This window comes from Salvelinus sp. IW2-2015, linkage group LG15 (genome assembly GCF_002910315.2).
Source record: "Salvelinus sp. IW2-2015 linkage group LG15, ASM291031v2, whole genome shotgun sequence".
Taxonomy (NCBI): Eukaryota; Metazoa; Chordata; class Actinopteri; order Salmoniformes; family Salmonidae; genus Salvelinus; species Salvelinus sp. IW2-2015.
In genome coordinates, this window is record NC_036855.1 from 49520822 (window position 1) to 49644485 (window position 123664).

At 45.1% G+C, this 123664-nt stretch overlaps 2 protein-coding genes across 2 annotated transcripts; one reads left to right on the plus strand and one right to left on the minus strand.

Moving 5' to 3' along the window:
- Positions 1-25071: 25071 nt before the first annotated feature.
- On the plus strand, positions 25072-29501 carry LOC111974306 (homeobox protein DBX1-A-like). The gene is made up of 4 exons (XM_024002020.2): positions 25072-25605; positions 25763-25870; positions 27524-27726; positions 27906-29501. Exons 1-4 carry the CDS (start codon positions 25236-25238, stop codon positions 28233-28235), a joined length of 1011 nt encoding a protein of 336 aa, XP_023857788.1. The 5' UTR covers positions 25072-25235; the 3' UTR covers positions 28236-29501.
- Positions 29502-29601: 100 nt separating this feature from the next.
- LOC111974302 (neuron navigator 2-like) lies at positions 29602-120182 on the minus strand. The gene is given in 37 exon segments (XM_070447229.1): positions 29602-31846; positions 31998-32198; positions 32401-32519; positions 32854-33050; positions 33311-33382; positions 33475-33629; positions 33889-34124; positions 34248-34425; positions 36255-36445; positions 36634-36811; positions 36920-37073; positions 37180-37352; positions 39958-40148; positions 41797-41920; positions 42090-42173; positions 49397-49471; positions 49979-50002; positions 52158-52180; positions 52183-52209; positions 54318-54500; positions 54581-54744; positions 55223-55267; positions 60499-60564; positions 61209-61507; positions 61824-62025; positions 63790-64513; positions 64788-65091; positions 65880-66009; positions 78904-79026; positions 86618-87025; positions 87852-87957; positions 88744-88853; positions 89025-90336; positions 102541-102674; positions 106238-106490; positions 106707-106779; positions 120113-120182. Coding segments are annotated over 37 exon segments (7167 nt in total). The 5' UTR covers positions 120116-120182; the 3' UTR covers positions 29602-31720.
- Positions 120183-123664: the final 3482 nt, after the last annotated feature.

The window sequence follows — 123664 nt, forward strand, 5'->3', positions numbered from 1 at the left end:
TATTTATTTACAATGATGGCCTACCYGGGAACAGTGGGTTAACTGCCTTGTTCAGGGGCAGAAAGACAGATTTTTACCTTGTCAGCTCGGGGATTCGGTCCAGCAACCTTTCAGTTACTGGCCCAACGCTGTAACCACTAGGCTAACTGCCAAATTGTGTTTGGTTGTCAACACAACCAAATATCAACATTTGAAGGAGATGTATCTTCTGCCTGGATAGTCCCATCTGTGCCACTGATTTAGTCTGTATGGCTTTAATTCCAGTTTGTCTACAAATGAATAATTGATATGTTGGATTCATGTCTCCATCTCAAACAAAAATAAAAGTTAAAGTGCTTTTTATTTTTTTTATTTTTAAATGCACTTTAAATTAAGTTTGATTTYATTTAGTCCCATTCTTTAACTTAGATTTTTTGGTTGAGATGGAGACGTGAATCCAACATATCAATTATTAATTTATAGACAAACTGGAATTAAAGCCAGACTAAGTCAGTGGTARATATGGAGCTATCCAAGCAGAATATACACCTCCTTCAAATGTTGATATCTGGTTGCGTTGACAACCAAACACAATTCAATATCACTGAATATTACATTTGAAATCAACCAGAGCTTAAAACCATAGGCCTATTGTATTGTCTATTTTTAGTTGAATTCTGGGTTTGAATTCAAACAATTGCTGTTGATTACTTTGCAAATGCTATATAGGCCTAAATAGCATCAAAAATGGTCGATAAATATTGTCACATTTCATTTGTTCTATTAAACCTGCCATTTGGAATGACTTTGACAGCAACAGTGAATCTATTTCGTTTTTTGAAGTGGAGATTGCCCAACAGTCATTCTCACGATAGCACGTTGGTAATAATCTGTAACAAAATGGCATAGCTTAACAGGACTGGGCTTGGTTATAACCTTGGATGGTAGACAATTGGGTAGCTGTAGATAAATCAATTCTTCAGTAGGAAGTGCTGCCTGGACTTCTGCTTTTTTTTTCTGATAATGGATATAACGTTGAGAATTGGACGTTGTTTTAAGGGTACAGTTCAACATATTTTATTCAAGGTTTGTCTATGTTCAAAGTTAGTTACCATGATGACGTAATCCTGTGGTTGAAATTTTACCTCAGTGGGTAGTCACTAGTACAGAGGAGAGTAGTGAAGTCGAACAGTCAGTCAATGGATCTACCTCCTCTGTTTCCTGCTCTCTCTGCTCCCTGTAAAGACCTGGGCGGTGGATGATCGTCCCACAGAAGGATTTGATTGACACTGTCTGGTCATAGGCAATGAACTCCGCTCTATTTCCACATACACACACACACACACACACACACACACACACACCGTTCTATTTCAACACCACAGCCAACGTGTGGATAAAGAAGATGATGAAAATGAGGTGGAATTCCCCCCCCCCCCAGTTTTTGAATGTTATTCTTTCCTGTTTTGTGTTTTGCGACATTTGAAAACCTTTACTCCCCTTGCGCTGTAAACAACTTTTACCTTAAAATCGGAATATTTTATTTCTCTGACTTCTAAAAATGACTCTCCTCTCTCCTGTTCTTAATCTATTGCCAATCTGATTCAGTTCTACCATGGAGGCTCCAAGTGTAGGCCAGTCTATTCCACCGAGACCAGGAGCCATATCCAAAAGCATCTCCGAGTAGGAATGCTGATCCTAGATGAGAGCCTCTGAGACTTTGTGGATARGGCCCTGAACTTGGAACAGTTCAACACCTCTCTTTGTCTTTTCTGTCCCAGACCTGCTGTTTTCAACTCTCTAGAGACAGCAGGAGCGGTAGAGACACTCTTAATGATCGGCTATGAAAAGCCAACTGACATTTACTCCTGAGGTGCTGCACCCTCGACAACTACTGTGATTATTATTATTTGACCATGCTGGTCATTTATGAACATTTMAACATCTTGGCCATGTTCTGTTATAATCTCCACCCGGCACAGCCAGAAGAGGACTGGCCACCCCTCATAGCCTGGTTCCTCTCTAGGTTTCTTCCTAGGTTTTGGCCTTTCTAGGGAGTTTTTCCTAGCCACCGTGCTTCTACACCTGCATTGCTTGRTGTTTGGGGTTTTAGGCTGGGTTTCTGTACAGCACTTTGAGATATCAGCTGATGTACGAAGGGCTATATAAATAAATTTGATTTGATCTGATTTTTCTCTGCATCCCTGAGAGTCCCTGGACCTTAGAGAGCTCTTAGCTAGCCTAGATCTAGGACCAGTTGAAACAAAAAAGTGTTTAAAGCCACCAGGTTGTCTGTATGAGGGCTTGAGCCACAAGCTGTTGCCCTTCTGCTCCAAGTGTAATGGTCCATGCTAATGGTTAGAGCTTTTGTATGCATATTTAGATTCATTAGACATTGACATTTCTCTGTCATATTTGAATAAAATGATCAAATAAATGATCAGATCAGTGATCAAATGTTTTAAAACATTTCCAACAGWCGGAGCATAGTTTTCATGCAAAGGTAGAGTCAGTGGCCTGTGTGGTCTAGTAGTTAGAACCGTGGACCCGGGCACACYGCCTAGAGTACCAGCGTTATCATGGCTTCCAATCCGATCTATGCCCCTTCTGACTCCAAACTTCTCCTACATTTCACTTCTCCTTTCAACTGTCCTATCTCAATAAAATACATAAAACCCTTTAAAAAAAACATAATATTTCACCCCAATCTCTATTGTTTCTAGTTTTGCTTAATACCCATTGCTTTATTGCTTTCAGGAACTTCACATCTGCTTTCAACAACAGACCCTTAAAAATACTTCAGTACCCTCTACACCCCTCACTCTCACCTCTGTTTCAATCATCTCACACACTTGTCTTGAACTAAGGCTAAATTCATTTTCATTGAGAAGAAGAAGTGCCTTCATTCAAATGGAGTTTCCATCATTCTCCCTTTAAATCCCCCTCTTCACTCCTCTTTTCACCCAATCCCTTCTCATCTCCTCTCCTCTTCTCTCCTCCTCTGGCTCCTCCAGCAGACAGACGGGGCATCGTTGACTTACACTCCAAGACCTTTGCTTGTTTGCCAGCCTATAGAGAGACTCCATTAGATACAATGGCTTTGCAAAAATAAAGGAGAGACAGTCCTGATTAAATCAATCTATGCAGGCTCTCGCTCTCTTTCTCTCTTTCTCTTTCTTTCTCTGTCTGTCTGGGCTAAGCCGGGCCTTCTCTCATCCTCCCTTGGTATTTGAAAAAAATTGACAACTGACCAGGGAAGAATGAGGGTTTCCACCAGAGTGCTCGAGAAGCTACTTCTTGCTAATTAACTGGTTGTCTTTGTCACTGCGTGCTGTGTGTGTATGAAGGGTCGGTCTGACAGGGATTGAATGAAGCCCTCTTATTTGGCAACTCATTCTCAATCTTGAGCATTCCTCTTCGCCCCTCTTTTGTTGGACATGTGGGTTTATAACTTTTTTTTAAATATTTGACATTTTTCAATGATGTGGTCCGAGCAGTGAGCGGACCATAAAACACATAAAGAATGTTCTGATATACAATATATCTCAGGGATTAGAGATAACAGATACCCCCATGTCTCTGGATTAAGMGTGTATTCACGTGGAAAAGAAACACACACACACCTTTACAACAGGGACACATTTTTGAGACAGGCAAGACGTCGTAAGTGCTTAATTCCTATCACAGAACATTATGGAGGGGGAAAAAACGTATCTGAGATATCCGAAAAGAAAGTTCAATGACGTGGAGGGGTTGTGCGCGGGCTTTTCTCTTGACAAATCACAGCGTCAGTAACAAATGGTAGCAAACATTTCCAATGTGTCCTGCTGGAAGAGAATGGCGCTATTTTATGTTTCTGCGATGATCTTAACTTTTTMAAATACGTAATATTTCCACCATCATTTCCRACGACCAAAATAATACCCTGATGAAAATACGACGACAAGTAAATAATCCACCTCTACTGTCTGTTCTATTGGCGAATGTACAATCACTGGAGAACAAACTGGACCAGCTCCGTTCGAGACTATCCTACCAATGGGATCTGAAGAACTGTAATATGTTTCTCAGAAACTTGGCTGAACAAGGACATGGATAATATTCTAGCTGAACCGAACGGCAGTGCTGGGGTGGCAGATGTCAGGTGTCTCTTTGTTAACAACAGCTGGTAAACTGTCTCTAACATTAAGGAAGCCTTGAGGTTCTGCTCATCTGAGTTAGAATACCTCATGATAAGCTGTAGACCATTCTACTTACCACCACAAAACGATGTTGGCCCAAAGACCGCACGCAACAAGCTGTATAAGGCAATAAGCACACAAAAAAGAATCATCCAGAGGCGGTGCTTCTAGTGGCCGGTAATTTCAATGCGGGACAACTCAAATCCGCCTTATATAATTTCTCCCAGCATGTCACCTGTGCGACTAGTGGCAAAAAAAACTCAAAATCAACTTTACTACACACAGAGAGGCATACAAAGCTTTTCCTCGACCTCCATTTGGCAAATCTGACCATAACTCTATCCTCCTGATTCCTGTTTACAAGCAAAAACTCAAACAGGAGGTACCAGTGATGCGCTCAATATGTAAGTGGTSTGATGAAGCGAATGCTAAGCTACAGGACTGTTTCGTTAGCACAGACTGGAATATGTTCCGGGACTGATCCGATGGCATTGAGGAGTTTACAACACCGGCCTCATTAATAAGTGCAACGACGACGTCGTCCCCACAGTGACCGTGTGTACATACCCCAACCAGAATCCATGGATTACAGTTAACATCCGCACTGATCTAAAGGCTAGAGCTGCCACTTTCAAGGAGCGGGGCACTAATCCGGATGCTTATAAGACATCCCACTATGCCTTCCGAAGAACCATCAAACAGGCAAAGTGTCAATACAGCACTAAGATCGAATCCTACTACACCGGCTGTGACGCTTGTATGATGTGGCAGGGCTTGCAAACTATCACGGAATACAAAAGGGAAACCCAGCCGCGAGCTGCCCAATGACGCGAGCCTACCAGATAAGCTAAATTCCTTGTTTAACGCAATCTTCAAGCTGAAACTAGAAAGAGAGATGGTAAGAGACAATTTGAGACAATTTAGTTGTGTTTCTATGCTTGCTTCGAAGCATGCAACAGTTCACCATGTGTGAGAGCACCAGCTAGTCCAGATGACTGTGTGACCACGCTCTCCATAGTCGATGTGAGTAAGACCTTAAAGCAGGTTAACATTCACAATCCCACAGGGCCAGAAGGATTACAAGGACATGTACTCAGCGTATGCACTGACCAGCTGGCAATTTTCAACCTCTCCCTGACCCAATCTGTAATACCTACATGTTTCAAGCAGACCACCATAGTCCCTTTGTACAAGAACTCCAAGGTAACCTGTCTAAATGACTATCGCCCCGTAGCACTCACATCTGTAGCCATGAAATTACTTGATAAGGCTGGTCATGGCTCACATCAACACTATTATCCAAGACAACCTTGACCCATTCCAATTCGCATACCGCCCCAACAGATCCACAGCACATGACTCCAACTCCATCGTTTAGTTTGCAGACGACACACCGGTGGTAGGCCTGATCACCGACTACGATGAGACAGCCTATAGGTAAAAGGTCAGAGACATGGCAGTGTGGTGTGGGGACAACAACCTATCCCTCAACAAGACAAAGGAGCTGATTGTGGACTACAGGAAATGGATGGCCGAGCACCCCCCCCATTCACATCGACAGGGCTGTAGTGAAGCGGGTCGAGAGCTTCAAGTTCCTCGGTGTCCACATCACGAAGGATCTATCATGGTCCAAACAAACCAACAGTCGTGAAGAAGGCATGACAACGCCTCTTCCCCCTCAGTAGGCTGAAAATAATTGTTATGGGCCCTCAGATCCTTAAAAAGTTCTACAGCTGCCGCATTGAGAGCCTCTTAACTGGCTGCATGGTAATTGCCTGGCATCCAACCGTAAGGTGCTACAGAGGGTAGTGCGGATGGCCCAGTACATCATTGGAGCCATTCAGGACCTCTATACCAGGCGATGTCAGAGGAAGGCCCTAAAAATTCACTCCAGCCACCCAAGTCATAGACTGTTCTCTCTGGAACCAACAGAACCCTGAACAACTTCTACTCCCAAGTCATAAGACTGCTAAAACGTTAGTCTGGGTAGCTATCTGGTGAACTATTTAACAATCTACGTTGACCCTTTTTGTGCTAGCTTTTTGACTCATCACACACGCTGCTGCTACTGTTTACTATCTGTTACTTTATTCCTAGTTATATGTACGTATCCACCTCAATTACCTCGTACCCCTGCACATCGACTCGGTACTGGTACCCCTTGTATATAGCCAAGTTATCGCTATCATTGTGCAACTATTATTCATTTTATTATTGTGTGTTTTACTTTTCWYTTTTTTCTCTATTGTATTTCTCTCTGCATTGTTGGGAAGGGCCTGTAAGTAAGCATTTCAATGTTAGTCCACACCTGTTGTTTACGAAGCATGTGACAAATACAATTTGATTCATTTGATTTGGTCAGARGGACTGTCAGAGAGACAGAGACTGGCCCTAACACACACACACCATTACAAATTAGGGACAAATTTGTGGGACAGACAAGACATCGTAGGTGCTTAATTCCTATCACTGAACATTATGGAGAGAAAAAAAAAATCTGAGACAGCAGAGGTAGAAGTTCAATGAAGTGGAAGGTTTGTGTGTGGGCTTTTCTCTTGCCACATCACAGCGTAAATAACAAATGGTAACAAACCTTTCCCATGTGTCCTGCTGTATCAGAGGAACTATCAGAGAGACAGAGACTGGCCATAAAACACACAAACACACAGACTGGCTCTGTTGGTTGGACACAGGTCATAAACATAACCTTGTTGAACTGTCACACGAAGCGTTGCTTTCCCTCTGGATCAATTATTCTCGACTGTATCAGCCATCTGTAATACTGTGGCCATTTAGACATGGCGGCGGGAAAGCTTTCTAAATGAACCAGAGCCATGAAATGTCTGGAATAACAGTTTGTCCCAAGGAGAGAAAACAAAATAGGCTTTGGGGGAATGGTGGGAAGCGATGTGGTGATCAACAGGATTTGGTGTGCATGTGTGCGTGCGTACGTGCATGGAGGAAGCTATACAATTAGCAGTACACTGACGTCAGTTTTACCGGTGTCTAAATGAATTCTAGGATTCTAAAATCCTCTATGGGAAGAATGAATGGTGGAAAAACGATTGGAACCAGTTTCTTCTTTGAACGCTACAGTTGAAGTCGGAAGTTTACATACACCTGAGCCAAAAACATTTAAACTCAGTTTTCACAATTCCTGACATTTAATCCTAGTAAAAATTCCCTGTTTTAGTTCAGTTAGGATCACCACTTTATTTTAAGAATGTGAAATGTCAGAATAATAGTTGAGAGAATGATTTATTTCAGCTTTTATTTATTTCGTCACATTCAGAAGTTTACATACACTCAATTAGTATTTGGTAGCATTGCCTTTAAATTGTTTAACTTGGGTCAAACGTTTCGGGTAGCGTTTCAGGTAGCCTTCCACAAGCTTCCCACAATAAGTTGGGTGAATTTGGCCCATTCCTCCTGACAGAGCTGGTGTAACTGAGTCAGGTTTGCAGGCCTCCTTGCTCGCACACGCTTTTTCAGTTCTGCCCACAGATTTTCTATAGGATTGAGGTCAGGGCTTTGTGATGGCCACTCCAATATCTTGACTTTGTTGTCCTTCAGTCATTTTGCCACAACTTTGGAAGTATGCTTGGGGTCATTGTCCATTTGGAAGACCCATTTGCGACCAAGCTTCAACTTCCTGACTGATGTCTTGAGATGTTGCTTCAATATATCCACATAATTTTCCTGCCTCATGATGCCATCTATTTTGTGAAGAGCACCAGTCCCTCCTGCAGCAAATCACCCCCACAACATGATGCTGCCACCCCCGTGCTTCATGGTTGGGATGGCTTTGGGGGTGACCAGTGAGATATACCTGCTGGAGCGCGTGCTACGGGTGGGTGCTGCTATGGTGACCAGTGAGCTGAGATAAGGCGGGGCTTTACATAGCAAAGACTTATAGATGACCTGGAGCCAGTGGGTTTGGCGACGACTATGAAGCGAGGGCCAGCCAACAAGAGCATACAGGTCGCAGTGGTGGGTAGTATATGGGGCTTTGGTGACAAAACGGATGGCACTGTGATAGACTGCATCCAATTTGCTGAGTAGAGTGTTGGAGGCTATTTTGTAAATGACATCGCCGAAGTCGAGGATAGGTAGGATAGTCAGTTTTACGAGGGTATGTTTGGCAGCATGAGTGAAGGATGCTTTGTTGCGAAATAGGAAGCTGATTCTAGATTTAATTTTGGATTGGAGATGCTTAATGTGAGTCTGGAAGGAGAGTTTACAGTCTAACCAGACACCTAGGTATTTGTAGATGTCCACATATTCGAAGTCAGAGCCGTCCAGAGTAGTGATGCTGTACGGGTGCTGGTAGCTGGTAGCGATCAGTTGAAGAGCATGCATTTAGTTTTACTTGCATTTAAGAGCAATTGGAGGCCACGGAAGGAGAGTTGTATGGCATTGAAGCTTGTCTGGAGGTTAGTTATTACAGTGTCCGAAGAAGGGCCAGAAGTATACAGAATGGTATCGTCTGCGTAGAGGTGGATCAGAGAATCACCAGCAGCGAGAGCGACATCATTGATATACACAGAGATAAGAGTCGGCCCGAGAATTGAACCCTGTGGCACCCACATAAAGACTGCCAGAGGTCCGGACAACAGGCACAACAGGCCCTCTGATTTGACACACTGAACTCTGTCTGAGAAGTAGTTGGTGAACCAGGCGAGGCAATCATTTGAMAAACCAAGGCTGTTGAGTCTGCCAATAAGAATGTGGTGATTGACAGAGTCGAAAGCCTTGACCAGGGCGATGAATACAGCTGCACAGTATTGTCTCTTATCGATGGAGGTTATGATATTGTATAGGACCTTGAGCGTGGCTGAAGTGCACCCATGACCAGCTCGGCAACCAGATATCATAGCGGAGAAGATACGGTGGGATTCGAAATGGTCGGTGATCTGTTTGTTAACTTGGCTTTCGAAGACTTTAGAAAGGCAGGGTAGGATAGATATAGGTCTGTAGCAGTTTGGGTCTAGAGTGTCTCCCCCTTTGAAACGGGGGATGACCGCAGCAGCTTTCCAATCTTTGGGGATCTCAGATGATACGAAATAGATGTTGAACAGGCTAGTAATAGGGTTTGCAACAATTTTGGCTGATAATTTTAGAAAACGAGTGTCCAGATTGTCTAGTCCTGCTGATTTTTAGGGGTCCAGATTTTGCAGCTCTTCAGAACATCAGCGATCTGGATTTGGGTGAAGGACAAAATGTGGGAGGCTTGGGCATGTTGCTGTGGTGGGCGCAGGGCTGTTGACCAGGGTAGGGGTGGCCAGGTGGAAAGCATGGCCAGTCGTAAAAAAATGCTTATTGAAATTCTCAATTATCGTGGATTTATCGGTGGTGACAGTGTTTCCTAGCCTCAGTGCAGTTGGCAGCTGGGTGGAGGTGCTCTTATTCTCCATGGACTTTACAGTGTCCCAGAACTTTTGGGAGTTTGWGCTGCAGGATGCAAATTTCTGTTTTAAAAAGGAAGCCTTTGCTTTCCTTGCTTTCCTAAGCATGCTTTCCATGCTTATTTAAGATGAGGAAAGCACTTTTAAAGAATAACCTGGCACCTTCTACTGACGGAATGAGGTCAATATCKTTCCATGATACCCGGGCCAGGTCGATTAGAAAGGCCTGCTCGCTAAAGTGTTTTAGGGAGCATTTGACAGTGATGAGGGGTGGTCYTTTGACCGCAGACCCATTACGGACGCAAGCAATGAGGCAGTGATCGCTGAGATCTTGGTTGAAGACAGCAGAGGTGTATTTGAAGGGCAGGTTGGTTAGGATGATATCTAGCCTGTGTTTACGGATTTGGGGTTGTACCTGGTAGGTTRATTGATAATTTGTGTGAGATTGAGGGCATCAAACTGTGGTACTCTGTTCATCTCTTCTAAACTCGCTACACAGCGAGCATTCCCAGCCGTTGAGCTGAYGCTAACTGCGGATCCAGGTCACGGCGTGACGTTTTGATAACCATGTAAATCTCTCTAGGACAAGGTGAGTTTTATCAATATGTTCGCCTGTATTTACCCCCCAAAATGAAACGCTAATTAGCTGCMAATGTGGCTATCATAAAYAACTACAAATGCCATGATGATCMGYACAAGACTGCCGAATCGAGGCAAAGGTAAGAATCTCTGGATTAACTATCTAATGTTAGCTAKATMTAGTCATGAATAAATTGGCTACATGTCTGTAAATTCTGTGAACTGTCTTATGCAAGTTTTAWATTGACACKATACCTGTTAGCAAAGGTGTCAGGTAGAGATGCCGTGCYGGAGCTTGCAGGGATTTGTAGACTTGCATGATGTCTACTTTGATGKTAATTAGCATTTTCGAATCTGAGKGTAAATAGAACCGAATATATTGTTYAAAGTCACCTCGTCTGAGWGAGTTTTACATGGTTATCAAAATGCCATGCCAGGGTAAGCCTACACGAAACACAGCCCTTATTTTAAGTGTTTCTAAAAGTCCCTATGGGGAAAATGAATCTGGAAAAATGATTGGAACCATTTCCCTGTTTGACCGCTAGGTTTTATGGTTATTATGACAACTCCACTGTGGGGCTCTATGTAACAGAGTTAYGAACATGCTGTAAGCTCACTCCACAGCTAGCTTGAAATGTCACCAAACAAATTGGATCTTTTTCTATAGCTCAATRGGGCGGTACGTTGTCAAGGAGGACGGTCACCTGTGTTTGCGAGCAGATGYTCAATAGTTCAAACCTGGTATGAACAGGGACAGATTTAGGAAGCTATACTGTTAGTGTAAAGGATGTCACTGCTTGCTTAGCGAGTACTACTTCCTCCCGTTTCTGCCCATACCTGTCACGAACTCGGGACCTCTGCCTTGCTAGTGACCGACCTCGTCAAGAGTCTTAGCCAATCGCGTTACTTCAAAAGCTAGCTAATGAGGCGATGCAAGCGGGACATTTCAGGCTGAGGAGTAAGTTTCACATATCACCATGTGCTACATTCACCTCTCAAACTTACTGAACAGCGACCCCGGCGTTGAGCTGAGCTCAACTGTCACAGCACCACTGTTAAGGACATCACGTTGCTTGCTTAGCGAGAACCACTTCCTCCCAATTCGGCCCATACATGGCACAAACTCGGAYCCTCTGCCTTGCTAGCACACGTGAGCACCCTCCWCAAGCGTCTTAGCCTTCACAGAAATGGAAAGCAAACACAAACGCAAGCACTTCTACATGTCACCTTTTTCATTTTGCGATGGGACCCAAACTTTCCCCAAGGAAATCCTTGCGGGCGAATCTTCTTTGAAAACACATATTTTGAGTTCCACTTATTTATTTGTATTTTTTAAACCCTTATTTTACCAGGTAAGTTGAATGAGAACACATTCTCATTTACAGCGACGACCTGGGGAATAGTTACAAGGGGGAGGAGAGGGGATGAATGAGCCAATTGGAAGCTGGGGATGATTAGGGGGCCACGTTAACACCCCTACTCTTGCGATAAGAGCCATGGGATCTTTAGTGACCACAGAGTCAGGACACACGTTTAACATCCCGTCCGAAAGACGGCACCCTACACAGGGTAATGTCCCCAATGTCCCCAATCACATTGGGATCTCTCCTTAGATGAGAGGAAAGAGTGCCTTCTACTGGCKCTCCAACACCACTTTCAGCAYRATCTGGTCTCCCATCCAGGGACCGATCAAGACCAACCTAGCTTAGCTTCCGTGGGATTCAGCTGCAGTGGGATGCAGGGTGGTATGCTGCTGTCTAAAGCCATCAAAGGCAGCCAGCGAATGCTATGACAAATCGAAACGTTAACGTTGAACTCCCAGCTGAGAGAAGGATTCAACATTCCCCTTCTGCAGTTTAGAGCCTCTCCATTCTGCATTGTGGAGTGTCTGAGTAGCCTCTCTCCTCTCCTTTATGTCCCCCTTGACCTGAAGTTTCTTATCAGGCCTTTCAGACCAGAGGTCACATACCGATGGAAGCCCCTTCTCCCTCTCTCCTCCTCCCTCCACCCTTTTGCCTATTGTCCAAGTACAAGGGGGCTCCAAGGGGATTCCTTTTGGTTAAATGTAAGTAGTTTTACACATCACCCTTTTTAGATAACACCTCACGCACCTAAATGTGTACGTGAGAATAAGAGGAAAATACAATATGGTGCGTTTAGAAGTTTCTTCAAAATCCCAGCACTGTCAAGTGTAGCGRAAGTCCATGGTATCCCATTGAATAGCACACGCTTGTGAGTTTTGTGGGGCATGCGTGCCCATTGAAACAGTTGACTGAACTCTCTTCCACCTTTCCTCTCTCATCAGGCATTGATTGACTTAGCTCTCCTGACATTACCGTTCCTGGGCCGTCGGAGCTCTGGCTTAACCCCACATCCTGGTATCTGATCGGCCGATGGACCAGGCACAATACATGAAAGTCCCTTGGTACTGGGCTGGCCTTCTGGTCTCCTAAACGGCATCAATTCTACCTCATTGAACAAAAGCTACCGACGAGAGCAGAGAACTCCGATGACTTAACAGAATAAGGGGAGATTGGGGAGATGGGGAAATGGAGGAATGATTTTAGAGGGGTGACAGGAGGATAAGGTCACATAGGTCCTGTGAGAGCAGAGGTCAGAGGTCAGGTCAACTCACCTTGTGCCTATTAGAAAGCTCTAAGTGTTCTAATGGGATCAATTACACTCCACATTAGTATAAACCAGTAGTACAGGCCAATGGCTTTGACCAACTGGGGACTAGAATCGAGGACTAGACATGGAGGGGTCTTACGATTGACCGTGTAAAGTCAGTCAGACCACATTACGACCATCCGTCTGACCAAAGGCCCTGACCGCATTCCAGGCTGTGAGGGATTTGTGGTAGTGGTTATAGAGATCCTCTTAAATTAATAGAGGGATTATGTCATCTACCCTCAAAGTTCCAGAATTGGGTGAAAATGCCAGCCATATTGGTCAGGGAGAAATCCAAACCAGTCTATGGATTGAATGGCAGTAGAGGTATAATCCTGGTTTTACTTACGCAGCAAAATAAAAGTGAGGCATGTGATATACCAGATGTTTAATCGAATGATTGGCAACCTCAAATATTGTCATATAATTAGAAATACAGTTTATATGGGTTTTATATAAATTGTCTGTATAAATAGCCTCTAAAATATATGTAAACAGACCATAAATGTCAAAATTGTGTTTTCTTGGAAAGCTGTATGTGCTATTATATGGTACAATATCAGTAGGCTACTTGTTGCATTTACAACTTGTCTAAGTCTTATCGTCAACTGATTTCAGCCAGTGTATGGAATTTGAAGTTAGGATAGCCCGAACATTTTAAAGTTGGTCTTGTAGCTTAATTAACCAAGGAGCAGGACCATTTTGAATAACACTGTATTCCTGTGGTTCTCATTCAAACCCATGTTAATTTATACAAATGTAAAATGGTTATAGTTCCAAAAGTATGCATAGTAGCAAATATCCTTTGACAAGCCAGATAAGTTGGACCAGTCTGAACACCTCAATGTTGGTTTGGTATTGATAGCTTAGACGGTGTAAGATACAGTATACAGATACAGATACAGTAGGTACAGTAGGAGATACAGTAGGTCTAGATTATTAGTCTACGGGGCTTTTTCTGCCATTGAATTTATATATGTTTTTTTCATTTCACCTTTATTTAACCAGGTAGGCTAGTTGAGAACAAGTTCTCATTTGCAACTGCGACCTGGCCAAGATAAAGCATAGCAGTTCGACACATACAACAATAAAGAGTTACACATGGAATAACCAAAACAAACAGTCAATAATACAATAGAAAAAAAAGAAGGAAAAAAAGTATATATACAGTGAGTGCAAATGAGGTAAGATAATGTAGTTAAGGCAACAAAAAGGCCATGGTGGCGAAGTAATTACAATATAGCAATTAAACACTGGAATGGTAGATGTGCAGAAGATGAATGTGCAAGTAGAGATACTGGGGTGCAAAGGAGCAAGATAAATAAATAAATGCAGTATGGGGATGAGGTAGTTGGATGGGCTGTTAATAGATGGGCTATGTACAGGTGCAGTGATCTGTGAGCTGCTCAGACAGCTGGTGCTTAAAGCTAGTGAGGTAGATATGAGTCTCCAGCTTCAGTGATTTTTGCAGTTCATTCCAGTCATTGGCAGCAGAGAACTGGAAGGAAAGGCGGCCAAATAAGGAATTGGCTTTGGGGGTGACCAGTGAGATATACCTGCTGGAGCACGTGCTACGAGTGGGTGCTGCTATGGTGACCAGTGAGCTGAGATAAGGCGGGGCTTTACCTAGCAGAGACTTGTAGATGACCTGGAGCCAGTGGGTTTGGCGACGAGTATGAAGCGAGGGCCAGCCAACGAGAGCGTACAGGTCGCAGTGGTGGGTAGTATATGAGGCTTGGTGACAAAACGGATGGCACTGTGATAGACTGCATCCAATTTGTTGAGTAGAGTGTTGGAGGCTATTTTCTAAATGACATCGCCGAAGTCGAGGATCGCTAGGATAGTCCGTTTTACGAGGGTATGGTTGGCAGCATAATGAAGGATGCTTTGTTGCGAAATAGGAAGCTAATTTAGATTTCATTTTGGATTGGAGATGCTTAATGTGAGTCTGGAAGGAGAGTTTACAGTCTAACCAGACACCTAGGTATTTATAGTTATCCACATATTCTAAGTCGGAGCCGTCCAGAGTAGTGATGCTGGACGGGCAGGCAGGTGCGGGCAGTGATCGGTTGAAGAGCATGCATTTAGTTTTACTTGCATTTAAGAGCAGTTGGAGGCCACGGAAGGAGAGTTGTATGGCATTGAAGCGTCTGGAGGTTAGTTAACACAGTGTCCAAAGAAGGGCAGAAGTATACAGAATGGTGTCGTCTGCGTAGAGGTGGATCAGAGAATCACAGCAAGGAGAGGACTTCATTGATGTATACAGAGAAGAGAGTCGGCCCAAGAATTGAACCCTGTGGCACCCCCATAGAGACTGCCAGAGGTCCGGAAAACAGGCCCTCCGATTTGACACACTGAACTCTATCAGAGAAGTAGTTGGTGAACCAGGCGAGGCAATCATTTGAGAAACCAAGGCTGTTGAGTCTGCCAATAAGAATGTGGTGATTGACAGAGTTGAAATCCTTGGCCAGGTCGATGAATACGGCTACACAGTACTGTCTTTATCAATGGCGGTTATGATATTGTTTAGGACCTTGAGCGTGGCTGAAGTGCACCCATGACCAGCTCTGAAACCAGATTGCATAGCGGAGAAGGTACGGTGGGATTCGAAATGGTCGGTGATCTGTTTGTTAACTTGGCTTTCGAAGACCTTAGAAAGGCAGGGTAGGATAGATATAGGTCTGTAACAGTATGGGTCTAGAGTGTCTCCCCCTTTGAAGAGGGGGATGACCGCGGCAGCTTTCCAATCTTTGGGAATCTCAGACGATATGAAAGAGAGGTTGAACAGGCTAGAATAAGGGTTGCAACAATTTCAGAAGATAATTTTAGAAAGAGAGGGTCCAGATTGTCTAGCCCGGCTGATTTGTAGGGGTCCAGATTTTGCAGCTCTTTCAGAACATCAGCTATCTGGATTTGGGTGAAGGAGAAATGGGGGAGGCTTGGGCGAGTTGCTGTGGGGGGTGCAGGGCTGTTGACCGGGGTAGGGATAGCCAGGTGGAAAGCATGGCCAGCCGTAGAAAAATGCTTATTGAAATTCTCAATTATAGTGGATTTATCGGTGGTGACAGTGTTTCCTAGCCTCAGTGCAGTGGGCAGCTGGGAGGAGGTGCTCTTATTCTCCATGGACTTTACAATGTCCCAAAACTTTTTTGAGTTTGTGCTACAGGATGCAAATTTCTGCTTGAAAAAGCTAGCCTTAGATTTCCTAACTGCCTGTGTACATTGGTTCCTAACTTCCCTGAAAAGTTGCATATCACGGGGGCTGTTCGATGCTAATGCAGAACGCAACAGGACGTTTTTGTACTGGTCAAGGGCAGAACCAAGAGAGAACCAAGGGCTATATCTGTTCCTGGTTCATCGTTTTGTGAAAGTACATTGGGAGAAAGTATTGGGAGCTCATTTAAATATTGTTTTAGTTCCAAAAGTATAAATGCTATCAAAAATATTTTCTCAAGCAATCCGAGTTCGGGCAGTCTTTTGGAAGTTGGTTTCGTGTTAACAGCTCAAATCCTTTAAGCTATAGAGCGGGTGAAATAAATGGAATAATAATATTAATAATAATAAGACAGTAAGAAATCGAGAGTTGTGCTTTGCTTTGCAAGCACACCTAATTATCTATATTAATCATCCATTGAACTGAATCCATCTACTCTGCCAACAATGCCTTACTCATGGAACTCTGACTCATATATAACCTATTTTTAAAACCTCTTATAAAGTTGGTTTTGTAGCATGAACTGGGAATTTGATACTTTGACTGATATTGTGATTTTCTGTTTGTTTCATATCTGTAAAGCTGTTAAAACGCTGTCAGGTTCCCTTCAATAGTCCACATCCTGGTCTGAGTGACCCGCACCGTGTACTGGTCATGAACATGCTGTATCAATAGCTAGTCACATGAGTGAAGTCTATACTTTCAGAATAAATGTTGATTATATAATGGGTCCATGTGCTGTATATCTGTCACATTTGCGCCTGTTTCCCACATTCACATCTGCTAGTATTAAAGAAAGCTAAAAACATTCAATTGTCTTTACCTACACCTTTCATAGACATATTTACCTATAAAAAAAAAWTTAAAAAAWWAAATAAAATTCTGTATTCCCTTCMTCAAAATAACAGGTAGGCCTAAAGCGGTTGCACTGGTACATAAAATTACCAAAGGGGAAAAAAGTCCTATAATCTTTCGAGCGGAAGTATCTTGTTCACAAAGGGCCTGATTCAGACTTGAGATAAGTAAACTTAACGTGGACTTACGTCAATTAAACATGGACTTAAGGGCTATTCAATATGTATCACAGAAGTTCAGCTTTACAGCGCGATTGAAATTGAAAGGCAATGCTACCACATTAGTGGAGACTGCATTCACGGTAAACGTTGCATATGTTGGTTCAACCGGAAATTACCGTCACATTTCTATTGCGCAATCTGTATTGCTTCAGCGATACAGATTGAATAGAGCCCTAAGTCAACATTTTGTGACTTAAGTCCATTGTTAAGTCAACTTATCTCAAGTCTGAATTGGGCACAAACTGATATCTCATACTAGTCCGTGTCAAATAATTTAACTACATGGGAGTAAAGTAATTGACTTCTGCTTTAAAGAGCCACTGAACACGCCGATTGGCACATCTGTTTTTCTGTTGCTCATTCGAGAAATGAGATTTCAGTCTTGGTGTGTTCCCTGACCGATTCCGCGTTTGGTTATGATGTTTGTCCCCTATGAGACACTGTAGATGCGGAAGGCTATTTCACTTCCTCAAAATCCCCAGAATGAATCTAAGAAAAAAATACAGTTTTGCCGAGGGTATTTGAGTTGCGCAATTTTACATCTAAGTTATTTCGCAAGTAAAAAAATGTCAGACATGATCAAATCAAATCAATATGTGATGTCTTATATAATATAATATATGATGTCTTATATAAACAGTCTGTCTATGCTATTGGATAGAGAGCAATCACTGCAGCTGTTCACCCCATGTTATTGGGCAAATGGACATCGTCAAATCAAAACCCAACTTTAATTTACCCGTTGTGACGCATGGATGTTCCAAACTCTGTTATAGATGAGACTGACCTTATGATCAAAATTATCCTATTTACACTTTGTAGTTAATTTTGACACTAGATGAACTGTTTCTGACTTATAGCGATGCCACATAGGTCGTTTTCAAATGGATTTGTTGCTTTTTAAAGGCAGTCCCTCTTCAACTCTTTGTTTTTGCCGAACATAGCCCCAGATAAGAGGAAAAAGTTAAATGTCAAGTTGTTTTGTTGTTGCTCCTTAATTAACCATGAGGGCCTGAGCACAAGAACCGTGTCCCTCTACACAGAGCTTTTTTTACAGGGGTTAGGCTTGCAGACCTCCACACACACACACACACATACACAAATACACCCGCACACACACATACATACACACACAGCTGAAAAGCGACCACCGGTTTACCGCTCTTATGCAAATGCATCAAAACGCTTGAGTAAGAATTATATATGAATCCAATGAGGGCTTTTTTTCTCTTTTAGAATTGCTTAGCCACGAGCGGTTTAGAGGCCTCAATGGTGAGTGGCCGCTGCGCTCCTCAGCCATGCGTATTATTCAACTTGACGAGATGCAAACTGACATAAGCACCAGGGCTCACTTTCACCACCTCGCAATCCGATTATATGGCCAACGCCGCATCAATGCCATGGGGCCAACAGGCACCAGAGTCCCTCAACCATACCCAATCCCCCCATTCCCCGTCCTCACAACCCCAAGCCACCCATTCATATGTTCTGTTTTAAGAACCCCCTCCCTTACTGACCCCCCCCCCCAACACACACAGGAAAAGGAAAGTGATTGATTGATTGGTTAGATTATTTGTTGCAGTCTTACAACAGAAAGTGCCTTCAGAAAGTATTCATACCCCTTGACTTAATTCCATTTTTTTGTGTTACAGCCTGAATTCAAAACTGATTTAAAAAATATATATATTCTCACCCATCTACACACAATACCCCATAATGACAAAGTGAAAACATGTTTTTTTTAAATGTTGGAAATGTATTGAAAATGAAATACAGAAATATCTAATTTACGTAAATATTCACACCCCTCACTCAATACATGTTAGAATCACCTTGGCAGCAATTACAGCTGTGAGTCTTTCTGGTTATTCTTCAAGCTCTGTCAAGTTGGTTGTAATCATTGCTAGACAGCCATTTTCAAGTCTTGCCATAGATTTTCAAGCCTATTCAAGTCAAAACTGTAACCAGGACACTCAGGGAAATTCAATGTCGTGTTAAGCAACTCCAGTGTATATTTGGCCTTGTGTTTTAGGTTATTGTCCTGCTGAAAGGTGATTTCATCTCCCAGTGTCTGTTGAAAAGCAGACTGAACCAGGTTTTCTTCTAGGATTTTGCCTCTGCTTAGCTCTATTCCAATTATTTTTGTCCTAAAAATCTCCTAGTCCTTGCCAATGACAAGCATACCCATGACATAATGCAGCCATCACCATGCTTGAAAATATGAAGAGTGGTACTCAGTGAGGTTTTCTGTTGGATTTGTCCCAAACGTAATGCTTTGTATTCAGGACATAAAGTTCATTTGTATGCCACATTTTTTGTAGTTTTACTTTAGTGCTTTATTGCAAAAAGGATGCATATTTTGGAATATTATATATTCTGTACAGGCTTCCTTCTTTTCACTCTGTCTTTTAGGTTAGTATTGTGGAGTACCTATAATGTTGTTGATCCATCCTCAGTTTTCTCCTATCACAGCCATTAAACTCTGTAACTGTTTTAAAGTCACCATTGGTCTCGTGGAGAAATCCCTGAGCGGTTTCCTTATTCTCTGGCAACTGAGTTAGGAAGGATGCCTGTATCTTTGTAGTGACTGGGTGTATTGACACCATCCAAAGTGTAATTAATAATTTCACCATGCTCAAAGGGATATTCAATGTCTGCTTTTTATTTTACCCATCTACCAATAGGTGCCCTTCTTTGCGAGGCATTGGAAAACCTCACTGGTCTTTGTGGTTGAATCTGTGTTTGAAAATCAGTGCTCGACTGAAGGACCTTACAGTTAATTATATGTGTGGGGTACAGAGATGAGGTAGTTATTCAAAAATCATGTTAAACACTATTATTGCACACAGAGTGAGTTCATGCAACATAGTATGTGACTTGTTAAGGACAGTTTTACTGCTGAACGTATTTAGGGGTTGAATAGCCTTACATTTTTTCTTAATTTGTAAAAAATTCAAAAAACATAATTCCACTTTGACGTTATGAGGTATGGTGTGTAGGCCAGTGACACTAAATCTCAATTTACTCCGTTTTAAATTCAGGCTGTAACACAACAACATGTGGAAAAAGTCAAGGGGTGTGAATACTTTCTGAAGGCACTGTGTGTGCCCAGTCTACATGGGATTTTCACATATTATTAGATGGAAAAAACATGTAACGTCACACAAAACCATTTCATTCCCCGCCCACACTCTAATCACCTCTATTTCTATTGGCTCTATATCTAAATTAAACAATCCTACTACCCCAGTGTTGGTTTGACTATGGGAGTCATGGCTAATGTCACTACAGGTCCTCTAATCTAAACCGGTGTTGACAACCACAGAGCTCACCCCTCTTTCCGTGCTGCGCAGGGACGCTTGGGTGCTTAGAGGGGGCACCCGTTTAAGCAGTGGGCGTTTACAAGATGCTACCCCAAAAGCCTGCCAGGTGTTGAAGGGGTACGGTGGGCCCCTCTTGCAAATCATCCTGCACCCGTGAAACTGTTGGCCAGATGAGATTAAACTCAGAGTGAGATACATTTGCAATTGATTACCGTTGAGCCACTGTGACGAATTTAAGGCTTTTGGGGGAGGGTGTGTGTGTGTGTGTGTGTGTGTGTGTGTGTGTGTGTGTGTGTGTGTGTGTGTGTGTGTGTGTGTGTGTGTCTGTCTGTCTGTCTGTCTGTCTGTCTGTCTGTCTGTCTGTCTGTCTGTCTGTCTGTCTGTCTGTCTGTCTGTGCTTACTGCTTAAGGCCTACACGCTAGACCTGAAGAGGAGCAAAACAAGTCCCCGAAAAAACTATATATTTGAAATGCAAAAGACCCTGAAGAGTTTGAATAACTTCACTGCTACCCATGTCCATTCTCTGGGACATAGGCTACCTCACTGATTTGTTTCTGTTTCCACACAGAGACAAGATGGAAATCTAATAACATGAAAAGCATCTGGTAATATCTATTTTGCAACTCAACCTCCAAAGAAAATGCCATAACTGCAGGCAACAGAGATATGGCATGTCTTCCCCTTTTAATTATGGGGTGTGGGGCTGTCTGATTATGAAATACATTTACATTGCCTGATGTTTTCAGTTAAAATACACGTATTTTCAAATAACTCCTACCTGCCTGTTTCTACTCTGCTTCCTCTACACCCCTCTGGGTTGTCTGGTATCAATGAGCAATTAACTTTGCATACAAGGTCATAAACAATAGTACTGGTTGTCAGATGATGCTAATGCTGGTGGCTGTGGCCCTGGTGAAAGGAGGCTGAGGATCCTGGTGAATGGAGAGTGTTATGGTCTTTCTCTTAGATGGGAGAATGATATGCAAACTGTACCAGCATGTCCTTAAGAGGATTAGAACACCACTTGAGATGCAGGCAGAACGTTGCTGATATAAGAGTGCCAAAAGATGGGGGAAAGGTTTAAGTTACACACATTGTTCCATTACTGGGCAATATGGTGACAGCAGAACAGTAAAATACACATATTACATTTACATAGGTTTGAGGGCACAAATATAGCCTACCTATTCAGAGGTATGCTTATAAACTGATAATACAGGTGATATCATAGCGTAACTATATATTAATGAATTAGGCAGTGCAATGCATAGGCTAGACCACTGACATGCAATATATTTTGCAAACAAATACTGAATGAAACATGACGTAATCAATGTACACTTCAAGACTACAACGTTGAAAGATCATGTCTGACAAGCACGAGTTAAATAACCGCCCTAGGATGAAAATAATATTTTTTCTCCCATCGCCCTCTGAGCGCACGGACTGGCTGCTTAGCAGTCAAAGAACAGGTGCAAGGAATCTCTGAACAGAGCGTATTGTCCGAGGAGATATGGCTTTACTTAGTTTGGGGAGGAGGGTCCTATGTTTAATACAAAGTTAATATCGATTTAATGCTTGTCACTGCTCCTCTGAATCTTGTGGCATTTCGAATTCCCTGGATGTTCGGAGTTTTTTTTTGCACTGCATAAAGGTTAGCTTAGCCCTCACCGGAGAGCCTGTCTACAGTCCATACACAGCCGCATTGTAGACTCTCTGAGGTAGTTAGGCTACATTAAAGGGCATCGATGAGTCAATTGAAATGTACAGTCGTTGGATACGCAATGAAAGTCAACAAACCGCTGTGCGTAAGCTAGTCTTTTGGGTGTTTGGGATGTTTTCAGAACTGGTTTAAGAAAGGGTAGCATATTATGTCTATTGGGGCTGTTGTGTTTATACTCACTTCTTATCTGCCGTTATGTATAGAGTAGACCGGGTACTTTTTTGTAGGAGACGGATATCATTTTGGATCATTGTCACACCATCTTCATTCTTCTTGGAAGAGTGAAATAAATGTTCCCCTGGGACGAATTTATAGGCCTATAATGCAGTAATGAAACGAGAATTCCCCCACTTTGAAAATGAAACGGGACACCTCCTCGTGAGAGGCGTAAAGAGGGGTAGATAGATGACTGGTGTCATTCGGGAGAACGCGCACCAGTCAGAGCAATCTGTCCATCCGCGCGCTGGAAAGTTCATTTCCCTTGACGTCACCAACTAATAATGGTCGATTAATAAACAGCTAACCACCTGTCGGACCCTGGACACAATGTAACGGGCCATACAGAAGCGTTCATGCATGGGTAACATATTTACTCAACCCATTCACTTAACGAAGCAGAAAGTGACGCAAGACAATGGTTAAGTTAATCTATTTAGTAAATTGTTTTGAGATGTGGAGGCAGCGTTAAGGACCTGAGGTCCGGGTCTTTCAGTAGACCCCTTTTCCGTTTCAATGCAGAAGCAGTCTGTCTTGTGTCAATTCGAGGGTGGGACGCAGCGGGGGGAGGGGTGGTGTGTCCTGTAATATTTTAGAGATGTGCTTTTAATGGCATTAATTCAGCCGGTGCCAGCTGTTTTTGCTCTGTTTGGTAAAAGAGGCCAAGACGTGGKAAGCTTGCAAAGCTAGTAGAAATTAGTTTCGGTGATCGAGGCTTCCTGCGAACCATCTGCTTGCAGTCACAAAGGGAGGATTTTTGTAGCAAATTAAAGAAATATAGGCTCATAAAAAAGCTTTGAAGGTCTAGTTACTTTCGCTGTGAATGGTGACGGTGTTACCGCAGGTTTTCAAAAAAAAAAAATTGGGGGGGGGGGGGGGTGTTCCCGGCGCAGACCATTCTTTTGAGCCACGCAGAAAGGCCAACGCACGTCTGGTAAGCGTTCACTTTCTTTCACAAGGGAATCATTTCACGGAGGCGTTCCGTTTTAATTAACCGATTGTGATCACTTTACATTCGATTAATGTTTAACCACTTTGGCTATCATTACTCGAATAACATTTATATCAAACACAGGCTACATATAATGGCTGTAATGTCGATTAAACCTAGGCTACATTAAAAATCACGTGCTTAAAAATAATGCATTGAATTATGAAGCAAGAAAGTATAAACTAACATACCATTCCTTTTTCGTTCGTTTTTTATGCTTTAAAAAATCTCATTAACCTTGTTTGTCCTGAAAGCAAATTATAGCCTAAATTATAGCCTAACTTGATAAGAATATATTTAGGCTAATATGAATTAAACATTTCTGCAACTGACTAGGTATTCTATTTCCATTCCCTGATATGTTATTTTATTTCGTTAGCCTATATTTTTGTTTTGTTTTTAATAAACAAATGCGTCTTATAAGCTTTTTGACAACTGGCTATGTTTTAGTTTTCCCCTAAACTATTCGTTTGACATTGTTAGAATATGCTTACTATTTTAGCCTATACCCTATTTCGGTACACAAAAAAACAGTAGCATGAATGAATTTCGGTTTGGAAATGGATTTTGTTTAACGCTAATGCCTGGTTAAAGACAGAGCAGACTAAACGCGACGGTAACTGGCTCAAATCCCGCTTTAATATGAGTTTTATACCGGCTTTCAATGTGCCCTCATATGAATGCGTTTTAAATCAAATCACAGATGCACTTTTATTCAGCTGGTTAAAACAGCAGAACAAACCACGTCTATGGAAATAAAGCTTTAATTCCAGTAGGTCTTTTTGAAGGCGAGGGAGAGAAAGGGAGAGAGGGGCGCCATGGCAGCTGAGGGTGACAGTTAGTTCATGGTTAACAGGATCAGAAGTGCACGGTTAGGGCCGCACACTTCTCATCTGCGCTCAAATGTGCAGCGGGTCTGGGTCTGGCGCACCGAATGAAGACTTTGCAAAGCCCGTGATATTTAACACATCTGTTAAAGCGTTCCMAGAGCAGAAATCCGTTTAAGACATTATTCCATGACGAGGTCCAGATTGAGTGTTGAGAATCCGACGAAACACGAAGCCAATTTACATTTGACCCAATCCACATATTCCTAAATAAATTCACACTTTAAAGTAGGCTAGTTATAAAGGATGCTAAATTAAACCATGGCGATTAGACTTAGCCTGTCTGTGTTATCATGATTGTGAGAATGATTGTCAATATTCATAGCCTATGATATTGATGCATTATTGCAATATTCATGCGATATTTATTTATGATCATTGTTGTTGTAATACGAATGTTTTGCTGCTGTCGTCGTCGTTATGATCGAGTTATTATAGTATCATTTTTAGTGGGCTGTAGCGTTCATTCGAACTTTTGATCTATTAAAACACCACAGGGGAGCTGAATAAATATAGCTGCTTCTTCTGGTTAAGCCCTCATTCAGAAGCCCCAAATTATGTTTGAATCTTTTAGGATCGCTTTTTAATTAGCCTGCGTGCGTCTCCACTAAACAACACCCAATTGCAGAGCCTCAATGGAACGTGGTCAATATGCAAAATTGATGACTATGCCTCTTTTGTGGAAGGGACATTGTGTGTRCCTTGCTTATGAAGTCTAATCCAATCATAAATTGCACTCTCTGGCCAATCAGCGCTCCCGGCACGGCGCTTGAAAGCGACCCATGTAGAGAACTTTGTTGAACCTCATTGTTGAGGCTGACAGTTCTGAAAGGAGCTTTGGGGCAGCCTGCTATAAAACGCCTTCCCCAGAGTAGAGGGGCCAGAGGAGTGAAGCTAGTCATTCAGATTGGAACCTATCAGATCCTCACTTGTTCTTGACGGAGTATTTCAACAGATCGTTTCGTGTTGCGTTATACTACAGACGGGACCATGATGATCCCAAGCATCCTTGCGCCTAATGCGATGTACCCAGGCCTTTACCGCCCCTCCGCCTCCTTGCCMSTKCAKCYGTCRCTGCAGAACGCYTTTCCAACCCARTCCAGCTTRCTAGTGGAGGACCTGCTGCGGATAAGCAGGCCGGCGGYGTACCACRTCAGKCGGACGCTCCCCTCYGCAAGCGTCTCCCCGGCGACKACCACCACKACCATGTCCTTCAGTGCCATGCCACWGGAGCGCATCGTCTCTCCAACTGCCTRGASGCGTGACTCATGCTCMCCGAAAACGTCYCAACCGAGRAGTAAAGARCCAACWTATCTTAAYTTTGGAGTCAGCGCAATCCTTGCACCATCACCAAAGACCGGTYAGTGTGYKYWWYYYAYWMTMYRWRRRTRTRTKWWWMMMSWRWTTWMKYSWMTRTRWRACWRWMKYRATWMTYWAAKASAMAWWAAACATGTTTGTCTRTTCATGAGTGTTGCCTTGATWGTTGGCGTTRCTTGACACGTTATTTTCCTCTACAGCATCGTTGCCCCCCGCCATCCACCACAGTATGCACCCCAAGGCCTTCTCTCTCCCRTACTTCGACGGATCCTTCCACCCCGCCTTCTTCAGGTCTACATATTTCCCAGGTAAAGAACTAATCATGCACGTTCAGACACCGTTGAATTGCACGTTGCGCACGGTTGATACTCATCTCTCGACTGGGACAACGTTCAGAACTTTTCATATCAAAATGTTTTATAGAACMACTTTTCCAAATAATGCTTTGAATGCTTTKTGCAAAGCTCTAAAAGTTGCACATTTCTTTGCACAAGCCCTGTATAGGCACGCATATCATTGCAAAACTTAGCTTGTGAACTTTTCAGTGCTTTCAGAGTGGGTGTGGTGGGGTGGATGGAATTGGTTCCATTTGCACCGACTTCTCTGCTGCTGAGCTCACTGGTCGCTAACATAGCTCTCTTTTCCCCAACTGCTAGTTAACCAATTATCCGGAATCATCACGGTTTCATTTCGAGACGGGCTGCGGTTCGGTCTCGTCCCCCCCACGGCCTCATGCATTAAGGCCATTTTGGTGTCTCCTCCGCAAGGTCCCGCGTTTTTCCACAGGGCAGGGGCACTGGGCCACTGGTTGCCAACAATGCTTTCAGCACCATAACAAATTTGGTCAGCTCCCCCCTGCGCAAGCCACCCACGCACCCCAGAGTGACTTCTACCAGGCGGGCAAGAGGCGTAGACCAGTCATACACTAATTTCCCTATTAGGCGCCATTCACAGCTTTCAATATTCTCACAAGACCACATAGCTCGTTGTTGTGCTTGATTATGGGAAGTGCAACCATGACTTGTGAATATGGAGGTAGTCTTAGCCCAAGTTATTTGGCAATATATGGTAGGCTTGTAGATAGGCATACATTTGCAAGTGTGCAATAATTCAGTGTCTTGTAAAGAATTCTTCTTTGTATGAACAATAATCTAATCAGTGCACACTACAAATGTTCAGTGTTTTACCATATCCCTGACCTGAAAAACACACCATGCCTTAAACGACATCCTTCGTCTCTCAGTTTTTAAACTCTGGGGCCAATCAACAGGACGAGATAAATAATAATCTATTAGAAAAGTCTATAAAGTCGCGAGTCCGTGCTTTCATTCAGACAAATCATAATGGGAGTTGGGAGTCTTTTCATGGGATGCGCTGAATACCGCCACAAAACAGCTCGAGCGGCCTGAATAGCTTTTCGTGTTCATTTAATGAAAATGATTTGAGGGCAGAACAAATGCACCCGGGGCCCCTCGGCATCAGTATTCAGGTATGCAGTGGTGTTTAGTTTGAAAGTGTAAATCTCCTTTTGTTGCGATAATATATGGCATTCGCAGCCTGTCCAAAGTCTTTTCTGCGTTAGTTCATTACTACACAATTACCGTTCACGGTTTATTAACTCCTCTATCCGTCCTCGCGGGGTTCCTTAAAGGATACGCTGCCTCTTTACCATACCAATGCGGCTGTGGACCGACCAATGTGCTAATTAGTCACCTCGTGCCATTTCACTCAAAAAGGAGACGTATTCCGCGGCCAAAGGGGGGAAGCATATTCAATCATAACAGATTGCAAAGTTTGTAGACAAGTGTAAAAAAAAAAATAGGCTAGTTGGCTAAAGACATAGCCTTCCAGGGGACCGATGTCAACGTCTATTTTAAGCCTATTGCTACGTTTTGGCGTGGTTTTATGAATGAACCGTGTTTATTTGTTGAATTAACGTCCCCCCCCCTCTTCTTCCACAGCGTCTTCATCGGTCGTGCCCATCCCCGGAACCTTCTCTTGGCCGCTGGCCAGCAGAGGGAAGCCGAGGAGAGGGATGCTCAGACGGGCAGTGTTCTCTGACGTGCAGCGCAAAGCTCTGGAGAAGATGTTCCAGAAGCAGAAATACATCAGRAAACCAGACAGGAAGAAGCTGGCCTCAAAGCTCGGTCTCAAAGACTCACAGGTAAATCATTTACTTTTATTTGCACAGGGCGAAGCTGTGCGTAATACGTGCGCAATTACTCTTAACGCATATGCATGCTAAAGTTGATACTGTTTGTATTAGTGAAACTCTCTAATAAAGTCAACCTCTACAAACTTAAACCGAACTAACTGGTTATACTATTCCTTCTCCTTCGCCAGGTTAAAATCTGGTTCCAGAACCGCAGAATGAAGTGGAGGAACTCTAAAGAGAGGGAGCTCCTGTCTTCGGGAGGTTGTCGCGAGCAGACCCTGCCCACRAAAACGAACCCACACCCAGACCTCAGCGACGTCGGCAAGAAGTCCTCCGCGGATGAGGACGAGATGGAAGAGGACCCATTCGGCGCTAGAGGCGCGCCTGGCCTTTGCCATTCCCCCGCAGCGGGGCACGAGCTGTCCAACAGCGGCGGATCGAACCTCTCGTCGCCATCTCTCTCCAGCAAGCACTCGGAATTCTCAGAATCGGATGAAGAAGAGATCACCGTTTCTTAATTGATTTATAACAACTCAAAGATATGTTTATAAAACGGTTATCCTATGTGACCATGTTTGCAAGAGGCTGTATCCCTTAATTTAGGCCCAACTACTAGAAATGTATTTATTTCATATTCCACAATATTTTCAAACAATCAACTTCTGTCAAATCAAATTAGGCTACATCCATGATTCTTTCTTATAAAAATAACTGCAGGGTTTATTTTATAGAAAGGGCCGGCTCTAGCCTTTTTGGGGGCCCTAAGGGAGATTTTGTTGGGGGGCCCCCACCAGGAGGGCATTTTTTTTTTTTTTGTGGCCCCCCTCTTGACAGCTGCGTTTTAAAGTACATTTCCTTCAATTCTATACATTTTGACAAGTGGCGAATGGAAAATGTTGCAGTTATAAAGAAAGTTTTCAGCAGGTCTACACACTTTGCCATGGGGTGGAAAGAAAATGTGGCAATTTTATAACACATTTCATGCAATTCTACTCATTTCCCCATGGAGTTGTAAGACATTTTTACAGTTTTAAAGCAATTTTTCTGCAGTTCTACAAATTTTGCCATGGTGTGGAGGGAAAATATTGACATTTTATAATAATGTCATTAAATTCTACTCATTTTGCCATTACTTGTCATGTTAATGATAGCTGAGTGAGAGTGATTAATGGGGCTCTGGGCCCGGTCGGGATTCGGCCATGATTTTCTACAAGTTTAGATGACTGGCTAGACTAACTTACCAATCTAAAAATTGTTTGCAGGAATGGCTAATTGAGTGACTGTCAGTGACTGACAAAACAAGAGAAAAGCTGCCGGTGCACAACCAAATTTCAAACTTGCACCTTGTGTATTCTACTATTCTAACTCTCAACAGTAAGTTGAGAACCTGACTGAGTTCAAAAAATTATATAGTGGGCCCTAGTGGCCCTAAGCGACCGCTTATATCGCTTATGCCTGGAGCCGTCCCTGTTTATAGGATATACTTAGAAATTATTTGCTGTTTTGCACAGCTCTTTCAATTGTACAGTATTTTGTACAACTATTTGTATGGATATTTTATGCCAAGAAAATGGAGTTACCTGGACTTACAGTTTTTATTGAAAAGTGTAGACATTTCGTGCATAATTTATACGGATTTGTTAATTCAATGTACTGTGTGTGTGTGTATATATGTGTTAATATTTCACTAAGTTTGTTATTTCAATGTACTGTGTGTGTGTGTATATATATGTGTTAATATTTCACTATGTTTTGTACAAATACCAAATAAAATGTAACAGTTACATGGTATAACTTCTGTTACAAAATGGAAATGAACAACAACAAAAACATCAAATAGATCGATAGGTTTATGTCAGTAGAGAGCCATAATTGATAGTCACATTGCATTAATTAATAAATAACCATGTTTTTTTTATTGAATCACAAATAACTTAAGACTAGTACAGTGGTCTTCAGAATCAGTTCTCCAAGCTCTGGAGAGAACATTGATGATAAACTCAACACACCTGCTCTGATGCAAAAGAGACTGTACACAAAATACTCATTTTCAAGTAGTTACAAATTGGCTAGAAAAGTCATCAAAATGTTGCAAGGTAATCAAGTATCTACACTGTTATGTTACATATATATATTTTACATAGCATAGAATGATACACATTCATTGAGTTAAGAACACGTGAATTTCTACAGCGACATCCATTTCACCATCCAAACCTCTCAAAGCGAGCAGGGTTTTCACAAGTGGATATACAGACTGACAAACGCATACATATCRGTTTTTTTTTGTGCTTGCATTTACTATGACAAGAGACCCCCCTCCAAGCGTACAGACACACATTTGATTTGATTTGTAAATGAACAAAGACTGTACCAGCTCCCCAAAGATTATTCACTAAATCTTTCACTTGCTGTACATCTCTTGGCAGTGCTGAAAAACTTTAAAGAACTGACCTTAAGGCTTGGCTTCAATTTTGAGTTCAAAATGAATGTTGCATAGGATTGATGACTAGGAACACCCAAACATTGAAAGATAATGGAAGCGATGCTGGGAACAAATAACTATCGGACCAAAAAAACACACTTCCCCRCCTGGGATGAAGGTTCGGAGGAAATGGGACAATATACACATTTCTGAAGCCAAGAAAACAATCTATTACGTTTTGACCTGAAGCCATAACCATTCTAAATCTTTAACTTCTCTCATTTGTACCTTTAAAACATGAGCTCAAGAAAAATGACTTTAAACAAAGCAGGATATACACACCGTTACATATTCACTCAACATTTTGTCATGACAATAATAATCATTACACATCACATAATCAAAACAGACGACAAGCATGGCAAAGGCGCAAAGGGGTGTATAGAAGGTAGATGAGGTATAGAGATGAAAACAATTCCTTAATAATCGTTCCCCCCATATTRATTACATATCCATTACAAAATGATTATTTACTTTGAGCACCAACCAAATGCACTTTTCTATCTCACAGGTCGTCCTTAATAAGTTATATCCAAACTTTTACCAACTTCTKAGCATTGGGAGTAATACAATTAATTACATGTTATTGAAGCCRAAGTCCGTTTCCCTATTCAAGCCCTAATAACCTCTTAATAACATGGCATTGGTGTTTGATATGACGATAGTTCTACAAGCCCAKCTGCCTAGGCACAACGCAAAGAGAGTGGCGACTTAAAGCCCTGTAAGTTTACAGCCAAAAAGACAAAATAAAAAAGTAGCCTATGCACATAGTCTGTTACAGAAAAAGTAAGGCATCTTTTTACGTTCAGTCCAGCACCAAAGTAGAGACTTTCGTCTGGAGAAGAAGCTTATGCTACGGCGACCCGTTTGGGACAAAAGGAGTCACATGTAGGGGCAGGTGAATGGTGATGGGTGTGTGTGTCACTGGGGGCATTGAGGAACCAGTGAATTTGGTCTCTGTGGCGATGACGAAGATGACACCTCCAGCACCATGCTCCAGGGGAGAGGGCCTGTAGCTCAATCTGTAGCCCAGTTCGGAGCACTGCAGCTGGGGAAGAGCCGCGAGGAGCCTGGCTTGTTGATGTGGTGGTTTGGGCTCAAAGACACAGTCTCTTTTCTTAAATAAAGGAGACCACGGTACCGATGCTGATAAGGAAAATAACGACGATGAAGATGATGCTCCATGCACAGTGTAAAACTCTGGTGTATGTCAGTTGTTTGTCTAAACGGTACATGAGAATTAGCTGGAGAGCGGTTGGCCACGACGGTGCAAAAAAATAGAACATCGCAGCYGCCGCTTTCTGTTTCACTCCTTTATTTGTTGTTCAGTTCTTCTCTCGTTCTGGGTTGCCTGCACCCAAAGTGTTCCTGATATGACAATCAAAGTGGCCTGATTTCTGTGGTTGTGAGCTTGAAAAACACGCATTCGAAAGAAATGTTGCATTGGGCTGAACATAAAAACATAAAAACTTGAACTGAATGCATTTTCTGTCTTCTTGGGAAGGAGGAGTCGTCGGATCACAATGTTGACTCCAGCGATGAGTCCAGGATGTCATGTTGGTGACTGTTGGTATTGGAGTCGCTGTCGTATCTCCGAGGGCTGGAGGAAGTGGCTGCTTCCTTCAGCCTCATTAGCATACTCATCTGAGGACAGAGAKGCCCGGGGTCAAAGGTTAGCGTGAGTGTGACCGCGTGTGTGTGTGTCTGTGTTGTCTCGTGGATCTGCAGTGCCTGCTCGTGTGTGCGCACTTGACCTGTTTTGAGCGTTTGTGTGTGCACGCGCGCTTCGTCTCACCAGTGGGTCTGCGTCACTGTCACTCTGCGACGGCTCCTTCCTGATGCCCTCCCTGGGGGCGGAGTGACCGTCGAAGCCCACYTCTTCTGGGCGGAGCTGCAGCAGCGGGGGCCAATCAGCAGGTGTGGGCGTGGCTGACCAGGGGTAGCTGTCAATCACCCAGCGTGCTGGGTCCTCCCACGCTGACCTACGGCCGTACAGCTACAGAGACGGAGACAGATGGAGGGGAGAAAGCATTGTAAGTATCAATGTAGAGGTATGATAATAATATGTTAACACAGTGAGTGTGTGTGTGCGTATTATTTTTTGTTGTTTTTGTGACCGATATGTTTTCGTGTGCCTGTGTGAATGCATATGCATGTGTTGCACGTCTGTTGCATGGCTTTATGTACTTATAGCCTACCTGCAGTCCCTCTCTGATTGCCTCCAGCATGTAGGGGATGATGGAGTAGTTCCAGAGGTCCGTGAACCACACCCTGGAGCCAGCCACGTCCATGGGACACGACAGGAAGAGGCGTGGCCCTGGGGAGGCAAAGGTCAAAGGTCAGATGGATGTGAAATAGTGRCACTGTGCCTTTCCTTCCAATCCTCATTTGGAAAATGAGCTGAAGGCCAGATGAGGTCATGAATATTGAGAATACTGTGACCAAAGCACAATAACATGCATAAAGATGTTTTCAGACCACACAATTTSCCTAATGTCAAGGTTAGTCCACATCCCACCCCATCGTTTTGGTAAATCCAGCTATATGCCTTAAACCCGCCACAAATCTCAAAATTACTGTGATMACCTTTTCCATTTCTTTTGGATTTGGGCATATAGCGGGTTTAAGACGTCGTTGTGCTTTCTACCTACCGATGGTAACGTCAGAGGAGCTGTGTGCCTCTAGGAAGCGGTTGAGGTGGTGCCAGACGCGAGGGATCCAGTCGATGACCTTGACCAGCTCCAGGACGCGCTTGCGGCTGCCGATCTCCGTCTCGATCAGCTTCCTCCTCAGGTAGCGACCCAGGAAGCCCTTCACCGGCTCCAAGTGATTGGCACACAGCACCCATCTGATCWCATACGCAAACGAGAGAGAGGAGGAGTTCATTGTTAGTTACTCATTCGTGAATACAGCCAATGAAGACGCRCCATCTTTCCATTCTGAAGGAATGGAGAGGGCAATGGATCGCTGCCCAGTCTGTTGCTGCCCCCTAGTGATGAATCATGCAAAGTGCGTTTCAAATTCAAACATTTTACTGGGTTTCCTTTCAGTTACCATTGATCTTCAACTGGTATATCTAGTGTTATTACGGCTGTTGAGTTAGCCCACCTGAAGTTGTGGTGGAGTTGTAGGTTGGGCGCTGAGGATGTGGCCTGGCTCATAGTACCGATGATGTAGGGGCTGGACACACACACACACACAGAAAATCAACACATTTACAATAAACACAATTGTGTGTGTGTGTGTGTGTGTGCGCATGTGTGTGTACTCACCAACATTGGTATTTGCAGTTGAACACCCCGTTGAAGATCTCTCCCAGAGAGGAGACGTGGTGCAGGTTATCCAGTATGACCACTAGAGGGCTCTCTGCCTCTAGTCTGTCACCGCTGCACTGCTCAGCCAGGCCTGACAGGTACTGACGTAATTCCTAGAGAAAGAGAAAGAGAGAGAGAGAGAGAGAGAGAGAGAGAGAGAGAGAGAGGTTTACACATCAAGTCTTTTTTCAATGCACAAAAACCCTACCGAGTTGCTTTAACATAGACCCACTGTTGAGTTCTGCCTCAAAAGACACATGTCTAATATAACAGAAAAAAAAGGCAAATGAATCGTCACATCACACAATGTATCGTCTCGCCAGTCGGTGCCCCTTGCTGCGGCGAAGGTGCTTCGGGGGCATAGCTACGTACCTTGCTAGACTTGTGGTCCACGTTGAAGGTGACGACGGAGTGAGGGGTCAGGGGTCGGCCCTCCTGCAGGAGCAGGTGTCTTGCCAGATGGTTAGCCAGGTGTGTTTTACCGGTGCCGCTGGGGCCAGAGAGAATGACACGGCGGTGCTCCCTCAGCAGAGACACGTAGCGCTGCAGCATGGGCTTGGGGATCAGCGTGTCAAACACCAGGCAGTCCACACTCTCACTGCTCACACCTAGAGAGGGAGAGAGAGCGAGGGAGAGAGAGGAACATGCTTACACAGGGAACCCATGTACACAATACACACCAGATTGTAGGGAGAGATACACACATTTAGAGAAACACCACGCACTCCTACCTTTGAGCCTGATGTTGATGGTGTCGCTGTCCCCGACCAGGTAGCCGCAGGGCAGCAGCTCGGGGGTGTGAGCGGCGCCGGTGTTGCTATGACGATGCACATCCCCGATGTTGTACCCCTCCACACTGTCACAGGTCAGCCCCAGCTGGCTCACTGGGTCCACATGGGTGATGTACTCCTACAGAAGCACGAGGGCAAAGGTCAAGGGTTAGGTGATATGCAACCCTACTATGAATGCCAAGGCAGCAGCTACTCTTCCTGGGGTCTAGCAAAATGAAGGCAGTTTATCTTAGAAAACATTACAATACATTCACAGATTTCACAACACACTGTGTGCCCTCAGGCCCCTACTTCTCCACTACCACATATCTACAGTACAAAATCCATGTGTACATGTGTGTATAGTGCGTATGTTATAGTGTGTGTGTATGCATGTGTCTGTGCCTATGTTTGTGTTGCTTCACAGTCCCCGCTGTTCCATAAAGTGTTTTTTTAAATCAAATTTTACTGCTTGCATCAGTTACTTGATGTGGAATAGAGTTCCATGTAGTCATGGCTCTATGTAGTACTGTGCGCCTCCCATAGTCTGTTCTGGACTTGGGGACTCTGAAGAGACCTCTTGTGGTATGTCTTGTGGGATATGCATGGGTGTCCGAGTTGTGCGCCAGTATTTCAAACAGACAACTCGGTGCATTCAACATGTCAATACCTCTCATAAATACAATATTAGCTCTCTGTGTACATCCAAGGGCCAGCAGTGCTGCCCTATTCTGAGCCAATTAAAGAACACCCTCTGTGTTCTGTTACAGGTAACACCTTTATCCACAATATAGCAGGTGGTGTAAAGCCATAACACATACGTTCTTCCAGCAGCAGACTATGATCGATAATGTCAAAAGCCGCACTGACAAAATAGCCCCCACAATCTTTTTATCAACAATTTCTCTCAACCAATCATTTGTGTAAGTGCTGTGCTTGTTGAATGTCCTTCCCTATACGTGTGCTGAAAGTTTGTTGTCAATTTGTTAACTGTAAAATAGCATTTTATCTGGTCAAACACAATTTTTTCAAAAAATGTACTAAGGGTTGGTAACAGGCTGATTGGTCGGCTATTTGAGCCAGCATTTAAAAAAAAAATATTTAACCTTTATTTAACTAGGCAAGTCAGTTAAGAACAAATTCTTATTTACAATGACCGCCTACCACGGACAAACCCTAACCCGGACAACGCTGGGCCAATTGTGGGACTCCAAATCACGGCCGGTTGTGATACAGCCTGGAAGGGGGTTTTACTATTCTTAGGTAGCGGAATTACTTTTGCTTCCCTCCAAGCCTGGGGGCACAAACATTCTAGTAGGCTTAAATTGAAAACATGGCAAATAGGAGTGGCAATATCGCTATTATCATCAGTCATTTTCCATCCAAGTTGTCAGGCCCTGGTGGCTTGTCATTGTTGATAGACAACAATCATTTTTTTCAACTCTTCCACACTCACTTTGCAGAATTCAAAACTACAATGCTTGTCTTTCAAAATTTGGTCCAGATATACTTTGATGTGTAGTGTCAGCGCTTGTTGCTGGCATGTCATGCCTAAGTTTGCTAATCTAGCCAATGAAAAAATCATTAAAGTAGTTGGCAATATCAGTTGGTTTTGTGATGAATGAGCCATCTGATTCAATGAATGATGGAGCAGAGTTTGCTTTTTTCCCCAAAATGTCATTTAAGGTGCTCCAAAGCTTTTTACTATCATTCCTTATTTAATTTATCTTTGTTTCATAGTGTAGTTTCTTCTTCTTTTTATTCAGTTTAGTCACGTGATTTTTAAATTTGCAAGACGTTTGCCAATCGGTTGTGTAGCCAGACTTATTTGCCATTCCTTTTGCCTCATCCCTCTCAACCATACCATTTTTCAATTCCTCATCAATCCACAGAGATTTAACAGTTTTCACAGTCATTTTCCTAACGAAGCCTTTATTCACGAATTAAGTCATTCATTCACGTGTTTACCTTGAAGAGGCGGCGGACCACCCCATCCAAGATGTCCCACTTGGTTTTACCACTCACACCGATACAGCCAATCAGGAAGTGGCGAGCCCTGGCCTCCTGGGCGAGGTCCTCATCCAGACTGACCACTATCTTCACGTGTCGTCCCTCTTTCCTCATCACTCCATCTCCCACTGTATCATCCAACAACATGTCTGAGAGGAGAGAGGGAGAGAAGAGTCAGACTCATACATACGCCCATTCAAAAAAAGACACAATCAGGCTAACTCACTCTCAAAGGCAATCATACCCAAACACAAATACAGACGTACACACACTTAAAACACATGCTCACACATTTACTCAATTGTACAGATACCACATCAAAGCATGTTGTTCTCACCCAGGCTGGTGGACTCGGTGAGGTTGATGCTGTGCTGGCACAGGCCAGGCCCTGGTGTAGGGGTGTGTGTATGGTGAGGCGGCGAGGAGGAAATGGAGGCCTGGGAGGGGGCTCTGCTGCTCCCCGTACTCTCCAGCTTCAGACGGTCATTCTCTGCCTTCAGTTTCTCTATCTCCCCCTGAGAGAAAACACAGGAAGCAATAGCAACAGCAGGTCAAGAAAACAGTGTGTGAGCGTGTGTGTGTGTGTGCATGCACGTACGATTCAGCGTGTGTGTGAGTGTTACCTGCATGTGGTTCATGGCCTCTCTGAGCTGGTCCAGTTGGTGGGCTGAGCTGAGAGCCTCAAGGCGGATGTCCGTCAGCTTCATCTCCTTCTCCCTGAGCTCGCTGCGGAGCTGCATCACGGTCTCTGCCTCACCGTCCAGACAGTCCGACAGCCTACACACAGATGCTCATTGATATAACTTGTACATTTTCTCTCTCTCTCTCACACTAGACACGAGCACACATACGCACGCACACACACACCGCACCGTATACGTACAGTGAGTTGGATTGTGAGTTCCTGAGCATGTGGCTGGAGGTTGTGGATCCATTGTGGGGGAGTTTGGGGGATGAGGGGAGGGAGGAGTCTGTCATCTCCTCTATGTCAGAGTGGGACGAGGCGGACTTGGGAGACTTCTTCTTACTGAACGCCTGCTTGAAGGAGCTCCGCAACTGCAGGCGGGAGAGAGACAGAGAGGAGTGGAGGGTGAGTGTATGTGTGTGTGTGTGTGTGTGAGAGAGAAGTGTGAGGATACGCTCCCAAAACAGACGGGGAGCAAGGGAAAGCAGGAGGAAAGCGGAGGAAGGCAGCTGTGAGGGGAGTGCCTGAGTAAGTGAGAAATAGATCAAGAAAAGAGAGAAGGGAAGGAGAAGCAAAGGGAAAGTACTAGTGCTATAGGGAGGCCGTGACTTGAGCTTATGCTCTAAACACAAATGAATCACTGTCAGGTGGTTACTGTGTGTGTGTGTGTGTGTGTGTGTGTGTGTGTGTGTGTGTGTGTGTGTGTGTGGTTACAGACATCCAGTCCACTAACCCCACCTACTGTGTGTGTATAACTGTATAATGCACTGTAGACTGTAGAGAGATCTAACTACACTGCAGTGAATAGGACTAGAAAAAGAGCACCTAAGGCTGTTGTGGAGACTACCAGTTTCATGTAACTTGAGCGTACAGCTAAAACGGTACAGTATGTTTGCTACACGATTACCGTGAAATGGTCGCATTAGAATTGAGCCTTATATTACGTTTCTGTTTCAGAGCAGACTCAAAGTCACACCGGGAAAGGAAGCAGGATAAAGAACACGACCGGAGAAGAAAAGCAGAGGGATGATTGAGGACAGGAGAGGAAGGAGAGGGATTGTGTTAGTAACCTACAGAGTGCAGGGGGCTAGGTTAAGGTTAGCTCGAGGTTAAGCTGCCTTTTGTTTTTTGGTATTTTTATCCACTCTTACCTCATAGACCTGCCATATGAAGCGATAGCACAGAGGAAGACAGAGAGAGAGAGAGAGAGAGAGAGAGACACACAAAACAGCAGAGGTTCAGTGGGGAGTGTGTGAGCGTGTTAGTGGTAGGGACACAGCCAGCGTTCAGTGGAGGCTACAGAAAGTGCACTGTGGAAAATGCTCTCAGGGATGTCAAAAGTAAAATCTTAGGAATCGGGAGCGCAATCTACACACCTCAGAACTTGTATCATTAGAATCTCTGAACAGGGTACAGAATAGAAGGCAATTCAAATAGAATGTACGCACTCGAATAGGAATGCAACTGTTCGGCACCATAAGATACTGAATCCATTTGCTTCAACCCACACTGGTTCAGACTGATGTCCTTCTAATAGGAGGCTCATTTTACGGTCCACTACCCTTCTTACCATGATACCTCACAGACAGCCCACATACATACACCCTACATACATACACCCTACCACATATGGCTTATCCAATCCGCAAATGATCAAAGGACCACCTATTGTCTGTGCAAAACGCACGCGAGAACCACAGGCTCTCTGAGAATAGCTCATTATCACTAGAACTTAAAGATGTCACGTGACTTTCGCTTGTTGACACTGCCTATAGACAGTACACCCGGCGACACAAAGCGGATTAGGATTGGGACAGTAGTATTCGATGATACATCTATAGAGCTACAAATATAGAAATTCAAAGCTAAAGCCAATGCTGTGATTGGGGGGGGTCACTGAAGGGTCACTTCAATGTTATTGCATCTACGGGAAAAAGAGGATAGGAACACAAATCCCTAGGGTCTAGACAGGTTCAATAGCAGCCAATACCATGAAGCAATTAGAGTGGGGCTCAATTCCATTTCAAATCCCATTGGAAACCAAATTCCTCTATAGGTATATAATACAATTTCTGAAATGTTATTGGAATTGAGCCCAAGTCCGGAGGATCGACTAGGAGATAGATTTGCTACAGACACTACAGCAGTGACACACTGGGTATGAAAGCAGCGCTTACAGCAAACAATCAGCTTATCAAGATACTGTAGATGTAGGCAACAAAACAGAGTCTAGTAGTATCGTTAGAGTCGCAAGCGTAGCTGTTTCCATCCAGCATCTTTGAAGCGGTACACATACAATTACTTGGCACGAAAGCTTTCAGGTTGATCACTATTTTGTTGCCTACAGATATCAACATAAAGGCACACAGCCTAAAAGCATCTATAGTAACCTAAACACAAATAGGATGCATACATCATCATCTTCAAACTGTCCTCCTGTGCAAGACACGATCTGTCAGCAACAAGGAGCAAGAGGGAACACAACAAGAAATGGAACAACGTTAACTTCCTGTATCAACAGGAAATTGAAAATATTCGAATATGTTCTGTTTCTCTATTTCATAAAACCCCTACAATTGTAGATCTAGGTAACATACCAAATTACACACTATTCCCTATATAGTACACTATTCTTTTAACAGGAACTGAGTCTACAAGGGTAGCTAATTGCACTGCATTCCCCTTGGCCCCTGTGCAAGATGCCTGAGAAAGAGACCCCAGAGTGTGAGTTACAAACACATAAATACATATATAGAGAGACGAAACAAGTGAGACAGAGACAAACCTAAATACAAGCTGTTAGATTTCATTTGGCGTAAGATATGTTTGTGTGTGTTGTTTGTTGTGTGTTAGTGAGTGATCATGATCATACTCAGTTCCAGTGTGTGTGCCTGTGTGTGTGTGCGTGCGTGTGTAATGTGCATGTGTGAGTGGGAGTGTGCGCGTGTGAGTGTGCGCTTGTGCATGTCTACATACCCAGTTCTTCTTGTTCTTGTTCTTGTTCTTAGCGTCGGAGTCCATGTTGGATCCCACACTGGAGTGGCTGGTTGCACTGGCAATGCTGCTGACGCTGTCTGACGAGTGCTGTCTCCTCATCCGTAGGTCTGGCTGCTGCTGCTGCTGCTGCAGGGGGCTGCCATTACTACCACCACCACCTGAGAAAGAACCTGAGAAAGAGGGGAGGAGGTTGAGAGACAGAGAGACTTGTTTTAAAGACTCGGAAATAATACAGTATCACAGCATTGGGAGAGGTCTATAAGTTCACCTTTTTTGTGTGCAAATGTATGAAAAATAAAAACGAATACTTTATTTACAAAAGTATTCAGACCCTTTGCTATGAGACTCGAAGTTGAGCTCAGGTGCATCCTGTTTACATTGATCATCCTTGAGATGTTTCAACAACTTGATTGGAGTCCACCAGTTGTCAATTGAATTGATTGAACATGATTTGGAAAGGTTGGCCACCCGGCCAAACATAGCAAATGGTGGAGAAGGGCCTTGATCAGGGAGTTGACCAAGAACCCGATGGTCACTGAAGGAGCTCCAGAGTTCCTCCGTGGAGATGGAAGAACCTTCCAGAAGAGCAACCATCTCTGCAGCACTCCACCAATCAGGCCTTTATGGTAGAGTGGCCAGACGGAAGCCACTCCTCAGTAAAAGGCACATGACAGCACGCTTGGAGTTTGCCAAAAGGCACCTAAAGTACTCTGACCATGAAAAACAAAATTCTCTGATCTGATGAAACCAAGATTGAACTCTTTGGCCTGAATGCCAAGCGTCACATCTGGAGGAAACCTGGCACCATCCCTACGGTGAAGCATGGTGGTTGCAGCATCAAGCTGTGGGGATGTTTTTCAGCAGCAGGGACTGGGAGACTAGTCAGGATCAAGGGAAAGATGAATAAAGCATAGTACAGAGAGATCCTTGATGAAAACATGCTCCAGAGTGCTCAGGACCTCAGACTGGGGCGCGGGTTCACCTTGCAACAGGACAACGACCATAAGCACACAGCCAAGACAACGTAGGAGTGGCTTCGGGACAAGTGTCTGAATGTCCTTGAGTGGCCCAGCCAGACCCTGGTCTTGAACCCGATCGAACATCTCTGGAAAGACCTGAAAATAGCTGTGCAGCGACACTCCCCGTCCAACCTGACAGAGCTTGAGAGAATCTGCAGAGAAGAATGGGAGAAACTCCCCAAATACAGGTGTGCGAAGCTTTTAGTGTCATACCCAAGAAGACTCGAGGCTGTAATCGCTGCAAAAGGTGCTTCAACAAAGTACTGAGTAAAGGGTCTGAATACTTATGTAAATGTGATATTTCAGCTTTTTATAAAAATTTCTAAAAAACAGTTTTTGCTTTGTCATTATGGGGTATTGTGTGTAGATTGATGAGGAAAAAGTAAAGGGGTCTGAATACTTTCCGAATGCACTGTATCTGTGATCGTATACAAATGTAAGCTAGGTGTGAAAATATTATGTTTTAGTCAAATATTATATGTTTTGGCTTCTTGCGGTCAATTTGCAATCTACAAAATATTTGAAAGAAGCTCTTCAGTACAGGCCATTCTACTGACAATGTTTGTCTATGGAGATTGCATGGCTGTGTGCTCAATTTTATACAACTGTCAGAAACGGGAGTGGCTGAAATAGCCGAATCCACTAATTTGAAGAGGTGTCCACATACCTTTGTATATATAGTGGATCTGTGGTGCTGCTTGTGGAAACATCCTTTATCTGAGTCTACTGTACCTTTAAGGGTACAGTAGACAAGAGGTTGTTGGTGTTATTGCTCTGGTTGTGGTTCGGTTCTCCTTACCTGTCCTGTTCTGTTTCCAGGTGAGTTCAGGGGTGTTGATGACTCCGTTGATGGCGGCCTGGGCCACGTTGTTCTGCTTCTTCAGCAGCTCGATGTTCTTCCTCAGCTCGTTCAGCTCACAGTCCTGCAGGGAAAGCGCATTTAGAACATTACAACAACATGCAACTAACAGTCATGTATCTAAAAGTTCATATACGCGATTACATTTTTTATATTTTGGTTTTCCTTGGCCGAGATGAACATAATTAAATTCTGCCTTCAATTATGTCATGCTATGCTATGACATGCCTCACCTTGTGCTCAGCGGTCATAGTGAGACTCTTCAGTCTGATGGTCATGTTACCCAGGCTCTGTTCAAACGCTGCCACCAGGTGAGCCTGCACAGGGAAATAACACATGTTAGAATATGTCAAACTATACTTAAGAAATAAGGCCAGAGGAGGTGTGGTAAATGGCCAATATACCACGGCTAAGGGCTGTTCTTAGGCTGAACACAGCCCTTAGCCGTGGTATATAGGCCATATATCACAAACCCCCGAGGTGCCTTATTGCTATTATAAACTGGCTACCAACGTAATTAGAGCAGAAAAAATAAATGTTTTTTCATACCCGTGGTATACGATCTGATATATCACGGCTGTCAGCCAATCAGCATTCAGGGCTCGACCCACCCAGTTTATAATTCTACTTAGAGGTTCAAAGAGGCTATGTTATAGTTCAACTTAGATTGGACGGCCAAAGATCCTTCAGAAGCGGTTACTGTCGAAGCATGAGAGTGATGAGCGCAACAGTAGCTGCACTCTCAGATGACCTGCTTCAAGGACAGAACTAGCGGCAGATAAGACAAAAGCAACTGCCAGGAATCCAAGCCAAGTTACCGAATAACAACAGTTACAACATCTCAAAACCAACAGCTTTTTCGGTGCGTTGATTAGCCTACATTCCAGTTAAAAACTAGGAAGTCAAAGCAAAAAAAAAAAAATGAAAAACAGCAAATGCGACATATCATAATAACCAACTCTGTCAGTCGCACAACTTCAAAATGTCTCAAAAAGGCGACACCAGAAATCCTCTAAATCCGGCTTAAATCCTCTCACACCTCTCTAATAGATGTGTCCACACTAGAGCTTGGGTCGACAGGGTCTCCCAGGTCCCCTCTGAGTGGCGGTGCCGGATGGCTTCTCCTCCTGGAAGGGTAGTGGTTCAGGGGGAGCCAGATGCCCTCTGTGCCCGCTCTGGGGTATGGTCTGCTGGACGCCATGGCTAGGGAGGCTGGATGCTAACAATGCTAAAGCTACAGCATTGACTCCGTGGCTCTTGAGTACCTCTTTTCCCCGACACATGAACCGTGTCTATTCTCTCCGGTGTCTAAGAACTAAGACAGAGTGTCTTCTTAGTGCGTGGAGGGTCGAAGGAGAATGCGTGGGACGGAGAGACAGTGGGGAGACAGAGAGAAGTGGTATCTGGGTGACGATAGACTCCGCCCAATTGTGATATAAAAAAGAGAGACAAGGTAGAACCAGCGACCTTGAACAACCATGAGTTGAGATACTGCAGCTAAACATAGACTACGAGACTGGCTTTGAGCAGTGTGAGAAAAGCTCTCATCGAACGTGTACCGACGGTTAACACAGCCACAATGGCCTCGCCTGAAACCCAAACATGACATCACTCTTTTTACCCCCCCCCCCCGAAAAGAAAATAATTGTAGACCACTGTGTGAAGTCCTTCATCACCTAAGAACGTTTAATCTCCTCTGTCTAGGATGCTCTGTGTAGTTAACCCCTGCACTACACGCTGGTCAATAAAAACGAATGTACACCTCTGAACATGCAGGTAGGTGGTTGGTGTACTAGCGTGTAGCAGATGTGCCGACTGACACACAGTATCGGAGCTGCCCTCATCACGTGAGGGGCTTTGCAGCTAGATATGCGTCGTCAAATCAAACTGTATGACACAAGCGCCGAATACAACAGGTGTAGACCTTACCGTGAAATGCTTACTTACAAGCCCCTAACCAACAATGCAGTTCAAGCGATAGAGTTAAGAAAATATTTACTAAATAAAATAAAATACAAAGTAACAAAATAAAATAACAATAACGAGGCTATATACAGGGGGTGCCGGTAGGTAGAGGTAAAGTGACTACGCATAGATAATAAACAGCGAGTAGCAGCAGTGTAAAAACAAAGCGGGAGTCAATGTAAATAGTCCAGGTGGCCATTTGATTAATTGTTCAGCAATCTTGGGGGGTAGAAGCTGGTGAGGAGCCTTTTAGACTAAGACTTGGTGCTCCAGTGTTGAGGATCAGCGTGGCAGATGTGTTGTTGCCTACCCTTACCACCTGGGGGGCGGCCCATCAGGAAGTCCAGGATCCAGTTGAAGAGGGAGGCGTTTAGTCCCAGGGTCCTTAGCTTAGTGATGAGCTTTTGTGGGCACTATTGGTTGTTGAACGCTGAGCTGTAGTCAATGAACAGCATTCTAACATAAGTGTTCCTTTTGTCCAGGTGGGAAAGGGCAGTGTGGAGTGCGATTGAGATTGCGTCATCTGTGGATCTGTTGGGGCGGTATGCGAATTGAGGTGGGTCTAGGGTTTCCGGGATGATGGTGTTGATGTGAGCCATGACCAGCCTTTCAAAGCACTTCATGGCTACCGATGTGCTACGGGGCGGTAGTCATTTAGGCAGGTTACCTTCGCTTTCATGGGCACATGGAGTATGGTGGTCTACTTGAAACATCTAGGTATTAGAGACTCGGTCAGGGAGAGTTTGAAAATTTCAGTGAAGACGGCTTTGCGTTGAGGGTGTGTTCTCATAACTCATACAAGCACCCATCTGTCTGCACTACAGGGGAACATGTAATCAAATATTTGAACAAAGACTACCTACTACCCTACCCCTCCACTTACCCCTGTATCCCCACCCCTATTATTTACCCCCCCTTCTCTCTGTCTGATCCATCTCCTTCTCCCCACCCCAGCCCTTTCTCTGCCTCTACCTCTATCCCCCTTTTCACCCTTCCTTAGTCATAAATCCTAGATAATCCACATATCTCCTCTTTACTTTCTGTAGAATCTGTTGAGTAGAATGTATTTGGAGTATCTGATTTAAACCTGTGCGGTTGCGTAAGTGTGGGCAGTGGGCATGCATACACACTCAGTGTTTCCGTGTGTGTTATTATGTATGTGTGTGTGCAAGAAAATGTTTCTGTGTGTTTGGGACTATGTGTGTCTGAGAGACAGAGTGTGTGTGTGTGTGTGTGTGTGTCTGTCAGCACATGAGTTTCTGTATGTGTTTCTGCTTGAGTGTGTATACTAGGGCTGTGGTGGTCATGGAATTTTGTCAGACGGTAACGGTCATGTAAATGTCTGCCGGTCTCACGGTAATTGACCGTTAATTAACATACACGTTTAGCATCTCTAGGCCTTTACGCATACAAGCCGATGACGGAAGATCTACATTAAAAAAAAATTAATACACACCGTCACAATAAATCCATTATTTATTTTAGGCAGATCTAAAGAAACACTATGATATGAAGAAAATGTATTTCAGAAAAACAGAATAGCATATTCTGAGTCGGCCTACTGTGTGTTATCTGGCTATGCGCCATGCCGATGGAAGTCTAGGCTGTAGATGAGTTCATTTAGCAGACAAGATATTTTTATAAATACCGTGCCATTATTTTAGATTATTTTATAGTAAGAAGAATATAATTGAACTTAGCTGAATAAAATAGAAAGGATATTTTCCCCTTTCCCGAGTGAGCATATGAGCTCTGTTGAGAGTAAAAGTGATCCTTTGAAACAGGTCCTATAAGTTTTATTTGGCAACTTTAGTTGTGAATGATACAAACCTTAGAACGTCTTAGAAATCAAAACATACTGTATACGGGCTACATTATGCTGCTATAGCGATGATTTAAAAAATAAATAAAATAAGCTTGCCTGCCAAACGCTGTTCTCTTATCAAAGTGATAATATTCTCACTATTCTCAATTTAACCTTGTCTTTGCTAATATGTGAAATGAGTTCTGATTTAGAATAGGCCATTATCAAATGGGCAGGAACAAGGGCATGTACTCGAATAGCGAATGGAGGCTGCGCTTTCCCACAGTTTCAACCATGCCGGGTAGGATACTCCGGTTTTACAGCAGAGAAATGTGATTAATATTAGCAGCTGAGAAATAAATATAGTAGCAGTAGAAAGCTGTGATCATCCTCTTTTAGTGGCAACCATCATATTCTGTAGCTAAAGGTAAAGTGGCAGCCTATTAATAATGAAATTATAAAAAATGCCCTTTTACTAGGCTATTCAAAATCAAATACAAATTCCCTATAATTGTAGGCTAACTATACTCTTTAAGCCTCCCTGCACAATCAATCAATGAACCAACAGCATCGCCTAGGCCTATATGTTCTCTTCCAGACTCATGGATATAAAGTTTGGAGCATAGCATAAGGTAACCAGTCCACCCAGTAAGCATAATAATACATTCCACACTCAAACGAAATTACTAGAGTTTATTTAATTTTTGGAGTAGACCAATTATGTTCCAAAGACATCTTAAATATATTTTTTCTTAAAATGTTTTTCTGCTGTGCGTAATATGTGGTAGGCTAGTAGGCTGTGTGTTCTACATGCCATGTCTTAAATGCGTTGAAATAATCATCACCAGCATTGTCGATTTCGTTCGGTTTGGCTTCGAAACAAGATCCACAACAACCATGTTTTTCACTCAGTTTCAACCTGAGTGAAACTGCATATCTAAAGGACTGTCTGAAGTACACTGCTCAAAAAAATAAAGGGAACACTTATGTTCCCTTTATGGCCTGCTGGAGGTCATTTTGCAGGGCTCTGGCAGTGCTCCTCCTTGCACAAAGGCGGAGGTAGTGGTCCTGCTGCTGGGTTGTTGCCCTCCTACGGCCTCCTCCACGTCTCCTGATGTACTGGCCTGTCTCCTGGTAGCGCCTCCATGCTCTGGACACTACGCTGACAGACACAGCAAACCTTCTTGCCACAGCTCGCATTGATGTGCCATCCTGGATGAGCTGCACTACCTGAGCCACTTGTGTGGGTTGTAGACTCCGTCTCATGCTACCACTAAAGTGACCAAAACATCAGCCAGGAAGCATAGGAACTGAGAAGTGGTCTGTGGTCACCACCTGCAGAACCACTCCTTTATTGGGGGTGTCTTGCTAATTGCCTATAATTTCCACCTGTTGTCTATTCCATTTGCACAACAGCAAGTGAAATGTATTGTCAATCAGTGTTGCTTCCTAAGTGGACAGTTTGATTTCACAGAAGTGTGATTGACTTGGAGTTACATTGTGTTGTTTAAGTGTCCCCTTTATTTTTTTGAGCAGTGTATAAAGTTCCTGATAGAAGTCTCGAAATATATTGCTTATTTCTTTATGATTGGTAAATCAGCTTGCCCGCCTTATTTCTGATTCCACCTACTTGCCAATGTTTTTCTCTAGATTTCAGTTGACTGGCCAACAGTTTTCCTGCCTTTTCACCTGATTCGTACCATCTCTGCTTTAGCCTGTACAGGGAATATTCAGTTCTAATTTCTTAATAGTAGCTAATCGTTGTATAATTACTCCGCGTATGTAAGCTTTAAAAACTTCCCGGACATATACCTGTTTCGCACTATTGTTTGTTTCAAAGAATATCGTAATGTGTGTTTTAAGGAATTCACAAAACGCCTTGTCCTGTAAGAGGCTGGTGTTCATTCGCCAACATTTGCATTTTCTCTTTCTTCTCCTATTCCAACAGTCAGAACAATGGGCGCATGATCTGTCACAGCTATCGTGCCCACACTGCAAGCACCCACTTTATCTATGAGAGAGTGTGAGATCAGACAGTAGTCGATGCGTGAATAAACAGTGTGCCTACTCGAAAAGAATGTGCAATCTCGAGCGGATTGATCAATCTCCATATATCGTGAAGACTAGCGTCTTTACACATTGTTTTAATTGCTTCTTGAGTTTGAGATCCTGGTTAGATCTGTTTTGGATTTTTCTAAAATGGTATCAGGGACCTGAAATCCCGAAATCCAGTATTATTTTGTTAAATTGAAGGAAGAAGTCTGGGTCCTCCTCATTCGGAGCAGAAATAGTTCCCAATATTATATTAAGGTCCTTAAATCACAAACATCCAACCAAAAACATTGAACATAAAGACAGCCTGATCATTATTCTCGCAAGAATAAGAATAAGAAGAGATGACCTTTCTCACGTAGACTGATACATGAACTGTCTAATCCAAAAAAGGCAGGAATGTAAGCAAAGAACAAACACAAAAGAGAGACTGGTATAGGTCCTAATAATGATCACATTAAATAAGCTAACTAACACTTTGGGTTGTGCCCATCACGCATGGCACGAACACACCTGTTGTGGCCTATATTGACCCATTATTGTTGTTATAAGAGTGAAAACTTTAAATAATTGATATGATTATCCCCCACTATAACCATAAAACAGAATGCTATGCTTGGACTGCTTAATCTAGTTATATAATGATAACTGTAAACCAGAAAGATCAATTATATGCAGCATTCGCAGCATAAACACTCAACGAGACTGTTACTCACAACATAGGAAATTCTCATATCACCTTATAGAGAAATGGTAGTCCGTCCGTGATGAACCACCGCCTACATGCGGATCTTACATAGCCTGCCACGCTACTCAATTTGTTTGGCCTCCTTGACGTCGGCGACACACTTCTTTGTCTCCTTTGGTTCCGTGAAACGACGTAGTGATCCTCACATAGTAACCCAGAACACGGCAGGATATTGCAACGAGTATTTCAGTCCCCGTTTCATGCACATATACCTCACCTTCGTGAACGCATTTCTCTTGTCATGAATCTTGGAAAAGTCAGGGAATAACTCCACCTTTGTCCCTTTCGAGTGAAAAGTCCTGAGCTCTTTTGCTCTGAACCAGACCTTTCCCCCTGTCGGTGTATCGTAAGAATTTCACCAGGGTAGGCCGGGGATTGCGTGGGGCTGGTCCTGGGCGCAGTGTCATTGGTGTCCGATTTCTCTCGATGGTCATGTTGTTAACATCCTCCGGTGTGTAATCAAATAAGTCGCGCAAAACGTCTTTCACACAATCCTCCGTATTTATGTGGATTTCGGGAACCCCTCCGATCCGAAGTGTGTTTCTCCGACTGTCATTTTCCTGGTATTGAAGTATTTTCGATCACAGTCGCCATTATTTCAACAGTGTCGTATAGACAGGTGTTCTTGTCCTCCAAGGTTGATACCCTCTCTTCTGCGTTTGTAACTCGGTTGTCGAGAGTGTACACTTTTTGTTTTTCGCCCACTTTTTCTCTTCGATATTTATGTTCATTTTGCGAATCTCATTTAGAACTACGTCCTAAGGCTGTTCTTCACCGCCATTTTCCTTGCTAGCAGCAGCTGCAGGTAGAGACGACACTTTCGTATTTTTCGTCAAAAGTGTGCTTTTGTGCGTTTCTAAGTCGTTTTTCCATGTAAGGAAGTCACCGCAACAGCCTTGGTGTTTACACCATAGTTTCTGTATGTTTCCACATCTGTGTGTAGAGCTAGGTTTCCCTCCTGTTGTACTTACATTAGCACTCAGCTGTGTCGTCAGGGCCGAGACTTTTTCCTGGGAGGCATCCAGCTCTCTACGCAGCTTACGGATCTAAAAATAAAACACACACATCAAACATCAAAACACACCACCAAAACACACAACAGGCTGAGAAGGTTTGACAGGCTGAGAAAGTTTTGTGGGTGTGACAATACAAGGGAAAATCTACCCTCTGATAGAAAGAGGTTAGGGAAAGGAAGCATCGTGTCATGGCTTCATAAAGGAGCACACAGGTGTCCAGAACAAGAGCTTGTTGTCACATGGTCCCCCACAACACATACATGTGTAACTAGATACAATACTGAATACACCCCCATGTTCCAGCATGTCATATGAATACAGAGACGAGAGAGAGAGAGACACAGAGAGATACACAGAGAGAGACACAGAGAGAGACACAGAGAGAGACACAGAGACCAAGAGAGAGAGACAGAGAGACCAAGAGAGAGAGAGACCAAGATAAAGAGAGAGAGAGAAAGCAACAAGAAAGAGAGAACAAAGAAAGGGGGAAAGAGTGCATTTCTTTACAAAGAAGGTGAAAGGAAGTTCAAGTCTTACCTCTGACTGGGATTTCTCTTCGGTCTGTGAAAACAAAGCGAGAGAATGATTAGATGATCTACCGACTGAAAGAAAGAAAGCAGCATTATTCCAGCCAGGCCTGAAGGGGAGGGAAGAGGGAGGTGTAATAGTTGCTATAATTCTACAGCACCTGGGGCCAGCAGACTACACCAGACTACACCAGACTACACCAGCCCAGCATGGCTCCAGAACACTGTCTTCAGGCTCTGTATATTTTATCTAGTTCAAACTCCCTGATGATTTATAAGTTACAGAGACATGGTGATTAGAGATGTCTGGTGTAATGGGTCTGGAAAGCAGAGATCTACGCTCCTGGGAGGTGTTTAGAGTGTGTTGGTGGGAGGAGGCCGAGTGTGTGTGTGTGTGTGTGTGTCTCTGCTGAGAGGTATTGTCTCCCTGCACTCCACTCTGAACAATGGTAACACAGGAGAGCTTGGGAAACCACATACACACAAGTAGACATTATTGGCCTCATGCTCACACACACTTACACGCATACAGTATAAACTGTATACACACACAATGGCACAAGCATACATGCACGTAAACCCCGTACACACAGACCAACACATCACAAACAGTATAACACACAATACCCCCCTTACATGTACAGGTAAAAGTCTCCACACAGAGAGCCAGTCAGTACATTTTCAAACCAAAATACCATTCTACCCTATTCTGCTCCTACATATCTCTGTATTGTCTACCTGTGGTTTGCTGTGCAGCGTGTGGGCGGTTGCTAGGCAAGCCCTGATGTCAACCCAAATAAAAAACTAGTAGTGGCCGTGTTATTGTGACATAACAAACTTCAATTAATAATGTTTTTCCCCCTGGTCCCGCCTGTCTGTCTGACGCTGTAATGTGTTTGCTTGTTAGAGCTAATAATGGTCTCTCTGTGTCTCTGTGTCTCTGTGTGTGTGTGTGTGTGTGTGTGTGTGTGTGTGTGTGTGTGGGTGTGTTGTGAATGTTCTGACAAGGCAGGAAAACAAGAACACATATTTTTCATGTCCTTAATTTGTTAAAAAGTTATGAGGCTTAAGGGTTAGGTTTAGTGGTTAAGGTTAGGAGTTAGGTTAGGGTTAAGGTTAGGGTTGAAGAATAAATTGAGGGCATAGCCAAACTATCTGAGACACAAACAGACCTGTCTCTCGTATTCATCCAGACAAAACAAAACTGTCAGGAGAATATGTTTGTCGCACTGTGCCACAAGTCAATAGCAGCTGATCAAAACACACACGATACAATCGCTATAGAATCATCATCCTTTCCACTGAATCGTCATTATCTTCATGACAAAAAAATTATCTCAAAATGGTGGTGGAAAATTAACAAATGCCCAATCTGTCTGAATCTGGAATATCCTCCTCTCCTCTTCCTCCATCCCATCCCTACCGTGCGTATGTCCAAGGTGACCGCTCCTGTCATGGATAAAGTGGCCATCATCTTGACAGCTTCTGTAACTCCTCTCTCTCTCCTGAGTTATCTGCCACAGACCTGCTCTGTAGTCCACCTTGTCTGAGAGCTCAGTCGCTCTCTTTTCCTTATTTCTTTTCTCCACACTCTACACCTGCTTCGGGGAGTGTACCTGTCGATGGGTAGGGGAGGGGCACCCTAATAGAAAAACCCTTATTGATGGCTGGGCTGTGTGTGGGCGTGACTGGCCGGATCTGAGTAAGAGCAGCCACCCCTGTCACAGGTGAAGGATAAAAGTCTCCCCCAAGCACAGATCTAGGATCAGCTAAACCCTAACGTTAACCATAGGAAGAGAAACACAAAACTGACATTAGATCAGTGTCAAGCAGAAACTCTATCCTACTCCTCTGTCTCATATAAAGGACTCTGGTGACTTTATACCTTCAACAACTGATTTAAGATGAGCTTTCCTAACATCAACATAAATGCATTAGACCACCTGGCCTGGTTATTTCTGAGTGGGGTCTTTAAATGTGGTATTAATGTGGTATTAACATTGACTACTACAACTCATGAATAAACATATACAGTACATATAATAAACATGAATAAACATATAGCTACATATACAGTAACGCAGTAATAGTCGAGCAGCGGCGCCTCTACCATTAGAGCATTAGGAGCTATATTAAATCATGAAAACATTTTTAGATAAAAAAAAAAAATCGAAACCATTTGTACCCACCGTAGAGTAGATAGAGGAGGTCTGGAGACCAGAGACAGGGAGGAGCCGTGAACTGCAGAGACAAAGCCACAGGACATAGAGGGATGAGGCCTCAGAACTGTACAGTACATAACACACACTACATCAGGTGATGTAGTAAACACACACACACACACGTCAGACTCACTCACACTTACCCACATGTCTGTGACCAAAAGAAGGGGAAATACGAAAGATATCTCATGTAGAAAAACTACTGCGCACCGTAACACATTTGAGCCCCGACAATCTCCCTAAGATGCAAATCCCATCTTCCACCACCCACCTCGCTCCATCCACCAGTCACCCTACCATTATCCACCTCCTCTCACTTGTCCTGACTCGACCAGCCGCCATGGTGGTGAAAGTCCTAATAACAGCCCTATAAAGATAACGCTACCACACACAGTGGTATACTGTATGTGTGTGTGTGTGTGTGTGTGTGTGTGTGTGTGTGTGTGTGTGTGTGTGTGTCTAGCCTCCACACAGTACAGTACAGGGTTATGATGGCAGTGGGTATTATCCTATTGGCTAACAACTCAGTCTCTGATCTTAACATCAAAGTCCAGACACAATGCCGTAAGAGCGTTTCCTGCATATAATAGGGTTCTATTTAATTAGGTGGTTTCCTGTCTACACGCTAGAAGGATAGGATCAGATAGAGAAGGATTAGGCTATGATGTCATAGAAGAGACCAGGAAGTAGGTCTACGCATGAGAAGGGTTTTCCCTAGATTATTATCCGGGTGGGGCGCAAAAGGCCTAAAGAAAGGAGGTGGTGCCCCGCCCATGTAATGGTAGGCAAACTGTCCTGAAAGTTTCATTCAGTTCCATTCAAGGAAGAGTTCCATTTTAATCTGGCGATCTATGAAATCACTGACTTATCCTGTGTGTGTGTGTGTGTGTGTGTGTGTGTGTGTGTGGGGGGGGGGGGGTTACACAATAACTACATTTCTAGGTCAAGTGACACAAGTGTAGTAAGTGTAAGTAAATAAGTAAGTGTAGTCATCTCAACATAGGGCAACTTAAACAAAGTGTGCAGGTATACTGTTATTGTCCCAGTCCACATTTAATAACACTAAAGTAACTATGCCAGGAAAACATATGAACACACATAACAAACTAATATGAACACAGACACACACAGTAATCCAATCCCATGGGTAGACACACACACACACACATACGGTTTCCTGCATGTCCTCATGTTTCTTGATTATAAAGACCCTGTAATTATTCCGTTTTCTGAAACCCTGGAGGGAAGAAGGGAATTGAGAAGAGAGGAGCAAAAAGAGAGAGCAAGAGAAAGGGCACAACAGAGGATGAAACGGTGGCACTGGAGGGCCGGTATAATAATATTTGGTGGGAGCGTGTGAGGGTCGACTGGATTCTGAATGAGGTCACGTACACTTTATCCAGAGGGCATTTTATAACTCTGGTTTTGGTGTCACTAGGTTCACTGTTTCTTATTCTCTCTCTACCCCCTGTTCCAGTATAGTGGAGATTTTAGACTATAAAAGTGCACAATAGAGACCCATGCACCAAAGTATTTGTGTCTACACACACACACGCATGTACAGACACGCATGTACAGACACGCATGTACAGACACGCATGTACAGACACGCATGTACAGACACACACACACACACACACACACACACACACACACACACACACNACACACACACACACACACACACACACACACACACACACACACACACACACACACACACACACTTGCTGCTCTCATTGCTTGATTCAACGCAGCTCTATTCAGTCAGGAGCCAAAAGCACTGACGCATGTGTGTTGGACTGCTTTCTTGTCTCCTCTCTCTCTCCAGGTTCTTCCTCAAGTTCTTCCTGAGGCGCAACCAGAACTGTCGAAAGAATGCTGGGAACCCACGATACATGAGATGCTTTCAGGTGGGAGAGAGAGAACCGTAAAACCTCATTTGACATCATTTCTTTCGACCAGGGCTCTCCAACACTGTAGCTACCGTCCACACTCACCGTGGTTGACACCACCGCCTGGGAAGGACAAGGAGAGCCATGTCCATCTAAGGATTTGAGATTTTATTATGAGTAATCATCTCTCTATCTTGTCGCTTCCCTCCCTCCCTCTTCTCTCTTTACTCACCCTCCTCAAAGCCCTCTCTGAAGGAACCAGAGCGGCTCATGGTGCGAGTCTTCTCGTCCAATGACACGCAGGAGTTCCTCAGGCGGGTGTCACCACAGGGGTCAAAGGTGATGTCCTGATTGGTCAGACTGTTGTTCCGGAGGCTGGCCAGGTTTATCTGAGCAGCTGTGGTGGGGCTACCCGCTGCAAGGGACACAACAGGTTAGTTTACACACACACATTCATACAAGAACAGTGGCTTGTAAGGTGTTTCTAGGTCATACCGAGCTGTCCAAAGTTGAAGCGTGTCCCGGAGGGTGAGGTGAGGCTGGATCCAGGTGAGAAGGGAGAGTTACTGGTCGAGTCCTGCAGCCCGCCCTGCGAATGGAAGCGCAGCCAATCACGCGCAGCCTCCTCGTGACCTCGCAGCTGGGCTGATGGGGCATACCTGCAGTGCCAAACACAGAGGTTATAGGTTGACGGGTAAAGGTTACGTGAGTAGGGTGCAAACTGGTGCGGTTTTAACAGTCTGATTTAACCTTTACCAGGCAGAACTTGATTCGTCATATGGCGCTTGTATTTTTACCAAGAGCAACTGATGAATATGTCCTGAGTCAATTTCACATAATGCACAAGCACTTTTCCTCAACCGAGAGCAACACACAAATCAAGAGGACAGTCAACAGAAATCCAAAACGGTGTGCGTATGACGTGGAACCATGGCAACTTTACACACACACAGTAGTGACAGGTGACGTGCCTTGGCGCTGAAGCGCAACACAAAATTGTGCCAAGTGCAAAAATAAAGAATAACAACAACACCAACATTGCATGAGCTGAAGCTGCGGGAAAGGGAAAGAGACAGGAAGCGAGAGGGACGGCGCTAAGCTTGGCAGGCGGTGCCCGAGTGGTCTTACAGTAGGTACCTGAGTCCCTTCTTGGGCAGAGTGTTTCTATCACTGTGTGGACCCCTGTGGGATCGGCAGAGAAAAACACTTCAGGGAGAGGAGAAGAAAGGAGGAGAGGAAAGGAGGAATGTGGATAGTGCGCTATCTAGCTATTGCAATTGTAAAAAAATATATATATATACAGTACCGGTCAAAAGTTTGGACACACCTACTCATTCAAGGGGTTTTCTTTATTTTTTTACTATTTTCTACATTGTAGAATAATAGTGAAGACATCAAAACTATGAAATAACACATATGGAATTATGCAGTAACCAAAAAAAAAAGTGTTAAACAAATCAAAATATATTTTTGATTATAGATTCTTCAGTAGCCACCCTTTGCCTTGATGACAGCTTTGCACACTCTTGGCATTCTCTCATCCAGCTTCACCTGGAATGCTTTTCCAACAGTCTTGAAGGAGTTCCCACATATGCTGAGCACTTGTTGGCTGATTTTCCTTCACTCGGCGGTCCAACTCAGCCCAAACCATCTCAAATTGGGTTGAGGTCAGGTCATTGTGGAGGCCAGGTCATCTGATGCAGCACTCCATCACTCTCCTTCTTGATCAAATAGCCCTTACACAGTCTGGAGGTGTGTTGGGTCAGTGTTCTGTTGAAAAAAAATAGTCCCACTAAGCGCAAACCAGCTGGGATGGCGTATCGCTGCAGAATATTGTGGTAGCCATGCTGGTTAAATGTGCCTTGAATTCTAAATAAATCACTGACAGTGTCACCAGCAGAGCACCCCCACACCATCACGCCTCCTCCTCCATGCTTCACGGTGGGAACCACACATGCGGAGATCATCCGTTCACCTACTCTGCGTCTCACAAAGACATGGCGGTTGGAACTAAAAATGTCAAATTTGGACTCATCAGACCAATTGCTTGTGTTTCTTGGCCCAAGCAAATCTCTTCTTCTTATCAAATCAAATTTTATTGGTCACATACACATGGTTAGCAGATGTTATTGAGAGTGTAGCGAAATGCTAGTGCTTCTAGTTCCGACAGTTCAGCAATATCTAACATGCAATCGAACAATTCCACAACAACTAATACACACAAATCTAAGTAAAAGAATGGTATAAGAATATACACATAGAAATATATGGATGAGCAATGACAGTGGCATAGGCAAGATGCAATAGATGGTATAAAATACAGTATATACAGTTGAAGTCGGAAGTTTACATACACCTTAGACAAATGCATTTAAACTCAGTTTATCACAATTCCTGACATTTAATCCTAGTAAAAATTCCCTGTCTTAGGTCAGTTAGGATCACTACTTTATTTTAAGAATGTGAAATGTCAGAATAATATTAGAGAGAAGGATTTATTTAATATTTTATTTCTTTCATCACATTCCCAGTGGGTCAGAAGTTTCACTCAATTAGTATTTGGTAGAATTACCTTTAAATTGTTTAACTTGGGTCAAATGTTTTGGGTAGGCTTCCACAAGCTTCTCACAATAAGTTGGGTGAATTTTGGCCCATTCCTCCTGACAGAGCTGGTGTAACTGAGTCAGGTTTGTAGGCCTCCTTGCTCGCACACGCTTTTTAAGTTCTGCCCACAAATTTTCTATGAGATTGAGGTCAGGGCTTTGTGATGGAGACTCCAATACCTTGACTTTGTTGTCCTTAAGCCATTTTGTCACAACTTTGGAAGTATGCTTGGGGTCATTGTCCATTTGGAAGACCCATTTGCHACCAAGCTTTAACTTCCTGACTGATGTCTTGAGATGTTGCTTCAATATATCCACATAATTTTCCTTCCTCATGAAGCCATACATTTTATGAAGTGCACCAGTCTCTCCTGCAGCAAAGCACCCACACACCATGATGCTGTCACCCCCGTGCTTCACGGTTGGGATGGTGTTCTTCGGCTTGCAAGCCCCCCCCTTTTTCCTCCAAACATAACGATGGTCATTATGGTCAAACAGCTCTACTTTTGTTTCATCAGACCAGAGGACATTTCTCCAAAAAGTACGATCTTTGTCCCCATGTGCAGTTGCAAACTGTATTCTGGCTTTTTTCATGGCGGTTTTGGAGCAGTGGCTTCTTCCTTGCTGAGCGGCCTTTCAGGTTATATCAATATGGGACTTGTTTACTGTGGATATAGATACTTTTGTACCTGTTTCCTCCAGCATCTTCACAAGGTCCTTTGCTGTTGTTCTGGGATTGATTTGCACTTTTCGCTCAAAGTACATTCATCTCTAGGAGACAGAACGCGTCTCCTTCCTGAGCGGTATGACGGCTGCGTTGTCCTATGGTGTTTATACTTGCGTACTATTGTTTGTACAGATGAACGTGGTACCTTCAGGTATTTGGAAATTGCTCCCAAAGATGAACCAGACTTGTGGAGGTCTACAATGTTTTTTTGAGGTCTTGGCTGATTTCTTTAGATTTTCCCATGATGTCAAGCAAAGAGGCACTGAGTTTGAAGGTATGCCTTGAAATACATCCACAGGGACACCTCCAATTGACTAAAATGATGTCAATTAGCCTATCAGAAGCTTCGAAAGACATGACAATTTTCTGGAATTTTCCAAGCTGTTTAAAGGCACAGTCAACTTAGTGTATGTAAACTTCTGACCCACTGGAATTGTGATACAGTGAATTATAAGTGAAATAATCTGTCTTTAAACAATTGTTGGAAAAATTACTTGTGTCATGCACAAAATAGATGTCCTAACCGACTTGCCAAAACTTATTTTAATGACTCCAACCTAAGTGTATGTAAACTTCCGACTTCAACTGTACGTGTGAGAAGAGTAATGCAAGATTCTGTTGAAGTCGGAAGTTTCAAGGTCCTACAGCTACACCATCGAGAGCATCCTGACAGGTTGCGTCACTGCCCGGTATGGCAACTGCTCGGCCTCCGACTGCAAGGCATTACAGAGGGTAGTACGTACGGCCCAGTACATCACTGCGGCCAAGCTTCCTGCCATCCAGAACCTCTATACCAGGCGGTGTCAGAGGAAGGCCCTAAAAATGATCAAAGACTCCAGCCACCCTAGTCATAGACTGTTCTCTCTGCTACTGCACGGCAAGCGGTACCGGAGTGCCAAGTCTAGGTCCAAGAGGCTTCTAAACAGCTTCTACCCCCAATCCATAAGACTCCTGAACATTGTCGTGACTTTGGTATTATTAATGTGATGACTGCTATTCATCGAATAATTAACTATGTTTATAATTATGTGATTAAATCAATCAGGTAACCATTAACTCAGTAACCTGGGGCACCATGGGAAAAGTTGAATGAGTTACCGTTTCCCAAATGAACTCAAAGAATATCAGAATATCAATTTCCTAGCAGTCACTAATGAATTAATTTCCTAATCAGCCTCATTCTGAACGTCGCATAATTCGTAAATCTGCACAAACCCGGGTCTCACTAAATCATTCCGTACCACACCAATTGAGTTGATTATTTATTTACTAACAAGCTAAATGATAATATAAGATACACACACAAAAACAGTCTAGGTTATTGGTTAGAACTTCATACAATGGCAGCAGGTCCCAAGCGGACCAACACAATATGACACGTGTTACACAAAATGGAGATTTAAAGAAAGAGAGAGAGAGAGAGAAAGTGCACGAGATAAAAGCACACATGATACATTCGTAAACTATGCTTAGTTTAGCCCTAACACCTTGCCCCGAACAGCCGCTCTTATGGGTCAGAATTATAATGAATGTATTTACTTGTTGAAGGTCTCCGTTGGGTATCTCATGGACCGAGTTCCGCTTAGTGGGAAAGGTTTGGTTGACAAATATTTATTTCATTCGTTACCGGGTGTAAGTCTCTGATTGTCCACAAGATGTCAGTGTCCTTTCACTTAGTGGTCTGTTTCCTCGCACTCGTTCCGTGAGAGTGGACTTCTGAGGAGGCTAATCAGCCGTGTCGACGCTCCCAGCTTGGGTAGGAGGGCCGTGTAGACAACCGATGACTGGAAGAGAATAACCGGTTGGTTCTTCTCGAATTCACCTTCTTAGATTCAGTAATTAACCATAGCCGGGATTGTTAAGAGGTTCCTTTGTCCGCTTCCTCGTGTTGCGTTTTGGGATCACGACTAGTCGTAAACTAGTCGGCTGCAGCGCGTGGTACACTTAGGCTGATATGTAAATTCTTAACTCACAAGTTTTATACCCTCACAAAGGGGTGTCTCCGTCTTTATGACACGCTCTCTGGGTTCCCCTGGGTCGTAGCTCGTTACAAGGCACGGTACCGGAACTTACCAGGATTTGGTTTAGACAACTAAATTCATAGTTCATCTTTACAAAAAACATTCTCTTTGATCTGAATTTTTTTGTATGTAAACATCATGTACATATTATGAAAACTCTTCAAGTTACAATGTTTTCGTTAATGTCCCAAAGTCCATGTATTGCATGTTACAGCTCTGAGGTAGATTCTCCATAATGTAACACAAAGACATTCCAGTCTCTCACATTAGAGACCAAAAAGGAGTTGGTTTGCTTGTGCCTTGTAATTTACGATGGGCGTGAGGTCATAAACCCCCCCCCATCAATCCCTCTATCCTTCTCCCCCTCTGCGGGATGGAGAGATGTCTCTGTATAACTGTGATCCACGGTAACCTGACCCGAACAGGCCAGTCATGACAACATCTAATCAAATGGCTACCCAGACTATTTCCTTTGCTGCACCCCCACGCTGCTGCTACTCTCTGTTATTATCTATGCATAGTCACTTTAATAACTCTACCTACATGTACATATTACCTCAATTATCTCGACCAACCGGTGCCTCCGCACATTGACTCTGTACCGGTACCTTGTTATTTTACTGCTGCTCTTTAATTATTTGTTACTTTAATTTATTTCATACAATGGAGAAAATTGTGAAAATAAAGAAAAAGCCTGGAATGAGTAAGTGTCCAAACCTTTGACTGGTACTGTATATGCCATCGCTTTTCAGAAAAATGTATTTTGTGGCAACACATCTTAGTATAGTATCATGTCATAGCAGTGATGGGTGTTTTAAAATATCAAGCTCCAAGTCTAAGTTGCCACAAGATGGCAGCACATAAACAGCGATGGGGGACTGAGAGCAAGCGCTCTAGGGGGAACAAAAGCCTGCAACAACACACGCGCACACACACATGCGCACACACACACACACACGCACGCACAGACACGCGCACACACGCGCAGACACACACACATGCGCACACACACACGCGCAGACACACACGCGCAGACACACACACACACACAAGCACTTTTACCTTTCCTGTTTCCGAGGTAAGGTGTTTCGGTTGAATTTAGGGCTAGCGGAGGGGGAGGACAGGGGGCTGATGGGAAGGGGGGGGTGCACAACAGACAAAGAGAGAAAGCACTTTAGAAAGAAAAGAGAGAGGGAGAAGAATCCTCTGAAGGAGAGAGCCACATTGAGTCCAACCGTTGCCACAAGCAAAATCACCCCCTGGGGGGGGGGGGGGGGGGACAGACAAAGAGAGAAATAACTTTAGAAAGAAAAGAGAGGAAGAAGAATCCTCTGAAGGAGAGAGCCACATTGAGTCCAACCGTTGCCACAAGCAAAATCACCCCCTCCAGCTTACCAATGAATCTCATCTACTAGTCTAGTAAGGAAAGATAATGAGATGTGTCAGAGAAGGTAACACCTCTGAAATGACATAGCATTAAGGCATACCTTAAACAATGCTTTCCATGGAGATGCTTGGATTGTATCTCCGGTGATAATATGGCTGACACATTCCGGTCACATACACATTCATGTATGCAGGAACGTTTCATAATGATACATTGAACAAACACAATATGACAGTGCATGCTATGGCAAAATCGGACAGGTTCCTTGTTTTTCTGTTCATATTAAGACGTAATGACCAAGATCAGAGAAGATTCCCCCAACATCCCACTCAAACCCTCCCTCCCTCCCTCCCATCCCTCCTTCCTTCCACCCTTCTGTCCTCACCTCTCAGACATGCCCGTCTTGATGCTGCTGGTCCTGCCCAGAGCTGAGAGGGTGTCCTCCCTGCTGTCCCTTCCTCCATGCCCAGCGCTGCTCACGCTCATGTCGATGGACTCGCTGCTGGTGTGCATGCTGCTGACAGAGGGGTAGCCCAGGCTTCCCGCCCCACCACTGTGCCCGCCGTGCCCACCCAGGGTACCCTCCCTGCTCTGGGCAGAGGAGCCAGTGCTCATTGTGGTGCCCCATGTCAGGCTGTTGGAGGGCCCCGTGGAGGAGTAGACAGAGCTGGGGCTGGACGCACTCTGTGGGACACAGGAGGAATTATGGATTTATCAAGTGATTTCCCATGTTATGCTTCGCGGTTATGCTTCCACTCGCCAAGGTCAAATCATATGTCTGCTGCATTCTTACAGTGTTCTTCATATTACGATCTGCTGTCGCTAGCTATCATAGCCAACTACTTTACCACAGGGCTACCTATCGTGATCGGCGCTGGTAGCTAAAGTTAGCTATTTTCTTGTTTGTGCAAGTATAAACTCTGGACACTGACGCTTATCAAGAGGCTGCACAGATATTACCAGCGCGTGTCATATGGTTCGGCTCGTCTCCCTATCTCACCTGTTCGCTACCCAGCGTGCTATGGCCCGTGCTCAGGTTTCGTCCTCCGTACAGGGGGCCGCCGCCCTCGCTCTCCACCCCAACACCTCCAGGGGAGTCCAGGGCAGCATGGGTAGCGTGAGGGTTGGAGATCACCGTCGAGTTCTTCATGTTCTCTGCTGTGGTGACCGGAGCCTGCTTACTGGGCTTCCCACCAAACAGCCTGAAGAGAGATGGAGAGGGAGAAGAGAAGGAGAAAGTTGAAAAAGCCTTTTGTAAACTAACACTTGCGCTTTACTCTTCCCTCTTACTAGCTCTGACTATGCTGATGGCTACTTTATTGAGGAAAATAACGTGGATTCGGCTATTTCAGCCACACCCATTGCTGACAGGTGTATAAAATCGAGCACACGGCCATGCAATCTCCATAGACAAACATTGGCAGTGGAATGGCCTTACTGGAGAGCTCAGCGACTTTCAACGTTGCACCGTCATCGGATGCCACCTTTCCAACAGGTCAGTTAGTCATCTAAGAGCAAAAACGGCTCAGCCGCGAAGTGGTTGGCCAAACAAGCTCACAGAACAGGACCGCAGAGTGCTGAAGCAAGTAACACTCACTACCGAGTTCCAAACTGCCTCTGGAAGCAACTTCAGCACAATAACTGTTCGTCGGGAGCTGCATGGAATGGGTTTCCATGGCAGAGCAGTCGCACACAAGCCTAAGATCATTATGTGCAATGCCAAGCGTCAGCTGGAGTGGTGTAAAGCTCACAGCCATTGGGGGCATTGTCTTGCTGAAACAGGAAAGGACCTTCCCCAAACTGTTGCAAAAAAGTTGGAAGCACAGAACTGTCTAGAATGTCATTGTATGATGTAGCGTTAAGATTTCCCTTCACTGGAACCAAGGGGCCTAACCCGAACCATGAAAAACAGCCCCAGACCTTTATTCCTCCTCCACCAAACTTTACAGTTGGCACTATGCATTGCCCCCATGCACAAAGCAAGGTCCATTCAGAAATGGTTTGTCGAGATCAGTGTGGAAGAACTTGACCTCAACCCCATCAAACACCTTTCGTGATGAATTGGACCGCGAGCAAGGCCTAATTGCCCAACATCAGTGTCCGACGTCACTAATGCTTGTGGCTGAATGGAAGCGTCCTCACAGCAATGTTCCAACATCTGGTGGAAAGCCTTCTCGGAAGAGTGGAGGCTGTTATAGCAGCAAAGGGGGGGACCAACTCCATATTAATGCCCATGATTATGGAATAAGATGTTCAATGAGCAGGTGTCCACATACTTTTGGTCATGTAGTTTATGTGGTTATCCCACCTAGCTATCTTAAGATGAACTATAAGTCGCTCTGAATAAGAGAGTCTGCTAAATGACTGAAATGTAAATGTAAAATATGTAGACACATTTCTGTTTTAAATTAGTAAGCACCCCTATTGCACACTATTGAGTAAATGCTTGGGGGATTATATCAAAGTAACTTTTGAAAAATTACATTAGCATACCCCATTACGTTAAGCCAAAAGACAGGGACTGCGTCCCAAATGGCACCCTAATCCTTATTTAGTGCACTACATTTGTTATAGGGCCCCATTTGGGACATATCCAGAGTGTGCTGACTGTTAAGACGGTAGGCAGGGTGATAATATAGAGCAGGATCTTCAAAGCCGTATTACCCATAGAGATTAATGAGCCAGCCCAGCAGTGATGAGGTAAGACTCTGCCTGTGTTACTGTGCACATATAAAGACTTGGCACTATGAAAAGTGTGGGCTCAGACCTGGCAGCTGAACAGAAATGCTGAAGGGATAGTTTTCCTACAGTAGACAGACATGACCTTTGTGTATGGATGTGAATGTGGGTGCGCGTGCGCGTTTGTTTAGGTTTCAGACACTGTACTGTAAATGGGTGTCATTAATAACCACACTTAAGAGTGAGTGACATTATATCTCTGCATCTGAGTGTGTGAGTCTGTTCACCTGCGCAGTGTGGGTGAGGCAACCTGCTGTCTCCCTGTGAGAGGTACGTTGGAAGCCCCTCCCCTCAGGTTGTCCACGCCCTCTGACACGCCCTTCTCTCGGTCCGTCTGATTGGCTAGCGAGACCCCAGTCCCACTTCCATTCATTTTCCCAGTGTTTCCCACGTCTCTGCTTTTACTGTGAGTGGTAACGGAAAGCACGGTCGCCTCGATGCTGCTGGTCGACGACCGGTTTCCGTTACGCGCGGCGGCGCCGGACCGGCTGGGTCTTGGAAGGCTCCGGTACTGCAGTGTGGAGCGGGTGCTCACCTGGAGGTACCCGTCGTCATGGTGACCTAGACCGGACCCCACATCTTGACCTCCGACCTTTATCCCAACGGCAAGGGATCTCGTCCCTGACTTGGGCATCTTCCCAAGAGTAGCTGACCCGCTCGTGATGGTGGCGCCACTGGTGGTAACCATAGTAACCATCCCGGAACTCTGCTTCTTGAAGCCAAATGTGCTGGTGGGGGTGCGGGAGGTGAGTGTGTGTGACTGGGAGTGGGGTTCGGACAGGGCGTGCGGGTGTGACGTGCGGGCGGAGGCAGCGGTGGAGGTGGAGGAGGGGGCGTGTTTCTTGGCCTCGTCGTCACTGCTGCGTCCGGCGTCGGAGGGCGAGCTGTGGAGGCCGTCGGAGCGAGGGGAGAGGCGGCCCTTCTCGGACACCTTGACGTCGTCTGTTTTACCTGCGCGTACACAGAATGGGACATACAGCAGGGGTTAAGGTCAGAGGAGAGTTTGTCATCGTTGTGGGGTCTCAAAGGGTTAATGGACTCAAGATTCAGACCACCCGAGAGAAAATGACACACACACACACACACACACACACACACACACACATATAAGGAGATGCGCTGCCAAAGACGAAGAAACATGAGCCCACACAGAAACAGACATGCAATCGCAAATGAGACAAATACCCAGACAGCAAAACACAGCCAGGACAGAAAACACCCGTACCTGTGCTGTGCGTTTTTATCGCGGTGGACCCTGACGTCCCAGTAGCTTTAGTCCTGGGGTTGGTCACCCCCACCTGAGCACTCATGCCCTTCCTCCAGGACCCTGTGTGTGTCATAGAGGGAGTCTTCCTTTGCGAGACCACCTCGTCAGACAAGTCAGAGGGGTTCCGGCGGGTCCACTTGGAGCCCTGGTCCATCCTGCTGACCCCGCTCTCCGACACCCCGTCTAACCTCCTGACCTCGTCACCTGACCAGGCGGCGCTCGGGTTGGTAGAGGCCGAGTGCTTCTCGGCGTCCGTCACAGGCTGGGGACACACAGAGGATGAGAGAAGAGGGAAGTTACGATCTATTTTATGGTGCTATGACCTGGGAATATATGGGGATAAAATGAATGGCTAATCGGGTTGAAGTTAGTAACTTCCATAAGTGCCTATAGGGCCGTGATGATAGTGGCACGAGAGTATACCGATTGTGGACAAAATCAGAAAGCTCTTTGGGGCCTACCATAAGTGAAGCCCTACTCAGCGTGCGATAACCTCAGCACTTTAGGGATCCAATATGGAGACAGTTTCTATGGAAAGAGACTATATTCATCGAGTGCTGGGTCAAAGGTCAACTACCACTGGGAGAATATGGTCTTTGTACAGCCTTTGTTATCCTACATAAAATAACCACTATAAATAAACGAGTGTTATTGCACAGTGGGTGTGCGTTATCCAGACATCCCACCCCTTCCCAAAGCCACCCAAAACCAGCTGAGAGTAGTATCACTTCTCAGACAGTTTTTCTGTTGCTTCTTAAAATTGGTATTTAATGACTTGAGGCCAGTTCAAACATGTACATTAGTCTAGTCGGTTCACAGGTCTGCCACCCAGAGCACTACGACAGGCTCATATTCCCTTCCAAACTGTGAAGGGAATATATCATTAACACACTGAGCTAAGGGGGGGAGAAGAGAAGGGGGAGAGGAGAAAGAGGGGGAGAGGCAGGAGTCTGAGACTGTACTGTACTGAGAGTCTATGTGTGTGTCCATTCAGAGCCTGGCGCTATATTTGTGTGTGTGTGCGCGTGCGTGTCTAGCCGCCACACTGACCTGTCCGTTGTGGGCCTTGCGCTGTGCGGCCGGTGTGTTGGCGTAGGAGCTGATGGAGGAGCTGGTGTTGATGTCATCCGTGTCGATGGTGTCACTGACCCCACTGCTCACAGAGCTGCTGTCATCCCAACTGGAGAGAAAGAAGAGAAAGATGTAAGGTTTAATAAAACAACACCGTTTCAACCAGGACAAAGAGGAGAAAGAGAGGAGAGGTGTGACGCCAACCACAGCAAAGAGAAGAGAGGCAAGGACATACCAAGAAGGGATTGGTTTAAAAAATAAATAAAAAAATCGTACAAAAAGTGCCTTTAAACAGATAGCTCATTTGTAAACAGAGTTGAACAAAGGTTCAGCGTGTGGTTGAATGGAAGCAACCTAAGCGGACTCCCCATTAAATCAGCGTTACATTTTCTACTTTAGAGCCTTTATTCTGTTTGCAGGCGTGGAATTGGCTGAATATTGTGAATATTTCACATTGCAATACCATACCTCTACGGAGCAACTCACACGCTCGACCAGGGCTCTCCAACCCTCTTCCTGGAGAGCTACAGTCCAGTAGGTTTTCCCTCCAACCCTAACCTAGCACAACTGATTCTAATAATCATCTGGTTGATAAGCCCGAATCGGGTTAAACACAACTGGGGTTGGAGCGAAAACCTACAGGAGGGTAGCTCTCCCGGGGAACAGGGTTGGAAAGCGCTGCTCTAGACAGTAGACAGCGATGTATCACTCATTCTGGCTCTGAATATGAATCCCCATGACAGTGTAGACACCCTACTAGCTTAGCTAAAGCTATGTGACTGTACAAGCTGGCTGGTGAGCCCCACAAAGATAGGAGGGATATTTTTATGTATGAGCGTAATCCTGGGTGAAAACACACCGTCTCGCTCTGCACCAGGGAGAAAAGCCCTGTTAAGAGGCAGGGTGAATTTATGACACGGCTCACAGTCAGGCAGCAGCATAAAGCCCCAAACTGCCTAGAAATCTCAGTCTCACACACACACACTGACTGGAGCTGTCCATCAAACACAGGAGACTAGGAGACTCACCTGGAACAGGAAGGTTCTACAACACACGCATTGTTCACACACCAGTATTTAACCCAACTTTTTTTTTTTTTTTACAGGCTGTGTTTGTCTATCCCCAACCCTGGGGGCAAGGAGGGGGGGCAGGGGACGTTGGACAGCGGGACGGGGGGGGTTGAGACCAGCAAGAGAGACTAGAGTGATCTCTAGGGAGACTATGGATGAGACAAGTCAAACATCAGTTTGAAAGGACCACAGGTAGGGCAAAGAGTTAAAAGCAGGCTTGACAGCCATTGAGCACACGCACAAGTGCGCGGGTGCCCACACACAAACACACACACACACACACAGACGCTATTGTATCCTGGTGTTTGGATTAGTCACCCAGGGACAGATCCATCACCTCTAATGCGACAGACACACACACACAGAAATACATCAGCGTGTCCACGCTGACTTTGGCTTAAGCCCAGGAAGCATCTATCCTCATCTGCAGACAGGATGATGTCATGAATCATACTTCAAACACACACACACACACACACACACACACACACACACACACACACACACACACACACACACACACACACACACACACACACACACACACACACACACACACACACACACACACACACACACACACACACACACACACACACACACACACCTTTCACAACCTACTGGGGGATCTCACATTAACATCATACAGATCTGATGTCTTAAAAAGCACTGCAATCTGTAGCTTAAGCTCTGAGGCTCGGCTGCTTTGATGTTGCCTTGAACCCACAGTATATCTGCGCTTGACAGGACTGCAGACAGCAGAGCGAAATGGTGAGAGATTTAGACTGACACAGCCGTCTAAACATGTTCACACAGCTCGTGGGGAAAGTTCCCCCCCCCCCCCCCCCCCCACACACACACAGACAGAGACAGAGACAGAGACAGAGACAGGAGAGACAGTAAAACATCACAGACCAACTGAGAATCTAAGGTTCGTGTCCATATTTAAAATCTAGAATCCTTCTGAAGACATAGAATATCCCAAAAAGAGCCATCACACACACACTCTCTTTACCTGGCCAGAGTTCCTGGGATGCCGCGGGAACCTGAAGTGTGGGGGAGAATGCCGAGTTGGACAGAGAGCTTCATTAGTCCATACCGCTGAGTTACACACTGAGCTTTACAACCTCTCTCTCTCTTTCTGCTCCTCTCACTCGATCCCTCTCCTTCTGCCTCTCCCTCTGCCGGTCTCACTCTCTCTTTGTGTCTACCTCCTCCCTCCCACTCCTTTATCCCTTGCTCACTCGGGCCCTTTCTGTGTTTTTGACTGTGTCTTCTGCACTCATCATCCCTCCCTCTCCCTTTCTCTCTCTCCTGTCGCCTTATCTCTCCTTGCGTATTCCCCCCATCTCTCTTTCTCTCTGGACTGAGTGAGGGAAGCGTGAAAGAGACAGAGTGTTCACCCATGGTGCTTGTAATCGGATCTTCCCCAAGCCCAGTTCAGCAGTTCACTGTTGCAGCCAGACCGGTAACATTACAGCACGACGACATCTCCCAAATAAGACATTCCCAAATCCTATGGAACCAAAACAAGGCATCTTCAAAATGACTCAACAACAGTATGAAGCTACAGTCCACTCATAGAATGATCATAGCCACACAGACAGACTCAACCACACACATACATACAAAACACTACTCCTTAGTATCAACTAAGATATTCCCAATTCCAACATTCCCAACACGGACGTTCCCAACTTCCCATCCATGTAACGTGCGTCAGTGTGTGTGATCCCGGAGTTCCCAGACAGATCCACCCTGACTAACTGACAGCCCCATTACTAATTAGAGATCAGCCCAGCAACATGGCCCGAACCCACAGCCTCCTGCTGGCAGCGCAACCTACGTATTAACTACCGCCCAGCCATTTAGAGCCAATCAGAAAGGACGATGACACGAACCACGGCCGACCCCCATTGAGCATAGTAAAGAGTAGTCCAAGCATAAAACTCGAACACTGAAACGTCAGAAAGTTATGGGTTCAATTGATGTGCGTGATTAGACTTCAATCAATTGCGTTGATTTTTGTGTCGATTTCTGAGCAGGGAAGTCGATCTTAGTAAGGCAGAGGCCTTCACAGCCGTGTGGTAATTTGTAGAAATGGAGTTAAATGGATTCTTTTGAGCATTGGCCTTTCGGATTAGGTTAGGTGTACAGACAGACTACTTCTTTATATAAAAGTATCTGGTGAAAAAAACACACACAAAAACACTGCCTTTGTAAGTACCAGGCATTATCATGATGATGAAAAACGGGAGCGAGTCCTAGGAGACTGACACTAACATTCACAAGTTCCCCACAGCAAATACTCTTAGAAAGTTTAGAAAAGGCTAAGTAACAGGAGGAGAGTAGGAGACAGAGGAGAGAGAAATGGAGAGACAGTAGGGGAGAGAGAGACGGGAGAAGGTAGGGGAGAGAGAGAGATGGAGAGACAATGGGGGTTAGAGAGACGGGAGAGAGTAGGGGACAGAGAGATAATGAAGGTTAGAGAGACGGGAGAGAGTAGGGGAGAGAGAGAGATGGAGAGACAATAGAGATTAGAGAAACGGGAGAGAGAGATGGAAAGAGACAGTAGGGGAGAGAGAGATGGAGAGACAATGTATGCTTGGGCGGTATACCATATACCGGGGTATTTGAAAAAAAGCCATGAGATCAATACCGTCAAGTTATTTATTTTCAATAAATGGGACTATTTCTACCTACTTTTTAAGTTAATACCTCCAATCAACGTGTGTAATACGCTAGGAGATAAAGCAGATTGCGTTCTTCATTTCACCTGTCACATTATTTAGCATTATGAAGCTCACCGTAGTTCCCCAGAACAGTTGAGCCAGTCACACGTTCGTTGTTAAGAGCACAACAAGAGAAAGCGGGAGCTGGTGAGTCCGTAGCGTTCTGACGGCAAGTCCCTATCGTGCAGCGCACACGAGGTGATGAAGTTACACTCGTACGCAATTCACTACTAAACAATTCACTGCTAAACAATTCACTGCTAAACAATTCACTGCTAAACAAATTGCTAAACAATTCACTACTAAACAATTCACTACTAAACAATTCACTGCTAAACAATTCACTGCTAAACAATTCACTACTAAATATCTTACAGCGGCTTTCTGCCGCGTTTTAGAAGTCAAAAGAGCTCTGCTATCCGAGTTATCTGCACAGCTGCCATTCTTTCCCCGTGCTTCCTACTAGCGTTTTATTCCTCCTGCATGACTGTCTCCTCTGCTCTGTGTACACATTCTGCTCTTCCTACCAGAAAAGCATGCATCACAACTTTGTTTACTTGCACAATTTCTCTCGTTCACTTTCGCTTGTAAATGTCCACACTCACCGAAAATGCCAGTTGGTAGCTACTAACTATGCTTGTATAACTTTATGAGCTGAATTTGCCTGTCTTTGCAATTCGCTTATGTTCATTTTAGCTCGATAGCATTTAGCTAACAGCTTACTGTACGCGTGATTTCGCTATTACTTGGCCTAGTTTTGTTAGGATTTTGGCAATAGAGGCCCAATGGCTTTTTTGTGTGTGTTTTTTTAGCGCCCCCTTGTGTGCTATGCCGGTAATAACGTAAATCCCGGGATGGCAGAAGAACAGTATGACGATATGAAAATCTGGAGACAGAAGGTGAGAGAGGAAAAAGAGACAGAGAGAGACAGCAGGGGAGAGAGGGACAGTAGGTAAGAGAATAGACTCTCTGAACTGACCCAAATCAACACATTCCTGGGCTACCGCCTTAGTTTCTCCACCGTGTCCCCTAAGATAGCCCTCTGTTTTCACACACAGGTCAGGGGTCACGAACCCTGCTGTTATTCAACTGGGACCGCTGACCAATGAGAAAATGCTGCCGTTGGGGCTGGACCCATGGGAGTGTCCGACAGCATCCTGAGAAAACCTCCTGTTTAAGTTGTTCTCTGTTTGTTTAGTTTTTCTTATGATATATGTGTCTCTGGGGAAGTGTGGTTCTTTAAGCTCTGCCCGTATTGTTACCCGGCTCAGCTCGCTCCAACTCTTACATACATTTGCACATGCACTTCGCCTCTCCTGAGTCCGTAGGGGAGTTGCAGCGACGGGACAAGACTGTAACTACCAACTGGATATCACGAAATTGGGGAGAAAAAGGGGTAAAAATACCACAACAAAAATCCTAAAAATGATGCGCACACACACACACACACGCTCAGACGTAGGCAATAACCTCTGGGCAACAAGGAATTTCCTCAGTTTAAGGGGGAGCTACTGTTACTCAGACTGTTGTAGGATCAGATGACTAGTCCTGTAGACTGCTGTTAGAGACAGCGTGAGTGGCTGGGACACGGGGTTACACGCTAGACATGAGCTCACTCTAATATATATATCCCCGACGGGTGAGTGGTCACAGATGATATCATGGGGTAGGGGACAGGTGAGGCTTACACACTCAGAGACCAGCGTACCTGCACATGCACGCATACTATACACCCCATTAATCCGTCGCACTGCAATGCATTCAAAGACGGACCGTTTTTTTTATGGGAATAAAGGCAAGGATGAGAAAAGAGTCTTGAGAGGACGTTCAGTCATATATACCCGACATCCGCGACAACAGCGACGGGCACAGACAAACCAGATGTGTTTTTAGAAGTGCCCCATCATGAGAACTCTAGCTTGGCTGCACCACTACTGCCTCGAGACAAAACCTCCAAACTAACCCTGACCCCAAACCTCCTCCAAACCTATTCTTTAGTGTAGACAGCCAGGAGGAACACGAACCAGTGTGTGTGTTTGTGTGTGTTGTATCTAAAGTATGTGTTTGGGCCTGGCCTGTGTGTGTACTGACTGAGCTGACTCTACACACAACCACTTTTTGGTTGTCCGTCTGTAAACACCACCTCTGGCCCCTCTCTACACAGGGAGGAGTGAGGGAGAACGGCGAGGGGGGGGGGGGTGGGGGAATGGGGAGGGCAGTTTGAACAGGACCCTGGGATTGGGTATGAGAATAGGGGAGGAGTGAGGAGAAATGGAGAGAGATACAGGGTGGGGAGGGGGAAGTGAGAGTGAGGAAGTGAATGGCTTGTGGGGGAGTGAGTGAGGAGGGGAGAGGTAGGGGGAGGAGAGAAGGGGTAGAGAGAGAGTAAAGGAGCGGTGGAGAGGATCTTGAGCGGGACAGGACTCGTGCATTCCTTCTCCTTGTGGACATCCTTGTGTGGTGGCTAAATGACACAGCTGATCCGCAGCACGGAGAAAACGACACGACTACTGGGCGACTGGACTGCAGGGTCAGGAATTCACGCTTTCCTCTAGTCTCTCTTTGGTTGCTCCTTGCCTCTTACTCGCCCTAGCCTCATTTCTCATTTTTCCGAGCTTGACGTAAACATTATTTTAACGTGTGAAAACAACATGACTAAAAACCGACATGAAATGCGTGTTACATTCTCAAACGTTCTCCCTTGCAACACAAAACACCCCTTTCTCTCGCTCTCTCTCTCTCTCTTTTTCTCCCTCCCTCCCTATCTCTCGCTCTCTCTGCTTTGAGTCAACCGACTTACCCTGATCCATAAAACGAAATCCGCCCAATAACAGATGTGGGAGACCACACACCAGCCGTCACGACAGAACACGAACACCATACACGAACACCACGACACACGGCCAACAATACATCACAGAGCACACACACATACACAATCACAGAGACACACACACACAATCACAGAGCACACACACACAATCACAGAGCACACACACATACACAATCACAGAAGCACACACACATACACAATCACAGAGCACACACACATACACAATCACAGAGCACACACACATACACAATCACAGAGCACACACACATACACAATCACAAAGCACACACACTGATCGAAAGGACACAGTGGGAGGCAGACATACAAGTGTGGAATTTCACATTGACAGAAGACACACATACACCAGACCATACACTCCATACACACACACACACACACCAGACCATACACACACACTCCATACACACACACCAGATCATACACCAGATCATACACACACACCAGACCATAAACACACTGTAAACGACCTCATCTCATTTCTCCAGTCCTCACTTTAACTGGCTAAAGAGGACACAAGGTGTCTGTACGTGTGTGTTTGTGCATATGTGTGTGTCCCTCCCATACTAAGTGTGAATAATCATATTGATCCTGTTACCTCGAGTCCCACCACTCCGCACAGTTTTACCCCCGCACGAGTCCCCCCACACCCCCCTCAACAAAATGTCTATCCTACCCCCCGTGAGGGAGAGGAGGTATCACTTACCCGTTACCACGTTACGCAGGCCGAGGGGGCAGAAGGGGCTCAGAAACCCCTCACAGCAGAATCCCAAACCAACCAGTTCAGGTTGTCCAACACGGTCTGTTACTCAGAACTAATATCCACACGGCAGTGGATGAAAGGTTTTTTTCATTTCTCTCTCTGTCAGACTTCCCTTCTTTCACGTTTCACATGTTTTCTCCACGCTCTTCTGATCACACTCCAGAATAGAAGACAGCCATTGTGATACAGTGGCCTGATGGCAGGCAGTCAGTATGTCCCAGTGTTGAGGTCCCTGCCACTCTCTGTGGCACAGCAAGGCTCAACACCACTTCCCTGAGCACTAATCCAATAAAAGCCAGCCAGCCGGAGACAAAGGCATAGACCATTACAGCAGAGTGTGTGTGTGTGTGTGTGTGTGTGTCAGAGAGAGAGAGCGAAGGAGATAACGGAAAACGTCCTCGCTCTCCCTGTGTGTAAGAACCACACCCTCTATGTGTGTTTGTGTGTGTCCAGGGGCGAGGCAGGTGTGCTGGCGACAGAGGGAAAGCCCAGGGGGAAGAGGGGGTCCATAGATGCACCAGTATCATGCTTACAACCCCACATCAGTACACTCTTCTAGAGTCTCTATCTCTCTCGCTGTCTCTATCTCTCTCTCTCGCTGTCTCTTTTTTCTCTCTTCTCACACACACACACACACCAACACACGTCTCAGATTCTCCTCCTCCACTACAAACTGTTAAAATCCTATTGTCTATCTTTCCCTTCTCTTTTTTGTCAATTTAACTTTCCTTCGCTATATTTCTCCCGCCTTTGTCCCGTTGTATCCTCCTCACTCTCTTTCTGACAGAGGGAAAGCCCAGGGAAGAGGGGGTCCATAGATGCACCAGTATCCCATGGCTACAAGCACATCAGTACACTCTCCTAGGAGTCTCTCTCTATCTGAATTATGACCTATGACCTGGTCTAATCCCATACCTCCCACACACCGGAGAAGCAAGGGCGTGTGTGTGCTCAGGAGTACCAGGGGCACTTCTGCAGCTGGGGTACGTGCGTGTGTGTTTGGGGGCAAATAGTTCAGCTGAAGGGTCAACGTTCAAAAGTGAAGCTCCAGATATCACACACTGTGTGGAGTTCAGACTCCTCGTCGTCTTGTGGACCGTAGGGTTGAGATCTGCTTTGGTGCGTGTGTGTGTATGAATGTGTGCTTCTGTGGTGTGTGTGTGTGTGTGTGTGTGGTGTGTGTGTATGAATGTGTGCTTCGTGTGTGTGTGTGTTGTGTGTGTGTGTGTGTGTGTGTGTGTGGGTGTGTGTGGACATAGATGTTGAGACTGCTCTAGTATGCCGCAAGCGTTTCAGAGCAGCGTTATATGTGAAGACAAAGACACCCACAGGGACACGCCACAGGGACACGCCACAGGGGACACGCCCACAGGGGACACGCACAGGGGACACGCCACAGGGGACACGCCACAGGGACACGCCACAGGGGACACGCCACAGGGGACACGCCACAGGGACACAGGAACGTGCTGTTCTTGCATAAAGCATGGCTAAAGGATTTTATAGCATTTTTCGTTCCATGTATAAGTCAAGAAGTGGTGTGTGTGTGTGGGTGTGTGTGTGTGTGTGTGTGTGTGTGTGTGTGTGTGTTTGTGGTGTTGTGAGAGAGAGAAGCCAGAGAAAAGCCTTGAAGCAGACAAAAGGTGTGAGTGATCCTTTATCCATTCATCAGCTAATCAAACTATTCAAACTAATCAAACCAATAAAACCAATCAATCAAACCAAAGTAAGTGCTTCCAAAAAACACTGACTACAGACTTTGCGCGGCCGACATTCAACTACTCCAACATAGATAAAACACAGAATGTAGAAAGCTGTCAGTAGCAGAGCCATCAGGTGCAAATTACCATCGCTAACACCCACACCCAACCCAGACACAAAGACACACCGATGATAGCATTTAGGATAGCAATTGGGATAGCATTGGATAGCATTGGATAGCAATGGGATAGCAATGGGATAGCAATGGGATAGCAATGGGATAGATGGATAGCATTGGGATGGCATTAGGCAAGTAACAAACCCATCTTCTCCTCTTGCCTCACTATCCAAACACCTCCTGGTGTTCCAGACCAGAGCGCCACGTGCTGCCGGAATCATGAGACTCTCAACAATGAACGCCCCGAATACTTGAGGTTTGATATCGGATCTGATCCTAGAGGGCGACGTTACGTGAACAGTCTGAAGAACGAGACACGGAGAAATGTTATTTGGGGGCACTGGGTTTAACACACACGCAACGCGCAGTGTATTAGCACGCAAAAAGCCTCCCTGGCTTAGGTTACTCAGAGAAACATGATCGGTGTTCATGAATACATGGACGGGGGAGAGAGGGAGAAAGATTGCGATTGTACATGTTTAGAGCCCGGAGCAAAACCACAGCATCCTCCGTGGAGAGAGGGACACAGCACACACAAGAGAGAGAGAAGACAGTGGAAAAATGAGGGAGAGACAGTGGAAAGAGGAGGAGAACATGGGAAAGAGGAGGGAGAGCAGACAGTGGAAAGAGGAGGGAGAGACAGTGGAAAGAGGAGGGAGAGACAGTGGAAGAGGAGGAGAGACAGTGAAAGAGGAGGGAAGACAGTGGAAAGAGGAGGGAGAGGACAGTGGAAAGAGAGGGAGACAGTGAAAGAAGAGCAAAAGGGGAATGGAGAGTGAAAGAGAGAGAGAGAGAGAGAGAGAGAGGAAGCGATTCTGTCCATCCGTTTTACTGCCAAGTGTTTTAACCCTTACCTGAGAACCTCCCTACTTCTCAATTGCCTGAGGGGCCTAGTCAAGTCCAGACAGGTACGGAGAAATGGGCATTGGGTTGCTGTGGGCTTCAGGGGGCTGGGGTGTTTGAGAGGTGCTGTAAATAACTGTAACTCCTTAGGCTGCGCGCACCACACACACCACACAAACCCTGGGAGGGGAGATGTAACCCTCTGCATAGATCCACTAACATCACCACACACACAGCACAAGAGGAGGGGAAGATGTAAACCCTCTGCATAGATCCACTAACCACCACACACACACACACATCAGAGAGGGGAAGATGTAAACCCTCTGCATAGATCCACTAAACACACACACACACACACACACACACACACACACACACACACACACACCACACACAACACACACACAACACACACACACACACACACACACACACACACACCACACACACACACACACACACACACACACACACACACACACACCACACACACACAACACACACACACACACACACACACACACACACACTCTCAGATTGGAGTGGAGAACAGAGACAAATAAGAGACGGAGGAGAGGAATGAGGGATATACTGTATTTATCATTGTCATGTTAAAAGGTGGTATGGGGTTTTCCTATTATTGTCCTGTTTCATACTGTATCTACATGCACACACACCACAGAAAAGAGGGTCTCTTTGTCCGGTTGGACAAAAGGAATTGAAATCAGCGGATGGATTGTCACAGATGCGTTACTTCCTCATTCTCTGGCCGTGAAATGAAATGAGAGCGGAAAGACACAAACACATTATTTCATTCTGACACCCGCAGTCTTTTGTCGCTATGGGTCTGTGTTGTCCCGTAACTAAAAGGGAGTCTTTGGTAATGACAGTGGCCGTTTGAACTGTTATTTGCATTCATTTGAGAGTCAAAACAGTGGCAGTTGTAGTGACTATCCTTTCGTCACCTTCTGATTTGAGGTTTTTTAGTTCCTTTATCAGGAATCCCGATACAAAATCATATTCTTACAAAACCGTCGCTGTCCTGGAGAGCAGGAATACACCGGCTGTATACAGAATATATACAGAATATATACAGAATGTATACAGAATACACCGGCTTTGGTTCCAACTCAGCAATGAAACACCTGATTCACGTCGTCAACGACAGCATTCATCAATGCCTTGATGAGTTGAATCATTTGTGTTAGTGCTGGGCTGAAACAAAAGCCTGCACATCTGTAGCTCTCCAGAACCAGGGTTGAAGTCCACTGCACTAAATACTCCAGTTCTGGAGTCAGAATCTCCTGTCTTTAGGAGAATTTTCCAAACCCCCCCCCCCCCCTTGTGCACTATGACACTTTGAAGCTCTTGACCCCTTAGCCAGAGGTCACAAGGCTTTTAATCCCATTGCCATGGTGATATTTGACACCCCAACCCTATCGCTGACTGGACCCTAACGGCAGGCTAAGACGGTGGTAACCATAGCAGCATCATTAAGACGTTAAAAGCTGATCTGTTTTATAGGTCTCCAATCCAGTGGTCTACCACAGCCCGTTACAGAGTGGCCAACTAAGGAGCTGATGTGGACTCTCTGTCAGGGCTCGTGAAACTTACACCGCAACCCCCCCCCTACACACACACACACACACACCATAGTAAGGTGGTCAGCTGTCAAATCCTACTCCCCTCCTTCCCAAAGCAGCTCCATTAACCCCCCCCCCAGTCATCTATTAAATTAGACTGATCTCATTTGAGCCCCCCCCCCCCCCCACCACACACACACTTTACCCTGAAGCCACTTCAGCCCTGCTATATTATGTTAACGCAGTTATCCACCACTTTCCAACTCTTCCAATTAATGCAAACCAAAACCAGTAACCACATTTATCAGGCATTCCTTCGGGGGGGGGGGGGGCTTCTCCATATGTACCCCCTACCCCCTCCCTCCTTTCCTTCCCCCAACCCTCCATCTCTCTGCATTTATTTTTCCCCAGAAAGGAGTGGAACGCTCTTTGAAGATCAGTCGGGACTACCAACAAAGAAAGACTACTGGCACAAGTAGTAATGTACTATTAACAAAATAACATCCCTGAAAGTAAAAAATAAATAGTACACCGTTATAATTTAACTGCTTTTCAGACTCTCTCTCTCCACTCTCTCTTTCTTTTTCTCTCATCAACAACTGCCAATATGAAAAAGCTCTCTCACACACACCTTCTAGGGGTTTCTTTAATGAAAGGTGAAGGGCAGAGGTAAGAAAGATATGAGCAGGGCGGTAACGAGGCAAGGTCGAAAGGTCACGATGGGTCAGTGCATGGTGAGAAGAGGAGAGAGACTGGAAGCGTTCATCTCTCACCTTAGGGGTTAGGAGGTGAGGGAGGAGAGGAGAAGAGGTGAGGGCTTAGCTGAGGGGTGTGAGAGAAAGAGAGAAGGAGGGGGAAACAGAGGTCAAACGGTGGAAAAACAGGAAATCACTCACACCTGCAGATTGACAGGAGTTATAGCTGCAGTCTTTACTTAGCTTCACTCTTTCTTACAGAGCCCACTTCGGTCCCACACACCCGTCCGCTTCTCTTCCATACGAACACAATCTATCTTAATAGTATAATGCCTCCATCCATTTCCCGCTGTCAATTATCCACATTAAACCCCTCCCTCCTTCTCCCTCGCTCCTTCTTTCTCTCCTTCTTTCTCTCTCTCTCTCTCTCTCCCAGAAAGAGGTCAAACTGCTTCCCTGTTATCTATTTCCAAGGTCACAAGGCCACAAATCCAACCATTTTGTAATTTGACCCAATGTAAGGACATCTCCCAATGATGCGGTAGAAATGGTATGTGTGCCTGCGCGTGTGTGTAGTGTCCTACCTGTCAGCGTCTCCCTGGCCCGTGGAGGCGTTGCGTTGGATGGTCTCTCGTACCGCCGCCATGCCCTCAGGTAGACGGTTGAGTCGCCGCGTGTACAGACTCAGGCCGCCGTCCGTCATGTAGCTGAGAACAGAAAAGGGCAATGGTCAACATTAGACAACGCAAGTTTTTCAAAGTCTAAGCTCACGTTAAAAATTACACAACACTTCGTTTCACATCCCTTTTGATGGAATACAGTTTTTCATGTCGGCTTTCAAGCCGGGAAGAAGGAATCAGAACATGGACCAATCCTTGGTCTAACACCCCAGAGAGCCAACAACTCCATCCCTTTCTGGTGCCTGGGCTGGACAAACAAGACGGACACTCCTTCCTGCTCGAAAATAAAATCAACAAGGAGAGGAAAGGACATCCATCTTGTTTGTCCGTCCCAGGCACCAGTCTCATCAATCAGGATTAAATGGCTGCTGGATGACTGTACCGGTCACTAACTCCACACCACTGGGGCTCTATGCACGAACAAAGACACACACACACACACACACCAGAGCAGCTAGACCGGCACTTCCCCTACATTTCCTAGATGTTGTTCCCGGTGCAATGTTCATTTTGTCACTCTTTTTTTTCCAGATTTTAGTCTCGTTTTAGTCATTTTGACTCAAATCATAGTCACATTTTTGTCACGCGAATAACGATTTAGTGTGGTTATTGTCAAAATGCCGAAAATAGCGAGCCGTTTGAGTCAACTAAACGGCCTTTCATTTTAGAAACATAACACGTGTCCTGCTTCCTTAATAAAGCTCGTGTTCCTAGCTCCAACAGTGCCGTAGTATCTAACAGTTCACAACTCTGCCGGGTTTTTTCACGCTCAACAGTTTCCTGTGTGTATCAAGAATGGTCCACCACCCAAAGGACATCCAGCCACTGGCGTCAACATGGGCCAGCATCCCTGTGGAACGCTTTCGACACCTTGTAGAGTCCATACCCTGATTAATTGTGGCTGTTGAGGGCTGCAACTCAACGTTAGGAAGGCGCTCCTAATGTTTGGTAAACTCAGCGTAGGTACGACACTAAACCTACCACACAACCACTGACCGTACACATACAGTACACCTCGCACATATACTAACTGTACAATCCCAGGGAGTCCCAGAGTAATCGCATCCTCAACCAATCATGAGGAGAGTCACAGGAACTGAACCAGCCCTTTGTCTGTGCATAGACAGGTTATTGTTTTCATATACTGTATGGTGAAGACACTTACAAACTGCAAAGACACAGAAGCAAAGACACAGAATAACGCACAGAGATGCATTGTCAACGTCCTACTAAAGGCTCTATCAACACACTGCCCTGAACACTAACACTCTTGTTTTTTGTACGACCTTTCTACAACCTCTCTATAACATATCTACAACCTCTCTATACCTTCCCTACAACCTCTCTTCTATATATCTACAACCTCTCTATAACATAACTTACAACCTCTCTATAACATAACTACAACCTCTCTATAACATATCTACAACCACTCTATAACATATCTAACAACCACTCTATAAATATCTACAACCACTCTATAACATATCTACAACCACTCTATAACATATCTACAACCACTCTACAACTTCTCTATACCTTCTCTACAACCTCTCTATAACATATCTACAACCTCTCTATAACATATATTCAACTCCCTATAACATATCTAAACTTCCCTATAACATATCTACAACACTCTATAACATAAATACAACCTCTCTATACCTTCTCTACAACCTCTCTATAAACATATCTACAACCTCTCTATAACATATCTACAACCTCTCTATAACATATCTTCCACCTCTCTATAACATTCTTATCCACCTCCCTATAACATATCTACAACTTCCCCCTATAACATATCTACAAACTCTCTATAACATCTACAACGTCCTATAAATATCTACAACCTCCCTATACATACTACAACCTCCTATAACATATCTACAACCTCCCTATAAACAATCATCTACAACCTCCTATAAAACAATATCTTCAACTCTTAACATATCTTCAACCTCCCTATAACATATCTTCAACCTCCTAATAACATATCTTCAACCTCCCTATAACATATCTTCAACCTCCCTATAACATATCTACAACCACTCTACAACTTCTCTATACCTTCTCTACAACCTCTCTATAACATATCTACAACCTCTCATTACACCAGTCTCTTCCAAGCCACCTGTCCCCTTTGCAGAGACACACAGAGGTGAGACACTGTATGAGGGGAACAGGTGAACAAGAAAGCGGAGGATGACGATGACACTGTAATTGGCCAGGTTTCTTACTTCGTACACCAATAAGTCCCATAGGAAGTGGCTCAGTCGAATAACAGCCACACAGAGGGGAGTTGTCTCCTACTCTCGTACGGTGTGTCCGCTCAGAAGCACTTGTCATTCCATAAACATCTCTAGAATAACCTGGAATCTATGTACTTTACTGCAGAAAGCTAAAATCGGCGACATCGTGCAAACATTTGAGCTTCACCTCTCACGTTATACGGCTACTGACCAGGGTTCTGCTCAAATTGCATTTAAATGAACTCAATTCCGGAAAATAATTCCGATGCCTGAACCAAAAAACGACCCATTGTTTTGTATGAGGGCTTTCTAGTTCATGCACAGAGTTCCCACCCAGTGGAACAATAAATAGACCCTAACTCTGCCCCTGACGAACGCAGAAGTGCCACTCTCACTAAAAACCAGGTAGTAGCAATGTCAAGGTGTTACATGCTCAGTAACTCAGGACGACATCTCCGAATCAAACACACAACTTCATCCCCAATCATCTAAAAACAGATAAGACAAACTGGATTGGTTTCAAAATCACAAGACTAACTTTCCGGTTCACCCACCATCGGGACGTACCTTTTCGCCTCGCACATCTTTAACGGCGCGAGTCCAACCTAAAACGAACGTGTCCAGGTGAGTTAAGATCCCCCCTCGATAAAGATCAGAATGAACCGTTCAGATCAGAATGTGTGTGTGTGTGTATTCCAAATATTATATGTAGCAACAGCGTAACTGGCATACATATTCTCTGCCTTATTTGTCTTGTGTGTTTGTGTAATGTCTATACACTTAGACCTAAATGTGTGCATAAGTATGTCTCTCGCGTGCGCCTCTGTGTGTGTGTGTGTGTGTGTGTGTGTGTGTGTGTATGTGTGTGAATATGCAGTATGTGTGCTTCTAGTGTGTGTTCCTCGGTGGGTGCTCAGTGTTGGTATGCGGGCTACTTCTGTTAACTCCACATGCACCCACTCACTGAAGGCTCTGCCTCTGCCTGGCTGTCTGCTTGCTAAAGAGCACAAGGTGGATAGAGGTGAAGAGGGGAGGGGGTAGGGTTTTGAAGAGGGGGGGAGGACGACACCATACCCCCAAGCCAGTCAGAGCGAGAGGTGAGGGGGGGGGTATCTCCAAGGGCCAGAGAAGCCGAAAGGGTAAGAGAGGGGGAGGGGTGGGGGGTGGTGTACAGTGCTGCCTGAGGTACTTTATTCTCACGCAGAGTGATCAGAAGGCTCATACATCACGTTGTCGTGTTCGGGCACTTCACTAAAAAGCACGACATCAGACACACTTCACATACCCAGGTTAGGAGCCACAGCATGAACCGAGGATCAAAACACCTCCGGTCTTCATAGCTGTTTCACCACCAGGTGCTAACCTCTCACTTTCAACCAATTCAAAAAATTCGATATATCATTTTTTTTTATTCCTCCACAAGAATATAGTATATTATAAAAACACCTTTACACACCTGGAATGAGATAACGAACGACAACTGTAAGTCGCCTGTAAGTCCAACTAGATGGGCAAGTGACAAAACTGGCTATATGGTAAACATTTATGAAAACAACATTTAGATTTTTTGGTCTTAATTCAAGTTTAGGCATAAGGTTAGGTTTAAAATCTGATTTAAGAAGATACATTTTATTAAAAGGCAGTGTTTGTGACTTTGCCACAGATAATGACTACTCTGTAGGTGGGCGTGGAATCCCACTGCCAACTCCTCCTCTATGGTCAAACCTATAATACGTGCTTTAATCAGTTAGCTGCTAACGCAACCTAGCATTGGTGGCTAACCATTCAAGGCCTGGGGAGGAGACTAAGCTATCAGTGTCTGTTTTCAGTGGTTAAGACACAGGGAGGCTCCACCATATTACCACACACACACACACAACCCCCCAGGCTACAGGCGTAATCTGGTCCACTTGAATAAGCGCTCATTTCGACCATCAATCACCCTGTTGCGAGGCCGAGGCTGGGACCACACACACACACACACACACACACACACACACACACACACACACACACACACACACACACACACACACACACACACACACACACACACACCACACCACCACAACACACACACACACACACTCCTGTGACTATAGTTCATCCTCAGAGCCTTTGTGTGTTTCCTTTATATCCACTATGTCATCATAATTCTCTCACATGCCAGGCTAGTGGTACAGAACATGATGCCGGATCTAAACTCTGCACAGCACCTGATCACTCATCTCTCTACACTACAGCACTACGGCTTTGGCTGGCATCCCACCCAATCCTGAAGTATAGATGTAGGAGATCATACTGCACTAGCAGGGGAATGGTTGGGTCTTCATAGCACTCACCTGCCCAGGGTGTGGGTTGTGTATGTATGTATGTATGTATGTATGTATGTATGTATGTATGTATGTATGTATGTATGTATGTATGTATGTATGTATGTATGGTGTGTGTGTGTGTGTGTGTGTGTGCGCGTGTGGTTTGAAATAGGTTATCTGAATGCTTCAGGGGGAGCACTTAACCCCACCCCTTTCAGAGCAGGTGGCTCTGCGGAAGTGAAATGCAGCGAGAGAAACTTGGCGCATTTTTGGTTCATAAAACCGTCGATTCCATCACCTTTTTTTTTTACATGGCCCAAAAAGTTTGGAAACCCTTGAATTATGTGATCTAAAGAAGGCTATTTTCCTTCCTCTTGAGACTTTGAGGAACTTTAGGATTTGTTTGTTGCTTCTTGATGTTTGACTATACAGTATTCAGATATCCGTTCTTAGCTACTCATAGGTCCGTTTTTATCTGGTACATATCTTTCTGTTACCCCACGAAGCTGCATTCAATAATTTATACATAGTCTGCTCCCTTGTGTCTTAGTCTCTCTCTCTCTCATTTTGGCCGTTCACTCTCCTGATTCTGGCATCAGCAGCAGACTTGGCTCCCAGTGTGTAAATTCATATGATAATAATGATGACAGCATTGGTTTAAATTGCAGAGTATGACAGCCAAGGTATGCAGGGGGCCTGTTACAACATGGACACTGACTAGAAAACAAACAGGTTATGAGGTTCAACTCTACTGGATCGAACTCACAGAGTGAAGCTTCATACAGTTAGCATCTGATCCGGGCCCATGGTCATGAAGCGTCTCAGAGTAGGAGTGCTGACCTAGAATCAGTTTTGCCTTTCAGATCAATAATGAGAATACAATTATATGGACAGGGAATACCTGATCCTAGATCAGCACTCCTAATCTGAGACGCTTTGTGGATACGGGTCCTGGTCCCCAAAGGACATACAGTGCATTTGGAAAGTATTCAGACCCCTTCCTCACATTTTTGTTACGTTACAGCCTTATTCTAAAATGTATTAAATCGTTTTTTTCCCTCATCAATCTACACACAATACCCCATAATGACAAAGAGAAAACAGGTTTTTAGAAATTTTTGCAAATGTATTAAAAATAGAAAACTGAAAACCTTATTTACATAAGTATTCAGACACTTTGCTATGAGACTCAAAATTAAGCTCAGGTGCATCCTGTTTCCATTGATCATCCTTGAGATGTTTCTACAACTTGATTGGAGTCCACCTGTGGTAAATTCAATTGACTGGACATGATTTGGAAAGGCACACACCTGTCTATATAAGGTCCCACAGTTGACAGTGCATGTCAGAGCAAAAACCAAGCCATGAGGTTGAAGGAATTGTCCGTAGAGCTCCGAGACAGGATTGTGTTGAGGCACATATCTGGGGATTGGATACCAAAAACATTCTGCAGCAAGAACACAGTGGCCTCCATCATTCTTAAATGGAAGAAGTTTGGAACCACCAAGACTCTTCATAGAGTTGGCCGCCCGGCCAAACTGAGTAATTGTGGGAGAAGGGCCTTGGTCAGGGAGGTGACCAAGAACCCAATGGTCACTCTGACAGAGCTCCAGTATTCCTCTGTGGATATGGGATAACCTTCCAGAAGGACAACCATCTCTGCAGCACTCCACCAATCAGGCCTTTATGGTAGAGTGGCCAGACGGAAGCCACTCTTCAGTAAAAAGGCACATGACAGCCCGCTTGGAGTTTGCCAAAAGGCCCCTAAAGGACTTTCAGACCATGAGAAACAAGATTCTCTGGTCTGATGAAACCAAGATTCAACTCTTTGGCCTGAATGCCAAGCATCACGTCTGGAGGAAACCCGGCACCATCCCTATGGTGAAGCATTGTGGTGGCAGCATCATGCTGTGGGGATGTTTTTCAGAAGCAGGGACTGGGAGACTAGTCAGGATTAAGGGAAAGATGAATGGAGCAAAGTACAGAAAATCCTTGATGAAAACCTGCTCCAGAGCACTCAGGACCTCAGACTGGGGCGAAGGTTAATCTTCCAACAAGAACACAACCCTAAGCACACAGCCAAGACAACGCAGGAGTGGCTTCAGGACAAGTCCTTGAGTGGCCCAACCAGATCCCGGACTTGAACCCGATTGAACATCTCTGGAGAGACCTGAAAATAGCTGTGCAGTGAAACTCCCCATCCAACCTGACAGAGCTTGAGAGGATCTGCAGAGAAGAATGAGAGAAACTCCCCAAATACAGGTGTGCCAAGAAGACTCAAGGCTGTAATCGCTGCCAAAGATGCATCAACAAAGTACTGAGTAAAGGGTCTGAATACTTAGCCTAGAGGGGCGGCAGGGTAGCCTAGTGGTTAGAGCGTTGGACTAGTAACCAATCTTTCACATAAGTTTGAATCCCTGAGCTGACAAGGTACAAATCTGTCATTCTGCCCCAGAACAAGGCAGTTAACCTGTTCCTAGGTCATCATTGAAAATAAGAATTTTTTCTTAACTGACTTGCCTAGTTAAATAAAGGTTAAATAAAACTTGTGAAAGTTCAGTTTTATTTTATTTATAAAGGTGAAGAAATTTTTTTTTTCATTATGTCATTATGGGGTATTGTGTGTAGATTGATGAGGGAAAACAACAATTAAATACATTTTTTTTTATAAGGCTGTAACATAACAAAATGTGGAAAAAGTCAAGGCGTCTGAATACTTTCCGAATGCACTGTATATCATCTCAAAAAGCTACTACAGAATGTCTTACAAGTTCTCTCACAACAACAAGAACAACTGCATTTTCCCCTTCATGCCACATTACTGTTGGCTATACCATGTTCACATTTGTACACATAGGGGAGATTACAAATACACTGGCGCCCTCTTGTGGCATGACAGCCACTTACAATACATTGATCCCCAAACCTATGAGAACGGGCGCAAAAACCAACCAAACCAGCCCCAAAAGGGATGAGTAGCAATTTGCAAAACACCATTACAGTTTTTTTTACCCTGTCATCACATGCTAGTTCTCTCAGAATACTCACCCACTGGTGACATCATCAGGGCGCGCCGCGTTCTTGCTCAGCACATCCCCGTCACTCATGTAGCCCGTCACCTCCATGGCGATGCCCTCCAGGTCAATATCCTCCCCTCTCCCCCCCAGATCCATACTGAGGGCACCTCCCCGCCCCGCCAGCTGTCTCCGCAGGGGGCCAGGGTACAGGTAGCGCCCCCCCTGCCCTCCTCCTCCTCCTCCCGAGGCACGACCCCCGTAGCCGTTCCCCGTGGAGGGGGCGTCCCCCGCCTGCAGGCGGGGGCTGGACTGGCCCATTCGCCATGACGACAGGGAGGGCCGGGAGGAAGTCAGGCTGAGGATGCTCCGCCCACTCCCGCCGCCGCTGCCACCGCTGATCTCCGTGGTGACGTTGCTATCAAAGGTCGTCTCCAAGGTGCTGGGGGYGGGYGGGAGAGYGGGGGGGGGGGGGGAAGCGGGAAAAAAAACTGAGCGTAAGGCTAGACATTAGCTCAGCAGCATTGAACTGGACTCGACTAGACAGTGGGTAAGACCTCTCCAATTGTGCGAAAAAGAGAGAGCAAGCAGCGGGGAGAGAGACTGGGTCAGGAGCTTTAATCAAAATCCAAAGACAAGCCCACCGCTCCATCCAGCCACTACTGGATCAAAGACACTGACACTCTCATACAGGGGGGAGATCATGCTGAAAGAACCAGACACAAGACACAGTCTAGTGGGTTTTGGAGAACAAGCACTCCATTACATACACACTAGAATAGAGCATCAGACAGACAAGTCTCAAACCGCAAAAGTTCATCCAACTTAGTCCTTTATTCTATTTCTATCTGGCAACCCTGGAGGCCGGGACACATCCCCAGTGTCAGACTCGTGAGTTACTAGTGACACTACATGGCCACTAGGTGGCAGTCATGTCCCACTTAAGCCGCTCTCCAGCTTCAAAATTAGACCGTTGTCCTAGTGGACCACCCATTAACACGACCGCTAGTTAAAACAGACATGCGAACTCACTTTTCCTTTTACATTAACAGCCTGCTTTGGGGATTTTTTTCACAAGAGAACGTGTTATGGGTCATTGCTAAGAATAGCTTTATTGTGATCACTATTGTGGTCTCTCTGTAGGAGCTGTGTCTGTTATGTCTTAATGGATGTCAGTGGATACACAGAAACAGAATGTGGAATTGAAACTGGTATCCGTTTGGCTACTTAGCTGGACATTGTCCATTCTCATTGCAGGAGGTTCTTACCTGTGTGTGATCTGAGTCCCCCGTAGACTGGACATGGTCTCTTCCAGGTTCTGGCGCAGGTCTGCAATGTTTTTAACAGTCCGCAGCCGCCTTGTCTCTGGATCTTCTGCTATACAGAACAAACATTGTGACTGAGTACATAGGCACTAGCGGTGCGCGGATCAACTGCCTGTTCACCCACACCCGCCCGCAATTGCTAATAACCCATCAGCAACCACCAGACTATATGTGATGAAGTCAAAGTCTGAGGCCCACACCCGACCCTAACCCGCTAATATAGAAAATGCGCTGTTCGGCTACCGTCAGAGTCAACTCCGACGTCCTTTGTGCCTCCATGGATACACGTTAACTTTTTCTCCCCGTTCCCCAAAAAAACATTTGGCAATTGGAGTGTAGGCTATTTTGCGAGCGTACAGTTAGGTCCTAACGCGTAGGCTTTACACACTAATGCTAGATAGCCTACAATAACGAAAGAAAAGCCTCAATGTAGCCTATAGATATGAATTATATTTTTCTTGATTTTTTTAAGGTGTTGTTTTAACTTTATTCAACACGCCCGCCACCTGCCCGTCATCAACACAATATTTCATGACCCTAAACTCGCCCGCTCCGTGGATATTACTGAGAGGACTGCGGGCTATGAGTCAACCTGCGCTTCACTAACGGACACAACAAAAACCACAACTGAATTGAGAGTGCATGAGCCAGAAAGGTATGTTTCCCATCAGATAGAATCAACCCTAGTCGTGTTCACGTGCTGTTCTCTTCAAACTAACAATCTCACACAATCAAAAATAACCCCCCAAAAAATGGCCCATGTAACTTCTGTACAGTTCAGACACATAATCAATCGCCCATCAGCTCCTACAGACAGAACTAGTCGATGGCCTACCTGAAAGGTCCTCAATGGATGGCTGGCTGGCTTTAAAGGGGATGTTTTCTCCGCCCCTTCCTCCTGACCCTGCCTCTGTCGCCATGATACCGTCCACGTCCGTTTGTGACCTAGGTGATAGGGAAATTCCTAGCAAACAGCTTGCAGATTCCCACTAATGATCAGTGACTAATGACTTATGGTCCTTTCAGACTTTCTCAGGATACTATTACAGATTCACAAAGGATTGACAAATGTTAAAGTTTACAGTTTTATCAGTCCAAAGTATGTGTATTACTCACCTGTACATGAAGGGTGCTACAGTGGCTGTGTTGGGGTGGCTGTGGTGCTGCTGGGGCTGAGGTAGCTGGACGCTGACTGTGTTGCAGGCTGTGCTCTGTGTAGCGCCACCACTACCACCATCCACCACCGGGGCGGCGCTGTGGCCCTGTTGTGAGGCCTTGCCCTCTGTAGAAGCCAGACTAGAGGTAGAGCTAGAGTGCCTGCTGTCCCTGTCTCTGTCCAAGTGTCCGCGTTGCAGGACAAGACCCCCTCCCAACCGCATGCTCCGGGGACGCTCCCCACCCTCCTTCCCCCCTGCCGAGGGCGCCTTCCCCCCTACCCCTGAGGTTTTACCCCCTGGCTTTGGTATGCCGCTGTGTGCAGGGACAGAACTTTCCTTCTTGGCCACTTTGCTCCCTTTGGGTATGAAACTGCCGATTTTAGAAGTTCTCTTATTGGAGGAGGGTTCCGTTTCCATTGCGACACTGGTTGTCGCTTCCTCCTTAGGCTCCTCCCCCCTGAGTTCCATCCTCTCGGTGGCAATGTGTTTCCCCGCCTCTTTCCCTCTTTCCCTCTCTTTCTCCTTCTCCTTCCCCCTCTCCTTCTCTTTCTCCTTCTCTTTCTCCTTCTCCTTTCCCCTCTCCTTCTCTTTCTCCTTCTCTTTCTCCTTCTCTTTCTCCTTCTCCAGTCCTTTCACTGAGCTCTTTTTAGCAGTCATAGCTCTGCTGAACGTGCGCTGAGCAATTCCCCTCAGAGCGATCTTGGGGCTGCTGGTTGTTGTGGCACTGGTAGGGACATGGGCTGAGGCACCACCGTGGGTCGTCCCGTTACCGGTCCCGTTGACGCCGGGCCGGGTGTTCCCCTCTGCCTCCTCCAGGGAGCCGGTGTTGGACCCTGCTTCTGCCCGCTCTACTTCACCAGCCCCGAGCTGCCGGGCGTGGGCACCGCTGTCGGCCTGAGCCCCCTGATTGCTGGAGGACGAGGACTTAAATCCACCTTTACTGTTAAACAGCTTGAGCTTCTCCAGCATAGACTTCTGTTGGATGACTTTAGGGGGGGGCTCGGTGGACGAGCAGGCCTTAGAGGAGGTATCCTTCTCCTGCTTGACAGAGAGCATGGCTGAGGAGGAGGTGTGCTTGGAGCTCACAGACTTACTCCTCCACGGCTTGCTGCTGGAGTTGGGGTGGGGGATGGCCGAGGAAGAGGAGGAGGAGGATGGAGGGACGGGAGCCGAGGTAGAGACGCTGTTGGCGGAAGTGCTGATGGTCACCGGGGACGACGGAGCATGCTCAGTCATCACCGGAGTCTGTGAAGTCATGCCCTCTGACGGTTCTGTGAGGAAGAGGAAAAGGAGAGGATGAAGAGGTGGAAGGGATGAAAAAAAGGGATGAGAGGAGGAAGTGAGAAGCGGATAACCGAGAGGGGATTAGGAGATGAGAGGAGGAAGTGAGAAGCGGATAACGGAGAGGGGAGGAGAATAGGAGCGAGAGAGGATTAGGAGATGAGAGGAGTGAAGAAGAAGAAGATGACGAGACGGGAGAAAGCAGGAGTGGGAGAGAGGATAAGGAGAGGGGAAAGGAGAGAAATAAGAGATGGTTAGATAGAGCAATCCTCATAGACCCCACACTAACTGTCCATATAAGGTCTTGCACTGTGGAAAGCTTGAGTTAGCCTGTGTTGACACAGTCTGAACGTGTCATTACTTAGCGCCAGCGAACCCACGACATTCGGATAACTATTAGAAACCTTGGACACTAACAATGAGAGTGCCCATCATAAACTGTTTATAAAAACAATGAGGGAAAGCCCTTTAAAGTTTGACCTAGGAATTTGAGCTAAGATAGAACACTGCTACTGACACCCTTGGGAGGTTTGGACTTATATGGACTGATTCTGGTCATTATCTTCCAATTCACAGACAAAGACTTGCTCTATCCCAAGTCTGTATTCTGAACTACTGTGGAAATGAGCTGGCTAAAACACAAAAACACAAATATTTTCATTAAATTTGGACCGTTTTGTCGAAACGAAGGTTTTACATAAGACACGTCTGTTTTACTGTTACAGAGCACACAGAAACCAAACACAAAGCACTTTAAAAAAAAGTTTATACTGTATTTTGTTACCCCTCTAAATCAATCATGTTTGACTTACCAAAAACAGTCACAATCAAATCCAAAACCAACATAGATACAGAACTCATAGCTAAGATGTTCTTCCTCAAGATACTACTACTGTACGGTACAAGAATAGTGTAGTTATTGTTGTGTGCCTGTAGAGACTCCAAGTGCCAACTTACTGCTAGCATTACTTTGAATATTCAAAGCCAAACTGCCAAACTGCCCTTGTGGCCACTCCCATGCCCAACCCATAAGTCAGCCAGTACAGCACACGGACACAGCAAAACAGAAGCCACTGTCCTGCTGCACTTCCAAATACCTTCACAAACACGGCCTATTAAGTAATGATCTCGAATTTCGTCCGTTGCAATTCCTTTTCAATACACTCTTAGGGAAAAAGGTGCTACCCAGAACCTTTAAAAGGTTCTTCGGCTGTCCCCATAGGAGAACCCTTTTTAAGAACCCTTTTTTGATCCAGGTAGAACCCTTTTCAGTTCCAAGTAGAATGCTCTCCACATAGGGTTCTACATGGAACCAAAAAGGGTTCTCCTATGGGGACAGCCGAAGGACCCTTTTGGAATCCCTTTTTTGTAAGAGTGTACCATCTCTTCGTACAGTGCAGTATGCAACCCCTTTTTCAGTATACTGCATTAATACGACTCGAAACACTCGGTAACTCCTTAAACTAATCTAACTTAATATTCACACATTTGGGCCTCGTTAAGGAAGTATTTACTAGGAATATTAAACACTCCACATCTTTATGCCACATACCAGTTTCATCACATTTATTCCTGGTTTTTAAACACCTTTCATGCCCTAATTGCTTTTCATGCGCCTTTCGTTTCCCCTCCAGTTCAGTATTTAGCAAGCGCGCATTGAAACAATGCGCCCATTAGGAAGTGATTAGGGCCCAATTAGCCGTGCTAGAGGTTAGCCGGCGGAAAGTGGGTCAGGTTGCTAATAGCTGGCTTCCTATTGAATGAGAGAGAGGGGATCGGCGGTAATTACAGAGGAGGTAGAGGAGGGAGAGAGAGAGAATGAGAGACAGAGAATGAGGAAGAGCGAGGGATTCAGACTCACTGAGGCTGGGATGTGGGAAAAGGGGAACCTTTGAGAAGCTTACGTCATGCCAACAGAACGGTCTGTGCCCCAGAGGGAGAAAAGGGGGTGAAAGCAGCTTGGGTTTTGGTTGAGAAGTGGACATTGTGGTTGGCTTGGACAGTGGACACAAGAAACACACAGAGCATTTCTGGGGATGACCCAGAACCAGATGACCACCTAAGATGCCCCAGTTTGAATGAAAAGGAGATCCACATTTCGCATCCTGGGTCAGAAGTGAAATTGCAATGAACCCCTTTGTCCCACAGTTGTCAATAAAGTTGTATTGAATTCAATCCCCTTCTTATGTCACACAATTGACTTGTGTGCCTGTTTTAGACACACACGTGATGTATCAATGCACATAAACACTCACCCCTGAGCCACTCACATTCCTTCTCCCTCTTCCACACCTAAAGATTGCCACACAGTGAACTTTTGTTTGGTGCAATATCACAAACACATGGACTGCTGACATCCCACTCGTAAGAGATCATAGACCTCCTGACCTGGCTACTAAGATCACTGTGACAAAGTTCACTACCTTGGGACAAAAATAGAACTCCACCAACACACACACACCTTTGTGCCTCGGTATGACTTGTGTATTCTCGTAGTTTACACAGGACCCAGGTTTTAGTGTTTAAATCTTAACTACTCAATTAGTGCAGTCAATTAGTAGTCTGAAATCTGAGTCTGACAGACAGAGAGAGGCCCTCAGGACTTAACCACAGACCACCAGTGAACTTCCTGCCATTACCCAACTCTGTCTCTCTCACACACACACACACACACTTCTACTCTGGTCTACACAGCCTCGTTCATACCTCTGTTAAACAAAGGATTAAACCAAAAACTCATCTACAGTACATTTGGAAAGTATTCAGACCCCTTGACTTTTTCCACATTTTGTTACGTTACAGCCTTGTTCTAAAATTGATTAAATTGAAGTTTTTTCCTCATCAATCACCACCCCATAATGACAAAACAAAAACAGGTTTTTAGAAATGTGTTAAAAAAAACAACTGAAATATCACATTTACGTAAGTATTCAGACCCTTTACTCAGTACTTTGTGGAAGCACTTTTGGCAGCGATTACAGTCTCGAGTCGAGACAGCCTATAGGGAGGAGGTCAGAGACCTGGCCGGGTGGTGCCAGAATAACAACCTATCCCATAACGTAACCAAGACAAAGGAGATGATTGTAGACTACAGGAAAAGGAGGACCGAGCACGCCCCCATTCTCATCGACGGGGCTGTAGTGGAGCAGGTTGAGAACTTCAAGTTCCTTGGTGTCCACATCAACAACAAATTAGAATGGTCCAAACACACCAAGACAGTCGTGAAGAGGTGACGACAAAGCCTATTCCCCTTCAGGAAACTAAAAAGATTTGGCATGGGTCCTGAGATCCTCAAAAGGTTCTACAGCTGCAACATCGAGAGCATCCTGACTGGTTGCATCACTGCCTGGTACGGCAATTGCTCGGCCTCCGACCGCAAGGCACTACAGAGGGTAGTGCGTACGGCCCAGTACATCACTGGGGCTAAGCTGCCTGCCATCCAGGACCTCTACACCAGGCGGTGCAGAGGAAGGCCCTAAAAATTGTCAAAGACCCCAGCCACCCCAGTCATAGACTGTTCTCTCTACTATCGCATGGCAAGCGGTACCGGAGTGCCAAGTCTAGGACAAAAAGGCTTCTTAACAGTTTTTACCCTCAAGCCATAAGACTCCTGAACAGGTAATCAATTGCTACTTGGACTATTTGCATTGTGTGCCCCCCAACCCCTCTTTTACGCTGCTGCTACTCTCTGTTTATCATATATGCATCGTCACTTTAACTATACATTCATGTACATACTACCTCAATTGGCCCGACCAACCAATGCTCCTGCACATTGGCTAACCGGGCTAACTGCATTGTGTCCCGCCACCCGCCACCCACCACCCGTAAACCCCTCTTTTACGCTACTGCTAATCTCTGTTCATCATATATGCATAGTCACTTTAACCATATCTACATGTACATACTACCTCAATCAGCCTGACTAACCGGTGTCTGTATGTAGCCTCGCTACTGTATATAGCCTCGCTACTGTATATAGCCTCACTACTGTATATAGCCCCGCAACTGTTATTTTTCACTGTCTTTTTACTGTCGTTTTATTTCTTTACTTACCTATTGTTCACCTAATACCTTTTTTGCACTATTGGTTAGAGCCTGTAAGTAAGTATTTCACTGTAAGGTCTACACCTGTTGTATTTAGAGCACGTGACAAATAATCTTTGATTTGATTTGAGTCTTATTGGGTATGACGCTGCAAGCTTGCCACACCTGTATTTGGGGAGTTTCTCCCATTCTTTTCTGCAGATCCTCTCAAGCTCTGTCTGGGGCGGCAGTGTAGCCTAGTGGTTAGAGTGTTGGACTAATAACCGCAAGGTTGCAAGATCAAATCCCTGAGCTGAAAAAGGTACAAAATCTGTTYTTCTGCCCCTGAACAAGGCAGTTAACCCACTGTCATTGAAAATAAGAATTTGTTCTTAACTGACCTGCCTGGTTAAATAAAGGTTAAAAAAATAAAAATTGTTGGATGGGGAGCGTTGCTGCATAGCTATTTTCAGGTCTCTCCAGAGATGTTCGATAGGGTTCAAGTCCGGGCTCTGGCTGGGCCACTCAAAGACATTCAGAGACGTGTCCCGAAGCCACTCCTGTGTCGTCTTGGCTGTGTGATTAGGTTCGCTGTCTTGTTGTAAGGGGAACCTTCGCCCCAGTCTGAGATCCTGAGCGCTCTGGAGCAGGTTTTCTGACTAGTCTCTCAGTCCCTGCCCGCTGTAAAATATCCCCAAAGCATGATGCTGCCACCACCATGCTTCACCGTAGGGATGGTGCTAACCAGACGTGACGCTTGGCATTCAGACCAAAGAGTTCAATCTTGGTTTCATCAGACCAGAGAATCTTGTTTCTCATGGTCTGAGTCCTTTAGGTGCCCTTTGGCAAACTCCAAGCGAGCTGTGCCTTATTTTTTTTGGTATGTTTTCTTTTTCTCCCCAATTTCGTGTTATCCAACTGGTAGATACTGTCCTGTCCTATCGCTGCAACTCCCAAACGGACTCGGGAGAGGCAAAAGTCGAGAGCCGTGCGTCCTCCGAAACACAACCCAGCCAAGTTGCACTGCTTCTTGACACAATGCCCGCTTAACCCGGAAGCCAGCCGCACCAATGTGTCGGGGGAAACACTGTACATGTGGTGACCGTGTCAGCGTGCATTGCGCCCAACCCGTCACAGGAGTCCTTAGTGCACGATGGGACAGGAACATCCCTACCGGCCAAACCCTCCCCTAACCCGAACGACGCTGGGCCAATTGTGCACGGCCCCATGGGTATCCCGGTGACCGGCTGCGACAGACCCTGGACTCGAACCACGATCTCTAGTGGCACAGCTAGCACTGCAAAGCAGTTCCTTAGACCACTGCACCACACGGGAAGCCATGTCATGTGCCTTTTACAGAGGAGTGGCTTCTGTCTGGCCACTCTACCATAAAGGCCTGATTGGTGGAGTACTGCAGAGACAGTTGTCTTTCTGGAAGGTTCTCCCATCTCCACAGAGGAACTTTGGAGCTCTGTCAGAGTGACCATCGGGTTCTTGGTCACATCCCTGACCAAGGCCCCTCTCCACCGATAGCTCAGTTTGGCCGGGCGGCCAGCCCATGATTTTGGAATGAGATGTTCGACGAGCAGGTGTCCACATACTTTTGTAGCGTACTCTCTCTGTCTTTCTATAATCTCTCGGTCCGCCTCTATTTCTGACTCTCTGCCTCTCCCCTTTCCTCTCCCCTTTCTCGCTATCAACTTTCTCTCTCTGGGGTCGGGTCCTACCCTGAGCTGCCCTCTGTCCTGATAACATCACAGGCTTCTGGGATATCCACCCTTTTCACGGATCATCATGCCTGTGTGTGTGTTCCACTGTGTCTGTTCCACTTTGTCTATATGTGCCAGTACCAAGTGTACAATACAAACGTCCTGAGCGTGTGTGTGTGTGTAGCATGTGTGTACGTGCGCGCGCATGCGTGTGTCAGAGACATGTTTGTTCAGCACAGCCACTTCAAAGGGCCCATGGTTTCCCCACAGCGCGTAATGGCTTAACCCCGTCCCAAACTAAACCCGGGAGGCAAACAGGGTCGAGACCGCAACGCAACCGAACGCAAAAACAAGCTTAAACACAGAGGGGCTAGCATCGGCCGACACTGTGTAGCCCTCTTGACCGCTTTCACGGTCACGTGACCTTAATTTAGATCACCCGTCAGTCAGTACTGACCTGGACATTCCCTGCCTATAGAAACATATAGAGATAGACGTAAAGTCTAAACATAAACCCATGACTGAGCGGAGAGGGGGGGGGGGGGGGGAGGAGCAGTATCATACTTATAGACATTGTATACAGTTTAAAATGACACGCAGCCTAAACATATGATGATGAATGTGTCCAGATTCAGGAAGAGCCTTTTTTAGCAACATACAGTAAGGTACAGTATGATACTTATAGAAATGGCTTAGGCGTATTTCCAGGGCTGCCCAGAGAGCAACCATTTTTAGCCACACACAGTGTTGTCTTGCCAGAAAAACCCTCAAAATAAATAAATAGACCGCTAGAAGTGAATTGTCGTTTTATTTTGCTTTATATGTTCAATTGCTCAGTTTAACGGAGTATCATGTAATATAGCCGACTTCTATCGAGGAGTACAATAAGTAATTTGTTTAAACTGCTTACTCATATCCCCATGTGGGACAGCCAGTCTTTATTTGGAGTGAAGCTTTTAAAAAGTTCCTCCACATGAACACGCTCGAACAGAGAGGCTACAGCTCAGCGGCTGGCCATTCATTCAGCGCTGTCTGCACTCTGCGTACACTTTCACATGTGTGCATGCATGCATGCACACCGCGCACGCTCACACACAAGAGTAAGTACCCACACGCACATTCGCATAGAACGCACATACTTTCAATTCAATTGAAAGGGCTTTGTCGGCATGGGAAACATATGTCTACATAGATAATAAACAAAATGTGAAATACATAATACACAAATGAACAGTAAACATGACACCCACAAAGGTTACAAAGGAATAGAGACATTTCGAATGTCATATTATGTCGACATAGTGTTGCAAAGATGTGCAAATTGTTAAAGTACAAAAGAAATGTGAAATGTGGACCTTTTTAAAAAATTTATATTATCTCTTCATGTATTTTGGAACGCTTAGTGTGTTCCTTATGAGAATGAGAAAAAGCACTGTGGTCTCCCATATTCTGCTTCTTGCCAGTTGTTAATTCGCCACATGAAATGGGTTCCTCGGATTTGTGAACATATTCAGAACTATCTGAACATAGACTTCAGAGACTTTGACTTGATTCCTTTGGAAATTCATCTCTTTAGCCAGCAGCAGCAAACACGATAGATTTGTTCTGACTGTATACTACTGAATGATAGATAGGTTGTAGTTGATAGTCGAGGGTCACTCTTGTGTTTTTAGTTAGTTTAACTCTTGCCATTGCCTTTTACACTACTGATTCTATGTCATACTATAAACACACACAACTGTAATGTCAGGACTCTTGACTGGGCCACTCCAGAAGGCGTATTTTCTTCTGTTGAAGCCATTCTGTTGTTGATTTACTTCTGAGTTGTATTTACAATGGTGTTTGTTCCTCACCGGTTGCCCTTTTCTTGTAGCAACAGGTCACATCTCTCTCTCTCTCTCTCTCTCTCGCTGCTGTCACCTTGAGTTAATGTAAAGCATAAGAGGAAGGCACACTGTATGCTCATGTCTCTCTACTGTGTAAAACAGGATGGTTCCAGTGACATGTTTTACATTCTACAGTCAGCAACACTGACGCAGAACAGCTCAGTCCAGACAAAACGGAACTGGCCGTTTTTACTGAGCCTTTTTACTGCATCTTCAGCATTTTCTTTCAAGGTAGTAAATCCCTGAATGTTCCCGCTAATAAACGTGTTGCTAATTAAGTCAAATGTTGTATTAAAACAGTATGTGATCAAAAAAAAAACACAAACTAAATCACAAAATGTAAAAAATGACTGAGTCAGACACTGTGTCTGGTCACTAGGTAAAAGACCAGGACCAATGGTACTATAAGTCTGGCTCGAATCCTAACTGTCATACAAATCTCAGATTGACGTGCACTCATCTCAAGTTGAGTTTCAGCACCTAGTGAGGCTCGGAGGAGCGCAGTGAAAAGATAGATGACAAACCTCAGGAGCCCTGTTGTATCACTGTCCCAGTAGAGTAGAGACCAAAAGAAGCTGAGAGCAGAAGCCAGGGTCCCAAACTCTGACAGACGTTCCACAGAGTGCAGTCTGAGTGGAACTGTTGTGCAGGACTGAGTTGGGAGGAGGGATTTGGCAGACACTCAACGGGGAAGGCAGGGGTTATGGGGGGGGGATGATTCCGAACCCTCCTCCCCTCCCTACCTGCCGTCTGTCCCTCTGCACCCTTCACATCACATCACATCACCCTCTCTTTCTCTCTTCTCTCCATCTCTCTCTCTCTTTCCCCTCCATCTCTCCTGCCCCCATCGTTCATACAGTCTAACGCAGGGGAATGAATTGAGACTGTGGAAGACAAACACAGTGAGTCCAGAAACAACCCCGGTAGACCAGCTGAGTGGTGACAACAGTGCAGAGAGGCTACGTAAAACCTCTAACTAAATACACAGTCAGAACAGATTCACCATGGCTAAACACAGAGGAAAATAGAGGCGTATTAAGTCAATACAGTAAACAGATTGTCAGTCTATCTGAATACGGTGACCGTAGATAGACACCAGTCACACTGTAATTGCCATAGAAATATAATTCTACTTCTATGGTAACAGCCCCTGGGGGCTGTAGAGAATGTACAACGTGAGTCCAGTGAGAAGACTAGAGGCCGTGTGATAGTAACTAATAACTACTAATGAAATAAACTAATAAACTTATAAAAACAAACTCAGCTGAGTATCATTTTAACCATGTTTTTTTTTCTCTGTAGGAATAATGTCATTCTTGTCTCACCCCAGACAGTGTGTCCTGAATAACGATTGATTGAATTTTGATTTATGTGACCACACACTAACGCGTACGCTAATAATCGGGAAGCAGGTACAGGGAGTGAATATTTAATAATGAATAGAACATAGTGCAAAACGAGACACATGAAAAGCGTACAGACAAGAAACAAACAATAACTCCTGAGGAAAGAACCAAGGGGAATGACAGATATAGGGGAGGTAATCAGGAAGGTCATGGAGTCCAGGTGAGTATCATGAGGCACAGGTGCACGTAACGCTGGTGGCGGGTGTGCGTAATTATGAGACAACTGGCGTCGTGACCGTACCCCCCCCCCCCTGATGCTTGGCTCCTGCCGCCGGATGACGCCGACCAGAGGAATGGTCCCGGGCCATGGTAAGGGTAGGCAACAACACATCTGCCACGCTGATCCTCAACACTGGGCCCCCTCAGGGGTGTGCACTTAGTCCCCTCCTGTACTCTCTATTCACCTACGACTGCGTGGCCAAACACGACTCAAACACCATCATTAAGTTTGCTGACGGCACAACGGTGGTAGGCCTGATCACCGACAACGGTGAGACAGCCTATAGGGAGGAGGTCAGAGAACTGGCAGTGTGGTGCCAGGACAACAACCTCTCCCTCAATGTGAGCAAGACAAAGGAGCTGATCGTGGACTACAGGAAAAGGCAGGCCGAACAGGCCCCCATTAACATCAACGGGGTGGAGCGGGTCGAGAGCTTCAAGTTCCTTGGTGACCACATCCCCAACAAACTATCATGGTCCAAACACACCAAGACAGTCGTGAAGAGGGCACGACAAAACCTTTTCCCCATCAGGAGACTGAACATTTTTGGCATGGGTCCCCAGATCCTCAGAAAGTTCTACAGCTGCACCATCGAGAGCATCCTGACCGGTTGCATCACCGCCTGGTATGGCAACTGCTTGGCATCTGATCATAAGGCGCTACAGAGGGTAGTGCGTACAGCCCAGTACATCACTGGGGCCAAGTTTCCTGCCATCCAGGACCTATATAATAGGCGGCATCAGAGGAAAGCCCATAAAATTGTCAGAGACTCCAGTCACCCAAGTCAGACTGTTTTCTCTGCTACCGCAGGGCAAGCGGTACCGGAGCGCCAAGTCTAGGACCAAAAGGCTCCTTAACAGCTTCTACCTCCAAGCCATAAGACTATTTACACTGACCCCCTCCCCTCCATTTGTTTTGTTCACTGTTTATTATCTATGCATAGTCACTTCACTTCGAATTACCTCAACTAACCTGTACCCCCGCACACTGACTCGGTACCGGTACTCCCTGTATATAGCCGTGTTATTGTTATTTTATTGTGTTACTTTAAAAAATATATATATTATTTTTTACTTTTGTTTATTTGGTAAATATTTTCTTAACTCTTCTTGAACTGCACTGTTGGTTAAGGGCTTGTACGTAAGCATTTCACGGTAAGTTCTACACTTGTTATATTAGGCGCATGTGACAAATAAAGTTCGATTTAATTTGATTGATTTGGGGACCAGGAGCGGGCCGGTCGCTTCTGCTGAGGTGCGGGAACCTGACGAGCCGGCTGAGGCGCGGGAACCTGACGAGCCGGCTGAGGCATGGGAGCCTGACGAGCCGGCTGAGGCATGGGAGCCTGACGAGCCGGCTGAGGCATGGGAGCCTGACGAGCCAACCGAGGTTAGAGAATCTGTCGAGCCAGCTGAGGCATCCCCAGTTGCTTTGGCAGCGGCACTTGGACCCGACGTCACCAGTAAAAAATTAAAATAAATATCCCTGTTGCTTCCTCTTGGTGAGGCGTTATTCTTTAACGTGTACGCTAATAATCAGGAAGCAAGTACAGGGAGTGAATATTTCATAATAAATAGAACATAGTACAAAACAAGAAACACGAACAGTGTACAGACATGAAACAGAAACAGAGTCAATAATGCCTGATGAAAGAACCAGGGGGAGTGACAAATATAGGGGAGGTAATCAGGAAGGTAATGGAGTCCAGGTGAGTGTCATGAGACGCAGGTGTGCGTAACGATGGGGGCAGGTGTGCGTAATGATGAGACAATTAACCAGGGGACAAAATGTCATGATCGCCACAGCCCTAGTCATAGGTCATTCACAGTGTCCTGCTATAAGCAAGCACCTTTGAGGTTAGACAGAGCACAGTGCATAGCAGTCATACCAGGAACCAACTAGAGGTCATGGTAACCTTTATAGCGCAACACTAAATCTAACACTAAATCTAACACACACACACCTCTATAAATCACACACTGTCACCTCACCTTGTAACCCATATCAATGTCATTTAGCGAGGAGACATGCAGCACACACACTCTCTATAGGTCAGTGTCACGTGCATACACACGCACGAACGAACGCAGGCACACACACACACACACACACACACACACACACACACAGTGTTTCGACTGTCCTCGTAATACACAGTGCTGAAGCTTGTACTGTTCATTTCTGTATCCCAAAGCTCCCTTTGCCAAGATGGAAAAATCACATGACCAGCCAGGTAAATAGGTGAAGCATCTGACACCATAAATCATATCAAGTTTGACTCATAACATTGTTTATCTAACGAATAACCTTTTATGCCCTCGACATGGGCAACAAAGACGAATACTCCATTTCGTGGCCCGACTCACTTCGCAGTAAAGTGCTTCAGCACTGACGCAGTGCAATGTGGGTGGAAGAGGGTGTCTGCACTCAGGGACCTGTATCCACAGAGCGTCTCAGAGTAGGAGTGCTGATCTAGAATCAGTTTAGCCTTTTGTATCATAAAGAATAATATTATACGGACAGATCTTCGATCAGCACCACTACTGTAATATGAGACGCTTTGTGGATAGGCCTTGATCTATTCTGAGAAAGGGTGACTCCTACGGCCTCCCACACTATAATGGCCTGATTAGGGTAGCTGCTATACTCACAGACATCATCATCCACATCAGGACCAGGACAGACTGTCAGCGCTTAATGACTTGGCAGGTGGTCTAGACATTTGGTCCTTTATGACTGTGCATGTGTCTGGAATTCAACCTTGGGCAATATGGCCCACTCAAAGCATGATCCATGACTCGAAATATGATCAAGACGTGTGTGTGTGTGTATATACATTGATCGTATTTCGAGTCATGGATCAGGCTTTGAGTGGGCCATATTGCCCAAGGTTGAATTCCAGACACATGCACAGTCATAAAGGTGAGTGTGCGAAGGGCAGACGTACCTTTGTGCAGGTGAGCGGCTGGTTTGGTCTTGTCTGTGAAGCCCTGACTGCGCCGGTTGCCGGCGGCGCCAACCGACCCGCGAGGTGCGATGTCACTGCCAGCAGTGGACACCCTCGCACTAGGGCCTGGAAGTCTGAGAGAGAGAGAGAGAGAGAGGAGAGGAGAGAGGAGAGAGAGAGAGAGAGGAGAGATGAGAGAGAGAGAGAAGAGAGAGAGAGAGGGAGAGAGAGAGAGAGAGAGAGAGAGAGAAGAGAGAGAGAGAGAGAGAGAGAGAGAGGAGAGGAGAGAGAGAGAGAGAGAGAGAGGAGAGAGAGAGGGAAGGGAGAGAGAGAGAGAGGAGAGAGAGAGAGAGAGAGAGAGAGAGAGAGAGAGAGAAGGAGAGGAGAGAGAGAGGAGAGAGACGAGAGAGAGCAGAGAGAGAGAGAGAAGAGAGGGAGAGAGAGAGAGAGGAGAGAGAGAGAGAGAGGATAGAGAGAGAGAGAGAGAGAGAGAGAGAGAGAGAGAGAGAAGACAGAGAGAGGAGAGAAGAGAGAGAGAGAGAGAGTGTTTACACTCAATGGCACAACAGCAAGGTTTAGGCATACATTCATTAAACCGTCACGTGCACTCTGAGTGACATTACATTTTTTACAGTTCCTGTCTGACAATGAAGACTATGAGACATGAGCGTTCTGAAATGAACACCTGAAAATGTTAGTGCATAAACAATATATACAGTGGGGGAAACAGTATTTGATACACTGCTGATTTTGCAGATTTTCCTACTTACAAAGCATGTAGAGTCTGTAATTTGTATCATAGGTACACTTAACTGTGAGAGACGGAATCTAAAACAAAAATCCGAAAATCACATTTATGATTTTTAAGTAATTAATTAGCATTTTATTGCTGACAATTAGTATTTGATACATCAGAAAAGCAGAACTTAATATTTGGTAAGAGATCTTTGTTTGCAATTACAGAGATCATACGTTTCCTGTAGTTCTTGACCAGGTTTGCACACTGCAGCAGGGATTTTGGCCCACTCCTCCATACAGACCTTCCTCAGATCTTCAGGTCTCGGGGCTGTCGCTGGGCAATACGGACTTTCAGCTCCCTCCAAGATTTTCTATTGGTTCAGGTCTGGAGACTGGCTAGGCCATCCAGGACCTTGAGATGCTTCTTACGGAGCCACTCCTTAGTTGCCCTGGCTGTGTGTTTCGGGTCGTTGTCATGCTGGAAGACCAGTCCGACCCATCATCAATGCTCTTACTGAGGGAAGGAGGTTGTTGGCTAAGATCTCGCAATACTGGCCCCATCCATCCTCTCATACGGTGCAGTCGTCCTGTCCCCTTTGCAGAAAAGCATACCCAAAGAATGATGTTTCCACCTCCATGCTTCACGGTTGGGATGGTGTTCTTGGGTTGTACTCATCTTTTCTTCTCCAAACACGGCGAGTGGAGTTTAGACCAAAAGCTCTATTTTTGAATCATCAGACCACAGTGAACGCTTCTCATTCTCCTCTGGATCATCCAGATGGTCATTGGCAACTTAGACGGGCTGGACATGCGCCTCTTGAGCAGGGGACCTTGTGTGCGCTGCAGGATTTATATCCCTGACGGCGTAGTTGTGTTACTATGGTTTTCTTTGAGACTGTGGTCCCAGCTTCTCTTCGAGGTCATTGACCAGGTCTGCCGTGTAGTTCTGGGCTGATCCTCACCTTCCTCCTGATCAATTGATGCCCCACGAGGTGAGATTTGCATGGAGCCCAGACCGAGGGTGATTGACATCATCTTGAACTTCTTATTTTTTTATATTTTCTAATATTGCGCCAACAGTTGTTGCTTCTCACCAGCTGCTTGCCTATTGTCCTGTAGCCCATCCCAGCCTTGTGCAGGTCTACAATTTTATCCCTGATGTCCTTACACAGCTCTCTGGTCTTGGCAATTGTGGAGAGGTTGGAGTCTGTTTGATTGAGTGTGTGGACAGGTGTCTTTTTATACAGGTAACGAGTTCAAACAGGTGCAGTTAATACAGGTAATGAGTGGAGAACAGGAGGGCTTCTTAAAGAAAAACTAACAGGTCTGTGAAAGCCCGGAATTCTTACTGGTTGGTAGGTGATCAAATACTTATGTCATGCAATAAAATGCAAATGAATTACTTAAAAATCATACAATGTGATTTTCTGGATTTTTGTTTTAGATTCCGTCTCTCACAGTTGAAGTGTACCTATGATAAAAATTACAGACCTCTACATGCTTTGTAAGTAGGAAAACCTGCAAAATCGGCAGTGTATCAAATACTTGTTCTCCCCACTGTATATATATTTTTTTATTTTACATCCATTTAGCAGACACTTCTATTGAAAGGGACTTAAAGTCGACCTACTTGCGATGCAGACATTTTACGTACGGGGGATCCTGGGAATCAGACCCACTATTCTGGCATCGCAAGAACCATGATCTACCAACTGAGCTGCAAAATGTAATACCCGATTTAATTCCGAGGGAGATGTTCAGTCACAGGCTTCACTGCTAGCCTATTCATGATATACACCGTTTACAATTCACTGATGAAAAGTGTTCTGTCCGTTCTCGTTCAGGATGTGGCCACATTAAATCGTAATCATGAAATTATCCTAATGTCACCTGTGCTCCCCTTGTCTGCACATCAAGACAGTTTTCATTCAAGTCGAGAAAGTATGAAAATTAAAAAAATGCAGATTAAAAGGAAAAGCAGTGGAGGAGAAACGCATTACAATCTGAAAAGGAGAAAAACACCATTCCAGATATTGAATGTATTTATGCCCAGCTGAATATTAACCTGCAGTTACACGTGCTGACCAGAGGGTGGGGCTAATGCATTGTTTTTTTTAGGTCAATTTGACGGAGCAGGTGCAAAAACTACCAGGGATGGACAGCAGGCGCTCTCCACTGGGTCGGCAAAAAGCGGATGTTTCCTGTTTTCACGTATACAGTATATTCAACCTAACTTCTGTTTCCCCTGAAAAACAGATGCAGCGACTCAGGCATCTTTCTATGGCTGCTGTGTTGGGTTTAGGCAGCATGCAACAACACATCCTCAATTTCACTTCATTTGTAACGCAGTCATTTAGTTCAGAAAGACAGTGACGTGCTTGGGAAACAAAGTTCATGGCCATCATTCATAAAGCGTCTCAGAGTAGGAGTGTTAATCTAGGAGTAGGTCCTTCCTTTTTGATACTCATATAAAAAGGCTAAACTGCTCCTAGGTTAGTACACCTACTTTATGACACTTTATGAATACGGGCCCAGATGAGTGTATAACATTATCAGTTATCTCACAGTACACAGTACAGTAGTAGTAGGATAGTAGTAGTGGCCTATCCTATCCGTTAACTATTAGGGTCATATTCACAGTGAGACGCGCTCTCTCATGAGACGTGCTCTCTCCCATTCTTGTGTGCACGCCCACGTGAATTAGAAGATGATGAGGAGGAGGAGGAGGACGATGCACGACCACAAAGAAGAGAGAGCGAGAAAGAGGGAGAAAAAGAGCTGTCCTATGCAGACGACTGGAGCTAAGACACCTGGAAAGAGACAGTAAATAAGACAGAGACAATGAATTGAACATTGACGACGTCAGCAAGAGGGAAAGACGGAAGACGTCTAAAAGTCAAAGTATTATGAACAACATCTCCCAGAATGCATCAGTGTGGCGGCGATCCAACAGGCTTACCTGGACTGCATCTCGACCTGTGCTGTTTTCTGGGCTGCTTGTGCTGTGGGGGCCGGAGTCTCATGCGTAGGGGGGGCAGGGTGGCTGCTGAGCTGGGCTGGGGCGCTGGTCTGCTGGCTCAGGGGAGGATGAGGGCTCTGGGGCTGGGACTTAAGGTGGGGCTGGGAGTACTGGCGGTGGGCCTGCTGCTGCTTGTAGCGAGACAGGCTGAAGAAGAGGCCCAGAATGGCCTTCAGATTCCCATTGCGGATCTCTGCGTAACGGGGAGCAGGGGAGAGAGGTAAATAAACAGACAGGGAGAGAGAGAGAGAGAAAGAGATGAAGAGGAAGAGGTAGGAAGAAGGAGAGAGAGAGAGATGAGATACAGAGAGGAAAGTAAGTTACAAGCTCACGACACAATATTCTAGCCGCTACAGTCAGTCAATGTAGTCTCAGCAGGTGTGTGTGACTGGTGAGTGTGAGTGTTTACCTTCTGCAGACAGGCCCTGTATGTTGACTCCTTTGGCGACCAGGAAACTGAGGCAGGCGTCAATGTTCTCAATCTGGAGGAGAAGAAGAAGAAGAGAGAGACGCAGAGAACTTAGAACGGGGTGCTTCTGAATTTGCATTCAGATTGAACTCCCCTCATCGCACAGTCATAACGCACACACGCAGTTATCAGCAGCCTACTCAGAAATAGCAATCACAAACACATTGTCGGCCTTGGAGTTCAGTGGCATGTTTACAGCCGACCTGAGTAAGGTGAGTGGATCGTTTAATGACATAGCCTAGTCAAAGCAGTATTCAAATAAGCCAGACATACACCACTCCCGGAGTACCTTCGACGACGAGGCATTCTACTTTGACCCTGTTACTAAGATACCAGCCAATGGAACCACATCGACCCAGCTGTGCTGAGCTGTCAACAATCGACAGCCAGGTGATATGATTGGTCGACAGAATTAGCTTCGGGTCAGGGGACCCTATTTCGATACAGCCCATTGGCTGCACGTGTCATCACCAGGTGAACCAAATCAAATGGAGTAATCGAATGATATCATCAATACATTTTTTTTTTTTAAGGTGGAGAACAAAGGTTGTCAACGGTCAGGTTCAGGTGAACAAACAGGGAGTGACTGAGCAATATACCAATTGATTCTTACGCCACAGCCAGCTGTCACTTTCACTGTTCATACTGTTGTGACTATACTCTTGACTGTTCAATCAGGGAACCTTCATCAAAACGGAATCTGTCTTACACTATATACCGAGGCATATTGAATCACAGCCATCGGCAATAGCTAGCACACACGCTAGTAATACACTTCAGTAGTACATTTTCCACCAAAGCACTTACTACAAACGACTCTGAAAACAGGTCAAACATTGTCCCTGCAAACTGTACACACCCGATGCACACCCGATAAGCAGATCTAGAATACATAAACAGCTTACTGAAATAGAAGCAATCACAATTACCTTCTATTAGTGTGAATTGGGTTTCAACTGAGCAGAGTTCAGAGTTTCCATTTAGAAAAATAACATCGTACTTTATAGAAAACTAACTAAAATAACAATACCTATTCAATACATTAATAGCAATATCCTCCTTCTAGCCCTATGATTCTAGATCAGACATGTCAATGACGTCATATGACGAAACAAGCAGACTCCAGATCAGTGAGTGAGCTGTAACGGCATTCTGGCCCCTCTGTCACCTTTGTGACCCGCTGACCCCAGAACAGCTGTTATAGGGCGACACATGCTGGGAGGTCAGGGAGCACACAGCCTGAGAACCAGAAGGAATTTAGACCAGGCTCTGCTCGCTACAAAGTTCAAATATCCCCCACTCACTAAAATACCCACTGTCTTTTTAAATACCCCAGACCCATATGCCACCATCGTTTCACTGAACTACCCGCGAGCCACCCTGAAATACCCTCCCAGACCCTACTAAAATACCCCCAGCTTGACTGAGATACCCCTCCCTGTGATATACCCGCACCCATACACAGGCAGGTACTCATGCACGCGCACACACACACACATCAACACTACTAAAATACTGCCCTGACCCAAATACCCCTGGTACTGAGGGGGTAAAAATAAGATGCTTCTGGCGAAATAAAAACGCCCGCTGAGAGAGCAGTGCTCATACATTTTAGAAAACATATTTAATCTGTATTAAAACAGGGGATCGATTCACAATTTCAACTTTGGGAATTCCAGTGTAGTGCGGGAAAAGTGAGAAATCATCCAACTGTTGGAATAGAAAATCAAAGGAGGGAGACCCAGGCACTTTGACAATGAGTTCTCTACTTGTCCACTTTTCCACTCCTATCTTCCCCTCATCCTCTCCTGTGTTTCTATCCGTTTCTCGTATTCCCCTCATCCTCTCATGTCCTTCTATCCGTTTCTCGTATTCCCCTCATCCTCTCATGTCCTTCTATCCTTTTCTCGTATTCCCTCACCCTCTCATGTCCCTTCTATCCGTTTTCCGTATTCCCCTCACCTCTCATGTCCTTCTATCCGTTTCTTGTATCCCCTCATCCTCTCATGTCCTTCTATCCTTTTCTCGTATTCCCTCGCCCTCTCATGTCCTTCTATCCTTTTCTCGTATTCCCTCATCCTCTCATGTCCTTCTATCCTTTCTCGTATTCCCCTCATCCTCTCATGTCCTTCTATCCTTTTCTCGTATTCCCCTCATCCTCTCATGTCCTTCTATCCGTTTCTCGTATTCCCCTCATCCTCTCATGTCCTTCTATCCGTTTTCGTATTCCCTCATCCTCTCATGTCCTTCTATCCTTTTTCGTATTCCCCTCCATGTCCTTCTATCCTTTTCTCGTATTCCCCTCATCCTCTCATGTCCTTCTATCCTTTTCTCGTATTCACCTCACCCTCTCATGTCCTTCTATCCTTTCCTCATATTCCCCTCATCCTCTCATGTCCTTCTATCCTTTTCTCGTATTCCCCATCCTCTCCTGTCCTTCTTCCGTTTCTCGTATTCCCCTCATCCTCTCATGTCCTTCTATCTTTTCTCGTATTCCCCTCATCCTCTCATGTCCTTCTATCCTTTTCTCGTATTCCCCTCATCCCTCTCCCTGTCCATCTCTTCTGGTATCTCCCACTTCCTTTCTCTCCTCTATTCTGATCAGGGCAGTGCTCCTCTCATCAACGATGTGCATGATTCATAAACCTTGAGTAAATACAGTCTGGTTATTCATTAGCATGTAATAAAGCCACTGAGTCAATAGGTGTTGTGCCTAGCTTTGACGTCATGGGACAACACACGTAACCGTGATGGAGTGTATACACCTGAAGTCGGAAGTTTACATACACTTAGGTTGGAGTCATTAACACTCGTTTTTCAACCACTCCACAAATTTCTTTGAACAAACTATAGTTTTGCAAGTCGGTTTAGGACATCTACTTTGTGCATGACACAAGTAATATTTCCAACAACTTTTTACAGACAGTTTATTTCAGTTATAATTCACAATATCACAATTCCAGTTGGTCAGAAGTTTACCAACACTAAGTTGACTGTGCCTTTAAACAGCTCGAAAATTCCAGAAAATTATGTCATGGCTTTAGAAGCTTCTGATGGCTAATTAACATAATTTGAATCCATTGGAGGTGTACCTGTGGATGTATTTCAAGGCCTACCTCAAACTCAGTGCATACTTCAAAGTTGAGGCAAAATGGCTTAAGGACAAACAAAGTCAAGGTATTGGAGTGGCCATCACAAAGCCCTGACTCAATCAAATAGAACATTTGTGGGCAGAACTGAAAAAAGCATGTGCAAGCAAGGAGGCCTACAAGCCTGACTCAGTTACACCAGCTCTGTCAGGAGGAATGGGCCAAACTTCACCCAATTTATGTGGGAAGGTTTGTGGAAGGCTACCCGAAACGTTTGACCCAAGTTAAATAATTTAAAAGGCATATGCTACCAAATACTATTGAGTGTATGTAAACTTCTGACCCACTGGGAATGTGATGAAATAAATAAAAGCTGAAATAAATCATATCTCTACTATTATTCTGACATTTCACATTCTTAAAATAAAATGGTGATCCTAACCTAAAACAGGGAATTTTTACTAGGATTAAATGTCAGGAATTGTGAAAAAACTGTGTTTAAATGTATTTGGCTAAGGTGTATGTAAACTTCCGACTCAATGTAAGTCTCTCCCTCTCCACCCTATACACTAAACACACACTAGACATGTACAGACGTGTCACAGACATGTCACAGAACATGTCAACAGCCACAGATAATCTAACCCTGCAGGTAGATTGAACACTGGACCACAGTAGTACTCAAATTACACTGCAACTGAATAACTTGCAATCCCACATTTTTTTGAAACTAGCCCAGTTATATGGCCACCTAGGAAGCAACACTAACTAGATCATTAAAATCAACAATAATGAGAAATTACACTGCCTAAAAATGACCATTATTATTACAAAATAATCAAATACCAACCGTCGTCATAAGCAAAATACAACTTTCAAAACCAAGATACAATTCTAATATGTCCATAGAGTTTCCTCTTACCTAGAACGTTCTCTGAAACCTGTCTTGATGGCATGAACACAGCAAATACAGTATCACACTAACCACTGTTCTATTGTACTGGGTCTCTCTCTCAGACACACACACACACCTCTCTCTCTAAGGCTGTCATCACATGCTGGGTCTCAGCCAGCTTAGCACACAGTAGGGCCGGCCCTGCAACTGCCTAGGAACAAACACTTTCATACACCAACAGAGAATCTATTGTTTGTTTGTGTGTGGTGTGTGTGTGTGTGTGTGTGTGTGTGTGTGTGTGTGTGTGTGTGTGTGTGTGTGTGTGTGGTGTGTGTGTGTTGTGTGTGTGTGTGTGTTGTGTGTGTGTGTGTGTGTGGTGTGTGTGTGTGTGTGTGTGTGTGTGTACCCCCCTCACCGGAAGCTTTGGTTTATGTCTTAAAGGAATCCTGGCTTGTGGCATGACTGAGTCGGCGCGTGTGTGTTTCTCCTGCCGCCTTTCACTCTCTCAGACAGTTCCACTGAGACTACCTCACCTGTGAACCAAGATAACACTAACCCCGTAAATACTCTCTCGCTTCACGATACCCTTAGATTGTTGTTTTAGAGAGTCAAACAACCCTGTGGTCGGTCAACATGACGCATAGCACAACTTTAACATACAGTCGTGGCCAAAGGTTTTGAGAATGACACAATATTAATTCCCACAAAGTGTGCTGCTTGTTCAGTGTCTTTAGATATTTTTGTCAGATGTTACTATGGAATATGAAGTATAATTAAAAGCATTTCATACGTGTCAAAGGCTTTTATTGACATTACATGAAGTTGATGCAAAGAGTCAATATTTGAAGTGTTTGACCCTTCTTTTTCAAGACCTCTCGCAATCCGCCCTGGCATGCTGTCAATTAACTTCTGGGCCACATCCTGACTGATGGCAGCCCATTCTTGCATAATCAATGCTTGGAGTTTGTCAGAATCTGTGGGTTTTTGATTGTCCACCCGCCTCTTGAGGATTGACCACAAGTTCTCAATGGGATTAAGGTCTGGGGAGTTCCTGGCCATGGACCCAAAATATCGATGTTTTGTTCCCCGAGCCACTTAGTTATCACTTTTTGCCTTATGGCAAGGTGCTCCATCAATGCTTGGAAACATTGTTCCATCAACCAAACTGTTTCCTGGATGGTTGGGAGAAGTTGCTCTCGGAGGGATGTGTGGTACTATTCTTTATTCATGGCTGTGTTCTTAGGTAAAATTGTGAGTGAGCCCACCCTTGGCTGAGAAGCAACCCCCACACATGAATGTTCTCAGGATGCTTTACTGTTGGCATGACACAGGACTGATGGGAGCGCTCACCTTGTCTTCTCCGGACAAGCTTTTTACGGATTGCCCAAACAATCGGAAAGGGATATTCATCAGAGAAAATGACTTTAACCCCAGTCCTCAGCAAGTCCAATCCTGGTACCTTTTGCAGAATATCAGTCTGTCCCTGATGTTTTTCCTGGAGAGAAGTGGCTTCTTTGCTGCCCTTCTTGACGCCAGGCCATCCTCCAAAAGTCTTCGCCTCACTGTGCGTGCAGATGCACTCACACCTGTCTGCTGCCATTCCTGAGAAAGCTCTGTACTGGTGGTGCCCCAATCCCGCAGCTGAATCAACTTTAGGAGACGGTCCTGGCGCTTGCTGGACTTTCTTGGGCGCCCTGAAGCCTTCTTCACAACAATTGAACCGCTCTCCTTGAAGTTCTTGATGATCCGATAAATGGTTGATATAGGTGCAATCTTACTGGCAGCAATATCCTTGCCTGTGAAGCCCTTTTTGTGCAAAGCAATGATGACGGCATGTGTTTCCTTGCAGGCAACCATGGTTGACAGAGGAAGAACAATGATTCCAAGCACCACCCTCCTTTTGAAGCTTCCAGTCTGTTATTCGAACTCAATCAGCATGACAGAGTGATCTCCAGCCTTGTCCTCGTCAACACTCACATGATGTCAGCTGGTCCTTTTGTGGCAGGGCTGAAATGCAGTGGAAATGTTTTTGGGGATTCAGTTCATTTGCATGGCAAAGAGTGACTTTGCAATTAATTGCAATTCGTCTGATCACTCTTCATAACATTCTGGAGTACATGCAAATTGCCATCATACAAACTGAGGCAGCAGACTTTGTGAAAATGTATATTTGTGTCATTCTCAAAACTTTTGGCCACGACTGTACTGTACCTCCTGATGTAATTCAACTAGACAGTTTCATAGTGTTACACAACTACTGGTAGTAGCTGGTAGTACTGGCGCCCAAGTGGCAAGTAACCCAACACACACAAAAACAAACCAATAGCACCAATACTACAGTACTTTACAGTGAAACAATCAAACTGAATGCAGTCTAGATACAGCAGAGGACACAGAGCGACAAGAAATTAGGTAAATATACAATTCTCTAACCGCAGAGAAGAAGGTGAGGAGGAGAGAGGGATGACAGGAGGAGCGCTAACCCAAATAGTGGCTCCAGCCGATACCTTGTGGTCAAACGGTTGACACTCCTCCATACAGGGTTGTCTAGCAACGCTATGCAGCACGGTACCAGTGATTGCTCTGCACTCGCATCTTGATTACATAGGGTTCGGCCAGCTGATACAAGTTGGTATCACACTCAGACACACATGTGCACGCACATGTATGCAGGAAGGCACGCACGCACGCAAGCACACACACACACACGTTGTCTGAAGGAGGTATCCCCCTAGCTGTCACACACTTGATTACACATTAACTTCAGACAGTATCCTGCTAGTGGTATCTCGCTTCCCCTACTCACCTGTGGCGACTCACATGACCAATCAATACAATCTATATGATCATATACTATGTAAATATAGCAGTCATATAACCTATGAACGACCACGGCCTTAGTACTGAACTGTTGGGACATGGAAGGAACGTCAGTCACGATAACCTGACGCTGTATATAACAGCATACACTTAAGTCAAACGCTGTTTTGTCAGGCTTACAGCTGTCGTGGCCTTGAGTGGCACCTGAAGGTGAAACACGGGTTGACGTTTAGAACTGACAACGCCTTGATGTAAAGGAGGAAACGCCATTTGACATTCGCTGAGGGCTTATGAAGCCTCCTAAGGCCTCGTTTTCATCATTCCCCATTAGGAGAAGACTACTGGGAAGACGGGTCTGAACTGGTTTCGACCTGTATGGAGCTAGTAGTAACGTTTGTTCCCGGTAGAGGAGAGAAAGATCTCTCGGGAACTAGAGCCAAACTGAGGGCGAAACAGGAAGTTGGAAATAAAACATTGTGACCCAGAAACACGACACACACAGCAATTAAGCAATACACACCAATAAATCTACCCGAACAACAGAGCAGTGTGTAGTGCTATGATAGATGTGTGATGTGGGTGTGTGTGTTTGTGTGTGTGTGTGTGGTGTGTGTGTGTGTGTGTGTGTGGTTGTGTGTGTGTGTGTTGGTGTGTGTGTGGTGTGTGAGTTGTGTGTGTGTGTGTGTTGTGACACAAGTGTATCCCTCCACAGTAAGAAGTAGGCCTCTGACAGACCTAAAGCACTTCAGGGGATATGTGAGTGGGGGGTGCAGTAGCCGGGAGCGTCCTGTGTGGTTTTAGCACCTCTTGTGCACCACTACACCCAATGACAGCATGTCACTGCGAAAGCTACGGTTATTTCCTGGGTGGCAAGGGTATGAGACTGGGAGGGACTAGCGGTAAAAGGGTGTGTGTGTGTGTGTGTGTGTGTTGTGGTGTGGTGGTGTGTGTGTGTGTGTGTGTGTTGTGTGTGTGTGTGTGTGTGTGTGTGTGTGTGGTGTGTGAGGGCCACAGTTGTAAAAACAACTATTCCCCCACTCGTCTGAAAAACACTGAGCAAGATGGTGATAAAAAAGCTTTATATCCCTCCATTATAAGTCCTAAGCTTGTTTACATGTTTGCTGGTTTAAAACAAGAGGTTAAGGTAGAGTTGTTTTGCCAGAAGCTTTTCAGGGTTTTGAATGCAGCTTACCACAGCAATCAAGTCAAGTGTTGTTAATGGAGCTCTCAGTAGGTCCTGGGTGTTGAGTGGCCGGCTAACAGGGAAAGTGTGTGGTGTGTTTCTTCACTCTGTATTAAAATCCACAAAGACATGTGCATAATGACTGGTTGCCCTGCCTCCAGCACTGCTCGAAGCTTCAGTTTCAGCTGAAGAGCTCACACACACGCAAAGCTGCACACGCACACAACAGTGGTGACACACAAACGCACACCACCCCCCATCAAATATCTCTCAGCTCAGGCCAAACAGAGAAACACACACACACACGTACACACACAAAAACACACACACACTTAAACACACAGCGTCAGCCCACCGTTTCTTCACCTCTCGCCTGTAAAATGCTAACAGTGGTAAGCTAAGAGAGGTTTTAGAAAAGGTTCTAATCACTGTACAAACAAAGACACAGAGGAGCGACAGAGACCAGAGAGGGACGGAGAGACCAAGAGGGCAGGAGACCAGAGGAGACAGAGACAGAGAGGGACAGAGACCAGAGAGAACAGAGACCAGCAGAGGGATACAGAGACAAGGAGAGGGACAGAGACCAAAGAGAGGGACAGAGACCAGAGACGAGACCAGAGACCGGACAGAGCAGGACAGAGACCACGAGAGGAAGCAGAGACCAGAGAGGAACAAGAGACAGAGGCCAGGACAGACAGAGAGGCAGACGACAGAGACAGAGAGCCAGGGACAGAGACCAGAGAGGGACAGAGAACCAGAGAGGCGGACAGAGACCAGAGAAGGCGACAGAGACAGAGAGCGAACAGGAGAGGAACAGAGACCAGAGAGGAACAGAGACCAGAGAGACAGGAGACCAAGAAGGGACAGAACCAGAGCAGGACAGAGACCAGAGAGGAACAGAGACCAGAGAGGACAGAGACCAGAGAGGCACAGAGACCAGAGAGCGACAAGAGACCAGAGCAGAACAGAGACCAGCAGAGGCAACAAGACCAGAGAGGAACAGAATGACCAGAGAGGGCACAGAGACCAGAGAGGGAACAGAGACAGAGAGGGGACTACAGGACAAGAGCAGCCTGGAGCGTCTCAATTACTGGTGACTGGAGGGCACAATCAACCTCTAATGGGACCCGGCTAATGATAGTGATACACAGAGAGAACCGCCTGCGACTGCACTGATTCTGGGCGTGTGTGTGTGTGTGTGTGGTGTGGTGTGTGTGGTGTGTGTGTGGTGTGTGTGGGTGTATGTGACAAGTCCTGTGTGCATTGTGTGTGTGTGTGTGTGTGTGTGTGTGTGTGTGTGTGTGAGTTGGTGGTGGGGGGGCGCGGTCTGTCTATCAGCCTAAATTAGCCTTCAACTGGCACACTGGCCCAATTTACAACCCTCCACATTCAGAGGAGGGATACCGGCTAGTTTCCCATTGCAGTAAAAAAAAACACCAAAATCACAAGCAGTATGATTGAATGCGAAATGTACAAATGTAAGGTAAAATGTGAAAGCACTGACAAAATGTCTACCTCTAAGATATGTTTATTGTTTGGAGCGTGTCAAGTGCAGTGAAAATATGTTCAGATTTGTATCAGAACAACCAGTAATTGGAACAACAGATAGGAAGCATACCATAAACTCTTGCCTTCAGCCCGGTTTCAAGCTGAATTGTGGGTACTATAAATTTATGGCTGTCCCGACAAAACGAAATCTTGGCCGACCGAAAGTTGTCTGTTCTTTCGATCAATCGATTGGTCAACATTTTTGAAGGTGTATTTTTCCGTATATCGACACACTCTATGTGTTTTCATAAAATCAGTGATATGCATTGAGCTCGTTTGACGCTTTAAGTTGACTGTTCGATGAAATAACACACACATGACTCAAGAGGGAGCCAGATAACCAGAAGAAGAAAAAAACTTAACCTGAACCAACCATTCTCCTCCACCTCCTGCTGGCTTTCGCAGATTCTGCCATTGCTCTCCTGACGTTGCTGGTAATAGGCTACACGAGGAGTCGGCAACCTTTCTCATGTGGAATGTCAATTTATATGACCATTTCTACCAATCTGCGTGCCAATTATGGTTTTTATATACACATGTTCGTGGAACAGTTTAATTTCATTTATATTGGCGTCTTCATATCTCAAAATCGTTTAATCGTTTAATCAAAATTCTATCCAAATCTAACTGAAAATGATACAAACCTAAAAAGTGACTTCTATTGCCATTACCAACTATGTAAAAAATAGCCTACATAAAGCCAACAAACAAAACCATTGCAGCCTGCAGGTAGAAAATATCAGAATTTAAAAAATAAAAAGTATCCTATTAATCACATTGGCTACGCATGGCCTGTCTGCAACAAACTTGAAACATTGTATCAACTATTAACTTGGTCCCGTGTGGCTCAGTTGGTAGAGCATGGCGCTTGCAACGCCAGGGTTGTGGGTTCATTCCCCACGGGGGGACCAGGATGAATATGTATGAACTTTCCAATTTGTAAGTCGCTCTGGATAAGAGCGTCTGCTAAAATGTAAATGTAAATGGATCCAGCTGAAGCTTGCGGTGCAACATTGTATAAAATATTCTGGTCCCTCAGAGTGGTGCTCGGGACGGACACAGCTGTTGGCTATTTGCGCAAGGGATAAGAAGCATTGCTTGACTTGGGCAGGAGCTCACCGGAGCTGAGTACCGGCACCTCAACTTTTCTACTGCTTGAGCTCCTGTTCCACTTAGAGAATATCAGCTCAAAAGTAATGTGGAGCTCCTGCACCTAAATATAAACAGTAACAGCACCCAAAATGAGTACCGGAACCTACTTCAGCCCAAGTCAAGCACTGATTAGAAGTAATCAGGTAGGCCTGCTCCACAGCTCATTAGTGATGGTGCTTTAAGCCAATCAGAAACACTATCAGATCCCAAAATGGGCACATTTATACAGTGTATTCAAGCCTTGACATTTTTCCTAATTTTGTTACGTTACAGCCTTATTCTAAAATGTATTTTTCCTCACCAATCTACACACAAAATAATGACAAAGCAAAAACTGTTTTTTTGAATTTTTTGCGAATTTATTCAAAAAAAAAACGGAAATATCACATTTACATAAGTACTCAGACCCTTTACTCAGTACTTTGTTGAAGCACTTATTATAGCCTCGAGTCTTATTGGGTACGTCGCTAGAAGCTTGGCACACCTGTATTTGGGAGTTTCTCCCATTCTTCTCTGCAGATCCTCTCAAGCTCTGTCAGGTTGGATGGGGAGCGTTACTGCACTGCTATTTTCAGGTCTCTCCAGAGATGTCCGATCGGGTCCAAGCGCAGGCTCTGGCTGGGCCACTCAAGGACATTTAGAGACTTGTCACGAAGCCACTCCTGCTTCGTCTTGGCTGTGTTCTTAGGGTCATTGTCTTGTTGGAAGGTGAACCTTCACCCCAGTCTGAGGTCCTGAGCACTCTGGAGCAGGTTTTCATCAAGGATCTCTCTGTACTTTGCTTTCTTCATCTTTGCCACGATCCTGTCTCGTCTCTCAGTCACTGCTGCTGAAAAACATCCCCACAGCATGATGCTGCCACCGCCATGCTTCACAGTAAGGATGGTGCCAGGTTTCCTCCAGACGTGACGCTTGGCTTTCAGGCCAAAGAGTTCAATCTTGGTTTCATCAGACCAGAGAATGCTGTTTCTCATGGTCTGAGAGTCTTTAGGGGCCTTTTGGCAAACTCCAAGCGGGCTGTCATGTGCCTTTTACTGAGGAGTGGCTTTCGTCTGGCCACTCTACCATAAAGGCCTGATTGGTGGAGTGCTGCAGAGATAGTTGTCCTTCTGGAAGGTTCTCCCATCTCCACAGAGGAACTCTGGGGCTCTGTCAGAGTGACCATCAGGTTCTTGGTCACCTCCCTGACCAAGGCCCTTCTCCCCCGATTGCTCAGTTTGGCCAGCTCTAGGAAGAGTGTTGATGGTTCCAAACATCTTCCATTTAAGAATGATGGAGGCCACTGTGTTCTTGGGGACCTTCAATGCTGCAAAAAAAAGTTGGTACCCTTCCCCAGATCTGTGCCTCAACACAATCCTGTCTCGGAGCTCTACGGACAATTCCTTCGACCTCATGGCTTGGTTTTTGCTCTGACATGCACTGTTAACTGTGGGACAGGTGTGTGTCTTTCCAAATCATCTACAATCAATTTAATTTACCACAGGTGGAATCTAATCAATCCAATCTCTAATCTCAAGGATGATCAATGGAAACAGGATGCACCTGAGCTCAATTTCCAGTCTCATAGCAAAGGGTCTGAATACTTATGTAAATAAGGTATTTCTGTTTTTTATTTTTAATACATTTGCAAAAATGTCTAAAAACCTATTTTCACTTTATCACTATGGGGTAATGTGTGTAGATTGATGAGAGAAAAAAAGATTTAATCAATTTTAGAATAAGGCTGTAACGTAACAAAATGTGGAAAAAGTCATGGGCTCTGAATACATTCCGAAGGCACTGTATATATATTTGCTACAGCTCGACTAAGAGAATCTTGGTCGACCAACAGCCTATCGACCAAACAATCGACCAGTCTACTAATTGTGGTCAACCCATTCAAAATTAGACATTCTTTCAAATTCCCACCCCTAATAAACGCGTATATAAACGCAGCCACAGATACACTCTCTCTCTCTCACTCATGTGTTCTAATGTTAAACTGCCCCAACAAACCACAATAAACGCAGAAATGAATATACAGTAGAACTAAGCCTTTGCCTGGGAGAAGAGTATGCTTGCCAAAGCCCTCTCCAAAAGGGAATCCTTATACAGTAACCACAGCCATTACAACATCGCCCTGCTAACGCTTTTACTGTCATCGTAACTTCAATTCTCCATCTGGATTTTGTCCCCTTAGATAACATAAGTGGAGTTTTTATTTCTAGTAGTAACGTGATGAAGCGAGCTTGGTTCTCTTCCAGACACCAAACCTCAGTCTCTGGTGCGTCAAAGTGAGAGCCAATGGCCTGTCTGTAGGCCAGACGTTTTACAAAGACTGACCGCAAACAATAACAGGAGTAATACCCATAACCATTCAATTGGACCCATGTCTTCTGAGACAGAGCTAAATTCGAATTTCCTGCTTAAATAAGGTCACTGTACGTACGCACAGCTTATACACGCTCAAGTACACGCGCACGTATGAGTTAACACACAAACACAGACACTCTACTGTGGTGGACCAAGACATCAAAAGGCACTTTTTACTTCAACAACACTCACCCATTCAAACAAGCAAACAAAACAACCCCCCCCCCCACACACAACACAAGGATTCTAACGTTATACTGCCAAACAACACAAACCAATAGAAGGAAACCCTAGGAAGGTCACTCACCATCTGAGCACGAGTCTTAGGGCAGCCATTGATGTCTTCAATCTTCTCATTGCTGAAGGAGAGAGAGAGAGAGAGAGAGAGAAGAGAGAGAGAGAGAGAGAGAGAGAGAGAGAGAGAGAGAGAGAGAAGAGAGAGAGAGAGAGAGAGAGAGAGAGAGAGGAGAGAGAGAGAGAGAGAGAGAGAGAGAGAGAGAGAGAGAATAAAAGGTGTTCTTAGTGATATCCCTGGTTCTTACTCCAGGATGTTCCTACTCAGTGCCAGAGAGAGTGAGTGAGGAGAGCAGGCCTGTGACTGGGTGGAGAGGGTCACTGCCCCCTCTTTCTTCTGAGAGATGAAACCCAATCTAGTTAAAGCAAATGTGCGTGGGGCCACTAGGGGCCAGGCAGAGTTGGCCGGGAGAAGGGGTGTGTGTGGATCCCCCCCCTCCCCTCCTTTAGAGGCCCAGCCCACAGCAGCTGAGACAAGGTTGTCCACTTTCAACACTACAGCCTGCTGGGGCCCACTGGGCATCTCCGCCACAGGAACCTGACTACCACCTACTGCAGGAAAAGAAAGGGTTATCCCAGCGGGTCCAAACTTTGTGTCAGGTGGATAAACACTCTCACAAACACACACACGCACTTGCACATAAACACACCCTGTGGAATGTACACAGAACCAAAACATAAACACAACGTGTAAAGTGATGGTCCCGTGTTTCATGAGCTGAAATAAAATAGCCCAGAAATGTTCCATGAGCACAAAGAGATTATTTCTCTCAAATGTTGTGCAAATAAATGTCTTTAGCTTTGCCAAGATAATGCATCCACCTGACAGGTGTAGCGTATCAAGAAGCTGATTAAACAGCTTGATCATTACACAGGTGCCCCTTGTGCTGGGTACAATAAAAGGCCACTCTACATGTGCAGTTTTGTCACACAACACAATCAGGAATGTCCACCAGAGCTGTTGCCAGAGAATTGAATGTTCATTTCTCTACCATAAGCCACCTCATATGTCGTTTTAGATCATTTGGCAGTACGTCCAACCGGCCTCACAAGCGAAGACCACGTGTATGGCATTGTGTGGGTGAGCGGTGGGGTTATGGTATGGGCAGGCATAAGCTACGGCTAGAGAGATAAGCTACCAGGGACAACGAACACAATTGCATTTTATCGATGGCCATTTGAATGCACAGAGATACCTTGACAAGATCCTGAGGCCCATTGTGAGGCCCATTTTTTAAAAGGTATATGTGACCAACAGATGCATATCTGTATTCCCAGTCATGTGAAATCCATAGATTAGGGCCGAATGAATTCATTTCAACTGACTGATTTCCTCATATGAACTGTAACTCAGTAAAATCTTAGAGATTTTTGCATGTTGCGTTTATATTTTTGTTCAGTATATATTATGACTCGTCTAAACCCTGCCATTATCTGTCATTCGGTCTCCCCTGTTGTCTCCTACCAAAATAATGTGCTACTGATCCCAGCCAGGTCTCTGACCCTGTGTCACCGTGTCACTGTCCCCCTGCTTCACACCCACTGAGCTGCATGGTCAGATTTCAGTCGCAATTGTCTGGTGTGATATTCCCCCCCCCCATCTACATAGAGAGGGGGACAGGAAACTATGAATGAACTGGTGAATGGGCACTCATATAGGGATTGGAAGAGGGATAGAGCTCGGTTACATGACACCAGGATAGCAATAGTCAGCTGTGGGGGGGGGGGAGAGTGTCAAAAACAGCACAGCGACATAGCCAGACAGACTTAGTCGATGAGTCGGCTGTAGACGACCTTTGCAATGAACACCACCTCTGCTTTACCTCACCTACTTGTGCGTGTCAGTGTGTGTGTGTGCGCTTGCTTGCGTGCATGTTTACAATAGCATGTGCCACTGTTTCTACCCTACACTGTCCCCTAGGTGATAACCGAGACCGCTGATGGTGAGAAATCATGCTCTCTCTGGGGGGGGGGGGTCTACTATACCAGGGGACGGAAAGACAATCCAGTTTGTGGCGTGACAGGTCATTGAAAGACGCATGCTTACGACACTGTGCATCCTCGATGATGCTCACTGTCCAGTGACTACAGAGATTCAATCTGAGCATCAAAAGACAAAGAGGAAGAGAACAGAGGACTCAGTGTCTCCAAACCCACCCATCCTGCCGTCGACGCGACAAAATAAAATCCCCCAAAAGATCCATCTTCCGCTCTGAAGACCCGCTAGCCTACTCTGACTCTCAGAGAAGTAGTGAGAGAACGTCTCGGAATTGATTTATTTCTCAAAATGATTAGGTTTTCCTTGTTCTCTACTCCAGATTCTAGTCTGAATTCTACGGAGAAGACTCTAGTCTACACAAATGTTCTATGGCGTGGGACTATGATGGGTTCTGTACTAAATTACTCTTATTCCCAATTCTATGTGCGCTCTACATTAGTATCGTATGATGTTCTGTACATGATCTTAGATTTGAGGCAGTGTTTTTGTATACAAAGAAATATAATCTATATTCTCTGATACAGTTCTATAGAACTCTGGGAAGCAGAGGAGTGACAATAAGTCATTGGTCAGCTGATGTGACAGTGCTGTAACCTCGGAGGGCACCGTCTCCCCCCTCTGTCCTCTTCAAAAGATGACAGGGAAGCTTGTGAAGTGGGGAAATTACAGGACTAAGGGGAGGGGGCGCATAATGACATTACGTTACAAAACCTCCCTCAGTCAAACTTCTCCCTGACTGCGCCATTGTCAAATATTTCAGCGTTAAACTGAGGGATTTTCCTAACTCAATTTTGGAGAATAATAACTTCTTGATAATACGTTAATAATATTTTGTTGTTGAAATTAATACTTTTATGAGGACAGTTCATCACCAGTAGCATATACCATTATGACGGTTACTGTACAAATATCAATTAGTATACATAGCGTTACAACTTCAAAGGTGTATAAACATGGTATCTGCATGAGAAGTCTAGACCATCAACTGAACTCATTAGCAGTAACAGTAATAACATGGCATCAAGAGAAGAGCTGGTAAATAAAGTGTACCCCTTACCGACAACCTGTATGATCTCCGCAAGCAGCACTCCGTCCGTGACGTCTGTTTGCAGGTCCTTGATAAGTCGCTTGTGTCCTGACTTGGCTAGGTAGTGGTTGGCCCAATCCGTATAGATCTGTTCAGGACACAAAACATCAGCGTCCATTCATTAGACGCCCAGGGAACGACTAATATCAAAAGCGAAACACAACTCTTGCGCCTCCGCTTTTTTGAAGTCATGCGAGTGTTTAAAATCCCATAACACTTAACAAAAAAAGACAAATTACTCAAATTAAACACGTTTACGACTCAAATAAAAAATAACAACATGGTTGAATAGGACCCGCGCACCCCCTTTTCTTTCGTCGGGGGCGCAGAGCTAGCACATATCCGCGTGGTATTCAAATTGGGACCATTGTGCTCGGATAGCGCAGCAGCGAGAGCAGACGGTTTCAATGAGGCGCTGACATCACGAACTCGAGGACAGAAAAGGCCCTTCAGAGTGTGCGAGGGAGGGGTAGGGGGGG